The sequence below is a fragment of the Bubalus kerabau genome, chromosome 7, assembly GCF_029407905.1.
Source record: "Bubalus kerabau isolate K-KA32 ecotype Philippines breed swamp buffalo chromosome 7, PCC_UOA_SB_1v2, whole genome shotgun sequence".
Taxonomy (NCBI): domain Eukaryota; kingdom Metazoa; phylum Chordata; class Mammalia; order Artiodactyla; family Bovidae; genus Bubalus; species Bubalus kerabau.
In genome coordinates, this window is record NC_073630.1 from 73709697 (window position 1) to 73853875 (window position 144179).

Below are 144179 nucleotides of genomic sequence, written 5' to 3' on the forward strand. Positions count from 1 at the left end.
TTCAAAACGTATTAACACAAATCAATGGCACCAATAAAAGCAAAATCTCCTTAGCAACATAATCTTGATTGCAAAAAGAGAACTGAGAGCATTTAGCAGAACAGTGGCCCACATGGAATACGCATTTGTCTGGAAGAATCCAGCACAAAGCCTAAAAGAGAGATTTTGAAAAAATCCAAAATTAACTCACAGGGAACAGTTACTCTTTTTTTCAAAAGTATACAATTGGCTACATTAAATCTATCGTGTGCTTTTGCCTCAGTAACATTGTATCACACCACTTTGCAAACTGAAATTACAACACCCTGCATGCTTCACATGAGTTACAGGGTGTTTTTTGTTTGTTTTGTTTTTTGGACTTTTTTTTCCCTTCGTTGATTTCTTTAGTAAAGCAAACAAAAAGTCTAAAGAAATATTCATCTCACACATGATGTAAAGAAAACTGAATGGCTATCTAACAATATCTAAGACTATAGGTACAAAAGGTTAGGCTATCTTTTGGGCTTTCCGTGATGGATTCTAAGATAGTAACTAATGCAAGCAGTAATGGCATTTTTGCTTAGGTCTCCATCTGTGAAAAGGGAAACTTCATTTACTTTTGAGAACATTTGCATTTTTCTTGTTAGCATGGAGAAAAAAAAGAGTAAAAGACTAAAAATTCAGAAAATAAGAAATCAATTCTTTCAAAACTACAATACTGAGATGATTCAAGGAAACAAAAATAATCCACAAGCACAAAATTTCTTAGTTTTTAAATGCTTTAAATAGAATCAACTGTCATTTTGCACTTTAACTACAACAATCCAGGTGATAGAGTGTAAAAACATCTCTACTGCTGACTGGAGAGATGTCCTAATGAACCGAGATATAATTACTTATAAATATTCTATTTTAGAATTATGTATGTATATACACACACATATACACTTTTTTCCATATACACGGAACTTTTTAAAGGTTTGCACTGGAACCTGGGTCAATCAGGTAAAATGAAAAAAATAGCATATATGACAAAAAGTCACTTGATACAGTATAACAAACTTTACCTAAGTGCTAAATATGTATATTTACAGGAGTAGTGATTAGAATTATATGTTTCCCCAAAAAACTTAAATATCAATGCTAAACTTTAATAGCTATATTGGCTTTTAAAACTTAAGGACAACTTAAATAAGATCTTTGGAGGGAAAAAAAGGTAATATACAAGTTGTACTTTTGTTTTCCAACTATAAAGCAAGTTTCCAACTATAAAGAACACAATAATATACAATTTTCTTTAATAAGTTTATTGCTCACAGTTCCTAAACTCATATTCGTAATGTCTAATATTTTATTCCCAGAAACATGTGTGTGTGTATTCACTCACACAGTCATTTCAACAGATATGACTACCTTTGGTCAATTTCTTTTAAAGTGATTTGCTCTCTAAATTTCAGACTCCCTTTTCCAACTTCACCTAAATTGACTTAAATTTTTATTTAACACGTTATATAGTCTTTAGGGACCAAATGCTGTGAATTAGCCCATATTTCAGTTTTGAGCACAGAATCATGTTTTGAAGTCATGTGCTACAACAGATTCACTTAAGAATAATAAAAACTCAACCAGGCAAAGTAAGCAAGTAAAAAACAAACAAAAAAAGCCTAGCTCAAATTAGGTCTCAATTTGTTTACTAGAAAAAAATCATGTCAATGAAGACTTAATTTTACACGACTAAATATTCTGCAGCCAAGACTGGAACAAAGACGAAGCCACCTTAAATACAGATTTTTTTCACAATTATAAAAACCAACAAATTTTTATCTAACCAAAAGAAAAATCTCATCAACAAAAACAGATGATACTCATTTGACAATGGCTTTAATTTCTCAATGAAGAAAAATATATATCTTTAAAATTCAACTGCATATTTACCAATTTACCAATAATTTTCATTACTAGACTTAGCTGGGGGTACTTAGAATAAACTGAAGGTATAATTCATAGGGACCTTGATCATGGGTCTGCATAACTGCTCACTCATCAAAAATTTTTAATGAATTAGTTTATTTGAAAATTATTCCATGCTCATCAAGGACATAGGAACAAATTCCTAAAACCCTTTATTTGGTACTCTTCAAACTGTTTGTCACACTTAAATTATAAAAGATAAACAGAAGAATACTGTATTCAAGGTAGCCTCCAATCTTCTCAAAAAACATTCTATAGCAAGAGCAAAACTTTAGAACAATATTTTTCTTTAAAAAAAAAAAAAAAAATACTTTCCAGTGCCCTGTAATACATAAGCATATATAAAAGGAGGTATAAAGCTGTGTGCAATTCCTGGCCATTGCATAACTTTTCCCTTTGTAAACCAAACTGTAGGATAACAATGCAGTTATTTCTCTCCAACAGTAGAATTCAGCACACACTTTTCCAATCATCTACCTTGCTTTCCACCTCTAGTCTACAATGCTTAACTCTTCTGAGAGGTCAAAATGTCATTAGCTCTAATTAATGTAAAAAAGAAATAGAGACTTTAAAAGGGCTTTGATAACTTCAGTTACAACAAACTTCTGTTTATGAAGACTTTATGGCAATGCAATGAGATTGGAGTAATTACCTAATTAAATAAGCTGCTATTAATAGGGAAGAAAGAGGAGGTGGTCTTTTATTTAGTACAAAAGGTTTCTTGCCAAACTAGAATATACTTTTCTTCTAAAATGTTTAAAATCTAACCACTCCTACTAAATTAAGAACCAGTAGGAAAAATAATAGTAAAGAAATATCTGCAGTTTAAGGGTACATTATGGTCCAGTACAGGACAGTGGCCAAAACAGTGACCTGTTCCTCATTTTCTCTTGAAGGCTAGTTGACATTGTGGTTGTTTCTTTTCCTTTTTTTTTTTTTTTTTAAAGGAATAGATAACCTATCTGCCAAAGTTGAGAATTAGTATAGTTAATTCAATGAAATATTTCTGAGATAAAGAGCTAAGAAAGCAATATACAATGGATCTTTCATGAAGTGAAAAAAGTTGTCAATTCTTAATTCAGAGCACCATGTTTATGAAGTAGAATGTTGAAACACACCAAAACAAAGGCATAATTCAGTTAAATATCAGAGATGTAACTACATTTTACAAGGTCTTTTTAGAAAGAAATTTTTCTCAAATATTATATTTAATGTTTACCTCATTTTTAAATAAGCAAACATTATTAAAAGCATATATAAGGTGTACTCACTATAACTCTTCAATTTAAAAGCAAAATTTGATAATAACTCGTTTCTGCTGATATCGTTAAGTTTAAAAAGCTACTCAATCATTACTATTAAACATATAGCTACTTATTTCCATATAGGACATAATAAACAACAGCAAAATAAATGATTAAAAAATATGAGGTAGTCATAATATCCTTCCATGAAAATGAAAAGCGAAGAGCCCAAGTAAACTTGATCTTGCAGAACATGAGAAATCAATTCAAAATCAGGTTTAGTAATCTGAACTTCTGTTTTCATTACTGTCTATTAAAGCTACAATCAATCTCTGTTGTTTTAACTTACCAAGGTGAGGTGGTGAGGGTTGGGGGCAGGGCGGTATTGCTCCCTACGGCAGAATCAAGTACACAGAATTATAGTAACGTAAACACTAGCTAAACTATCTAAAAAGTCTATAGAAGTACAGAACAAGCTAACTCAAGATATCCTTCAGATCTCAAAGATAAATCTCCTTCAAACCTCAACTTCTACAAAAGGTCTGATCCTAAAAACAATATACAGTTGGCAATTATATCTATGGAAAATTAAGAGTTTCTTTATTTAAAAAGAGAGTTTGAGTTTACTTAACACCAACTTTTCCAGAATTTTCCAGTTTATTGTGATTCACACAGTCAAAGGCTTTGGCATAGTCAAGAAAGCAGAAATAGATGTTTTTCTGGAACTCTCTTGCTCTTTCAATGATCCAACATATGTTGGCAATTTGATCGCTGGTTTTTCTGCCTTTTCTAAAACCAGCTTGAACATCTGGAAGTTCGCGGTTTATATATTGCTGAAGCCTGGCTTGGAGAATTTTGAGCATTACTTTACTAGCATGTGAGATGAGAGCAATTGTGCAGTAGTTTGAGCATTCTTTGGCATTGCCTTTCTTTGGGATTGGAATGAAAACTGACCTTTTCCAGTCCTGTGGCCACTGCTGAGTTTTCCAAATTTGCTGGCATATTGAGTGCAGCACTTTCACAGCATCATCTTTCAGGATTTGAAATAGCTCCACTGGAATTCCATCACCTCCACTAGCTTTGTTCATAGTGATGCTTCCTAAGGCCCCCTTGACTTCACATTCCAGGATGTCTGGCTCTAGGTGAGTGATCACATCATTGTGATTACCTGGGTCGTGAAGATCGTTTTTGTACAGTTCTTCAGAGTATTCTTGCCACCTCTTCTTAATATCTTCTGCTTCTGCTAGGTCCATACCATTTCCGTCCTTTATTGAGCCCATCTTTGCATGAAATGTTCCCTTGGCAGCTCTAATTTTCTTGAAGAGATCTCTAGTCTTTCCCATTCTGTTGTTTTCCTCTATTTCTTTGCACTGATCGCTGAGGAAGGCTTTCTTATCTCTCTTTGCTATTCTTTGGAACTCTGCATTCAAATGGGTATATCTTTCCTTTTCTCCTTTGCCTTTAGCTTCTCTTCTTTCCTCAGCTTTTGGTAAGGCCTCCTCAGGCAGCCATTTTGCTTTTTTGCATTTCTCTTTCTTGGGGATGGTCTTGATTCCTGTCTCCTGTAGTGTCATGAACCTCCATCCATAGTTCATCAGGCACTCTATCAGATTTAGTCCCTTAAATCTATTTCTCACTTCCACTGTATAGTCATAAGGGATTTGACTTAGGTCATACCTGAATGGTCTAGTGGTTTTCCCTACTTTCTTCAATTTCAGTCTGAATTTGGTAATAAGGAGTTCATGATCTGAGCCACAGTCAGCTCCCGGTCTTGTTTTTGCTGACTATATAGAGCTTCTCCATCTTTGGCTGCAAAGAATATAATCAATCTGATTTTGGTGTCGACCACCTGGTGATGTCCATGTGAAGAGTCTTCTCTTGTATTGTTGGAAGACTGTGGAAAATTCTGAAAGAAATGGGAATACCAGACCACCTGACCTGCCTCTTGAGAAACGTGTATGCAGGTCAGGAAGCAACAGTTAGAACTAGACATGGAACAACAGACTGCTTCCAAATAGGAAAAGGAGTACGTCAAGACCATATATTGTCACCATACTTATTTAACTTATATGCAGAGTACATCATGAGAAACGCTGGGCTGGAGCAAGCACAAGCTGGAATCAAGACTGCCAGGAGAAATATCAATAACCTCAGATATGCAGATGATACCATCCTTATGGCAGAAAGCGAAGAAGAACTAAAGAACCTCTTGATGAAAGTGAAAGAGGAGAGTGAGAAAGCTGGCTTAAAGCTCAACATTCAGAAAACTAAGATCATGGCATCTCGTCCCATCACTTCATGGCAAATAGATGGGGAAACAGTGGAAATGGTGGCTGACTTTTTTTCTGGGCTCCAAAATCACTGCAGATGGTGACTGCAGCCATGAAATTAAAGGACGCTTACTCCTTGGAAGGAAAGTTATGACCAACCTAGACAGCATATGAAAAAGCACAGACATTACTTTGCCAACAAAGGTCCGTCTAGTCAAGGCTATGGTTTTTCCAGTGGTCATGTATGGATGTGAAAGTTGGACTATAAAGAAAGCTGAGTGCCGAAGAATTGATGGTTTTGAACTGTGGTGTTGGAGAAGACTCTTGAGAGTCCCCTGAACTGTAAGGAGATCCAACCAGTCCATCCTAAAGGAAATCAGTCCTGAATATTCATTGGAAGGACTGATGTTGAAGCTGAAACCCCAATACTTTGGCCACCTGATGCGAAGAGCTAACTCATCTGAAAAGACCCTGATGCTGGGAAAGATTGAGGGCAGGAAGAGAAGGGGATGACAGAGGATGAGATGGCTGGATGGCATCACCGACTCGATGGACATGGGTTTGGGTGAACTCCGGGAGTTGGTCATGGACAGGAGGCCTGGCATGCTGCTATTCATGGGGTCACAAAGAGTCGGACACGACTGAGCAACTGAACTGAACACAAACTATATGGGATAAGGAATAGTTTGGTTTGGGATTGGTCTTGAGCCTTTTCTTTCTACCCTACTACTAGATATAAATCAGCTTTCTTCAGAAATAATGGTTTGAGAAGCCTCACATGCAACTATTCTACTACTTCCTTCCTGGGAAAGTCCAGACTGATAGGGTGTTTTGAAAAGGAAAACCAATTGAAATTTTAAGTTAAGAAATTTCCTTTTAAAAATGCAAGTACCACTTTAGTAGAATTCAGAGTGTCAGCCATTCATCACTTAATGTCACTGACTCACTTTAATTGGCTTTCTAAACACCTAGCTAACAGTGCCAAAAAATTAACATTCTTACTGGGAGCTTTGAGTAAGGAAGATAGAAGGGCAATTCTGAACTATGTCCACACCTGGGTGAAGATTCTGGACATCAGGAAGGCAGCAAAAGGACCCATAATACTTCAATAGGATAGGAGAAGCTTGAAAGAGAGTCCAGGAGTAAATGCTAGAATTCAAAGACAGTTTTAAACACACTGTACTTCTGATTAAGTACTAGTGACCAAGAGTTGAGCCAAAGCAAATATTTACAATGAAACATTAGGCAAGCAGCTAATGGTTATAATAGTGAAGCACTTACCATAAAAGTTGAAACAGTCTATATATATAATAGTAAATAAAAGTATGGGGTCACAAAGAGTTGGACATGGCTGAATGACTGAGCAACAACAATAACAAAAGTAGTGTAGTTTGAAATCATGCAGCTATTCATGGATTCAATTGTACATGTTACTACTTAATATCATTATTTTATAACCAAAGATTGATATGGAATGCTGTCAATATTTTATACGGTTGGTCTGTGTCTATTAACATCAAGAGGCAATCGGAAGCTCTCTATGTGTAACACTGAAAATACAACTATGGAGAAACTTGTGGTTCTTCCCAATTTTAAATTATTCGATTACAAAACTAGCTTCTCTAGTAAGGAAAGGAAATCACTGTTTACTAGTTTTCAAGGTTGAACACTTCTTGATTTCAGGCCAAAATTACATGTTTATATTTTAAATGGATGAAACCTAGTCATTAAAGAGTCATAATAGAGCATCTGAGGACCATTTTATATAAGTAAGGTTGTGAGAGAAGGGCCTATTTACCTTAAGAGCTAAATGTTACTTCAGTTTTACTACTGAATTAGATTTTGGATGACCATACATTTTAATTCAGGTATACAAAAGTCATGTCCTTCTCCAGGGGATCTTCCCAACCCAGGGATTGAACCCAGTCTCCTGCATTGTAGACAGACGCTTTACCATCTAAGCCACCAGGGAAGTCCCTAAAATATAATAGGGTTTGCAAAGTACAATGTTTGATAAAGGAATGTTTCTACAAAGGGATGCTGGACTAATTGTAAAATGCCAGTAATATATGAATGAAGATCATAAGATATTTACTTAACCTATGTAAAATCTATACATTAGATTTTCCGCCGATAATACCTTTTCTTGGCCATTTTTATAATTATGTACTATGGTTCATGTCTCACAAACTTTAAGTTAGAAAACAGAAACTAAAGATCATCATTTAAAACATTTCCTTTGGACTAATGTTCATATAACACAGAATCTCCGACATTCCTAACTTCCAGTAACATGGACACTTAAATTCATGATTCAAGAATGGGTAAACCAAAGGGCTTACACTGGGGGCTACTAATGAAAACCCAAACATGGAAATCTAACTGCTCAAAGCATAACTGGCTTATGGTAATGTCATATATTAAGCATGCACAGCTCTTTTCCATATATTAATTAGAAATATGAACACCCATTTCTAGGGACTCTTTAGGCAACATATTTCTCAATAAAATCAGGAAAATACTTTAAAATCCTATAGTTAACATTATCAAGTATGAAAACTATCCTGTTAAAAATAATATTCTTATGGGAATATAATGTTAAAATTACAATTTATAGAAGATTAATAGGAGAAAAGAGTTATGCCTAATGGGTACAGTTCTTCCTATAAAGCTGATTAACATGATGCTCCACAAATTTACAAAATTTCAGATTTGGAAAACTGTGCTGCATAGTCTACACAGTCATATTTTTCTGTTCTTTTGGAATCTTCCTGAGGCAAAATTAGTGTTCTCCATAAGATAATTTGTCACAGGGAAACCACAGAGGAATACTAGAGTTTCTGAATAGCATTATCTTTTAATTTGCACTACTTTAAGGTGATAGGACATATCCAAGACATAAGGTAAATAAAATGATAAGTGTATGAATTCTCTGTACTTTGAGCTCTTCATAGGAAAAGTGTTTTACAAATTCAAGTTGGTGTTTTGGGAAGCAAAGGAAACAAATAAATCTCAGGACACACCCCTCTCCAAAAATCCTAATTTTTAAGATAGTTCCTAATATATGATATAGGATATGTCATTAAATTATTCAAATTCACAGAGAATTACAGTACTTTGGAGAAGTACAAAGAAATAGTTTTTAAAAATACAGGTATATAAATTAATGAAACTGGTATTTAAAAGATTTAATACAAGGAAAAAAGTATTATATAGTGGTACCAATTCTTAATACAAATTAAGCATAGTTTATATAATTTCAAAAGTTATTCACATTATTGCTCGATACCACAGTTGTATGGAACATGTTGTATACACACACAAAATTTGTATAATTTCAAGGTTTATAAAAACAAAAATTTACACATAGGCCATTCAGAAATTTAGAAAGTTTTAAAATGCATGGAGATATGTACAACCAAAAGGAGGAGAAAAAAAAAAATGTATGCCTGTACATATTTTAAAGAAACAAAATGATCTGACTCAAACTTGTGTATCATACTCTTAATCAAAAAAGTCTACATAACTGGACTGAAAGCAAACTAGTGGATTAAAACAGTACTAGATACGCCCTCCATTTCTTAGTAATAATCTGCTTTAAATATCAATGGGATATTAAACACCAGTTTAATTCTATAATGTTTGTTTTCTTTCGAAAACTTTTCAGAAGCACATACGCATTCTACAATTGCTGTTAGATTGAGAGATATTTTCCTTAGAAATTTTTTAAAGGAGTATTTCTAGTATTCCTATACTTTTGTACATAAGATTTGATAAAACAATAAAAAATAACCCAAATAAGGCCATTATTAATACCTTGATAAAAATATACAGATTGTAATGCTACTGTGTTTTGTGATCCTGAGCTCTAGTAAACATTAGATGCATGCATACCATTCACTGATTTGTCTATTCTAATGAAAATAATTTAATCCTGCCTTATGACTTTTGAAGACGGAAATACTTTCAAAACTTTTTGACAGGTCTTTATAATGTTACAGATATTTCTGCTGTAAACATAGCATTAGGAATTGTATGGAAGGAATATGTTATGGTTCAAAAAGCTATGAAAGAAAACACTATTTTAAAATAATGACAATAAATTTAAAAAGCAAGAGAAATAATACAGAGTGTGCTTGCTAGAATAATAGATAAGTAGAGCCTTACAAAGGTCTTTTTCTATATTAAGGAATTAATAAATAAAGGACTGTGTATACCTTGGTGGTAAAATAAAAAAGCTGGCCACTTTTTATGCTAAGTTCAAATGTATTTTTTTTTTGATAATACAAAAAAGTAATCCTTGAAAATCAGAATACATAACAGAAAGAGCACAATAACTTAAGTATTAAACATCTGTATGAAATAACTGTTGCAAAGTTTGACAAAAATGCACACTTAGAACATGCGGTTATTAAAAAAAAAAAAACAACAACAGAAAAAAACACCACACGATTCTGTAGAACCAATGTTATGTCACCACCAGGAGAGCACCAAGCAAGGCACCATTGGAAAGACAACATACTTGGAAAGTCTCTATAAATAAAGTAAATGCTAATCTGGTCGAAAAATCGGTGTCTTTGGTAAAAATTCTATGAGGATGACCTGTAGAAGGAGAAAACAAGTTTTAAAAGGATTTCTTTAAAATTTTATCTTAAAAAAACTTCAGTTATATTCCATCACTTAAAACAATTTTTATAGTGCCTCTGACAAAGAGCAGAATGCATGCATGAATGAATAAGCAAAGGGAGCTAGCATTTACTGAGAGCTAACTACACACCAAATATTTCATACTATATGCATCTATTTAATCCCGACAAGGAGGCAAGTATATCATACTCACTTTATAAATGAGAAACCTGATGATTTGAGAAGTACAACACCATAGATTATGGTGGCTGCAGCTGACCCTAATATTCAGCTCCACAGGCTTCCTCCCTTTTATTTACAGCCCAGTTCCACGGGTCTTTAGGTTCTAGAGCTGTTCTCATTTTACTGTACCAGGACATATCGTGATCTCTAGACCAAGTGTTGGTTCTCTCTCTTAATTTTTTAAAAACATTCTTTTCTTTTTAGGTTAGCAGAATTAAAAGTTAGGCTAGCAAAATTAAAGGTTAAAAATCTGTTCCAAAGGACTTTTTACTAGGAAACTAAATGAAAATCGATCAAAAAACAAAACTCAGTAACACAGAAAGACACAAGTTGACCAGAGCTAATTTTTATTCCAAACTTGGAACTGTCTTAAATTATAATCAATTTTCCCGCTTGTTTCAACTCTGTATGGAATGGATGCTAAACAAAAAATTATTCAATTTGAACAGTTTCCAGTTTGAGGAACTCCTCAGTCTTTTTAGAAACTGTCTTGATATGACCTCTAGGTTTGGATACTTTTCTACATTTAGTCATCTGAGCCACAAATCTTCATTTTCACTCTTTAGTTCTCCTGATTTTTGACCTGTCTCAATAAAGAAGGTATTTCTATACGTGGCTCCAATATACTCCTCCCAAGCTGACTCATCATTTGGTGCCCCCTGTGCCACTCTCCTGACCTGTTATTTGCCTACAAAATGTTCACTAGCTTCCTACTCAGCTTCTTTATTTGAGCTAGAGTCCTCTGTTTCTCAGTGTCCTCACCTATAAAATGAAAAGATTGGAGAGATGGCAAGATTCTTTGTAGCTCTAAAATTTGATGACTAAATTATATTTTCCAGTATATATTATACAATGAATAGTAAAAGATATCTTTGACTATCTGAATTATTACTAGTTTTAAAAGAATATATCCTACAAACTTTTTCCCTTCAGAAGCCATACACAGAAGTTAACCATTTGTCTCATTTCTTCTGCCATATCTGAATAAAAGAAAATTTGGTGTATTTCATAGATTTACTCCAATATTCAAAACATAATCAAGGAGAAATATTTCCCTTTAACTAACAAATGAAATTTATGTAAATTAAAGAAAATTTGAAGTCAAACAGATATACAGATTATTTCTATTTTAACTTTGCAAAACTATTTTTAGGGAGTTTTTAAAATTATGTTTTTCCTCCACTCAACTGTCATAAATACACATACACACACACGAACACACACACACTCCAAGAAAACTGAAGAAAAATACATTTTAAAGTAATTTTTAAGTCTTTAAAAAGCTATTCTTCTAGATATCTTCTATGATGGTAAGAAAATATAATGGCTTTAGGACAAAACTATCTAAAAATTAATGACAATTTAACAGAGCAATAAGAGCACATATTTTACAGAGCACATAAGTTCAGAATGTTTTGGAAGGTTACATTATTTTCATTAATACTACAACATCATAAAAATAAACATTAAATAGAATGAGCGTATTTTATGAATGAATGATCTTATAGTTCTATCTGGAAATAACAGTATTGGGAATACTTTTATGCTTTGCTTTCCAAAGTAAATTTACAAGTGTGCTAAATAAATAAAGCTTCTATTTTATTAATAAGCTGAGTGTTTGGGTTTATAAATATAGCAAATATTTTTTCACAAAATCCTTTAAATCACTTACATATCCATCCCTTCTCACAAAATACATAAACTCTCTCACCAATGAGTTTTCATGTATGATGAAAATACAAGCCTAGTATTTTCATAGGTCAATCTCAAAACAAGTTATTTGAATGTGCTTTTATCATTATACAAAAGTATCAAGTGCCTTTTTACCATCATAAATTAACATGTTTGATATAATAGATAATGATAAAATCTACATTATTTAGTTCACTGAATAGAGCTATTCTATGAAAAAAGATACATTTTAAAGACATCTTTTATGTTCAAGGCTAGAAATAGGATTTGATTGTGTGATAATGAAAGAAAGAGAAAATGCTACAGAGAAAAATGATTTTATGATAATTTCCAACTATTTCCAGTATCCAGGCACTGTTTTCATTAATCTTTTATACACACACACACACACACACACACGCTACCTATGATGGCTATGCTGTGTCAAAGAATAGACAAAATTTGTCAGAAATGATGTGCTAGATACTCAACCCCGTGCTCAGTTCTTCTTCTTTTCATATATTAATCTTCATATTTAACATAAAACACCCAGGCTCAAGGGAGAATAAAAATTGACACTTTTTCTATAGTATTCTGAACTTTTCAAACTGAGAAAAAATTTTCAAGTAAATCAAGTAGTTGGTAAATTAAATCCCATTCTAAGCTCTAAAATTGACTGTATAGACATACCCATTAGATATCTTTTAAAGAATAAACACAGGGTGAGCAACATCTTATCTCCTGTTTACTTTTAAGATAATTTTTACAGAATAATATCCCAACAACACTTTGAAAGATTCTTTAAAGGCCACAGAGGTATGGGTAGTTAAAATCTATAAAGGCTAAAGGTTTCTTAAGCTCCAGCGGCTTGGCTGAAAGGTTTTCTTCCATACTTGGAAACCTGATTAGCATTATATAAAAAAGCCATATCTGACTTGCTGCGTAACCAAAGTTGTGGTTATTCTTTATACAGCATCTAAAATTTCACACTCCATCAACACATGTTCAGCCTATTTTATCTTGGCAATTAATTTATTATTTTTCAGAACACAGTGAAGCCTTGTTTTCAAGTCATTCATAACTTTATAAATCAGTCTTGCACATGAAACCATGCATCTGTGAACCGTAGAAAATCCTTGCACTCAGGAGATTAAGCTTCTGACACCTTTGCTGATTAATAATCATGGAAAGAATAAGATCAGAAGCAAAATAAATGATCATTTAATAGAGAAACTCACAAAACAGCCCTTTAACTTACATATTCCATCATGTTATTCGTTTCACATTTCCTTTTGCTCAGTCTCCAGTGCAAGCACAGCTAGACAAGTAGGAGAGTAAAAGAAGAAAAATGAGCTCTATTTTATTGCAGCACACAGACTAACCCATTTGCCCATCTTTCATATTTTTAGTTCAACAAAAGCATCTGTTTCCATACTGTGCAGTTCAGACCTCAACAGTATGAAGCTGCTCCCCGTGGTACTCACCTTGTGGTATAACCTATTGTTTTCCCATTCTAATAACTTCTCAATCGATCTTCGTGTCTAGAAGACAAATGAGAAAAAAGTTTACTCCTGACTGGTTTTAGAAAAATGTGGTTTTGCAGCTGTTTTTTGTGTGAAAAGGAAAGAGGTATAAGACAGTGACTGAGTATAGAGTGGTCTATAACATTAGCGACATTCTAGCACTAAATAGTAGCCTGAACAGAAATAGTACTGTTTTGATAAAGATATGGTTTTGGTTTTGGGCACTGTATTTTTTAACTGTTTTAAACTTACTAGTCTCTGATTTACTTAAGTCTAAAAAGCTAATGTTATCCACTAAAAAATACAAATTTAAATCCCCATTTCTTTCAAAAATATTTCTATAATATTTAGTAGTAATAAGAATACCTTAATACATATTTTAAAACAAAGCTATTTATACATTAACAAAATGAAAAGGGTCTTTAGTCTAAATTAAAGAAGGAAATGATTAAAAGTTAATAAAAAATATCAATCTGTATCAAATCAAACTTTTATATCATACTTAAAAATAATGTCCAAATTTAAAAGCTAAGCTTATTTATTATTTCACAAAGATTTTCAGAGGCAAAACTGCATTTAATCCAATCATTTTTGTTGGTTTTCAAATAAAATTGGTTTTATTTGAAAATCAAACTTTATTCAATACTACTGTTAAAGCAATCAACTAAGAAATTTATACTGAAGGTCACTTGATTTTTGCAGTATACACTATGCAGCATGAAATGTTTCTTGCTTGCAGAGGAATAAAGAGGAGGATAATTCATGGTGCCAGGTGTTAGGATGAGACTGACCCAGCTGCAGGTGCAAACAGGACAGTGTGGCCACAAGAAGCAAATGCAACTTGCTGCAGCTGCAGCTTCCTTGCAAGGAAAGGAAAAATGCATCCAGCTCCATTAATGTGCCACAACTAAATAAGTACTAATCATCAAATATGAAAATCTGACTATCAAGCAAGGATGAGCGAGGTGAAAAACTGTTATGACCAAGCTGATATTGAATACTCTAATGTTACATAATAAAATGTTTAGTATCTATTTAAGGCATCTACAGTAATCTAGTTACCATATTACCTTTTAGCATGTGGAACATGCTAAATACACACCACAGCCACAGAGGTGCCAATTATAATTCATAACTACCACTTACTGCCTTACATTTTCCAAGCTTATGTCAAAAAAAATCAGAAACTCAACTAACTCCCTGGGTAATAATATGCCAATGACTAATTTATTACATTCAATGACTAATTTATTACATTACTTTTTTGAACAGTTTTTTTGGCAAGAATTTTAAAGGAAAAAAAGTGCCCTTGTTAACAATGATCAGCAGACCTCACTTGTTTCTTTGTAAAGATAGCCTTTTAGAGGCAGCTCTCCTTTTAAATGAAAATAGGGCAGCAGTTATGGTCACACTTTTTGTTAATTTAGTTGCCAGTCAGCCCCAAATCAAAAGAAAATAAGGCTGCAGAGTGTAATTAACATTCAGTTCAGTCGTTTTGTCCCTTGTCTAGCCCCCAAGCTTTGTTAAAATTGCCATCTGAATGCTGAAGGCTGTAGGGAAATCGATTTGATTCTAATCGCACCATGAAAAGAACATGATCTAACTGCTTTCAGCCCTCCGTAAATCTGTACTAGGTCTTTAGCACAATGCAACTTTCAATTTAAAAAGCACTGAATGTCTCGTCAATGACTTTGTGAAGAAAAAAGAACAAGGAGCAGACATAAAAATTCCAATAGTTGTTTAAGCATTAAAGTTCATTTGCATCACAGCGAACCTGAAAAGGGCTGACCTCTCAAACCGCCTCTCAGGTCTATGAAGTTGTAGCCTTGACAAGCTCACATTGACAGAGCTCATTGACTCTGAAAGGCTACTCTATCAATGGTGAAAAATGGCAATAGGTTCTACTCTGAGCAGGCATCTGCCTGCCCACCCGCTGCTAAACCAATGGCAAAACCGATTCAAAACCTGAATCTACCTTGTAATCTTCCTTTCTAGGACCTTTTAATAATAGATTAAGATTACTATACAATTTGAGGTTTTACTTTTGCTGATGTTTAAAAAGGGGGTAGGAGGTATGAAAGAAGTAGGGTGAGGAGAACAAGCTTTCAAGTCTGTTGTTTCATATTAATATATAAAAATTAAAAGTTTAACATTACATTCTGCAAATACGCATTACATACAGAAAAAAAGTGTAGTTTCCACAATCAGTCATCACAAATTTAAACCCATACTATAACAAGAACAAACATTATGAATGGATCTCATGGTGCATATGATACATACACACAAACACACATCACTTTAGAAACTTAAAATATTTACTTTAAATAACTCAAATCAACTACCCATATTTGATTAAAAATCAAGTATAAAGTATGAACCTTAAATTCCAAAATATTTATGTAGAAATACCAAATTTATCCTTTGCTTCTAATTGGAAGTTTAATGACAGAATTTGATATAATAATTGTATCTTAAACAATATTTAAGAACTCTAAACCAAACAAACGGTGGTATGCCATATTCCAAATAAGCATCTAAACATAAAATATTTTTATACACTTGACAGTCTGGAGTAATAGCTGTGAATTTGCAGCATCTAATCTTGCTACTGATATAAGACTTCTTTCCTGCTTGACAGGTGGAAAAAAAAAAGCACATGCACGTGTAGCTTAATTAATCATTGCACTTGACATCTCAGTGATTTACAGTGAGGAGCAGGTGAGAACATACAAAACCAGAAAGGAACTCTTGATCTGAGTGGAACATTTCTAGCACACTAAGGTGACAAGTATATAGACTGTAACAGTCATTAAAAAAAAAAAGAAACTGTGCCACAAATTATTTGCTAGTAACAACAAAAGCTCAAATTAAATGGGGGGGGAGCTTTAACTTCTGAAAATGTTTAATACTTTGCAATTATTTTCAGTTAACAAAATCAAAATATATTTTCACGATTAAATACAACACCAATTTGGCAGACATTTCAAAAAATGACACCAGCATTTATAAAAATCTATTTAAAAGCCTTTAAACATGAAAATAAAGTACCTTATTATTGCAGTACTCTAGAAATAAAAGTTAAGAGTTTATGTCCACAGGGTTGTCAGATAGCTATTTATAACAAAATATAAGATTGAACACTGCCAAACTCTATAATTATTACTGGATAAACAAACTTAACCATATAAAAACCTGTCCTTGATTTTTTTAAGTATTTCTATCGATCACCAAATCGACATAAATTAAAGGAAACTAATATGCCTCAGAAAAAAACAGTATGTATAGGGTCTATCAACAGGAAATACTTTTTAAAAAAATCATCTTTCAGTGTTCTAGGCCAGTGGATCTAAAAATAATCAATTTTCTTAAAAGAATTTGGTGCTTGTGAAAAGCACCAGATTGATAGTCATGGGAACTAAAAATCTTCTATTTAACTGAAAGAACAGGGGAAAGGGCAGTGCAGGCTTCAGTGCAAGCTTCCCTACAGTGGGTCTTAATCCTTTTCAGTGCTCACACCCTGGAGGCTAGAGGACAGGTTAGCAGTTCTTAACCAATGCATCCTCAATTCTTCTGCAAAAGATGATCAACAAGAAATCTAATTTTATCGTGGATTTTTACCCTTAGTTAAAAGGACAAAGACCACCAACCCACACCATGTAATCAAAACAAGGTTTTTATGAAAATAACATCATGTCAACTAACTTGGTTGGAAAAAGGACTGTTCTAATAAGCATTTGGACTCTGAACCCCCTCTCTCTTCACAGAGCTCGCTTTAGTTTTTTGTCACACATTTCCTCATTTCAACACTTTGCTAACTGTATTTTTCTCACTGGTGAACTAATTCTAATATAACCATTCTGTAACATTAAAGTAAAAAATAACAGAAACTAAAAAAACACAATTTCAATTATAAATGGACTTATTAAATAGACTTAACTTGAATAAGTAATAATAATAGAAGGATAGAAATTTTGGCTTCTATTTGGTTCCTTTTAAATTTTTGGTAGAATTGTGGAAGTAAGTCAACCAGGAAAATGCAAAAGAGGTAAACAGCCTGGATAATTCACAAAAATGCTAATTAAATAACAACTGATCAATAATTAATATTAGGTTGATAAATCCCTATCAATTTCCAAAGAAGCATCTAAAGTAAGCTTACAATAGAAAAATACATATGAAACACCCAGATATAGTAAGCTACTGCAACTGAAAATTAGGGTTTTCTGAAAATTCAAATTTGATTTATTATGAGAAGAAACATTTTTTGTAATTTTTCTAAATATTATACTTACTAATGAATATTTTGTTATTCCTCATAAATGAATTATGCACTATTAGATATAAGTCTTTCAGGACAGCAAATCATTTACAAAGTTTTCCCTGTATTACTTCCCTACTTTGTTACCACTGTTACCACTCTTATTTAACAGTATATTCATTACCAATGATTCACTAACTCACAGTCCTTTGAAAAAAATTTTTTTCAAAGAAGTGGTTTTCTAGAACTTGCTGATAAAATCAATAGAAACCTCATGGATTTTTAAGTACTTAAAATCAAAGGAAAAATGTTAAATGTGGAAGCTGTAACAAAATTTCTCTGAATTTCCCCCAAAGAAAGAGCATTCTTATCAGTCTTCAGAATATAAGATGCTAAAATATTTAACAAAATGTATGAATAGCTCACTAATAACTATTTATAAAAGTTTAACTATTTAAACTTAAAATTAAAGCTTTTTGAATAGGATTTATTCATATCACAGAGTTCACAGTATAATTTCAAATGTTCAGTTTCTTATTTAAAACAAATTTTAAACTCCTAAGTTTATATATAATGCATTAAGCTTTAACTAGAATAATGCTTTGAATGTATTCATAATTTTAAAAATTTTTAAGTATTTTTCAAATGAATATCTTTTGACATCTGTGCAAATTCAAATCATTAAAATAAATGAAACAAAAATGTTATTAGTTATAAGTCATTAGAAAGCAAGCATGCAAAATTTTAAATGAATTATTTTAACTTAAGAGAAAATTACTTGATTTATCTCTGTCCTGGATTAATATAAATTTTATATTGCAATAATATGCAGAAAACTCAGTATTATAATATATGAAAAATCTAGATTCACCGAAAGACAAACTAGAATATGATTAAATTCCTCAAAAAATTCCCTTCCTGTATTTAAATGCCCCTTTTAAAAATTTTATGTGTGGAGGAACTCCCTGATGGTCCAGTGGTAAGACTTCACCTTCCAATCCAGGTGTTGTGGGTTCAATCTCTGGCCAGGGAGCTAGTATCCCACATGCCTCTCGGCCAGAAAACCAAAACATAAACAATATTGTAAAAAAATTCAATAAAGACTTGAAAAATAGTTCAAAAAAATTTATGTGAATGTTCAGACTTAGAGAAAGAACTATAGCTGGGGGGAGGGGGAGGAAGGATGGAGGAAGGAATAGTTAGGGAGTTTAGGATTGACATATACACACTGCTATATTTAAAATGGATAACCATCTACTATATATATAGCACATGGAATTCTGTTTAATGTTATGTGGTAGCCTGTATGGGAGGGGAAAGTTTTGGGGAGAACGGATACATGGTTTTATATATAAATAAATAAATGGCTGAGTCCCCTTTGCTGCTCACCTGAAACTATCATAACATTGTTAACTGGCTATACCTCAAAATAAAATAAAAAGTTTTAAAAAACATAATAAATAAAAAGTATAGTATGTAAAGAGGAAAATAATTTTATGTGAATATTAACTTTTATGTAATCTAGATAAACTAAATATCCATCAAAGTATTTTCAAAAAAATCATTTCATACTGTTTGTTAAAAATACTATTTTCAGATGAAGATAAGCTAAACAACTGTAAATACTTTGTGTATCAAAAATTCCCTTTAACTTAGTACTGAGCAGTGACCTACAAATACTAATTTTAAGCACAATTTTAATCAAGAGTTTATGACTAGACTAGTGGTTCTTGACTTCTTAAGGTTACTCTGACTACTTTGGGATTTGATGAAAAAGGCATTTATGCACCAATATATAAAAATATTGCACACAATTTTAAGGGGTTATCTACAAGTCTCTGATAACTTTTCAGAAAATACTGATAACATCTCAGAAAACTAAAACTGAGTTTCAAATGACAAAAGAAAATTAGAAAAATTGTTCATAAGACAAATGAATTTCACTAAGCTAATATATATATAGCTTGTATATATAATATATATATATTATATGACTATATAATAATCAAACATATTACTATCGGAGATTAAAAAACCTGTATGACTTCAAAAGGAAGAATTACTTCACAACAGGCAGGGGGGAAAATACTGCTGATTGCTTATAATGACAATTGGAGAAACAAAGGAGTAAGGAATCATATCTGTTGATCTTCACTTTGGATCTGACCCCATGTTAACTGTTTTCCCTGTTTTCTCAATCAATCTTCACAATAAACCTAGAAGGCAGCTTGTATAACTTTTATTTTACATATGAAAACTGTGTCTTAGTGGGGTTAAGAAACTTAAAGCCACACTAGGAAATGGTGGAACTGGGATTTGAAACAGGATTTCAATAACATGCTCTCTCTCCATTATTCAATGAAGCTACAAATTTGTAAAGAATTTTTAATTTGTTGGATAACACCTCTATGACATGTAAAGTATTTTAAACCACTAACTCAGCTATTGGCCTTGAACAGCCAACTTAATCTAAAACTAAAATTTTCTCCAGCTGACGTCTAGGAAATACTCATTCTACTCTATTTTTAAGTCTCAATGAGATTTATCCAAAATGTATTTTGTTTTTGTTTATAACTTGCTTTGTGCAACTAAACATGAATTGAGGTATATCATTATTTTATAGATCAAGTACACAGATTTATAAAAGTTAATGGTTTGCCCATGGTCACATACCAATAAGGGTAATGATAGGATTCAAACTCAGATTTCCAAACCGAACATGCTTTCTACCTGGGATCAGCAAGTATTAACTACTTTAACTTGCATATAAATTAAGTGAAATCAATTTTAAATCCTTCCATTCAAGGCACTAACATAAAATGAACACAGTGTCCTTAAAATATGATTTAATTCCAAATATGAAGAAATTTCAAACAAAATGTTAAAAAAGCAAGATAATAATAATCACACTGTTCTTTCACTCCCAATATGCAAAGAACAGCACAATTCTTTATGTAAAGTCAAGTTAACTAGAGACTTGTATTTCTGGGTAGGATGTGAACACTCAAGCCAACACTTTCACCACAAACTGAAATGGATAAACTGAAGAAATAACAAAAACAAACAAACAAAAAACATTATTTTTAAAACATCAGAACATTCTGGGAAGCAACAAGGCCTGGATGAAATAAAATCCAGAGAAGGAAAGCACCCTTTCTAAATCATTTGATGATTATGTATCAACCATTTTCTTTCTTTGTTGATTAGAGAAATCCGCCAAGGATTAGGTTTGACACAACCAGTGGGACTCTTACTAAGGAAAGAGGAAATCAAGAGAGCTTTGACAGATTGCACAGCCTGGCTCAGTGGACTGGAAATTAGATGTACCCTAAAATGCAAAGCCAGTTTTCCCAAGAGACATTACTGACTTCTGGGGTAGTATAGAAGGGTGGGGGACCAAGACAAACAGGCAGAAAAAGATTACTCATAGTCTCTCAGTACTTAGGAGACAAAATTCTGCTAGAGGGAAGAGGATCTGCAACAAACTCAAAATTGGTATACTCCTCAAAACACTTGAACATGCATAAAATCTAAACTCAAAATATCCAAAGGATACATACAACTTTCTGAGGAAAGGAGGCAAAGACCTGCTAGGCCTCAATCAAAAGTCTAGAAGGGCCATAACCAAGAAACAGAAAACTAGGTATTGACGATGAATCACTTACCAGTCCAACCTAGCTCAATCTCTGATTAGATCAAAGTGATCATTTTTCCTCACTCTATCTGCCTGAATTGATGCTTTTGAACTGTGGTGTTGGAAAAGACTTTTGAGAGACCCTTGGAATCCAAGGAGATCAAATCAGTCAATCATAAAGGAAATCAGTCCTGAATATTCATTGGAAGGACTGATGCGGAAGCTGAAACACCAATACTTTGGCCACCTGATGCGAAGGACTGACTCATCAGAAAAGACTCTGATGCTGGGAAAGATCGAAGGCGGAAGGAGAAGGTGACGACAGAGGAGGAGATGGTTGGATGGCATCAGTGACTCGATACACATGAGTTTGAGCAAGTTCCGGGAGTTGATGATGGACAGGGAAGCCTGGCGTGCTGCAGTCCATGGGGTCGAAAAGAGTCAGCACGACTGAGTGACTGAACTGAACTGATCTGCTTCAAAGAGGATAGATGGGACCCTTGGTTTTGAAGATTTCTTCTGGAAGTTCTACTTCACTCTATTTATAATACTTAACATAAAATTAAAAACTTTAAGAGCCAGGAAAATAGGACCAATAATCCAAAGAAAAAACCCACAGAAACAAATCCAGAGATAATCCAAGTACTGGTCTTAGTTGACAGGAATTTAAATTAACTATGATTAGTATGTTCAATTATAGTGGGAAATGGACAAAATGGGTGAAAAAATGAAGAACTTCAAAAGAGGACTACACTATAAAAACATCAAATGTACCTTGTAGAACTGAAAAAATAGTGTCTGAAATCAAGAACCCATTTCATAGGGTAAGAACAGACTGGATGCTGAGGAAGATGAGCAAAGCTTTCTACAAATCACCACATCAATACTATGTCATAAATATTCAGAAAGAACTGGATGTCGGTCAGCTCTCAGCAAAACACATTTTAAAGAAGTCTAACACGACTGAGCGACTTCCCTTTCACTTTTCACTTTGATGCATTGGAGAAGGAAATGGCAACCCACTCCAGTGTTCTTGCCTGGAGAATCCCAGGGATGGGGGAGCCTGGTGAGCTGCAGTCTATGGGGTCACACAGAGTCGGACACAACTGAAGTGATTTAGCAGCAGCAGCACATCTTTAAAGTCCCAGTGCCATCTCTGCACATTTAAGATTCAAAGTTTGCTTTTTTGCATTATCCTCCTTTATAATGAGAAATTAGTAACAGGTTTTTATTGTTTGGTCGCTGAATTGTGTCGGGCTCTTTTGCAACCCCATGAACTGTAGCCCATCTGGCTCTTCTGTCTATGGGATTTCCCAGCAAGAATACTGGAGTGGGTTGCCATTTCCTTCTCCAGGGGATCTTCCCAACCTAGGGATTGAAGGCACATCTCCTGCATTGGCAGGCAGATTCTTTACCACTGAGCCATCAGGGCCTTAACAAGTTATTTTAGTTGTTGTTGTTCAGTTGCTAAGTCGTGTCCAACTCTTTGTGACCCCATGGACTGCAGCATGCCAGGCTCCTCTGTCCTCTACTATCTCCCAGAGTTTGCTCCAATTCATGTCCCCTGAGTTGGTAATGCTATCTAACCATCTCATCTCTGTTGCCCCCTTCTCCTTTTGCCTTCAATCTTTTCCAGCATCAAGGTCTCCCTTCAACTAAAAACAAATAATCAGTGCCATTCACACTAATGGTAGTAATTTAGTTTATGTAAGAATGTTTTCCAAGTTTCAATCCTAAAATATTTTTTAAAATGAAACAGCAATAAATATATTCTTCTGGTCATAACATTTTTACATGAGATCCCTTTCCCACAGCAACTGAAGTAAGATTTGAAAGAAGTTAAACCTATTTCTTTATCATGATAATACGGGAGGAATTAAGGCAAAAAACTGCAAATGGAATACCTAGCATTAGAATCAGAAAACCCAACTTTACCTTCAGTGAGAGTTCCTGTCCCTCCTACAATGCATTAACTCACTACATAACATTCTCAATCTAAGAGCAAATATACAAGTTTTAAGGAAGGGTATAATATTATAAACAATAAAAACTTTATCAGAAATAGTATGTACTTATTTATTAGGGAGCAAGAACCTGATAATTTTTCAAATATAGGGATACTGATTTTTTGTTTTTATAAAACTAAAAGAGAAGCAAAAGCAATGTATCAACTCTCATTTGTCCAACTGGAATTTAGTATAAAATCTGATTAAAATATACTGTTTTCTTGCATCTTTATTTCTTTTATGGCCTCCTTCCTTTACTGTGAGTTTGTATTTTCAAGAAATACAAATTTGTTTAACTATTAGGGAAAAAAAAAACAGGAAAGTTAAATCTGCCAAAAAACTGGAAGTATTGCAAAAGCTGGTATTAAATGCTTGAACATTACTACCATTTATAAATCAACTGGATAAACTTAGGTAAATCATTATATAAGACTCTATGGACCTGAATTTCCTGTCATGTGAAATAATGATCTTTTAAGTTCCTTTAAAACCTCTAAAATAGCCCTGGCTTCCCGATTAAAACTGAACTATAATAAAGCATAAAAAAATAACTGATTTTGTATCCTTATCAAAGAGTGAAAAAAAAAAGTATGAGATCTGGAGCTTTCAGCCTAGGGTTCTAACTATGGCCTAACTTTGTAGACAGTGGGATCTCAGTTTGATCTGAGCTTCAGTTTTCTCATCCTTAAATAAGAATAATATGAATGTCTACTCTTGGAATTTGGGGAAGACTGAATGACACAGTACAAGTAAACCGATTAACTCAATCCCTGGTGTACAATGAACATTCAATAATTAGTTATTAGATGTTACCACGATATTTACCACATAGGTATTGTAAAGATTAAAAGAGAACATATGGGTTTTGCAATATATATGTGTATCAAAATATTGTATCAATGCTGTATACCTTAAACTTACATAGTGTTATGTGTCAATTGTGTGTGCATGTGAATGTGTGCTAAGCCGTTTCAACTGTGTCCGACTCCTTGCAACCCTATGAATTGTAGCCCACCAGGCTCCTCTGTCTATGGGATTCTCCAGGCAAGAATACTGGAGTGAGTGGGTTGCCACGCCCTCCTTCAGGGGATCTTCCCAACCCAGGGATCGAACCCACATCTCCTATGGCTCGTGTGTTGCAGGCGGATTCTTTACAGCTGAGCCACTGGGGCAATAATGCTGGGGGGAAAAGAATGCATGGGGTAGATCTTATGCTAAATGTTCTCATCACACCTATACATACAAAAAAAGAGGGAGGAAAGGAGTGAATTACTAGAGGATGGTTAGGTTTATGGCATCGTTTATAATGATGGTGTCACAGGTGCATACTTATTTTGAACACATGAATACCCTAATAATTATGTTGTATTTATAGAAATAAAGCAATTGGATAGCATTCTTTTTAAAAAAAGGTTAGCACTGATTTTCCTAAACCTTCAGTCTATAATAATGTCATAAGAATACATTTAGTTCACCATCTCGTTTACCAGAAACTTTTCAAGATCCCCTCCTTCTCTAAAATTTTGTTATGATGCTTTTAAGTTTGTTTTGCTTTCATTATCTGCAACATGTTAGAAGCATCTTTCTAATTCTTCATCTAAATGTTCACCGCAATTCTCATCTTATGATTCAAAGTGAATATAATTGCTCAAATCCAAAACACAGAATAAATTAGAGTTCTAAAAGTTCTAGGTATCTTTTAATATTGGTGTTATAACTGAGTAAGTAAACTCCAAGTTCCTCACACACACAAATATTTGCAGCTTTCTGGTTATGATTCTCCCAGGCTCACTTTCTCTTGAATTTCTTTAAATCCTACAAGGCTGCATTCTCACTTAAAACCCTCGACTCCTGACCTCTTCCATTTGGATTTTCTACTCCTACTATATACCCCAACCAAAGTAACTCACTATTATTGAATAACTAAATCTGAAGTAGAGAGAAAAGACATTTAGAAATAAATCTAAGCACATTACAACTTAAAGTAAAAGAAATAAAGTTTGATTAAAAAAAAGACTTGTAGCTCATCTAAGTTTCAAAACTAAATAGCAAAATCTAAAAAAAAAAAACAAAAAACAAACCTCAGAGAAGCCAAAAAAGTAAAAGAAAAACTAGGACCAAAAAACTAAAGACAGAAAACAACAAAATTCTGTAAAGCAATTATCTTTCATTAAAAAAATAAATGTTTTAAAAAATTTAAAAGTAAATACTAAAATGTCAATCTTTAAATTGGAAATAAAAATCAATATTAAGAACTTCTTTACTTAGAGCTTGAAAATAAGGATGTTTTTGTTGACTTACACAGCTCAGTTTTCAAAGGATTATAGATTTTCAGGACTGGAGAGTACCTAGAGAGATCAGTCAGCCTTTCCTCTCCTGAGATTAAAAGAAAAATAAAAGTAGGGGGTAAGGTGGTGAAACTTCAGGCTCAGAGAGGTTTTAAGTGACTCAAAGTCGCTCAGCTTCAAACAGTGATTTACTATCTTTTGTACTTTATCACACTATCCCTGCAGAAAAAAATGTCTGTTATTTACTCTAGAAGACAAATGCTTTCATTTTCTTAGGAATTTTGTTTTGAAATAGTGAGGACTATGTCTTCTGAAATGTTATGATCTTACTACTCAAGAATTTCAAAAGCCAAAAGGTACATTCATTCAGTAAACATTTATTGAACACAAAACAGATGAGAGGCACTGTGATTTTAATAGCAACAGCCATTAACTAAGCAACTTGCTCTTATTTTTAAAACAATACTGCAAGGAAGAGACTAAGCTCATCTTAGAGAGGTAAAAACTGAGGTTTAGAGTGTGTGAACTGATCAGTGTTCTGAGTAAGTGCCACTTTCCAAACCAGTTCTTTCCAGCATCAAAGTCCAGGTCCCAGCTACCACATGTTGCAGCCTACTTCCCTATTCCTAAAGAAATGATTCCCTGATATAGGTCTAAATACAGAAGAGTACAAAGAGAATGGAAATATACACTACGTACAACAAATTCATATTGAGAACACTTTTAGAAAGCCACGCAATTTTATTCCTTATAGGTAAGAGGTTAAAGCACTAAAAAAAAAAAAAAAAAAAGGTACAACAACTCACAAGATTAAGAAGTCGGTATATAAACATTCTAAAACTTACAGTTCTTCAACCAGAAAGGACAATGGCTGAGCATACATATAAACAAAGTCCATAAAATCACTAAAGCTGGGATATTATATATGTTCATCATATATATATATATATATGCAAAGTCTCAAAAGACTGAAACTAATAGTTACTTTAGGATGGAAAACAAAAAACACTGTAACCATGTACAGTAAAATTATGAATTTTTTTCCTCAATACATGAGCCAGGCTAAAACCAAAAAAGTCATAAAGAGTTCACTTACTTAGACATCAATTTTCAAAACTATAATACTACAATTAAGGCCCAATCAAGAAGCAAAGTATAAACAAAAGTATTAACAAAAATAAGGTTTTGCAAAGTAAATGTCATAAAATCTATTTAATGAAGCTGAAGCATTGTACCTGCTTATAAGCTCCTCAGACTCACACTAAGAACTACCAAAAGGCTGAGGTTTCCTTTATTGTCTTCCAAGCATTTATCACTATTTGTAATTACCTAATTGCCTTTTTGTCTATTTTTTAAGTCCACAAGAGTAAACACATAACCTCTTAACATCATTTGAAGCAATACCAAGCCCACAGTGTGGCTCTAGAAATAATTAATTGAATTAATGGAAAAGTAACTTCCAGAGAATGGTGTATTAACAGCTTAAAGTGCTTAGTCCTTCAGTTGTGTCTGACTCTTTGAGGACCCATGGACTATAGTCACCCAGGCTCCTCCATCCATGGGATTCTCCAGGCAAGAATACTGTAGTGGGTTGCCATTTCCTTCTCCAACAGCTTAAACTAATGATAAGACAGATATATTCATACTCTAAGACTTCCAATGTTATTCAGTAAGTCATTTTAAACATTTTCTATTAAAACAAATAAATATTATATAATAGAATGTAAAATTCAAATGCGTGTCTGAGATATAACACAAGACTTCAAAAATATTTTGTTATTGCAGGTGGCTACTTCATATTTCTAGGACATACATTTATTGTCTTTTGCTATTAGAGCTGCTGCTGCTGATGCTAAGTCGCTTCAGTCGTGTCCGACTCTGTGCAACCCCATAGATGGCAGCCCACCAGGCTCCCCTGTCCCTGGGATTCTCCAGGCAAGAACACTGGAGTGGGCTGCCATTTCCTTCTCCAACGCATGCAAGTGAAAAGTCAAAGTAGAGTCGCTCAGTAGTGTCCGACTCTTAGCGACCCCATGGACTGCGGCGCACCAAGCTCTTCCATCCATGGGATTTTCCAGGCAAGAGTGCTGGAGTGGGGTGCCATTGCCTTCTCTGTTATTAGAGCTACTTCATGGAAAAAGCAAAACAAGTACTTATAAACGTGAACTATTTCTGAGCTCACCTAGCCAGTTCTCCAAACAGACTACATGCTCTTTCAATATAGCATTAATATAAATCTTTCAATCCCAAGCACAGTACTTATTTGTCAAAAATGCTTTTAGGACATTCAGACTTTCATTTTCAGCAAAGATGCAGCAACAGTCACCAGATTTACCCTCTGGCCTGAGACTACCAAAACAAACAAAACAACAGAAACCCAAAAAGCAAGACTATTGGTGTCAGAGAGTTTCCAGGCCACAGTAAATGGAAGGACAGCCTAGACAAAGCCTGGCAACTCTGAGTTAAGGAGACAAGAGAATTGAGAAACCAAGGCAACTTGAAGCCACAGAACAGAGTACCAAAGAGGAAAGTGTTTCAAAGAACTCCAAAGATCTGCATGCAGACAGTCCACACTGAATATTAAGGTGACTGCTGAGCAGTACATGCTGGTAAGGGAACTACCAAAGGTAGAGCAAAGAACTACTAGAAAGGATGAGAGGTAAGAATGTCCAAAGATCCAGCACAAAGATCTGACAAAGATACAGCACAAAGCCTTTTTCCATTAGCCAGACTAGAGAACATCACAATTAACAAGCTACTGAGTAGAATAACCAGCAAGATCCTGCCTTACCAGTGTTTAGCCCTAGATCAAATACTGCTATGGATACTCAAAAAGTTAAGCACCCTCCTAGGTATATACCCAAAAGAACTGGAAAAAAGTATCAAACAAATACATATACAACCGTGTCCATAATAATAGCACTATTGGGCAGAAAAAACCTGAATGCCCATCAATGGATGAATGGATAAACAAATTATGATGGTGTATACATAGGCTTCCTTCCCTGGTAGCTCAGCTGGTAAAGAATCTGCCTGCAATGCAGGAGACTTGGGTTCGATCCCTGGGTTGGGAAAATACCCTGGAGGAGGGCATGGCAACCCACTCCAGTATTCTTGCCTGGAGAAGCTCCATGGACAGAGGAGTCTGGCAGGCTACAGTCCATGGGGTCGCAAAGAGTCGGACACAACTGAGCAACTAAGCACAGCATGGTGTACATGGTGTATACAAAGGAATATTATTCAATCATAAAAAAGAATGAAGACTTGAGACCTATTATAACACAGAGGAACCTTAAAAACATTACACCAAGTGAAAGAAGCCAGATACAAAGGGTCATATACTGTATATGATTTCACTTACGAAATAACCAGAATAAATAAATCCATAGAGATAGAACACACACAGTCTGTGGACAGTGGTGGGGAGCCACACTACAAGGCATGTGGGATCTTAGTTCCCTGATCAGGAATTAAACCCATTTCCCTGCAGTGGAAGCATGAAGCCCTAACCACTGGACACCAGGGAATTACTGGAAGTACAAAGTCTTAACCATTAGACCATTAGAACAGTCTCTAAACTGTTCACTTTATAATGGTTAATTTTTGTTATGTGAATTTCACTTTGATAAACTATTATTTTAAAAATTTAAGAAGGCTGAAAATGAAAACCAAGAATTGATTAGGAGAAAAGAATACAAATTTAAAATGAAAGACTTAAATTTAGCCAAATTGATAATTACAATAAATGTATATGGTGCAAAATTTCTAATTAAAAGACAGAGTGTCAGACTGAATAAAAACTGAAAACAAAAATCAAGACTTAACAGTGCCTAAAAGAAACAAATTTTAAATAATGGCACAACTAAGTTAAAAGTAAAAGACAGAAAAAGATATGCCATGCTAACATTAATCAAAAAAAAGATGGAATGACAATATTAAAACTAGAAAAAGGTGTATTTCGGAGAAAAAAATAAAGAAGGTCAATGTCATAATGATAGAGGTCAATTCACGGAGTAGACACAAAAATCTGAAACTTATGTACCTAATTACAATGTCAAAATAAATTTTAAAAATGCTAAGAATAAATAGACAAATCTACAGTTACATAAATACAGTCATAGAGTTTAATATCCCTGTCTTGATAACTAACAGTACTAGACAGAAATTCAGTAAGACTATAGAAGGTCTGACATTATTAACCAACTTAATCTAATTGAATTAAAACACACCACGCCACCCAAAGGAAGATGAAAACACATTATTTTCAAGTGCACAAGGATCATTTACCTAGAAAGTTCATATTCTGGGTAATAAAATAAATCTTAAAAAATTTACAAGGATTCAAAACATACAAAGTATTATCTAATCACAATGAAATTAAAAATTGGCAACAGAAAGATATCTATAAAAGTCTCCCAAATATCTGGAAGCCAAATAAAATACTTCTAAATAATGCATTGGTTGTACAAAAAAACCAAAAGAGAAATATGAAAGTAAAAGAAACTGAATGAAAATTAAAACACAACATACCAAATTTGGGCAGTACAGCTAAAGCAGTACTCAGGAAGAAAATTTTTAACATTAAATATCAAAAGGTCTCAAATCAATGACCTTTGATTTCAACTTTAAAAAAAACTACCAAAACAGAGTAAGAAGAAGAAAGAATAAAAGTTAGAGTGGAACCTATGAGATATTAAACATTAACTTGATATAAACAATAAAATCAAAAGTTGATCTCTGAAATTAACAAAACTAATAAACCACTAGCCAGATTGGTCAGAAAAAAGAGAGAACAAGGAATAAATTAACAATTTTAGGAATTAAGCAGTTGTATTACTAGAGATTTTACAAGTAGTGAAAGAATAATGAATATTATGAACTGTATGAAAATTCAACTACTTAAATAAAACAGACAAATCCCTTGAAAAACAGAAACTATGAGGCTCAATGAAGATAAAGTAGGTAACCTGAAAAGTTCCATATATATTAAATAAACTGAATTTGTAGTTTAAATAATTCCAACAAAGAAAATTACAAGTCCAGATGGCTTCACTGGTGAATTTTCCTAAAACTTAAGAAAGAAAGAATGCATATTCTGCACAAACTCTTTCAGAAAACTGAAAAGGAGAGAACACTTCACAACTCATTTTGTGAGCTATCACTACCCTAATGCCAAAGTCAGATATGAGAAAAGAAGACTACAGAAAAGATATCCCTCATGAACAGACAGAGGACTTCTAAACAAACTTGAAGTCTAAAAATTCAATCAATTCCACATATTTCTAAACTAAAAATAAAAAACTATATAACCACTCTAAAGAAGCAGAAAAGGTATCTGACAAAATCCAACATCTATTCCTGATGTAAACTCCCCACAAAGCAGTAGAATAAAACTTCCTCATATGACAAAGAACATCTACAAAACCCCATAATATGATATGGAATGATAAAAATGTGAATACATTCCCCCTAATATCAGAAGTAAGACAAGGACATCTATTCTCATTACTTTTTAAAAAATTTTTTGGCTCTGCGGGATCTTTGTTGCTTCACGGGGACTTTCTCTAGTTGCCCCAAGTAGGGGCTACTCTTTGTTGTGGTGAGTGGGCTTCTCATTGCAGAGGATTCTCTTGTTGAAGAGCACAGGCTCTAAGCATGGGGGCTTCCGTAGTTGCAGCACGTGAGCTCAGTAGCTGCAGCATGTGGGCTCTAGGGCATAGGCTCAGTAGTTGTGGCACACGAGCTTAGCTGCTCCATGGCATGTAGAATCTTCCCAGACCAGGGATTGAACCTGTGCCCCTGCACTGACAGGCAGATTCCTATCCACTGTGCCACCAGGGAAGTCCCTGTTCTCACTACTTCAGTCAAAGATTTTCTGGAGATTCTAGTCAGTGCATTTAGAAATAAAGAAATTAAATCCAAAGCAAGGAGAAGAAGTAGTAAAAATAAGAGCAAAAAAAACCAATGAAATTAAAAACAGAAAAATAGAAAAAAAATCAGGCCTTAAAGGAGTCCACTTACATCACTCCTACTCAACATTTTACTGGAAATTCTACCCAATGAAAAAAAGAGAAAAAGAAATAAAAGGCATACAGATTAGAAAACAAGAAATAAAACAACATGGTTATCTATGTAGAAAATCCCATAGAATCTATAAAAATATTCCTGAAATACAGTAAGGTCATAGGACACAATGCCAATATACAAAAATCAACTGCATTTTTTATGTACTGGCAATGAACTGGAAATCAAAATTTTTAAAATACCATTAATAACATCAAAAACAAAGAAACACATAAAGCTAATAAAATATGTGCATGATCTGTATTCTACACAAAAAAATTAGAAAATACTGATGAAAAAGAAATCAAAGATCTAAATAAATGAAGAGGTATATAACACACTCATGGTTTTGAAGACTTGTTAAAGATGTCAATTTTTTCCAAATTGATTTATAATTTCAAACCAATCAAAACTGTAACTTTTAAAAGACAAGCTGATTCTAAAATCTGTGTGGAAAATGAAAATAGAATAGCCAAAACAATCTTGAAATAGAAGAATGAAGTTTAGAAGACTTGTCCTACCTGATTTCAACACTTATTATAAAGCTATAAAGCACTAAACTACACACACACACACGCTTTTATAATACTTTATAGTTTTATGGTAGTAGTACAGTACTATAGCGTGGCTTCCCTGGTGGCTCCATGGTAAAGGATCTGCCTGAGAGTACAGAAACTCGGGTTCAATCCCTGGGTTGGGAAGATAGAGGGAAATAGCAATCCACTCCAGTATTCTTGCCTGGGAAATCCCATGGACAAAGGAGACTGATGTGCTACAGTCCATGGGGGTGCAAGAATCAGACATGACTTAGCAACTAAACAACAAATAGTACTATAGCAAATACATATACTATAAAGCTATGAATTATTACAAATGAGACCACATGGTATTAAAATCAAGATAGACACATAAAAATCAATAGAACAGAGTCCAGAAATAGATCCACATAAATATGGTTGACTGACTTTTGACAATATACAATGGCAATTTATAGGAAAAGGATGCTTTTTTCAACAAATCATCCTGGAAAACTTGAAGTCATATGTAAAAAATGAATTTTGACCTGTATCTCACACCCATACAAATATGGATTCAAAATGGGTCATAAAATACAGAAAGATCATAGGAGAAAAATGTGACCCTAATTTAGGCAAAGAATTCTTAGATATGATGACAAACACACAATTTTTAAAAAATTAATATACTGGACTTAATCAAAATAAAAAATTTTTGCTCTACCAAAGACATTAAGAGAATGAAAAAACAATTACAGACTGGAAAAATATATTTGCAAGTTAAATATCTCACAAAGGATGTCCTTCAACTGGCAAATGGATAAACAAATTGTAATATATCCAAACAAGAGAATGCTTCTCAGATTTCTACGTATCGGTCCTATTCTATTGATTTCTATGGGTCCATCTTGAGTTTAATACCATGTGGTCTTATTTATAATACTTTATAGCTTACTTTGTCTTATTTTGTAAGACGAAAAGGGCAAATAAAATGATAAATAAAAGGTTAAAAATCCCTGCTTTAAATCCCACCCCCATCTGACAAAGCATCCCTTTTTTCAGGGCCTCTAACATAGAGTCGGACACGACTGAAGGGACTTAGCAGCAGCAGCAGCAACACCCTTCATATATGCAAGAAGGGTCCCTCTCTCCAATTATGTAACAGCTTATACCCATGACAGGGAAACAGTTTTTTAACCAGTAATCATTATTTGTTTATGCCTACTGGACAGCAGAGTCCATATAAAATTAAATCATAAACATATATACAAGAAAGACTTCAGAGGTAATAATACAAAGTTGAATGAAATATACTTTCTGAAACTATAGACTGAAATAACCTAAAAAAGTTAATCTACCTTATGTCTCAAATAAGAAAGAATTTAATGAAAGCATCCAAAATATGATCTTGTTACTAAGAATGCATGGAAAAGAGTAAGAAGTTTCTTTTTGTTTTCTAAATCCTACACTGTGCACACATTACAATATCTTATTTATTCATTAAAAAAAAATAAAAATAGCTGTTTCAAAGGTTTCTATAGTAATAATACTCTTTAATTCCTTGGGTTAAATAACAGCAACCAACCAAGCAAGGAAGTTACAGCAGTCACATAAGCATTGGAAATGCCCAAAAAGTAGGAGGGAGTGAGGGGATCTAACTACAAGAGCTACAAATTCAACTGTGGATGCAGGAAAAATCAGACTTTTTTCTTTTAATCTATGGTAGGAAGATGATCTGGTGAGTACTATTTGGGGGAAAAAAGAAATATTCTTCAAATATAAAAAATTAAATATTACAATAGCAATTCTATTACAAGGCAGTATCTACTTCCTATCAATAAAATGCACTAGCTAAAAACCTCTTCCAGTAAAATATACATCTTATTTTGTAAGACAAAAAAGGGCAAATAAAATTTGCTTTTCTATATTTCTTATGATTATTTGATGACAAAATGAAATGTAGCCACACAAAACTATTCATTCTCTTCCAATGTATTTCATTTTTATACATATAATTGCCATAATTTTTAAAGCCTTATAACAAAAAAATGTAACGTTCAATCTGTACTAATTTGCCATACCTCTACCCACATCTTGGAAATTTTTTATTATAAGCAGTCAAAATTATTAGTCTTTAGATCATTTGTTCGCCTTCCCTGGTGGCTCAGTCAGTAAAGAATCCATCTGCACTGCAGGAGACCTGGGTTTGATTCCCAGGTCAGGAAGATTCCCTGGAGAAAGAATGGCTACCTACTCCAGTATTCTTGCCTGGAAAAATCCCACAGACAGAGGAGCCTGGAGGGTTACAGTCCATGGGGCCGCAAGAGTCGGACACAACTTAGCAACCAAACCACTACCACCATCAGACCATTTTTTTCAGATTATAAGATTACTATTTCATCACAGGAAACTTGTAAAATAACAGCAACAAAAACTCTTTAAATAAAAAGAGAAAATCAAATTTTCCACAATTTTAACAAACATTGTTACCATTTTTTTCTGAGGTACTATCTTATAGATCAGTAATAATGCTATTAATCAACATTTATTAGACTTACCTTGAACTATTCAGCTAAAACCTTTACAAACACTATTTCATCCTTACAACAGTCCTATTCAGTAGGGAGGTAAATATTGCCATTTTACAGATATGGCAACTAGAGTTTCAAGAGGTTAGGAAACACATTCTAGGTGGTCACAGAGATAAGTGGCAGACCTTAATACAAATTTTCAATTACCACCATCAATGGATATATAGATAAGGCTGTACTCCATTCTAACGTAATGTCTTACATCATAAAAATTACATGTTATTTTTAGATGGCTATTGAATATAACAGTATATGGTCAATCACTTCTCTACTGGATCAAATTATTTTTGTATATTATTCAGAATAGTGACTCATTCAATACAAAAAATAAAAACTAGATAGTGCAAGATCTCGCTTGTCTACTTCTAAATTTAAATTAAAATATATAATTCAACTTACTCTTTTACTGAGGCAAATAACTGGCCACATACTGCAACCTAAAGTGCAGCAGCAACAAAGGCAGCCACAAAGTAGCCAACGTACATTAACAGGAAGATTCTTCTTAAGACAACTGTTAACTCTGTTGATGCTGGCTTTAAATTCTTCAGGAGCTACCTAAAGAAAAATTTTAAGAAATAACAATACTGAAACATTAATGTCAATAAACACGTCTAATATAAATTTTTTTCTAATTTGTTAGGAAAAGACTATTTTTGAGGTATTTAAATAATGTCTAAATAATTGACACTCACTTTTCCAGTTAATGAAGAGGGGAATTCTGATTCAAATTTGTTGCTCAGTCCAAATCTATTTTTTTTAAAAAAAGAAAAATATGTTATTATATGTCACTGTTGCAAAAAACAGACCATTTAACTTAATAAAAGGTCAAGTAAATAAGAGCACAACTTTGTAACTTTATACACAGAGTAACAATGGAAGCTTAAGACATTATAATTAGCAATTTACGAAATGCAAAAAGCAATTCTGCAGCTGAATCAAAACTTTTATACAAGAGGTTAAGAATATATATAGACATCATTTTTCTTGGAGTTATCTTTGTGAGCCAAATATTAATGAAACAGAAAACAACACAACTGTCCAATTTTGTCAAAATTACTAAGATTCTTCCAATTAAGTAACCAAAAGCTAAAATCTCTGCTATTAATTACTCTTTAGGTTAAGAATATTTTGTTAATACTCAACAAAATAGTAACTTGTCTAAGAATGCAAATAACATTTTCTAAGACCAGCATATCTACACTGCTATTACACCTAGAGAATGTTACAAATATTTGGAACAACATGGCTACTTTAACTTTCAAATACTAAGACATTTGCTATACATTATTTTCAAAGAAATGAAACCAAGGTAGTACATTTTAACATCTTTAAGCTTTTAAATGTTTGCACAGATCATGAAGACTGACTGGGCACTTGACTATTTCTTTGCATAAGTTAGCAGGAAAGAAAAAAAACACTCATAGACACATTGGTAACAGCAGATTGCACCCTGGAAATAAAATTGAGATGTTTATATATGATAATTTTTTACTGGATTCTGGAGCCAAATCTTTTTTCCAGTTTTATTGAGATTTACTTGGCATATAAAACTGTATTAGTTTAAGATATACAACCAAATGATTTGATACATGCATACACTGTGAAATGATTACCATAATAAGTTCACTAGTTCATATCCATTCACCTCACATATTTTTTTTTCTCTTGTGAAGAAAATGCTTAAAATTCACTGTCTTAGCAGCCAGTCTTGAATACACAAGACTGCATCTTAAATAGCTGGCACTGATAAGAGGGATCCCCTGGGATATTCTGTATGAAAGAGCTGGCCAGGGTTTCTGACTCAACCATCAGTGAAGCCACAGAGAGAAATTAAGTAGGTATTCTGTGTTAAGGCAGTAAGGGGTGTTGGAGACTGGCCAGGTATTGCGTGAATGTAATGAATCAGATCCAGCTGACTACTGTCACACTAGAATGCAGGACTAACTTTGACAGTCTGTATGACTTTCTTCTACTAGGAGGAGCTAGAAAGCCAGACCTCTATGCAAAATTTCCCACCTTTAAAATAGTGTGCAAGTCAATCACAGCACTTCTGTGAGTCAGGTTGTCATTTGCATCATGACCTAGACTTCTCCACAACATCTAGATGGTGGCATCAGAGACTATCCTGTCATCATCTTAAAGTACTTTCAAAAAGTATTTAATAGTAGCATTGAAATAACATCAATATGTCTTTATAAACAATGGATACTATTTATGAAAAAAACTACAATTACCTAGGTCCAAGACAAAGTTCTCTTCACACTAAACATAAACCATTACTATTTAATATAACTCTGGTATTGGTGATATTCTCTTTCCAAGACTCTGAGTTAAACCTATTTTTAAATATGGGGGCCTCAGAACAATGTGGTTCTACCTGAGATTGCCCCTATAGATAATTCACCTCCAACTGCAAAGGTCCTAGCACAAGGAAAAGGTATACAGTGCTTGCTGATAGTTCTGAGGTCTCTAGATAATGGACTTCCTTTTCATCTATTTCTCTTAGAGGAGATATGATTCAACAAATATTTACTGTCAGTACAGTAGCTCAGTCGTGTCCAACTCTTTGCAACCCCATGAATCACAGCACGCCAGGCCTCCCTGTCCATCACCAACTCCCGGAGTTCACTCAGACTCACGTCCATCTAGTCAGTGATGCCATCCAGCCATTTACTGAGTGTTGGCTTCTAAATTATACATTTCCATTTCTTGTGTCATCTCCTTTTGTCTGATGACTTTCTCCTTCAATCAATAGGTTTCATTTCAATCATGTTTATTATTGCAATTAACCATCTCCTTCCAACTGGTTTTGAAATCTTTTTAGAAAAGCAACAGCCAGATACCTCCAAGTCTCCTAAAGATAAGTGTCTTCCCATATCATCTTCAGCCATTAATATTTAATATATTTAAATATTTAAAACAGAATATTTTATCAAATACCAACAGTTTGCCAGGTAATATGCTATGTTGGAGGCAGCAGTCCAGCATGAGTATAAACATCTATTTCCTTTCTTTCCCAAGACTGGATACTCCCTACAATAGGGCTGAGAGGCTGGGTGTTGATGCTTTACCCAGGAAGCACTACCAACTAATTGCCCTGCTGTTCCTGTAAGTCAAGGTTCCTTTTAAGTCAGGCTAGTAGTTATTCTTCTGAGTAAGAACTCGCAGTTACAAGGACTTTCCTTAGGCACTCCCCTCTTCAGTCATACTTTTGATGTGTCTTAAGAACAGATAGTAACCCTTCTTCTTTCTTCATCTCGCCCCCAAAAGAATGACATGTTCACAATAGATGGGACTGCTTAGCTCTGCCACCAGCCTTTAACTTTGTGCCAATAATTTTTCCATTTTGCCTCACTTGTGGTTTCCCACCTTCTGAACAAGAATACCTATAAAGAGTGTCAAAAAGATACTGCTGTTGAAGAGCTTGGAGTCTCCCCAGCCCACAGGAGTGAATCCCAACAGCAATTTGCTTTCCTTTTAAAAGTCTTAAAAAGACATTTACATCTGAATCAAGTACTTCGCAATTACTGGCAGATCGAGCCATGATAACCAGGCACCCTTTCCATTTGTACTCTGCTATATTTAAACATTTGGTGTCAGGACCTCTTTGCTCTCTTAAACCCTTGAGGACTTCACTGAACTTAAGTTTATGCGATTTATATTTATCACTATTTTGGATTATACATTAGAACGGAAACCCCTAAAACATTTAAAATATTTTTTCATAAATGAGTCCACTGTATGCTAATGAAAATGTTTTTATGACAAATATTTTTCAAAGCCAAGAACTTTAATTTAGTGAGATCTTCACAAATCTCTTTAATGTCCAACAATGGGAGACAGCTGAATTTTTACATCTCTTTCTGCATTCAGTCAGTAGTAACACACTCTTTTGTGTGCATGAGTGCTCAGTCGTGTCTGACTCTTTGCAACCCCATGGACTGCAGCCCACCAGGCTCTTCTGTCCACAGAAATTTTCCAGACAAGAACACTGAAGTGGGTTGCTATTTCCTACTGCAGGGGATCTTCCCAACTCACACTCATGTCTCCTGCATTGGCAGACGGATTCTTTACCACTGCAGCCACCAGGTAATCCCCCATGCTCTTTTGGTTAATGTTTATAAAGAACATTTGAGTATCACCAGATATGTAGTTGAAAAATTCTGTATATTCTTTGCTATTATAACACTTGATAAGTGGTAGCTTATTAAGAATTTTTTTGCGAGGCGGAAAAGAATTTTATCAATGAACTTTTAATACTTTGTTAAATTAAAATCCACTGTATATCTTTTTTTTACTAGCTTTTTTTTTTTTTACCGATACCTGATTCTATAAGTTCATATATTTGTACCTTGGAAAACACTGGTAGATTGAGTGATGCAGATTTCCAAATGTTGATACACGTCATTGTGTGATATCAGAATCATCACACTATAACCACCTATCTCATCAAAAGTTTTGGGAAGTTGTCAAGCTCACAGTGGCAGATATAAGTTTTCCAAAAATTCCAATTTTCATCTGAAAGCTGGAATTATTCATAACAAATGCTATCAGCTGTTCTACCTGAAGTGAGTCTTTCTTTACTTTAGAAAAGAGGCTGAATAACCAGCAGTATATAAATAAAAGAAAAGAAAATGGTTGCTTTAAGTTACCATTAACACCTTAAAAACTAACTTCAAAACATATTACTTTAATAGATGACTTTCTCCCTAGCTTTGAATGTTGCTGTTGGAGACAGGCAGTAGCTGTGGGTTTTAACAAGTGTCCTTCGTAGCCATAAGCAATAAAAGAAGGAAAAATGCAAGGAAAAGTTGGAAACAAGGAAAGAGAAAAGAAACAAAGAAGAAAATGAAGACTGACAAAGTGTTACCAAAGACTGTCTTAATTACTATTCAATACTTACTACCTATCAGTCCATTAGATGTTTGAAAGAAAATGTAGACATGTGCTACATCTAGGTGGTGATGGAATTCCAGTTGAGCTATTTCAAATCCTTAAAAATGATATTGTTACAGTGCTGCACTCAATATTCCAGCAAAATTGGAAAACTCAGCACTAGCGACAGGACTGGAAAAGGTCAGTTTTCATTCCAATCCCAAAGAATGGCAATGCCAAAGAATGTTCAAACTACTACACAATTGTACTCATCTCACACGGCAGCAACGTAATGCTCAAAATCCTCCAAGCCAGGCTTCAACAGTACGTGAACCGTGAACTCCCAGATGTTCAAGCTGGATTTAGAAAAGGCAGATAAATCAGAGATCAAATTGCCAACATCCACTGGATCATCGAAAAAGCAAGAGAGTTCCAGAAAAACATCTGTTTCTGCTTTACTGACTATGCCAAAGCCTTTGACTGTGTGGATCACAATAAACTGTGGAAAATTCTGAAAGAGATGGGACTACCAGACCACCTGATCTGCCTCCTGAGAAATCTGTATGCAGGTCAAGAAGCAACAGTAAGAACTGGACATGGAACAACAGACTGGTTCCAAATTGGGAAAGGAGTACATCAAGGCTGTATATTGTCACCCTGCTTATTTAACTTATATGCAGAGTACATCATGTGAAATGCTGGGCTGGATGAAGCACAAGCTGGAATCATGACTGCTGGGAGAAATATCAATAAACTCAGATATTCAGATGACACCACCCTTATGGGTGAAAGCAAAGAAGAACTAAAGAGCTTCTTGATGAAAGTGAAAGAGGAGAGAGAAAAAGTTGCCTTAAAATTCAACTTTCAGAAAACTAAAATCATGGCATCCGGTTCCATCACTTCATGGCAAACAGATGGGGAAACAATGGAAACACTGACAGACTTGATTTTGGGGGGCTCCAAAATCACTGCAGATGGTGACTGCAACCATGAAATTAAGATACTTGCTCCCTGGAAGAAAAGCTTTGACCAACCTAGACAGCATATTAAAAAGCAGAGATGTTACTTTGCCAACAAAGGTCCATCTAGTCAAAGCTATGGTTTTTCCAGCAGTCATCTGTGGATGTGCGAGTTGGACTATAAAGAAAGCTGAGCATCGAAGAATTGATGCCTTTGAACTGTGGTGTTGAAGAAGACTCTTGAGAGTCCCTTGGACTGCAAGGAGATCCAACCAGTCCATCCTAAAGGAAATCAGTCCTGAATATTCATTGGAAGGACTGATTCTGAAGCTGAAACTCCAATACTTTGGCCACCTGGGAAAGACTGAAGGCAGGAGGAGAAGGGGACAACAGGGGATGAGATGGTTGGATAGCATCACTGACTCAATGGACATGAGTTTGAGTAAGCTCTGGGAGTTGGTGTTAGACAGGAAAGCCTGGTGTGTTGCAGTCCATAAGGTCACAGAGTTGGACACGACTAAGCGACTGAAGTGAGTTGAGCTACATCTACATCTATTCCTATTACCTGAAAGATTTTGTCCTGAATCACTGTTAAAATAATCATTGCTTTAGAAGTGATAAAAGATTTAAACTGTTTTCAAAGAATGGCAAAAAGATAAAACACATCAAACTTAGCCTATTTTACTCTTATATATTACAAGTTTACGATCTACTAGAACTTGGAGAAAAAGAGAATTCATTCAAATCAAACTATTCAGCACCTTCTATGTAACATTTCATGATCACAAAACCCTACAAAGGAAGTCTTGCATAGCTTAAAATTTTTTTAAGGAAGAAAGCATTTATGAGGCCAATTTTTAGCTTTTGCATGTGTGTGGGGGTGGGGGATGGGGTGGATTTTAGTTCTCTGACCAGTATTGAACCTGGGCCCGTGGCAGTGAAAGTGCCACTTTCTAACCACTGGACTGACAGGAAATTTCTCCAATTCTTACTTTTATATAAAGTGAGGTAATTTTGAAAGTTCTTCAGTTCAGTTCAGTTCAGCCGCTCAGTCATGTCCGACTCTCTGTGACCCCATGAATCACAGCACACCAAGCCTCCCTGTCCATCACCAGCTCCTGGAGTTCACTCAACTCACGTCCATTGAGTCGGTGATGCCATCCAGCCATCTCATTCTCTGTCATTCCCTTTTCCTCCTGCCCCCAATCCCTCCCAGCATCAGAGTCTTTTCCAATGAGTCAACTCTTTGCATGAGGTGGCCAAAGTACTGGAGTTTCAGCTTTAGCATCATTCCTTCCAAAGAAATCCCAGGGCTGATCTTTAGAATGGACTGGTTGGATCTCCTTACAGCCCAAGGGACTCTCAAGAGTCTTCTCCAACACCACAGTTCAAAAGCCTCAATTCTTCGGCACTAAGCCTTCTTCACAGTCCAACTCTTGCATCCATACATGACCACTGGAAAAACCATAGCTTTGACTAGATGGACCTTTGTTGGCAATGTCTCTGCCCTTCAATATGCTATCTAGGTTGGTCATAACTTTTCTTCCAAGGAAGTTCTTATAATATATCTGGTGAAGTTCTGCAAAGGCACTGAAACTTTACACCTAAGTTTAAATGGAATCTTGAAATAGGATTCTTTTACTCATACCCCACCTACTTTCATACCACTGTCACCTCATTCCTAATCTACAGCCAAAACTTAGAGTAAGCGACTCTAATCTGCTACCCTGCACTCTCATCTTCATCCAATTCAGAACCTCTCTTCATGATAGATCCTACCCTTTCCAAACTTCTTTTAATATTTAACTTTGGAACCTCTAATTATTGATCTGCTACTTGGATACCTTAAATAGGTGTATTTTCTCCTATGAAATGACAATCTCTCCTTAGAAATTCTCAACTACAGCTCATTCTCTGGAGTCCATCTTCCAGACTCCATCTTCCATGTTTTTGTAATACTTGACTATATTCTCTCTTGCATAGCAAATTATCATGTCTCACTATAGTAATTTCATAAGCCTAATTCCATACCTTGATAATCAGTGAGATGGTTATAGGTAGGCATGATATCTTAACTGTCTTTATATTCTAAATGTCTGGCCCAATGCCTGATAAATATTCAATAAATATTTGCTAAATAAATTAATTTCCAAGCCAGAAAAATGGTTTACATTTTATTATCTCCTCACTGCAAACTTCCACTCCACTGTTCTCTCTTCTGATGCACATGATTCTCACATTGTTCCAAGCCCCAACCATCATTTTCAGTATTCCAGGTCACTCCCTCTGTGTTGAGGATCCCCAAGATCATCCTCCGGTTTGATGATTCACTAGCAAGACTCAAGGGACTCAACATATTGTACTCAGAGCTAGATTTACTACAGCAGAAGGGTACAAAGCAAAATCAGCAAAGGGAAGAGGGATATGGGGTGAAGTTTAGAGGAAACCAGAAACAAGCCTGCAAGAATCTCTTCTCAATGAAGAATACAGGATGTGCTTAGTTCCTCCAGGAACTAGTTTTCACAACATATATATAATGTTGTCTACCAGGAAAGCTCATTAGAGAGTCAGTACCAAAGCTTTTACCAGGGACTAGTCACATAGGCCCCCTCGGCTCAGCATGTACCAAAATTCCAGACACATGTACAAACTTTCCAGAAGGAAAGCAGACGTTCAGTATAAACCACATACTTGTACAGTTTAGGCACAGTGAGCCATTCTTATCAATTCTGGGCATAGTGGGAACACTTCCAAAGTACAAGTTCTCAGACACCAACCAAAAACCAACACAGCAAACAAGGCTTTTTAAGGATAGCAGTCTCAAGTCTGCTATGTTCTTTTCTGCACAACTTCACACTTTCTAAGGACACAGACATTTATGTCACAGTTTTACCTTTCTACAACACGTCCTGTCTTTATCCCAAATAACAACTGAGCAACTTCACTTCACTTCAGTAACTTTATCATCTTTCTCAATGAGTGAGTGAGTGAAGTCGCTCAGTCGTGTCCGACTCTTTGCGACCCCATAGACTATAGCCTACCAGGCTCCTCCGTCCATGGGATTTTCCAGGCAAGAGTACTGGAGTGGGTTGCCATTTCCTTCTCCATCTTTCTCAATGGAGGCAAGCTAATCATTTGATATGGTGCATCTCCTTCAGCCTTCTCTGCAATCTACTCATTTCTCCCTCTTTTGGGGCTCCTTACATGAAGCTTACAAAATTGCCTAAGTCTACTCAGCCTAAGAATCTGAACTCCTATTTTCCTCTCCCTCAACATATGATGGCATCCATGTCTTTTCCTTCCTCATCCAGTGTCTTGAAAAAGTCTTCCACATTGATCTCTTTATCTCACCGCTCATTCATTATTCAAACCACTACAATCCAGGATGTAATCCAAATTTCTCTACTAATGAGATTGCTCTCAACAGAATAGTTGAAAAGACTCTTCGTTGAGTCCTACTTATAGAGCATGCTTTCTCCTAGCAAACAACTTGATTACTAGAGTAGGCAATGTCTTATTTGGTACCAGTTCAGTTTAGTCACTCAATTGTGTCCCACTCTTTGCAACCCCATGAACTGCAGCACACCAGGCCTCCCTGTCCATCACCAACTCCTGGAGTTCACTCAAACTCACATCCATCAAGTCGGTGATGCCATCCAGCCATCTCAGCCTCTCTTGTCCTCTTCTCCTCCTGCCCCCAATCCCTCCCAGCATCAGAGTCTTTTCCAATGAGTCAACTCTTCACATCAGGTGGCCAAAGTACTGGAGTTTCAGCTTTAGCATCATTCCTTCCAAAGAAATCCCAGGGCTGATCTCCTTCAGAATGGACTGGTTGGATCTCCTTGCAGTCCAAGGGACTCTCAAGAGTCTTCTCCAACACCACAGTTCAAAAGCATCAATTCTTCGGCACTCAGCTTTCTTCACAGTCCAACTCTCACATCCATACATGACCACAGGAAAAACCATAGCCTTGACTAGATGGACCTTTGTTGGCAAAGTAATGTTTCTGCTTTTCAATATGCTATCTAGGTTGGTCATAACTTTTCTTCCAAGGAGTAAGCATCTTTTAATTTCATGGCTGCAATCACCATCTGCAGTGATTCTGGAGCCCACAAAAATAAAGTCTGACACTGTTTCCACTGTTTACCCATCTATTTCCATGAAGTGATGGGACCAGATGCCATGATCTTTGTTTTCTCACTGTTGAGCTTTATGCCTACTTTTTCACTCTCCTCTTTCACTTTCAAGAGGCTTTTTAGTTCCTCTTCACTTTCTGCCATAAGGGTGGTTTCATCTGCACATCTGAGGTTATTGATATTTCTCCTGGCAATCTTGATTCCAGCTTGTGCTTCTTCCAGCCCAGCATTTCTCATGATGTACTCTGCATATAAGTTAAATAAGCAGGGTGACAATATACAGCCTTGACATACTCCTTTTCCTATTTGGAACTAGTCTGTTGTTCCATGTCCAGTTCTAACTGTTGCTTCCTGACCTGCATATAGGTTTCTCAAGAGACAGATCAGGTTGTCTGGTAGTCCCATCTCTTTCAGAATTTTCCACAGTTTGTTGTGATCTACACAGTCAAAGGCTTTGGCATAGTCAAGAAAGCAGAAAGAGATGTTTTTCTAGAACTCTCTTCCTTTTCCATGATCCAGCGGATGTTGGCAATTTGATCTCTGATTCCTCTGCCTTTTCTAAAACCAGCTTGAACATCTGGAAGTTCACAGTTCACATATTGCTGAAACCTGTCTTGGAGAATTTTGAGCATTACTTTGCTAGCATGTGAGATGAGTGCAATTGTGCGGTAGTTTGAGCATTCTTTGGCATTGCCTTTCTTTGGGACTAGAATGAAAACTGACCTTTTCCAGTCCTGTGGCCACTGCTGAGTTTTCCAGATTTGCTGGCATATTGAGTGCAGCACTTTCACAGCATCATCTTTCAGGATTTGAAATAGCTCAACTGGAATTCCATCACCTCCACTAGCTTTGTTCGTAGTGATGCTTTCTAAGGCCCACTTGACTTACAGCAAATACTTTCTTTGCTATGTCTTTTATTTCTGTGAAAGCTTTGCTTTTTAAATCTATTCTACTCCAGCCAAAGCAATATTGTCAGATAAAGTTTTAATGAAACCATCCTTTTTTATTAAATGGACAAAAAAAGCCACATACTTCATGTTTGCTAACTACAAAATACCATCTTTAATGATTTTGATGTGACATAGGTTACTTAGTTTTGATACTACCTTAGTTCTAGTTCAGCAGGAGGGTTGGAGGAGAGGGGCTGGTGTTTTTGCTTTTTTAAGTTTGGCAGGAGGTAGGGTTTGTTAGCAGTGAAAGTGACATCTGTTTCAGTTTAAATTAACAGCATTAGAAATTACTCCTTTTATCCATTATGTTCCTTCAAGTTTGAGGTTCTTAAATATAATAATAATAATCTACTTTATTCTAAGTCAAAGTATAATTGGCCATGGACAGTAATAAAAGGGTCAAATTTCTTAAAATAATAATTCAACATGCTTGAAAGAAGAAGAATGGGTAGGAAGCTGAATTCAACCTAATAACCTAACATTTTATTAATCCAAAAAACTGGAAGCAGCACTTAATAATTTTAAGATATAATTCAAGATGGGTGGCATCTTAATTTAGTTAGCTACAGAGACTAATAGATAAAACTAAAAAACATTTTATGTTGGCAAGGTCTTAAGATGGAAAATATCCATGTACTGTCAGTGAACTATAAATTATTACAACCATTCCAGAAATTAATTTGGCATTAAAAATATTTATACTTTTGGTACAGTAACTTTTCCTTTCAGGGATCTTGCCTAAAAAATAATCCGAAATGTGAATAAAATTATATGCAAAATTAAGTTTCCTGAAACTTTATTCACAATAGAGAAAAATAAACAAAATAAAATATTGGGAATATTAAGTAAACTACTACAGCATCTCAACATAATAGAATACTAGACAACTATTTAAAATGAGTGAGTGAGTGAGTGAAGTCACTCAGTCGTGTCCGACTCTTTGCGACCCCGTGGACTGTAGCCCACCAGGATCCTCCGTCTATGGGATTCTCCAGGCAGGAATACTGGTCGCAAACTAATAATATGGAAAGCACATATAATATACTGTTAAGCAAAAAATACAAAAACATACACAGAGCATATGATCTAGAATGTAAAAGAGAAAACCTTACAAAATCATAAACCCTTCAAGCACACAATTTGATAGTACATAGAGAGAGGAGCCTGGACTACAGTTTATGGGGTTGCAAACAGACACAACTGAGTGCATACACACACACACACACAAAGGGTCTTAAAAAAATTCATTACAGTGGCACAAATATGTTCATTAATAACCAAATATTATGCAGTGTTTTTCTGGTTTTTTTGTTTGTTTGTTTTAAATATTTATTTACTTGGCTGCCTTGGGTCTTAGTTGTGGCATGTGGAATCTAGTTCCCTGAGGAGGGATCAAATCTGGGCCACGTGCGTTAGGAGCTCAGAGTCTTAACTACTGGACCACCAGGGAAGTCCCTGCAGTGTTATTTTGGTGAGGGAGATCTAAACACATTTTGTTTCATTTGTTGTTTCTTAAAATAGGATCTATTTTTCAGTAGATATACAAGCAAATATACTAAAAGTATTTTATAACATATAATAACATCAACATAATTTCTTATATTTGAATCTTTTATTTGGTACTAACTAGGTATGTCATCATAAGTAAAAAAGAAGTTTGGGGTTCACTAATCAGCTTTCCTGGATGCATTTCAACCTTTTCTATAGTTCTAGTCCATATAATCTCATCCTTTTTGTTTTAATTCTTCTGTGTTCCTGTATCTCCTCATATTAATGTCTCTTAGAATCCAGTGGTGTACTGTTATTTTGAATTAAAATATGTTTTGAACTCACAGTGAATTTTGCCTTTTAAATAAAGGAAGTATAACAATCTGACTTCAATTTTGTTTTGTTCTGTGTTTATTTTCCTTGTTTCTGAGTGCAGTGCTACTTTTAACAGTGAAAGTTTTAAAACAGAAGAAAAACAATTGTATGAAATTAATTATGATACACTAATCTGAAAGATACTACACAGCTCAAAACCATTTACACTAGACAGTAGCCTGTTACTCTGCATGCCTAATTAGGATCCCCCTAAACTCTGGTGAATTAGATCACAAATGGGCATTTGCTTTAAGAATAACTAACTCCTGGGCTGTGGGATGACCAGGGCTACCCAACCTGGACATTAACTAATTCAATCTGATCCTCTTTCCTGACATATCTGAGAAAGAAACAACAGATGGTAACAAGAAGCTGAAACGAAAGCCAAGATACAGTAAAGTTATGAGTAAGTACAGGTTAAAACAAATTTTAAAAAAAGAATAGGCTGAAGCCAACAGTAAACAGAAACTGTTAAGATAAAAGGAAAAAGAGGTCTGAAAAAGAGGCAACAGCAGAAGCTAGAACTGAAAGGTAAGTCGCTGTGACAGATCACTAGACCAAAGGACACAAGCTGCTGAGAAAAATGACACAATAACTTCATCACCAGAGCTGCACTCAATTAGCCAAAACAATAATATTACAGTCTCCATGAAGTCTGGCTATGCACTCTTAAAAAAATCTGCACTACGAAAGGACCCCTGAGTGTTTCTGTTCTTGGAAATCTAATAGAGCCTAATACTTCAGACTATGTAAGAACCGGTAATAACATCGGCAAATGTTCCCAGTATAGTAAATGAAGAATGCAGAATACAAAGTACTTTATAAGTATGGTCTCAATTTTTTAACAAAAATATTTACATAAACATAAAAACAAAAGTTTATCAAAATAGTGATTAATCTTAGGCAATAATATTATGGGTGGTATTTCACTTTCACAATTTCATGTTCTCCAAAACTTCAATAATTACATATATGTACTTTAAACCAAATATTTTATCAGGGACAAATACATCAAAATATTAAATGAGCTTTTCCTCTTGGTGATAATAGATGACTTACTTTCTGCTTCACTGGGAAATACTACTTTTCAATTTTTAATAATCTTTATGCTTTTCTTAGAAAAAGTATTAAACCTGAAAAAAAGTAGATAAAGGAGTTTTTTATTTTTAACCTTGACTAATAAGAAAAGGAGTACGTCAAGGCTGTATATTGTCACCCTGCTTATTTAACTTATATGCAGAATACATCATGAGAAACGCTGGGCTGGAAGAAACACAAGCTGGAATCAAGATTGCCAGAGAAATATCAATAACCTCAGATGTACAGATGACACCACCCTTATGGTAGAGGGTGAAGAGGAACTAAAAAGCCTCTTGATGAAAGTGAAAGTGGAGAGTGAAAAAGTTGGCTTAAAGCTCAACATTCAGAAAACTAAGATCATGGCATCTGATCCGATCACTTCTTGGAAATAGATGGGGAAACAGTGGGAACAGTGTCAGACTTTATTTTTGTGGGCTCAAAATCACTGCAGATGGTGATTGCAGCCATGAAATTAAAAGACGCTTGCTCCTTGGAAGGAAAGTTATGACCAACCTAGATAGCATATTGAAAAGCAGAGATATTACTTTACCAACAAAGGTCCGTCTAGTCAAGGCTATGGTTTTTCCAGTGGTCATGTATGGATGTGAGAGTTGGACTGTGAAGAAAGCTGAGTGCCGAAGAATTGATGCTTTTGAACTGTGGTGTTGGAGAAGACTCTTGAGAGTCCCTTGGACTGCAAGGAGATCCAACCAGTCCATTCTGAAGGAGATCAGCCCTGGGATTTCTTTGGAAGGAACGATGCTAAAGCTGAAACTCCAGTACTTTGGCCACCTGATGTGAAGAGTTGACTCATTGGAAAAGACTCTGATGCTGGGAGGGATTGGGGGCAGGAGGAGAAGGGGACGACGGAGGATGAGATGGCTGGATGGCATCACTGACTTGATGCATGTGAGTCTGAGTGAACTCCGGGAGCTGGTGATGGACAGGGAGGCCTGGCGTGCTGTGATTCATGGGGTCGCAAACAGTCGGATATGACTGAGTGACTGAACTGAAGTGAACTGAAGGAAATATACACACAACTGACATGTTTAGATTTCAAGATAATTCCACTAGTTTAAAGTGTATTTCAGAGCATACTTTAAGGATTTTTAAAGTATATTTAAATATATATATATATAAATATATATATATTTATATATATAAATATAAAGTATATTTAAATATAAAATAAAGAATTTAACATATAAAGAATTTGAAAATTAAATAGAAAAAAAAATTCCTAATTCCACAAGAGAATCTCTGAATCTGAGAGCTAAAAGGGACCACAACCATCATTTGGTCCAAATATTTAATTTTACAAATGAAGAAATTGATGCACAGAATTCAAATAACTTGGGTATCATAACTAATTAACATGTAAGATCTAGGCTAGAGCCTTATTCTCCTGAACCCAAGCCTGGGTAATTTCTACTACTGGACAATGCCTCTAATAACTTTATCTCCTTGAGCTAGAAGCTCTAAATTGAGAAAATATTTGAGAACTGGACAGAAAAAAACTTTGTCCATCAAATAGAAATTATAAAATTAAAAACAACACGTGGGACTTCCCTGGTGGTCCAGTGGCTAAGACTCTATGCTCCCAATGTAGGGGGCCTGAGGTTCAATATCTGGTCAGGGAACTAGATCCCACAAGTAGCAACTAAGAGTTTGCATGCTGCAACTATAAGATTCTGCATGCTGCAACTAAACATCCTACAAGCTACAACACCCAGCGCACAGCTAAATAAATATTTTAAAAATTTAAAATGCTGATAAACTACAAGAATGCATTAAAAAATAACACACAATAAATGTTAACATTCTCATATGGATTTAGGGGAAAAATCTGGTTTTGAGCTTTTCACATTTGTATCTAAAATCCCCACATATGTAGGATTTTCCTGTAAGTATTTCTGTTGATGAATTATATAGAGAACACTTGAGTTTGCTGCTCTGGTTCAATAAAAGCAATTAAGCAAACAAGACTCTGGAGCCAGATTGCCTGGACTGAAATCTTGACACTGCCTTTTCTAGATGTGTCACTTTGAGCAAGTTACTTTTTCTGAGCTCAGTTTCCCTAATTATACACCAAGGATAACAACCTCTAACTCATTAAATGAATTCACATACATAAACCACCAACAATGCACTGCATAAATTCCATATGTTTAACTGCTTTTATTTTTATCAGTTCAGTTCAGTTCGGTTGCTCTGTCGTGTCTGACTCTTTGCGACCCCATGAATCGCAGCATGCCAGGCCTCCCTGTCCATCACCAGCTCCCGGAGTTCACTTAAACTCACGTCCATCGAGTCGGTGATGCCATCCAGCCATCTCATCCTCTGTCATCCCTTTCTCCTCCTGCCCCCAATCCCTCCCAGCATCAGAGTCTTTTCCAATGAGTCAACTCTTCACATCAGGTGGCCAAAGTACTGGAGTTTCAGCTTTAGCATCGTTCCTTCCAAAGAAATCCCAGGGCTGATCTCCTTCAGAATGGACTGGTTGGATCTCCTTGCAGTCCAAGGGACTCTCAAGAGTCTTCTCCAACACCACAGTTCAAAAGCATCAATTCTTCGGCACTCAGCTTTCTTCACAGTCCAACTCTCACATCCATACATGACCACTGGAAAAACCATAGCCTTGACTAGACGGACCTTTGTTGGTAAAGTAATGTCTCTGCTTTTCAATATGCTATAACAATGCAAATGTATGCTATGTTTTTATTACAGTTATCACTCTTCTAATAAAGCTGATAATATTATCATTAATGTCCACTATAGATAACGATAGGGGGCTTCCCTGGTGGCTCAGAAAGTAAAGCGTCTGCCTGCAATATGGGAGATATGGGTTCAATCCCTAGGTCGAGAAGATCCCCTGGAGAAGGAGAAGGAAATAGCAACCCACTCCAGTATTCTCCCCTGGAAAATTCCATGGATGGAGGAGCCTTGTAGGCTACGGTCCATGGGGTCGCAAAAAGTCAGACACAACTGAAAGAAAAACTTTCACTTTTTATAGATAATGATAAACTAGAGAAAGTCCAGATCACAATGACTTCAACAGCTTAGCAAATAAAACAGCCAATGATAAAACTAACTAATGTTAACTGTCAAAGGTATTCCAACCTTCTGCCAACCTCTTCAAGGTCAGCGGTAATGTGGAGGAAACAGGGTACACAGAGAAGTGCTGGGTTCAGGAAGCCCACCAGGCTTCTCTGTCCAAGGAATTCTCCAGGCAAGAATACTGGAGTGGGTACCCATTCCCTTCTCTAGGCGTCTTCCCAACCCAGGGATTGAACCCTGGTCTCCCGCACTGCAGGCAGATTCTTTACCTTCTGAGCCACTAGAAAAGCCCCTCAGGAAAGCTAGGAAAAATTACAGTTGGAGCTAATATGGGCAAGCATGAGGCCAGGAATCCATGCAGGTAAGACAAAGGTTGAAAGGCACAAAGAAGTTACTGTGGTGAAAATACAAGAGCAACACAATGGAGAAACAGAATGCCTGAATTCTAACCCTGGTTCAGATATTAACTAGATATGTTATCTCAAGAAAGCAAATTTTCTGGGTTTATTTGCCTCACATAAAACAACCTATTCTCAGGGTCGCTTATGCCCAAAGGTCAAATGCAATTTCAAAGTTTTTAAGGAAAAAAAATAGCAAGGTTTTCTGGATTCACATTTTATAGGTAGAACAACTACTACAAAAAAATGGAAGAAAGTTTTAAAACTTTATTCCTGTCAACAAAGTTTCAGAGTTTTCCTCTTTGCTAAAGTTTGTACTCTTCACCAAGTGTGGCTCATCTCACATTCTGACAGAGAAAGCACTATGAAAAAAGAGAAGCACAGAGTAAGGGGAAGCAGATGAGTTTTAATTTTAAGTAGAAAGGAGGATAGGACTCGTAAGATAATTGTGAAAGATTTGAAGAAGGTGAAGGAGCTAGCCATTTGGGTATCTGGGGCAGAGGGATATTTCAGAAAGTGGAACCAAACAGTGCAAAGCCCTTAGCCAGAAGTGTGCCTAGAATAATTCAGTGAATAGAAAGGAGGCTTGTGTGACTAGACTAGGGTAAACAAGTGAAGACTGGTAGAAGTCAGAGAAATAATGATGGGCCACATCAGGTAGGGTCTTACAGGCCATTAAAAGGAACTTTAATTCTGAAGATGGGGAGTTCTGACAGAAAAGACACATGATCTGATTTGTGTTTTAAAAGAATCACCGTGTCAGATGTACCAAAAAAACTGTAAAGGTTAAGAAGCAAAGGTGGGAGCAAGGTGAAGAAAAGTATGTAATATAAGGCAGAAGAGAGACAATGACAACTCACACCAGCAGTACAGATATGGCAAAAAGTGGTCAGATTTTGGATATTTTTTTAAGACAGAGTCAAGAGATTTACTTCTTGATAGATTAGATGCAGTAAAAGAAAAATAGGGACATCAAGGATGTGTCAAAGACTTTTTCTACTCTAAGCAAACAGGATACCAGGTCTGCCATCAACTGAGAAGGGGAAGGCTGCACTTGAAAGCTGAGTTTGGGGGAAGAATACAAACTCAGTTTTGGATATTCTGGACTCTGAGACACTCAACCCATACAAATCTATAGACTCAAAAGAATTTTATCTTCCTGTCAATATGATAACACATATGAACATTAGTTCAGTTCGGTGGCTCAGTGGCGTCTGACTCTTTTAAGATCCCCATGGACTGCAGCACACCAGACTTCCCTGTCCATCACCAATCCCCGGAGCTTACTCAAACTCATGTTCACTGAGTCAGTGATGCCATCCAACCATCTCATCCTCTGTTGTCCCCTTCTTCTCCCATCTTCAATCTTTCCCAGCATAGGGTCTTTCCCAATGAGTCAGTTCTTTGCATCACGTGGCCAAAGTATCAGAGTTTCAGCTTCAGCATCAGTCCTTTCTGTGAATATTCAGGACTGATTTCCTTTAGGATGGACTGGTTGGATCTCCTTGCAGTCCAAGGGACCCTCAAGAGTCTTCTCCAACACCACAGTTCAAAAGCATCAATTCTTCGATGCTCAGCTTTCTTTATAAGTCCAACTCGCACATCCATACATGACTATTGGAAAACCCATAGCTTTGACTAGATGGACCTTTGTTGGCAAAGTAATGTCTCTGCTTTTTAATATGCTGTCTAGGTTGGTCACAGCTTTTCTTCCAAGGAGCAAGCGTCTTTTAATATCATGGCTGCAGTCACCATCTGCAGTGATTCTGGAGCCCCAAAAGATAAAGTCTGACACTGTTTCCATTGTTTCCCCATCTATTTGCCATGAAGTGATGGGACTGGATGCCATAATCTTAGTTTTCTGAATGTTGAGATTTAAGCCAACTTTTCCCCTCTCCTCTTTCACTTTCATCAAGAAGCTCTTTAGTTCTTCTTTGCTTTGTGCCATAAGGGTGGTGTCATCTGAATATCTGAGGTTATTGGTATTTCTCCTGGCAATCTTGATTCCAGCTTGTGCTTCTTCAGCCCAGCATTTCATATGATGTAATCTGCATATAAGTTAAATAAGCAGGGTAACAATATACAGCCTTGACATACTCCTTTCCCATTTTTGAACCAGTCTGTTGTTCCATGTCCAGTTCTAACTGTTGCTTCTTGACCTGCATACAGATTTCTCAGGAGGCAGGTCAGGTGGTCTGGTAGTCCCATCTCTTTCAGAATTTTCCACCGTTTGTTGTGATCCACACAGTCAAAGGGTTTGGCATAGTCAATAAAGCAGAAATAGATATTTTTCAAACTCTCTCGCTTTTTCAATGATCCAATGAATGTTGGCAATTTGATCTCTGGTTCCTCTGCCTTTTCTAAATCCAGCTTGAATATCTGGAAGTTCACAGGTCACGTACTGTTGAAGCCTGGCTTGGAGAATTTTGAGCATTACTTTGCTAGCGTGTGAAATATAAACCAGAAATTTCAGATTCAATCTGAACACATAGGTTATACAAATGGCAAGTGAAGACAGCACTTATTTTCTAATGCTGAAGTCTGAGCTCAATGAAGTCAACTTTTTAGCTATTTTGGGAGATGAAGTCATAATCAAAGAAGAAATTAATAGATTTTAATACATAAAAATCATGCTTTATATTCATCTGGCTGCCTTAATACACATCTAAATATCAATGTGGCTCATGGAAGGATAGAACTGAAAGTGTACCCAGAAGATACAGAACCCCTGGAGTTGGAGACACAAATGTATGAGTCTCAGAATATAACTCTAAAAATTTTAACTGTGTGACAAAATTCTATACATTTGAGTTCCACCAGCTCTGTGAGAGTATAATCTCATTCATAAACTAGTGAAATCAAAAGTTTACTTAAATCATGTACTACAATCACTCATCACTATACCTCATCACTATACAGTTTTATAATATTCTAATATTAGAATTTTACTAGTTTTCAACTATTAAGATTATATTTTCATCAGACAATTACATATGTTGTTAAGCAGTGAAAGTTTTATAAATATATAGTAATTAAACTTCATGGTATTACTTCTGATAATTAGGGATGCAACTAATCTAACTCAACTACTTTACATTATCTGTATCAGACTAAGGAAAAAAGATTTTATATATCTAATCTGTATACAGTCTAGAATATGCTTCATATTTATATAACATTATGAACAACACAATGATGATAAACTATGTCCATTTAAGAAGCAATGTAAGGTTGAACTGGTTTAGAGTACAGACTACCAAAATATCAACTTCAAGTAACATTTACAATTTCTAAAAAAATTTTGAATTTATTAATTGGAATATAATTGCTTTACAATGTTGTATTAGTTTCTGCTATATAATAATGTGAATCAGTTATATGCATACATATATTCCCTCCTCATGAGCTTCCCTCCCACCTCCAACATTTATAACTGGATAGTTTAGAAAGGCGATGGCATCCCACTCCAGTACTCTTGCCTGGAAAATCCCATGGACGGAGGAGCCTGGTGGGCTGCAGTCCATGGGATTGTGAAGAGTCAGACACAACTGAGCGACTTCCCTTTCACTTTTCACTTTCATGCATTGGAGAAGGAAATGGCAACCCACTCCAATGTTCTTTCCTGGAGAATCTCAGGGATGGAGGAGCCTGGTGGGCTGCCTGGTGTGAGCCTGGGTCACACAGAGTCAGACACGACTGAAGTGACTTAGCAGCAGCAGTTTAGAAAGGGCAGAGAAAGAAGGCTGGATACATAGGAACTCCTTCACCGGACTAATCAAGGACTCCACTGTAATTACAATGCATGACGAAAGAGAATAAAACCAGTTACTCTTGCAGGAAGCAGAGAGACAGACAGATGAGGCAGACAGAGATACAGACACACATTCACTTATCAATCAAAAAACAAAAGTAAGTTAAAACAACAGTCCAACCAACTCTATGCTAAGTACACTTTACTTACTAGATGTAGAATGGAAAAGAGCATCAAGAAGAAAATCATTTCTCCAGATTTTTGAGCAAATTTCAGTCCTTATGTAGACAATTCAGCTTTAAGAGTAAAAATGTAAAACGCAGTCTTTTCCTCAAATCTAATGAACAGATCACTGTCAAACACCGTACATCTTGTAGCTAAAGGGTACAAAGGTCCTCACTTCAAAATCTACCATCTTGTGGGAAAGCCATGATCTTGTGGAGTAGCCACTGTTCTCTTGTCATACTTAGCTGCCCTGTGGCAGCAGAACAGGAAATGCAGGTATGTCATCATGACAGTCTCAAGTCAACAGTAAGGGCAGCCACCGATCTTTGACCTCACTGTTCACAAAGCCAAAACAAAGACCAAAAGAAAACAAAAAATAACACAATTGGGAAATGAGGTGGCAAAAGTGACCGATGCAATGTTCTGCCACACCTCATAGAAAAGTTGCTAAATTTGATGGCTTACAGCCAGAATTGTAACACCTCCTTTATCTAAAGTCTATCACTCTAAACCAGGCCACTATCATCTCATCTTTACTGTTCCAACAGCTCCTAACTACTCTCCCCAGTTTCACTCTAATCTCTCTATAATCCTTCTTGGTCCCTACTGAGCTTGCCAATCTCATTTCAAGGAGCTATCACCTTTGTTTCCTATGTTCTAGCCACAATACAGTAGCAGCATCCTTTCAGTTCCTCAGGCAAGCCAAACTTATTTTGCTGTTCTCCAGACCTGCGCGGCTCCTCACAGGACTCTTTCACCCTTCCTAAACGTTACCTTCTCAGAGGGGTTCTCTATACCACATTATTTTCTGCCACAGATGCTAAAGTCTCCTTCGCAGTAACTTTCTCAGACATAATTTATCTGTTGCTGTAAGCTCCTGAAGGGCAAAGGAACTATGTATGTTTCATTCATAACTGTAAACTCAGAGCCTCAAATAATACTGGGCATAAAATTTAATAAATACTTGTTAAATTACTTATCAGGAAACCTCAACAAGACAGTTGATAATGAAGGATTAATTGAAAAATACTCTGAGGAGATAAGAATCTCAAAACCCAAGTATTAAAATTCAAGCATCTAAATCCAGCACTCAGAACCAACTTCTCTTCCTTTATACATTGGTCTTATAAGGTTGGTTGTCTCATTTCTAACCTACAGCTGATCAATTAGAAAGAAAAGAAGAACATAAACAGAAAGCAAAAGCTCTCATATGCAAATTCAAAAGAAAGTGCCATTTAGAAAAGATCCTCAAACTTCAAAATACCTCAATGGCCTCTAAGAACATCACAATGTACCAATCTGTCCATATTTTCTTTTGATTAAAAGTTTCCTCTACTCAATCAGATAATTCTGACAGGATCTTAAAGCAGAAGAGCATGTTTCTGACTGATTTTCAAGACAATGATAAAGATTAACCAAAAAATACACATGAAGGGATAAATATAAAAATATACGGCAATAATTTGCCAAATGTCTATTATGGGTTCAGGTAATCAGATAAATTATTTCTGACTGTCACACCTAATCCCTGAGATAGATATCCCTTTTGCAGATGAGAAAACTAAAGTTAAGAAAAGTTAATGGCTACAGTTCAGAAGTCTCTGAGAACTGAAATCAATCCGCTTGACATCAGAGACCACTCTTTCCACAGAACCATCTCTTGCTTTCCAAACGTGTCTAAGAATCACCCAAGCTCCTATCAAAAATAAAAATTCCTAGACTCTTCCCTTAAAGATTCTGATTGAGGAAGTCTGAAATGTGTATTTTTTAAAATGTCCTTAGTGATTCTGATAATCAGGCAAGTGATTCTAATAATCAGGCAAGTTTAAGAAATACTGTACTGAGATTAAGCAAGATTGCATGAACATGGAAACACTAGTATAACATCTGATTTTACAAATGGATTCTGAAACAAATTATGAAAAGTCACCAACAAATCTTACACAGAAGACATCAGAGTAAGATACTTAAAAGCATCTGTTGCTGTTATATTTTAAAGCTTAATTTCATTGAGAATAATATCTTAAGTAGCTTTATAGTAGATTAAAAAGCTAAGCCATAGATACTAAAAAGACTTAAAAGATTCCATTCTGAACTTTCCTGGTGGTGCAATGGAAAAGAAACCGTCTGCCAATGCAGAGGCCACTGGTTCAATCCCTAATCTGAGAAGATCCACATGCCATGGAGCAACTAAGTCTGTGCACCACGACTACTGAGCTCTAGAGACCATGCTCAGCAACAAAGTATAGACCCTGCTCACCACAACTAGAGAAAGCCAGCCCAGAGCAACAAAGACCCAGCACAAAAAATAAAATAAATAAAAATTATTAAAAAAAGAAAAAAAGATTCCCTTCTGAGTACACAGTTGATCTAATATCCTAGGCATTTAACCTATTAGGAATATAAACTCAAGCTGGGATTCAAGAGCAGCTCTCAAAAATATTATTCTTTAGAATAATGTTATTTAGAATAATAACAGCTTTTGTACCATCATAAAGAATCTCTTATCACCATTTAGTTCCTATATTCCACTTAGCTAAACACATAACATTTTAAGTACTAGATAATTTCACATCTGGTGGCAGGCAGAAATCCCACAATGAACTGTTTGGACTGGATTATCCATGTGAATTTCAAATTACAGCAAAATTTTGATCAAGACCATCCCCAAGAAAAAGAAATGCAAAAAAGCAAAATGGTTGTCTGAGGAGGCCTTACAAATAGCTGAGAAAAGAAGGGAAGCTACAGGCAAAGGGGAAAAAGAAAGATATACCCATTTGAATGCAGAGTTCCAAAGAATAGCAAGGAGAGATAAGAAAGCCTTCCTCAGCGATTAACGCAAAGAAATAGAGGAAAACAATAGAATGGGAAAGACTAGAGATCTCGTCAAGAAAATTAGAGATACCAAGCGAACATTTCATGCAAATATGGGCACAATGAAGGACAGAAATGGTATGGACCTAACAGAAGCAGTCTATATTAAGAGGTGGCAAGAACACACAGAAGATCTACACAAAAAAGACCTTCATGACCCAGATAACCACGACGGTGTGATCACTCACCTAGAGCCAGGCATCCTAGAATGCGAAGTCAAATGGGCCTTAGGAAGCATCACTACAAACAAAGTTAGTGGAGGTAATGCAATTCCAGTTGATCTATTTCAAATCCTAAAAGACGATGCTGTGAAAGTGCTGCACTCAATATGCCAGCAAAATTGGAAAACTCAGCAGTGGCCACAGGGCTGGACAAGGTCAGTTTTCATTCCAATCCCAAAGAAAGGCAATGTCAAAGAATGTTCAAACTACCACACAGTTGTACTTATCTCACACACTAGCAAAACAATGTTCAAAATTCTCCAAGCCAGGCTTCAACAGTACGTGAACCGTGAACTTTCAGATATTCAAGCTGGATTTAGAAAAAGCAGAGGAACCAGAGATCAAATTGCCAACATTCGTTGGATCCTTGAAAAAGCGAGAGTTCCAAAAAATATCTACTTCTGCTTTATTGACTATGCCAAACCCTTTGACTGTGTGGATCACAACAAACGGTAGAAAATTCTGAAAGAGATGGGACTACCAGACCACCTGACCTGCCTCCTGAGAAATCTGTATGCAGGTCAAGAAGCAACAGTTAGAACTGGACATGGAACAACAGACTGGTTCCAGGTTGGGAAAGGCATACATCAAGGCTGTATATTGTCACCCTGCTTATTTAACTTATATGCAGAGTTCAGTTCAGTTCAATTCAGTTCAGTTGCTCAGTCATGTCTGACTCTTTGCAACCCCATGAATTGTAGCACGCCAGGCCTCCCTGTCCATCACCAACTCCCGGAGTTCACTCAGACTCATGTCCATCGAGTCGGTGATGCCATCCAGTCATCTCATCCTCTGTCGCCCCCTTCTCCTCCTACCTCCAATCCCTCCCAGCATCAGGGTCTTCTCCAATGAGTCAACTCTACGCATGAGGTGGCCAAAGTACTGGAGTTTCAGCTTCAGCATCATTCCTTCCAAAGAACACCCAGGACTGATCTCTTTTAGAACGGACTGGTTGGATCTCCTTGCAGTCCAAGGGACTCGCAAGAGTCTTCTCCAACACCACAGTTCAAAAGCATCAATTCTTCGGTGCTCAGCTTTCTTCACAGTCCAACTCTCACATCCATACATGACCACTGGAAAAACCATAGCCTGCAGAGTACATCATGAGAAATGCTAGACTGGATGAAGCACAAGCTGGAATCAACCATGCCAGGAGAAATACCAATAACCTCAGATATTCAGATGACACCACCCTTATGGCACAAAGCGAAGAAGAAATACAGAGCCTCTTGATGAAAGTGAAAGAGGAGAGTGAAAAAGTTGGCTTAAAGCTCAACATTCAGAAAACTAAGACCATGACATCTGATCCCATCACTTCATGGCAAATAGATGGAGAAACAATGGAAACAGTGACAGACTTTATCTTTTGCGGCTCCAAAATCACTGCAGAAGGTGACTGCAGCCATGATATCAAAAGACGCTTGCTCCTTGGAAGAAAAACTGTGACCAACCTAGACAGCATATTAAAAAGCACAGACATTACTTTGCCAACAAAGGTCCATCTAGTTAAAGCTATGGGTTTTCCAAGAGTCATGTATGGATGTGCGCAATGGACTATAAAGAAAGCTGAGCGTTGAAGAATTGATGCTTTTGAACTGTGGTGTTGGAGAAGACTCTTGAGGGTCCCTTGGACTGCAAGGAGATCCAACCAGTCCAACCTAAAGGAAATCAGTCCTGAATATTCACAGAAAGGACTGATGCTGAAGCTGAAACTCCAATACTTTGGCCACCTGATGCAAAGAACTGACTCACTGGATAAGACCCTGATGCCAGGAAAAATTGAAGGCAGGAGAAGGGGACGACAGAGGATGAGATGGTTGGATGGCATCACAGACTCGATGGACATGAGTTTGAGTAAGCTCTGGCAGTTGGTGATGGACAGGGAAGTCTGGTGTGCTGCAGTCCATGGGGTCACAAAGAGTCGGACACGAATGAGCGACTGAACTGATCACGTGAATTTCAAATTACAGTAAAATTTTGAAACAAGCTTACTACCATATTTCTCATTTCTTCAAGAAAGTTTACTCACTGAGAAGTTTTAACACATGGTCCAGTTAAGATATTGAGCACTTTTTTCTTTATAGTGTCAGAAATTGCTCAATGCTGTGTTCTAAATCAAAGTAATTTCCTCTCAAATTATAAGGAGCAAGAAAAATCTCTGGGAAAATAATATCTACTTTAAACAGACAATTTTCTCACTATCACCAAATTTGCTTTTTAGAAAAAGACAAACCAAGGAATTTCCTGGAGGTCCAGTGGTTAAGACTCGGTGCTTTCACTGCCAGGGTTCAATCTTTGGCCAGGGAACTAAGATCCTGAAAGTGCAGCCAAAAATAAAAAAATAAAGTAAAAATGATAAGCCATTTATCTTATAAATGTGGTTATAAGAGTTCTATTGTACAACAGTTTGCCTTCATTCAGAGGTACCAAAAAAAAAAAGAAAATAGTTATTATTTTGACAAGTTTGACAAGATCCAAAGATGTATGCAATTACCTCATTTATTTAGAGAACATTTCAAAACCCATCATATTCCAGACAGGGCTTCCCTGATAGCTCAGTTGGTAAAGAATCCACCTGCAATGCAGGAGACCCCAGTTGAATTCCTAGGTCAGGAAGATCCACTGGAGAACGGATAGGCTACCCACTCCAGTATTCTTGGGCTTCCCCTGTGGCTCAGCTGGTAAAGAATCTGCCTGTAATGCAGGAGATCTGGGTTCGATCCCTGGGTTGGGAAGATCCCCTAGAGAAGAGAAAGGCTACCCACTCCAGTATTCTGGCCTGGAGAAGTCCATGGACTATACAGTCCATAGAGTGGCAAAGAGTCAGACACAATTCAGTGACTGTCACTTCACTTCACTATTCCAGACACCACATTAAGTAGTGGAGAAATAAAAACCAATAAACATAATTCCTGCCTTCAAAGAACTATCCAGTTTTATGGAGAAATATCAAAAAGAACCTTAAAAGTCTCCAAACAAAAAATTTAATCTTTAAAAATGGAATAATTATGCTGAGTGGAGATAAGGAGGTGAGAGTTACAAAAGTTTACAAAATTATTTAACTGAAGTGAATCTGTTATTTAAGCAAATCTCCTGTTGCTTACCACAGCATGCAGTAGCAATCTTGGTCCAGTACACTTCAAGACAGAATTTTTTTTAACTCTACTATCTGAAAGGTCAATATATGCTGAGGTGTTCTGTGATGTCTCCTATGCAAAGGTCCTATTGTATTCCAAAGTGTTTCCATATTATTTCAAGTCACATTTCTAAATCTTTCAATTTTCCACAGCTTACCTGAGATGAATGATAAAGAGAGTGATGTCTCACAGCCATCGATAAAAGCTGGTAAAGGATGAGGAATTTTTGTGGACATTGTAGAAAGATTATACCTCAGAGGAAAGTACCCGAAGACACAGTAATTTAGTGAAATTAGGAGAATAACATTAGAAACAAACCTAAAAATAAGCTGGTTCTATGACAAGGCTTACGTTAGAAGTCAAAAATTAAACATTCCCTAGGGAGGCTCCAAGTTTGATTTTTATATGGGAGGGCATGAAACAAGATAGGAACTGATAATGTCAGTTATGATGACAGATTAGACAGGAAATACTGGCCTAAAACCTAGTTTTAAATTCTAATTTTTATATTAAGCACACTGCTATCATCACTGTGAAAAATCAAACTCTTCAACAAATGATAGTTACAAAAATTTATTCTAAGGGGAAGAGAATGTCATAATTTTAAAAAATATTAACCAATTTTGCCAATTAACACCTAATAAATTAATCACCTTTCCTTCATCTTCATTACATAATAAACTGAGAAGTACACATACACACACAGAAAAATCTTTTAACTGAACTGTGAGCTCAAGTCTTTTAAATAACATGTACATAAAAATTATGCAATAACAGAAACTTATCATTTCCCTCTCTTCCTTCAAACACTTTTCCTCAAAATACTATTTTGTATAAGATTTCTTCCTATTGGAGCTGCCAGCTTGTTCCATATTGCTACATTCAAATCTAAAAATGAAGGATATTATTACACTCATCTAGAAAAATATCAAGAAAGAATACTGATCTTAATGGAAGTACACAGTTTAAGCCTGACTTGTGGTCAATACGAAAATACTAGAAACTACATTAAAGCAAACTTCATTTAGGCAAATTATACATTTTAAATACTTGTATGCCCAAAATCTGATTATGCCACAAAACTAACCAAGCCCTGCCTGTGTAGTAGAAAATGAAAGGTGACTTACTTTCTCACATCACTATAATGACATGCCGCATTATGTCATGAGAATACAGTAACTTCTAAAATAACAGCAATATAATATGATGTATTATATCATAGAGGGGAAAAGAGTAGAAATAATCAATCGTGAAGGTCTCCTCAAAAGTGACATCTGTGAAAAACACACATGAATAGATCTATATAGTTTCAGATTGATGTGGATTGCAGATGATTCTATATATTACATTATATTGACTTCCAAACCAGTAAGGGAAAACAGCTCTGAGCAGCTCCTTAGTTTAAATAAAGGAGGAGCAGATAGGGCAGCTGTAGTGATAAGCTTAACCAGTAGTCTTATAACTGTTTTAATAGCTCTTCCCATTTATACTTGCAGGCAAGAAAAACTGAACATGCTCAACAGTTATAGCAACCCACAAACACCAATTTCAAAAACCATTATAGGTATTAACTGACTCCTACTTGCATAGTATGCCTGTGAATGATACAAAAAGTTTTATACTACTATTAACCGTACTTATCTATGTCACCACAAAACAGGATTAGGCCTTCAATGCAGAAGATTCTTATTAATTCTCCTTGAAATATTTCACACAATTTACCCTCAAACAAATAGCCCAGAAATGGAAAAATAAGACTAAAGTGAGTCACTATTAAGTTTGAGAAAGGCAGTCTGGATTTCTTAGTACTGTGCTTTATACCTATGTTTCTCAAAGAGGAACACTATATGTGTGGGTGATAATTAATAAAGGCTATATTTATTGAGCACAGTACCACACAATGTGATGAATTCTTTGCACGTACTGTCTCAATCCTTAATTTTAACAATTAGGAACTACAACTAGCCCCATCTTAAATGAAGAGTCACAGATAAATAATTTACCCAAGAAGTGGCAAAGGGTAGATTTGAACCCAGAGCCTAGAAACAAAGTAACAGGAAATAAAGTGAAGTTGAGAGAGAGCACAGGAAAATTAACTTCTATGTAGAAAGGCATACTGTTTATTGGGGGCATTTAGTTTCTCTTAATACTCTGGAATAGTGGTGTTTAATCCTGGGTACCTACTTGAGTCACTTGTGGAACTTTTTAAACAAACTAGGACCTCACTCAGATACTTGGCTTCCACTGGGGCAATGACAAAAACTCCATTCTCTACCACTCTGTTAACCTCTGTAAGTAGCCAACTAAAATCAAATTTACTAATCACCTATTCGGTTCTGAGCTCTCTGACTTTTCCATCATGCCCAACAATGTACTTAGCTTTTCTTTTACTCAAACAGAGGAAACATTATAACTATAGCTGCACCTTTTAAAATAAAATTTTGCCAGCTTTTCTTTGATATGAGGAATTTAAGGGGAAGGGTGGACAGATACCATGATAAAGTTTGAAAACCAATCTTTAAGCACTCCTTAGGTTTAAAAGAATGCATTAAGGTTCAAATAGTCAAACAAAACAAATGGCAGGCTCTGAGATGTAAACATTTCTGTGATATATGTTAAAAAGATTTAATATCCCATAGTATTTGGCTATATGTCTTAATGATGCTAGTGATGACACTTAAAATACTAAGTAACTGTTAGTACGGTGATATTTTATTGTCTTCTCATGGCACTGTGACAGAGATAATGCAGTGTTTTTATACTAAGTCACCAGAATATAAACTAACAGGTGCTAAAGAAATCAAAGCATTACATAAGCACACCCAAACAACAATATGGCTGGTCATATCATGTTTTGAGAAGTGAAAGGGTTTTGCTGACAATCTTATATGAGAAGTCCTACTATTTCACTAAAAGTTATTCACTGCACATCCCACTCACCCTAAGCCAAAAATAAAATATAAAGTGTTCCAGGCAATTTCAAACTTACTGGCCCTTTGTATTTTACTAAAAAGGTAAAGTGGAGAGATGTCTGACAAGCATGAAGTTTGACCTAGGATTTGAACAAAGATCTAAAATGAAAAGGCATAAATTCTTCAACTTGTACAAAACTCTGAACTTCTCCGACAAACATTACAAAACTTCCTGCTTCCGGACAGCTCATTATTTGGTTCAAGTCTTCACATTCCTTTATTAGTCATGACCTTTCAGAAAGTGCTCCTTCCTTATTGTTTGAATAATATCAGACTTTTAAAATGTTGCCAACTGAACTTACAGGAACCCTTATCAAAAGAAGAAGCCATCCCAGAGTTCGTGCCCCAAGGAAGGACTTAGATTACAGAGAACCCTGAGTAACCTGAGCATTGTGTGCCCATCACGTAGATTTTTTTTAAATTATATGTAAACATACATCATTCTGCATCTTAAATACATATGTTCATCCATACATTTTTTTATCATATACAATCACAGGAACTTGCATTGGTTCCGCACAAACTGACTCTGCAAGAAACTGGGAAGACTTATGGGTATGAGTGAAACAGACACGAAGACAGGGAACCACTCATTACCGATCGTCACCAGGGTCTCACCCGACCCAGATCCGGCCTCTGAGCCATATGTCATTAGGCTCAAAGGCACAAACGAGGAAAAAGAACCACAGGGTAAATGGATGAGAAAACTGGGGGAGGCACCTGAGAAATACGTGTATTTCCACCCCGAAGCTGAAGGGGTGGCCGGAAGGGCAGACCCCAAAGAATAACCTTCCTCCTGGGATCCGTCAGAGCGCCCAGGCCCATGGGGCCTGCTAACAGGAGGCGGGGGGGCCGGAGGGCAGCGTTTGTCCCCACTCCGGAGACAGAAACAAATGAAAATAAAGCAAGTTCTCACTTCCTGGTCGCCTACTCTTCCCGAAGGCCTCAGACACTCGACGGACACCGGGAGAGAAGGCCCCCGCGGAGTAAGGGGCCCACCCACCCCAGCCCTGCACCTCCCGTCCTCGCCCTCGCCCTCCACCGGGCCTTACACGGTGACGTGACCGGAGCCGCGGACCACCACCGGGTCCGGCGAGTACTTGAGCAGCTGCTCTTCCAGGGCCCGCTCCTCGTCCTCCTCCTCCTCATAGATCTCGTCGAAATCCGCCATCCTGAGACTCCGAGACCCCCAGACCGAAGGGGCCTGTCCAGAGACTGAGGCCGAGATACGGGCTGGCGAGGCGGCGAAGGCTGAGGGGAGTCGCTACCGCGGGCTCCGAGGCCGCGGAGTTCGTTCTCTGTAGTCTCGGCTTCGGCTACAGAAGAGATGGGGTCCTGGCCGTCGGCGGCGCCGCCGCCATTACCGTCAGCAATAACAACAACACAATGTCAACATCCGCCCAAGGGCCGACACCTCCACCAGCACTGCCGCGACCGCCGCAGCAGCAACTCAGGCAACCACAGCAACAGCCAGAGCCTCCCGCAGCGGGAGCACCCGGCTACGACCTCGCGAGACTTCCCGGGAGCAGGCGGGCGGGTGAGCGGGCGCGTGGGCGCGAGAGCGCGCGGGCTGGCGGGCGGGAGCGCGCACGTGAGGCCTCGCGCCCTTCCCCAGGTCGCCTTCCTCCTCTTCCACCCGCCGTCTACTCATGGAGCGCGCTCCCGCCGGCGCGGCCCCGCCCTCCAGGAGAAGAGTCGCTGACGCTTAAGGAGAATGTCTCTGGAAACTGGTGGCTTTGAACCCCCGACCCAAAGAACAGAGCTCTGAGTGTCCAGTGGGGCACTTGGTTCTCCAGAGTAATCTCTAACCAAAACAACTAAAAATAAAGGCCCTAGTTTGGAATAGATTGTTGTGCATGTGGTTGCCGGTTTATCCAATAATCGAATCTTAATTTTCGTCAGTTTTTTAGTCTGTGAGGAGAACCAGAGTCTGTAGTTTTCCAATTTGAGGAACCCAACAGACACAGCTCAAATATGTTTGCCCACTGTAATACAGGATTTTTCAAAATATGTCCAAGTTCAAACATCTTGTCCCATCATCCCCTTAAATACAGTCCAATAGATGAGGCCAGTGGTGCTGATACATTTTTTTTCTTAGGAGAAAACTCATTGTAGTCAGGCCATGACACAAAATTAACAAACTCTGGATTCCAGATTAGAAGATGCAGTTGCCTCCGTCAACTTCTTCACAAGCCATAACCTCATTTCTCCTTTAAGAACTTAGGGAATCTCTTTCCCTTCCTTCCAGCTCCTCCCAGGAAAGGAAAGGTGAAGGGAGGAGAGCAGAGGCAGAATTTAGTGGATTCCTCTCACCCGCCTAGATCATCACTAAAGGCCCAAGGTTCACTCTGGGTACTTGGTTGTATTCATAGTCAAGAACCTGCCCAGGCAAACAAATAGTTCAAGGGCAGGAGTGGGCTCCTGAGAGTGTCCAGGATAAGGAATATATACTGACAGCAAGAAAGGATAGTCATACTGGACCAAGTGCTGGTCAGAATATACTCCTAAGTACAGTGTTCACTTCCTACCAGTTTAGATGATTCGTTGTTGAGTTGAGAAAGTGCAAAGGCGGGCATTCAGGGCAAGTGAGCAGTGCCAAAGAACTTCCTACTAGTAATGGTTGGAAAAAATGAACATAGTTAGCTAAGAAAAAATTAAAGAAAAACATAGTAGATCAAATCAGACTTGCTATGTGTCTCTCCTGAGGACATTTATTCGTTCAAGAGATATGTACTGAGCCCCAACCATGTGGCAGGCACTGTGGTATGTATGTATGATGAGGTATAGTTTCTGCCTTCTAGTAGCTTATTTATCACTAAGGCAAGCAATCATAACCCTGCTGAGTGCTCCCAGAGAAGTATAGAGAGGGTGGTAATAGAGCACACAGGAGGGAGCTTGGTTTGATGATTAACTTCCCTGGTGGTTCAGACGGTAAAAGCGTCTGCCTATAATGCAGGGGACCAGGACTAGATCCCTGGGTCGGGAAGATCCCCTGGAGAAGTAAATGGCAACCCACTCCAGTACTCTTGCCTGGAAAATCCCATGGACGGAAGAGCCTGGTAGGCTTCAGTCCATAGGGTCACAAAGAGTCAGACATGACTGAGTGACTTCACTGGCTGCCTGACTTTGAATTCAGCTCTGTCACTTACAATGTGACTCTGGACCAGACATTTAACTTCTCTGCTCCTCATGTGTAAAATGAGGATAGTAATAGTACTACCCCACTGGGTTGCTCTGCAGATTAAACAAGTCACTACATGTGAAATGCTTAGAAAAAAGCCTCGCACATAGTAAATATTGGGTGGCAAGAGGGTATCTCTATGGTCCCATCCAACTAGTTAACTCTCTGAGGATCAGCTCAGTTTTTTTGCATTATCTAAACCAGTCCATTCTAAAGGAGATCAGCCCTGGGTGTTCTTTGGAAGGAATGATACTAAAGCTGAAACTCCAGTACTTTGGCCACCTCATGTGAAGAGTTGACTCATTGGAAAAGACTCTGATGCTGGGAGGGATTGGGGGCAGGAGGAAAAGGGGACGACAGAGGATGAGATGGCTGGATGGCATCACTGACTCAATGGACGTGAGTTTGAGTGAACTCCGGGAGATGGTGATGGACAGGGAGGCCTGGTGTGCTGCGATTCATGGGGTCGCAAAGAGTTGGACACAACTGAGCTACTGAACTGAACTGAACCGAATGCTTTACTGTTTATGAAGCACATTTAACATTCCCCCAAAACTGTACGAGGTAACCAAGTTTGTAACTTACTCCTTAGCTTCAGAGATGCTACGTGACTGCTTTATAGCCAAATAACTACTTAAGAGTCAAACTCAGGGCTTCAATTCAGTGCACTGGGTAGGCGGCACTTCTGAATTTCCTTCTTGGCAGGAACTAGAAGGCCAAGTGGCTGCACTCAGTTAAAGGAATGATAGCAAATGGGAGAGTGAGCAAAGGGAACCTGAGGAAGAAAGGTCAGTATGTTGCACACATGGCCCACACCCTGTGTACCATGACTGAGAATTCACATTTCTGTAGAAATAGTGGCCAAGATAAGGGGCTGATGCTCCAAAATATCTAAATCATCACATAGCTGACAACTTCCCAAGGGCAGGGGAAGTCATACACAGCACTTTCGCAGCTCCTGCTTCAAAGAAGGGGCTCAATAAATGTTATCTGAATAGAGATACATTGTTACTGGTGCTATTTCCAGAACATCATGAGTTCATTAGGCTTCCCTGGACTGTGAGAACCTACCTCACCCTTATCTTAACAGTGGTTTTGTGTGGGAGAAATGTTCTTTATTCTAAGATCTATGCAGCAGAGAGATCTTTGTAACTCCCACTACCTCGGTGTAAGGTGGGGGCTACCTTATTTTTGCTCTTCCTATTTTGCGCTTCTTTGTCCTATTCTGAAAAACCTGTCAGAGCCAGCAAAAGGATATAGGGCCTGGGAACAATGCCAAGAGGGTGAGGGAAGATGAGTCAAACATTTCCCTGATGATGGTTGACATCATAATCCCAAATTCCACCTCCAGCCCTCCGGGTCCAACTTCCTGTCACATGCCTTCCCCAGTCTCTTCCTGGGGACAGATCTCTCTTCTCAGTGTATTTTCCCTCACTGTTATGTGCTCTCCTGCTCTCTGAAGTATGGACTCTTTTCCATTTGAGTTCCCCTTTCCATCCCTGCTTCACACACTTTCACACTTACCTTCACACCAAATGGTTCAAAGCCAAATAGGATAATGCCTTGGGGGGGCCTCATGAGGCAACACATCTGCAGTTGCTTTTAAGGCAAATATTTCTAGATTTGAAAACTTCCAAATTTTCACATTACCTAGTTGAGTGGTCTTGGGCGGTTTCAAATTTCTTTCTTTTTAAAAAAATTTATTTAGTTTCGGTTGTGTGCCGGTCTTCATTGCTGCACGCGGGTTTTCTCTAGTTACGGAGAGTGGCGGCTACTCTTCATTGTGGTGCATGGGCTTCTCATTGAAGTGGCTTTTCTTGTTGTGGAGCACAGGCCCTAGATGCATGGGCTCAGTACTTGCAGCTCTTAGACTCTAGAGTGTGGGCTTAGTTGCTCTGCAACATGTGGAATCTTCCCAGACCAGGGATTGAACCTGTGTCCCCTGCATTGGCAGGCAGATTCTTATCCACTGCACCACCAGGGAAATCCTCACAATATCAGGACTTTTAATAGAACTATTGGGAAGAGGGGGACCTCTTTTTCTATGATTTACTAGGAACCATGTCATTCTTATGGTAGAAATAGTCTAAGAATGATGCCAGCACTGAGGAAAGCAGAAGCAAGGGATGAAGCAAACATAACTTTTCCTAATGATAATGTCCTGAGTCCCCTGAGTTCAGCTACACTTTAAATTTCCCAGGTTTGTAGGAGAGGATACTGGATTTAGTTTGTGAAATAAAAGGCACCCAGTGGAGATGTCCAGTAGAACATAGATGGATAGACAGAGATATTAGATAGATGGATACATGTATATGTAGATAAATGAAGAGATAGATAAAACAGAGAGAGGAAAGGGGAAAGAATGAGTTGGGGAAGAGGCTCAAAAGATAAATCTTGGTAGAAAATAAATACATGGGATCCATCAACTCATAGATGGTGAAGTTAGCCATAGTAGTGACCTTGATGGCTCAGAAGCTAAGAGGTGAGGTGACTGGGAGAGAGTGAAGACAAGAGGATGTAGGATGAAGGAATTTCAGCGAGTAGAAATGGGGAGAGGAGGCAGAACTGACAAAGGAAATTGAGAGAGCCTCTTGCCTGGAAAATCACACAAACAGAGGAGCCTGGTAGGCTGCAGTCCATGGGGTCGCTAAGAGTTGGACACAACTGAACGACTTCACTTTCACTTTTCACTTTCATGCATTGGAGAAGGAAATGGCAACCCACTCCAGTGTTCTTGCCTGGAAAATCCCAGGGACAGGGGAGCCAGGTGGGCTGCCATCTATGGGGTCACATGGAGTCGGACATGACCGAGGCGACTTAGCAGCAGCAGCAGCAACCAAAGTGGTAAAAGGCAACTCGGAGAGAGTGTGGTGTTTCAAGTAAAGAAAGAGAAAAGTCAAAGAAGAAAGTAGTAACTGTTCCTGTGAGACATTGCAGAAATAAGGTAAGATATTAACCAGTGTCAGCTGTATTAAAGAGAACAGAAGATCCTGAGAAAGGACTCAATTTCTGTAAGTAGCATTTTGACAGACAGAGCCAACAAAAAACCCCTTGGTTACATATAACTGTTTAAAAAAAAAACAAAAACAGTAATAAAGGGAAGCATAACTCTCCACTCCTTAAGTGTGGACCATACATAGTAACTTCTTTCAAAGGAAAAGCGGGGGTGGGGAACTAACTCCACAGTGGGACACTGATAAACTCTGTTTGAACCAGCTAATCAAGGTCAACATCATGTTGACCATAAATCACATTGATAGTATGTGCCTTTTTATGATATGATGAAAATAGCACTGAACCTTTCCGATCTTTCTCCCCCAAATCCATAATCCCATTCTAATCAAAGAAATGCTAAGTCACTTCAGTCGTGTCTGACTCTGTGCAACCCCATAGATGGCAGCCCACCAGGCTCCCCCGTCCCTGGGTTTCTCCAGGCAAGAACACTGGAGTGGGCTGCCATTTCCTTCTCCAATGCATGAAAGTGAAAAGTGAAAGTGAAGTAGCTCAGTCGTGTCCGACTCTTAGCGACCCCATGGATTGCAGCCTAATAGGCTCCTCCGTCCATGGGATTTTCCAAGCAAGAGTACTGGAGTGGGGTGCCATTGCCTTCTCCAATCTAATCAAAGAAAAACACTAGACAAATTCCAATAGTGAGGCATCCTACAAAATACCTGAACAGTACTCCTGAGACTGCCAAGGTCATCAAAAACAAGGCAAGTTTGAGAAACTGTCACAGCCAAGCAGAGTCTATGGAGACATGACAAATAAATGTAATATGGCATCCTGGATGGGATTCTGGGACAGGAAAAGGAAATTAGATAAAAACTAGGAAGATCTGAATAAACTATAAACTTTAGTTAATAATAATGTATCAATGTTGCTTCATAATTTTTAGCAAACATACTGTAAGATGTTAATAATAAAGAAAAATTGCATGCAGGAGTATAGGGAACATTCTGTATTACATTCTCAATTTCCCTTATAGTCTAAAAGAGCTCTTAAAAAATAAAGCCTGATTTTTAAAAGTTAGTAGTACAGCAAATACTGAATTCAAAGTATAGGAGAAACTTTTTAGTGCCAGAAGCAAACATAAAGCTTAAAGCTTGAGTAATAGACTCATAGAATACACTATGGGGCTAGGAGGCAAAGGGATGGGGGAATTACTGGACCAGAAATAGGTCCCAGCTGCTAAAGGTAGGAGTTTTAACATGCTGTGATAGAAGACTTGACCCTGGAAGGATCAAGGCAGGACGACAACAACCAACCAGGAAAGGCTGCAGGAGAGAGACCAGAAAAACTCTGTCCGTGGGACAAGGAAGCAATGCAAAAGATTTTTCTACTGGAATTCTGGGTTGGGGAAATAAGATCTTTGGTGAAAAATCAAAGCCTCAGGCTGCACCCTGCTTTACTGCTATGTCTAAATTTACACCACACTTGTATTATAGGAATGGCCAACCTAAGAAATTAGCTGAAGGAGGAATCATATCTAGTATATGAACTCCGAAAAAGGCAAATGGAGCGGGATCTAGAATATAGTGCCTGCTGCGGCTGTTGCTGCTGCTGCTAAGTTGCTTCAGTCGTGTCCAACTCTGTGCGACCCCAGAGACAGCAGCCCACCAGGCTTCCCCGTCCCTGGGATTCTCCAGGCAAGAACACTGGAGTGGGTTGCCATTTCCTTCTCCAATGCATGAAAGTGAAAAGTGAAAGTGAAATCGCTCAGTTGTGTCCAACTCCTAGCGACCCCATGGACTGCAGCCTACCAGGCTCCTCTGTCCATGGGATTTGCCAAGCAAGAGTACTGAAGTGGGTTGCCATTGCCTTCTCCGAGAATATAGTGCCTAGATCCTGATAATTACACAGAAGATGTCAGCTATTTTTCTTCTTATTACTCTGTCTCTATTACTGTATAACAAGAGTGATAGGAACAATAATATCAATAATAACGTTTGATTTTGTATGTTCTTGAGCCTAATTTATTTAGATATTTGGATAGGATAGATGTTATATTAGGGAACATGGCCTTAGGAGAAAAAATATTTGGTGTCAGCCATGAGTACTCAGGTAAGAAGAATTTTAGGGACTTCGCTGGTGGTCCAGTGGCTAAGACTCGGATCTCTCTTTGCTGGGGGCCAGGCTTCAATCTCTGCTCAGGGAAAACTAGATTCTGCATGCCTAAACTGAACATGCTGTAACTAAAGATCCCACAGGCCAAGACAAAGATTAAAGATCCCGCATATAGCAACTAAGATACTGTACAGTCAAATAAATAAATATTTTAAAACAAAAACTTTTTTTAAAAAGAAGAATTTTTAATTGTATCAGGAGAGTTTTAGATTATCTGGAGAAATTAAAATTTCTTGGTTCTCTGGGAAAACAAACAAAATGTCTTCACTCAAAGACATAATTCCAAAAAAGAAATTAATTCTTTCAACCCACGCTGATCATTGTAAAAAAAATTTTTGACATAAAATTGGCACATTGTGTCCCAATTCCTCAAGTTTGTGGTGCTCAGAGTATAACTAATGAAAAATAGCGCTGCATTCCAGCACCTAGGGAAAGGTCATGTACAATAATACAAGCATGTGAAAGGCCTTTGGGGAGGAACAGTTATCTTGTTTTGCTTCCACAGTCATCTGAATAACTGTGGTGACTGAGGAAGGGGGAAAGAAGGTGATATAAACTAGACTGGGAGCTTCCTAAGGGCAGAATCTACTCTATTTGGGAAAAGAAACAAATGCTTATATAGCATACATAGTATCCCAGACACTGTTCTAAGCACTTTGCATGTATCAACCCATTTAGCCTCACAAACATCCCATTAACATAGGTCCCATTTTCATTCCTATTTTACACATATATATGCAGACTAAAGCAAAAGGAAATTAAAGTATCTTGGCCCAAAGTCACACAGCTAGGAAATGGTAGAACCAGGATTTGAGCCTAAACAGCATGTTTTCTCACCCCATGATCTTACCAGTAAGCTCTCCCATCTTAAACACCAGCAGAGAAATATGCAGATCATTTTCATTTTCCCAACACCTACAACAGTGCCTAGTACACAGTGACTGCTTTATAAATATTAGGGACTACACACAGGAACTTGTTCTCATTTTTTCTTTGATCATTTCACATTGTATATACATATTTAGTTCAATGTCTGGTCTCCAAATATTTTTATAACAAATCTATAAAATCCATATGGATTCTCCTAGATTCAGTTCCGTTGCTCAGTCATGTCCGACTCTTTGTGATTCCATGGACTGAAGCAGGCCAGGCCTCCCTGTCCATCACCAATTCCTGGAGATTACTCAAACTCATGTCCATTGAGTCAGTGAGGCCATCCAACCATCTCATCCTCTGTCGTCCCCTTCTCCTCTCACGTTCAATCTTTCCCAGCATCAGGGTCTTTTCAAATGAGTCAGCTCTTCGCATCAGGTGGCCAAAGCATTGGAGTTTCAGTTTCAGCATCAGTCCTTCCAGTGAATATTCAGGACTGGTTTCCTTTAGGATGGACTGATTGGATCTCCTTGCTGTCCAAGAGATTCTCAAGAATCTTCTCCAACACCACAGTTCAAAAGCATCAATTCTTCAGGCCTCAGCTTTCTTTATAGTCCAACTCTCACATCAATTCATGACTACTGTAAAAACCATAGCCCTAACTAGACGGACCTTTTCTGGCAAAGTAATGTCTCTGCTTTTTAATATGCCGTCTAGGTTGGTCATAGCTTTTCTTCCAAGGAGTAAGCGTCTTTTAATTTCATGGCTACAGTCACCATCTGTAGTGAATTTGGAGCCCAGAAAAATAAAGTCTGCCACTGTTTCCACTGTTTCTCCATCTATTTGCCATGAAGTGATGGGACTGGATGCAATGATCTTTGTTTTGAATGTTGAGCTTTAAGCCAACTTTAAGCCAATCTCCTAGATTACACTAGAATAATTATCTATAGCTGCTCACCTGATTTAAACCAATGCTATAAATATGACATGTAAGTTGTACTGGGTTTTCCTTATTGCCATCTTTTAAATCCACAAAGGTCTAGAGTCTATTCCTAAAATCATAGGCTCATAAAACCAGAATGAAGTCTAGAAGTCATCTTGTCCACACTAACCTCCAAAACCATGCTTCAGCATAAATCATGTGGTATGTCCTGCTCTACTGAACATCTTTGATAGTTATATTAAATATCTGTAATGTACTGCACATATGCAAAAATGCTTTATTATATTTTCCACAGTTCTTAAAGACTGGATTCTTTATGGTCTGGGACTATGTCTTGGCTTTATTTTTTTATTCCAAGCCCTTTGTTATTGCCTGGAATTCAAAAGTCATTCACTATATCTTCCTCTATTAATTCTCTTTGTAATTTCTGGAGAGACAGAAATCAAGTTAGTTTTTCTTCTATGTAACAGTCCTTCAAGTAAGTGAAAAAAAATCTTTTTTCTTTCAGCTGAACATGCCCATTTACTTAATTTTTCCTCCAAGAAGGTAGTTTCAAGTTTTCTGACTCTTTTCAAAGTCTATATCTGACTCTTATCAGCCTTATTGGTCAATAGCCATTTTGTTATTTGGGGTTCAGACCAGACATAGTGTGATTTGACCAGTGTGATAGTCAATGTCCAAGACAATCCCAAATGAGCCTCATCCTCTGGTATTCACACCTTTCTGTAGACCCCTCCCTCACTAGGTTATAGAAGACATGGCAATACATACTTCATTGTCTTAAATCACTCATTCTGGGGGAAGCCAGTTGCCATGTCAGGAGGACACTCAAACAACCCTACAGGGAGGCTCACGAAGAGAGGAACTGAGGCCTCCTGCCAATCCTGTGAGTGAGCCATCCTGAAAACAACCCTTCTCAAGCCCTTAGATGACTGCAGCCCCAGCTAACATGCTGACTGCAACATTATGAGAGATCCTATGCCAGACCACCAATCCCTAGTCCATGGAAACTCTCAAAATAACAAACATCTACTATTGTCTTAAGCCACTGAGTTTTGGGGTAATCTGTTATGCTGTGATACATGATTATTAAAGCCAACTCAGAAGATAAAGAGACTAACATTTCCTTCTTGACTTTGGTAACAACAGTAAAAAGACAAAAAAAAAACAGATTCAATGGACTGATGAAACTATTACTTTGTACAGTTTTGGGGAAATTTGTGTATATATGTCCATGTGTAAACATTTGCTTGGTATCTTTTGTAGTTAGGTTGTTTTGTTTTATGCTTCTGTACGTTGCCATAATGCCATACGTAAGTGTGTGCTAAGTTTGCTTCAGTTGTGTCTGACTCTTTGCAACCCTATGGACAGTAGCCCGCCAGGTTCCTCTGTCCTTTGGATTCTCCAGGCAAGAATCCTGGAGTGGGCTGCCATGCCCCACTCCAGGGGATCTTCCCGACCAAGGATTGAACCCACATCTCCTTCATCTCCTGCATTGGCAGGCAGGTTCTTTACCACGAGTGCCACCTGGGAAGCCCCCCTAGATAGACACTCAATACACAACTTTTGCAATATTGGGCTTCACCTTTAAGGCTGAGGGACATAACCAATCTGCTCTTGAATTGGGTGTGGTGAAATCTATTTTCTACTTTTTGGGAACTCTCACTGGGAATCAATGGCCTTCCTACTCACTAATGTCTAGGTGTTTCGCCGCTTCTTTGAACATGATACAGGGAAGAGTTGGGACTTAATGGTTCTAATCATGCTGGACTTCTCACATGATTGAGTTTAGACAACACCCAACTTCACATGGGAACTTAGGAGAGAACTTGCTGCTGGCCTTTCTCTCTCTCTCCACTGCTCACTGAACCCCCAACACATACATGATAGTCTAGCAATGCTGTGCTTTTAATCACATCTGCTGTTTTCTTATTATATTTTCCTCATTATTTTCTTTTTGAATACCTGCTTTTTATATTCATACTTTTGAAATTTCTTTCTTTTCTATTTTCATTGCCTACTATGATTCAGCCTCTTCGTAAAACCTGAGTTACTTTTATGTAGAACTAAAATTGTAAAGAACAAATTCTCTCAAGTAAATGAACTTCAGGGCTTCAATACCCAACACATTATGTTGCTCTTAGTGATGCTAAGCACCTAAGAAGATGCATGAATAATTTTAGGTTTGAGGAAATCATCTAGTAACTCTGCACTTGATGTACTTAAAGACCACCAAAGTGTCCTTTGAAGATGTAACTTGCTGCGAGGTAATCTGGAGGCTCTGAAAATTAAAGGTACCCATTACCATTGGGAAAACTTAGATCTGGAGGAACACAATAGTTCTAAGTGAACTTTTCCAGGAATCTTTCTATTATCTTTTGTGTTACAGTTAATTGCACTGTTCAGAAGACATTTGGATATGAACATATAAAAGAATGCAATGTTCTTCAGAAAAATAAGGGAAAACGAGGCAAAGAAAAAAGACAATTTACAAGTAGAATAAATATTTATATCAATGTTTACATAGTGCTTATCATGTCATAAACATTTTCGCTTAGAATGTCTCATCTGACCATCACAACACTCCAGTGAAATAAAAACAGAGGGATATTATTTCCATTCTATACATTTCAGAGGAAGCTGAAGTTAAATGAGAGACTCAAGTTCAACTGGCTCCTAAAAGGCTGAGATACAATGAAGACCTAAGACTCTTTTTGATTCTGAGGGTAAGTTTCCACCACAAGGAAGGAAAAAAATAGAAACTTAAAGAGAAAACAAGGCTAGCTATTTTTATGCAACATAATGAGGAACTGCTGAGTGGTTATTAAAAAAAAATTCTTTACCTCCCCAAACACTTAGCAATCCCAGGATACTTAAAAAACAGGAAACTGGGGTTGACTCAATACTTGTTACCCTTATCTATGTAGCAGAGCTAATTATAATGCTTATTGAACAGAGCTGTTGGGAGGGTTAAATGAGATAATACCTGTAAAGAATGATAAGTACTCAATAAGTGCTATTTGCTATGACTAATGATGATGATGCCATTTTAATCAGTGTGGAGAGAATACTAGAATAAAGAGTAGTAGACATGTATTTGCATGCTGCATTATAATCAACCTACTCTGAATTATCTTCCTTCAATACTCTTATCTAGAGAATGAAGACAATACTCCTTCCTAGCTGCTCCTGCAGAAATAATTCACCATTTTGGATCATGTTCTGAGCATCTGCAAAGCCCTACAGAAATATAAGAAGACACCACAACCATTTTTCTCACCCTGTCTTTCTCCCTCCTTGACATTCTGAGCAAAGCCACACTGTGGGGCTGCGAAGGGGTTTTTGAGTAGTCATCCCTTCAGACATACACAGTTGCCTGGCAACTTAAAATTCAATTCCTGAACTGGAAGGAACAGTCAACTTGACTTAATTGTTTTCTGAGATTTAACCCAACAGCTTACCTTATCTACAAGAGGCTCACTGAGGTGGTAATGTATGTATCATCTAAGGAATGGACAAACTGCTTTGTTGTGGATTAGCATAGTGATTAGCTTGTGAGCAGTTTGTTTAAGGAGATGCTTCCTCCAAATGTCCTTGCTGGGCTGTTGTAGCTCCCACTCACCTTAGAAGTGATTTCACGCTGGCTCAGAGTCCCACTCCGCCCTCCTTCTGTCAGAGTACTGTAACTTCATTCCCAGAGCAGCCCTCCTGCCACCCACCACCAACTGAGGACCTGTTTAAGGGCATGTCACACAAGCAGGTGATCATTCTTGTTAGTATCATAGAGCAGCTGATCATTCATGATGAAAACATGACTGTTGACTAAATCAGGGTCCATTCAGACCCAGCTACACTCCATAGCACCAGCATGTGATTCTATCCTGTCATGCCTGATTTGAGATGTTTTACGAATGATGCAACTTGGCAAATGAATCCAAAATCAAAAGCCCTTTAAATGATAATCTCAGATCAACTATGAGTGATACCAATCAAACCCTGAATGTAATATCACCAACATGTTAATTATATAATTCAGTTCAGTTCAGTCGCTCATTCATGTCCGACTCTTTGCGACCCCATGAATTTCAGCACACCAGGCCTCCCTGTCCATCACCAACTCCCAGAGTTCATGCAAACTCATGTCCATTGAGTTGGTGATGCCATCCAGCCATCTCATCCTCTGTCGTCCCTTCTTCTCCTCTGTTGTCCCTTCTCCTCCTGCCTCCAATTCCTCCCAGCATCAGAGTCTTTTCCAATGAGTCAATTCTTCGCATCAGGTGGCCAAAGTACTGGAGTTTCAGCTTTAGCATCATTCCTTCCAAAGAACACCCAGGCTGATCTCCTTTAGAATGGATTGGTTGGATCTCCTTGCAGTCCAAGGGACTCTCAAGAGTCTTCTCCAACACCACAGATCAAAAGCATCAATTCTTCAGCACTCAGCTTTCTTCACAGTACAACTCTCACATTCATACATGACTACTGGGAAAACCATAGCCTTGACTAGACAGACCTTTGTTGGCAAAGTAATATCTCTGCTTTTTAATATGCTATCTAGGTTGGTCATAACTTTCCTTCCAAGGAGTAAGCGTCTTTTAATTTCATGGCTGCAATCACCATCTGCAGTGATTTTGGAGCCCAAAAAGATAAAGTCTGACACTGTTTCCACTGTTTCCCCATCTATTTGCCATGAAGTGATGGGACCGGATGCCATGATCTTCATTTTCTGAATGTTGAGCTTTAAGCCAACATTTTCACTCTCCACTTTGACCTTCATCAAGAGGCTTTTTAGTTCCTCTTTACTTTCTGCCATAAGGGTGGTGTCATCTGCATATCTGAGGTTATTGATATTTCTCCCGGCAATCTTGATTCCAGCTTGTGCTTCTTCCAGCCCAGCGTTTCTCATGATGTATTCTGCATATAAGTATATAATTAGTGCCCACTAATAGAGACTTTTTTCAGGTTACTGAAATGAGTTTACAAACTTTGAGTAGCTCAGGACCTACCATCACATATGCATCAAATGTCATTTTGATAAATGCCACTGCCAGAGTCAGATATTGCTTTCTGTTTTCATTCCTAAAATGATTAAAAACAACATTTTGATGGTTATGTTGAGAAGAGCTGTTCAATCTGATTTAATTGAGTCAGATTAGGTTTATAACATTAAGGAACACTCCTATGATCCTTAATCCCTTTTTTGTTTCTGTATCATAATTAAAGTAACATGGAAACAACTTTATTAATATAATTTGAATTATATTTATCTATATTGAGCCTTCTATTCATTTTTCTGTCCACTCAATCTTAAGAGATCTTATGATTTATTAACTATTATCTTTATATTTTTCCTACATGACATTAAAATTATACAACCTTAGAAATTTTACTACATACTTTTTCTTCTAGGTTAGGGTTAAAACTTCCCTTTGCAGAAAATTGATTTTTATCTTTACCTTTATTTTCTTCCAACTTTTCTATATTTTCTTTCCCCTGAGATATATTATTTCTTTCATCATAATTATAGTATCCTCTGTTTTTCTTTCTTTTTTTTTCCTTAGCTAATATTTCAAAGGTGGTGCAATGGTTAAAAAAATCTGCCTGCCAATGCAGGAGACACAGGAGACGTGGGTTTGATCTCTGGGTTGGGAAGATCCCTTGGAGTAGGAAATGGCAACCCACTTCAATATTCTTGCTTGGAAAAATCCCATGGACAGAGGCGCCTGGCAGGCTGTAGTCCATAGGGCCTCAAAGAGTCAGACATGGTTGAGTGACTGAGCATGCATTCATGCAATATTTCAAAGATGTTTTAATCACTCACTGAAAAATTGTGTTAAAAATTTAAACTGCATGCCATTTTTTAAAGACTAGCTTTTAATAATACCTCTTAGCACTTAGATTACAAAACAGTGGATATAAAGATATTTCTTAAAACTTGGAAAGATCTTGATCAAAGGGACACATATTTTATCCTATCTAGGACATTGGGTAATAGCCACCAATTGTCAAAATCAGCATTTCCAAATGTGAATTCACTTCGAGAATATCTAGTCCTGTGAAATGCTTCTAGAAAAAACAAAAAGGGAAGGTAAGTGTTTTTTATTTTTCCTTTTCTTCCTTTTTGTCATTGTTGTTTGGTGTCAGTTGTTATGCTTTAAGTTGTAATTAATGAAACTGAATTCAAACTGTCTCAGTAAGTAGACATTTGTTGACTTCATGATGATTAAAGACTAGAGGTGGGACAGACACAGTACAATTTGATCAGACCTCCAGCTCCATTTCTGAACTCTGTTTGTATCTGTGTATTATTAGGTTTTTCCTCTTCTCTGCAAAATGACTGCAGCAGATCCAGCCTTCATACTTACAAATCACACTCTCCAGAGCATGTGAGAGACTAAGTGTTCTTAAACTCCCCCTACCCACAGAAGTTCTGAGATTTGCTCTTATTGGACCCTCTCAGGTTATAAGCTATTTACCAAGCCAATCATTATAGAAGGGATAATATATTCTGATCAGCTTAGTCCAGATTACAGCTTCTTCTTTGGAGCCATAGATAGTGTCAGCTTCCCTAGAATTCCAAGGCTGAAATCAAACACTATGAATGCTGTAGAAATAATTAACCAGTGTTCACTATAAATAAATTTGGGAAATACTGACGTATGCTGCTGCTGCTAAGTCACTTCAGTCGTGTCCGACTCTGTGCGACCCCATAGACGGCAGCCCACCAGGCTCCCCTGTCCCTGGAATTCTCCAGGCAAGAACACTGGAGTGGGTTGCCATTTCCTTCTCCAATGCATGAAAGTGAAAAGTGAAAGGGAAGTCGCTCAGTCGTGTCCAACTCTTAGCGACCCCATGGACTGCAGCCTACCAGGCTCCTCTGCCCATGGGATTTTCCAGGCAAGAGTACTGGAGTGGGTTGCCATTTCCTTCTCCGATACTGACGTATACCTGCTTCTTAATTCAAGTACAATCTTAAAAATGGAGAAGACTCAAAACCTGTAGAATAAGCATTAATAAAAGATGAGCCACATGAGATTTATCAGCATATCTATAAAATTTAATATAAGGAACTATTAGAAAATAAGCCCAATTAGGAGAAAACTTTATCTCTTTTCTTTGCCCTAGTGCCATGAAGACTGCTTGACATATAATAAGCACTCAATAAATATTTGTGGAATTAATGAAGAAACTAATTTCTAAAAAAGGTTCTTCTATGCAAACATTAGCAAGCTTTGTTCTCAAAGGGAAGGAGGATCCATAGGTCTCTAAGTAAGCCTCTTTGAAAGAAATGGGCATACGATGAAACAATTTTTCCAGTTCTCCATTGGTCTAGCTTCACATTTGCTGAGATATACCCTCGGCAAATCCTTACCAAAAACACTTAGTCCACACAGGAAAATTGAGCATTTGTGTTCCTGTAACTAAAAATAGCCCATTTAATTACAGCATTCAGTACTCAGCCCTATACAAGGAGGAATGGAAAGAGATAAAGAAAATACAGAAACTATTTCTGTTCTTTAAAAAATGAACACTAAAAATATGGTGTTTTGGTAAGATTATGAATGGCAGAGTCTCAAAGACATGGGTTTGAATCCAGGTTCTGATCCTTACTAATCATGTGATCGCAGGCAAATTAATGTCTCTAAACTTCCATTTTCTCATCTGTAGAATGAGGAGGGTATCTTCTCACTCAATCAAATGTAATAACACAGCAAAATGCTTAGTCTGGCATGTGTGTGTGGCACAGATGCATGTGTGCTAAGTCGCTTCAGTTGTGTTTGACTCTTTGTGACCTTATGGATCGTAGCCTGACATGCTCCTCTGTCCATGGGATTCTCCAGGCAAGAATACTGGAGTGGGTTGGCATGCCTGTCTCCATTAGTCTGGCATAGTAGACACTTAATAAATGATAGTTACTATTGTTATTATACTCATCATTTAAGAAACTTCACATTGACTTAGTTGAATAGTCCATTTAACTCAACCATGTCTCCAGGTGATGCTAGGGCTAGTCTATAAGCTTCTGCTCTTGAAAGATTAGCATCTGTGTAAATAGAACCTGAGAAATTACACACCAGTATATACTGTGTAGAAATAAAACTTATAGCTACTATTTATGTAAACATTGAGGAATTTTATTAGATGACCTGAGTTTTCACTATTAGGAAGAAAAAGGTAGAAGAAAAGGGTAGAGGCACTTTAAGTGGGGGAAAGATGTCAGTAGGAAGCCCTAAACACAGAACTCTATGTGCTGTGGACCACAAACAGGCCTGACTGCTTAAAACAGAGAAGTTGGTCCAGAATGTACTAGGATGTAGGCAGTTAGATAGGTAATGAGGTGATGAATGGAAAATAAATAAAAAGTAATAGCTGATAATAAATGTATGTGCAAAGGTGTATGATTTTGTGCATTGATTTACCATTTCTCCCTGCTGTTTTTATCTACCTGGGAACTCAGAGATGAGCAACCTTCTTTCTGGAGGTGGCTATGACAGACCATTTTGCAAGCACTTGAAGTCCTTAAGGAAATACAAACATCTTGTGATCTGGAACAGTCATGTGGGATTCTGACTCACACTGGGAATCTGGGTGATGCTGCTGCTCAGGATCAGATCATAAACATCTGACTGCCCTACTTGACGGGTCCTTGGCAGGCTAAGTTGTCAACAGGCCCCGTGGAGAAAAAGTCATATTAATCAGAAAACGTCTAAGGTCTACATGGAAAAGGAAGTCTTTTGGAAAGAAAACAAGGCAAGGTATCTGAATACTACCTTAGGATTTCTTTACTTCGCTCTGTTTCTATTAGATGGGTTAGGATGAGAAGAGTGCTCGGGCCAACCTTCTAAGGCACCTGGTTGGCCAAAGGAGACTCTTTTGAATACTAATCCCATATTTCTACCATGCTGCCTTACAACTTTGATTTGATTTTCAGATCTATTGTATTCCAGTTCCATTGTCAAGATAGTGTGACCAAGAGATTATAAGTGCCTGAGGACAAAGAAATAAGACTTTGGAACAGAATCAGCTCTCAACAAATATGTTAAATACTGTGTACCATTTACTCTGATGGGCACTATACCAAAATAACAATCTTGAGGCCTTTCCTGACCACCATACTAACCATCACCTCAACCCTCAGTAATTTCATCTTAATGCTGCAACTATTATACAAATACAGTTTGAATACTGTAGATGAATGCCATTTTTATTCCAACCCCAATTTCTCTTAACTTCAGACCCATATTTACAACACTACTATATGTAAAAAATTTCTTCTTGGTGGTTCAGACAACACTTACAACTCAAAATCTTTAAGACCAAATAATTTTTCTTCTTCCTCTTCCACCCACTCTATCTACAAGCCCATCTGAAACAAACAAAAAAACCAGCTTATCTTGCAGCTATAACCACTGCGTTAATATTTAACATCATCACCGTCAATGCAGACACCTAAGATAGAAATATGAATTTCCCACTGCCTCTTCTCTTTCTGCACCTACGTTCCAACCAATTGGTAACCAAGGACTGTTTGTGGTTCCTTCCACATGGCTCTTTAATTTATCCTTTCTTTTCCTTTCCTGCTACCATGGATTAATGTGACCTTCATCATCTCAGGACCAGACTTTAAGACTTTAACTGCCTCTGGTTTCTCTCTCTCCCAATCCATCCTTTTCAATGATTATAATATAATCATTGCAATTTTCTGCTCAGCACCTTCAATGACTGTCCATTTAATATAGAGATATCTCCTAGTACTTCACTCGCCACTTAGACCCTTTGCTTTCTGCCTCTCAGCAGCCCTTGCTGTTTCACCCTGCTGTGTGCAGTCATTCCACTGCCACATGATGGAACATCCATCTTCTAGGCCTGTGCCCACCAGCAGACCTTTGACCTAGAAGTCTCTTCTCTCACGCTGTTGTGGTGGTGGCATTGTTTTGAAGCTGAGCATATCCTACAAACAGTTCAAGTCCCAATCCCAGAGTCTCTGATGCCAGCTAGAAGAAAGAATGGCTCTGTTCTCCATGGTGCCATAGACTGTTGCATCCCATTAGAATTCATCGAAGGCTGTGGTTAGATTCTGGCCATCTTTGTAACCCTAGTACCTAGCACATATAGGCACTCAGGAAATAATGGTGAATTAAACTGATTTGAATTTCAAAAGCAACTGCAGCTCTATTTCCAGAAGTTCCTCTATCGATATGGCCTAGACCTTATATTTAAAATTGGCCGTTATTCTGATATGCTTTCTTTAGGGTTTACAACTAAATATCCAAGAATCCTATCTGGGTAAGAATCATTCTCTGGCCAATATAAATGGTATTGTGATCATTATTAGGTACACTGTTGGAAATTCCATTAATTTGCCTGATCTCAGAAAAAAGAACAGGTAAAAAACCCCCTTTAGAGCAGCAGTGATACAGTTAATTTTGGCTGCCATTGTTTCTTTCTGAACTATGCCTTCTGCATTCATAATTAACATCTCTGTTGCTTTAGAGCACCTGGAACTAAAAAATAGTGTATAACTGAGACAAGTATTAAATTCTAAATGGAGATGGCATGGAGATAATCTGTGAATAACCAAACATTGAATTAATATTTCAATAAACAATTAAATTGTTCTTTTCCTTTTCTTGTCTCGAAATGTTTAAATTTTTCCCATTCACATAAAAAAGTAACAATTTATGCCAGTCGGGGAATAACAAAGAAGCAACTGTCATTTATTTTATTAAATGTGAACATCTTTGAGGAAAAAGTATTATCTCTAAAATTTTGTTCAGAATTGTTAATTTTATATTTACATCTATTTTCTGAATCGTATTACTTCTTTTTTTAACTCCTTTTGTGGTTCAATATGATAATTTGTTGCTTTAAAAACAATTATTGATTAATGGCTATTGAGACATCAATGCTCTCGAAAGGAGATGTCAATTTTTACTAGTATCTGTGGAAGACAATAGCGCTGTGTACGCCCAGAGAATGAGGGATATTATCTTGCTAAATCAGTTTGTAGTCAGTGAGCTCATCAGCTAAATCTGATGGACTGACAGAGAGCCCAAACATGAGGAAAGAACTGTAATACACTGACTAAGACAGCATGTTGGTTTGCCCAGAGCAGTTAGACAAGGGAGGGCATCCTGCCAAGTCCAGAGTTTCAGGGCAGACTCCAAATAAGCTTGAGCTAACAGGACAATATCTCTTGTTTTCAACTCTGTGCAAATTATAAACACAAGAGGATGTGGCCATTGTGTTATGTTCCCCCAAGCACCACTCAATTAGCTGAAAAGCAGACAGTGGAGGGAGGACCCCGGCCTTCATCCTGGGGCAGCATTTAGAAGGGTCTACTGTGAATCTAGTAACTTATTCATTTTCCTCATTGAGCCAAGTGTCTCTCACCCAAAAAGACACCCTGATTTAGATTTTAGTCCTGGATCTGATTTGGGCAAGTCTTTTAACCTCTGAATACCTCATTGTGGAAATAACAACTGGGGGGAAATAGTCCTATCTAGCTTATATTAATTGTGCAGCTCCAGTGACATAACATATTTAAGATACGTTTCAAACATATTCTTTGTAAACTCCAAAATGTATGTAGATGTAAGATATGAGTTGTGTGTAGGCATCTACCTAGAATACTGGCATTCTTCTTTCAATCCTGTATCTAGTATTTTTGAGCACCGCCTACTATGCCAGGCTCTGTTCTCAGTGACCCCAACAGATCCCAACAAACATTCTCCAGGAGCTTTCATTCTTGCAGGGAGATTCCACCATAAGCATACAAACACAGTACATTATACAGCATGTTGGAAAATGATAAGTGCTATGGGAGAACAAAATAGAGCATAATAAGGGGGTTGGGAGTACAGAGGGCATAGTAGAGGCTTTGGTATTTTTTAAATAGTGAAAAAATGACATTTGAGAAAAGACCAGAAGGTGAGGAAGTGAGCTTGTGGGGAAGAATTCTCAGCAGAGGGGAAGGCCAGTGGAAGAGAGGGCCAGCCAAGCAAGGAAGGCAGAGTAGGCAGGTAGGCCAATAGAAGAAGAGGAGGTCAGAGAAACACACGGCCAGATCGTGGAGGGCCTTTTTGGCCACTGTAATATCTTCAGTATAGCTCTGACCTGATTTGACTCCTATTTTTAGAGGCTCCTGTGGGTGCTGGGTTGAGAACAGACTGTAGAGACAAGCATAGGGGGGAAAAGCCTAGTCAGGAGACTAGAATGTAAGGTAGACCTGTGTGGCAGTGGTGGGAATGTTGAGAGGGGTCAGGTTCTGGATATTTTTAAACATAGAGCCATCAGGACTTCCCAGTGGATTAAATGTACAAAAAGAGAGGAGTCAGGAAGACTACAAAATTTGGGTCTGACTGACCAGAAGGCAGAGCTGCCAGCAATAGAGATGTGCCCATATGGAAGGGAGCTGAAACTCCTCCCTGTCTTTTTCCTCCTAGCTGCAGGAATTCTTCCTGCAAATGTAAAACTCTGCCTAGAGGAACAAGATTGAAATGATCTATTTGGTGATTGATGGAAGGACTGACAATTCACACTAGTTCATCTCCCTGGACCTCAGTTTCTCTAGTTGTAATATGAAATGAGCCAGCAGGATAATGGCAAAATTTCATTTCAGCTGCTAAATTCAAGAACGTAGATGGTGCCACCAATTCTCACATTTTTCAAGATTTATTTTTGATGTATTTTCTTCCTCCAAAAAAAAAAAGGTCTCAATAAGGAAATTCAATCTTTGAACATGCCCTTTATGGTTTAAAAGAAAATTATTTGGGGATCCTAGTTAGAACATCAAAAAATGAATGTTAATAAGACAGATTTAAAAAAAAAAAAAAAAAAAGTATGTCCTGCAATTGTTTATACAGTATCTTGTTCCAGAGAGTTACCTAGCTAATCAGGAAACATATTTCCTATGTCATATTTCATCAGAAATCTTGTTCACAAGTTAAATTTTGTGTCACTGTTAAAATACTCCCTTTCACTTTAAGGGTACATGAGTGAACTTGAAAAGCTTCTAAGGTTGCCTGAAAGAACATTTGGCTCCTGTCGATTCTTGCTTTCTTCCCTCATTGCTTTGTCATTTCTTTTTGACAACAGCACTATTGGCGTCATTAGTTCTGGAGCATAAGGAGTCACTAGGGTGACTTCCATGGTGGTTCAGTGGCTAAGACTCCACACTCCCTATGCAGGGGGCCTGGGTTCGATCCCTGGTTAGGGAACTGGATCCCACATGCCATAACTAAGAGTTTCCATGCTGCAACTATTAATAAGATCCCACATGCTGCAATGAAGACCCAGTGCAGCCAAATAAAAATAAATAAAGAAGTCACTAGAGAAGACTGAAGACCAGGTATCTGATACAGCCTGATTCTGGAGAGGAATGCAGGATAATCATACATAGATTAATTTAAATCCTTGGATAATCTCTTAAACTTGTAGCCCACAAACACAGCATCTCCCCTTCTCCCACATTGCATGTGACCTGGGGAACATCATCATCACCATCATCATAGCTGGTATACTGAGTGCTTACCGTGTGCCAGGCATTTTCCCACAGCTATCATGACTAACTCATTTAACACCCACAGCCACCCTATGAGAAGAGTCATGATTATTTTCATTGTCAAAGGAGGGGAGCTTCACACCTAGGACCTCCTAACCCTAAGCCCAAGCTCAGTAGAGCAGTGAAAGGGTTGAGGCTGGAATGGAGCCGGGATGCACAGGCACTTAGTTCAGTGAATTGTCTTACTGATATCACTGTCTGTCTTAAAAGCCTTTCATGCCCTTCTGCTTGAGGGCAGAGGCCAAAATTTTAGTTTGTATCAAATCATCAGTATTTGGCAAAGCAGTTACTCATGAACAGAAACACCTGTGAAAACTCCATAGTGAGTGAGACCTAAGCTATCTAGTTCTCCTGGTTTCCCCACCACCTAAAGCAGAGCCTAGCTTTGCCTAAATGTCATGTCCTAAGGCAGAGGATACATAAACGTTCACTGAGTGAGAAAATGGATGGAAAGATGATCCAGGCAGGAGTGAGGGAAACTGGAAGCAGGCAGTGAAGAAAAGAAGGGGACTCCCGGAGGCATTGCTCCAAAACCCCTCCCACTTAGCAGGTTCTGGCTTCACTGTAAGGTTCTCTCCAGGCTCTGCTTCCCCCGCCCCCGACTCTGACCTGGCAGGTTCCAAGGCCCCTGGTAGGAGGAGGAGCTTGCGCTAAGGAGGATGCCCACTGGGTGGGCTGGAGGGAGCAGCTATGAGGCCCGCGGAAGGACCCGAACCCCATGGACGCGCCCCACGAAGGCAGGTGGTCTCACATGCCAACTTCACACACACACACGCGCGCGCGCGCGCTCTTCCACATTCACAGTCATACTCAAACGCTCATACTCCCCATACTCTTCAGTACACACTTGCGGACCCGCACACACACGTGCTTCCACAAACGCACATACTCTCGCACATACGCATGGGACCCCGCACTTCTCACAAACTCACAGTCACACTCCCATTCATACACCCTCGGCAACACATACATCCTCACACTGTCTCTTTAATTCTCACATTCATACATCCACACAACCCAATATTCACAGCCACCCTTATGCTTACAACCCCCATTCAAGCTCCTAAATACCTACACTCTTCACTTTTACACTTAACACGCTATTCACACTCCTCACCTCTTCATACACTTGCTGATACATACATGCACATCACACATACCCTCCAGCATGCACTCATTCTCATACTCACTCACGCTCACCACCACACTCTCTCACACACGCTTCCCCCGCGCTTGCGCACGCACGGAGTCACACGGTTCTCCAGCCCAGCACTCACGCTTGCGCATGCGCACCTGCTACGGTGAGGACGCTGTGCCCAGCGTGGATGCCCATGTGCTTGGAGTTTGGGGACTGTTGCTGATGGAAGCATTTGCAGGTTATGGGTTCAAGGCGATCTCTTAGAGTCGCTTCGTTTTCCAGTGAGAAGTTACCTAGGGAGAGGAGCAGATCAAGACCCAGAGAGGGAGACGGACACTAGGAAGGAGTGGGTTGCAGGTTTCCCGCGGTGGCAGCTGGAGCGCTGGGTAGGGGCCGACCCGCGGAGAGTGCCTCTTCACCGCGTCTAGGGAGCAGCCTCGCCGGCCTCCGACAGCTTCTGTATCTCTCGGCCTGGGGAGGGGAGTGACTGGGCGTGGACTTGGGACAGCCCCTGGCCACGCAGCGCCAGTCCCTGTGACCCAGAGGACAGCACAGAAAGCTGTGAGCCAGGGTGAAAAGCGGGACGGGGTCAGCGTTAGAAAATCCTCAGTTTGAATCTTCCCTCTCCCACTTCTAAGCTGCGTGGCTTTGGACAAGTTGCATAGCCTCTCTGAGCCTCATTTATCCTATCTGCAAAATGAGGGATTAGTCATTCAACAAGTATTTATTCCACTCCTAATATATGCCACCTCTGGGCTAGACGTTTTATAGACACCTGCGAATAAACAAAACAGATGCAGTTTCTGCCCAGTGCAGCTTGCAGTCAACTGGGGGAGGTGCTCAACCAGCACTGAAATAAACCTGAAGACATAAATACCGATTATGATGACAGCTTTTGAAATAAGAGTAACATGTTGCTTTCACCTGGCCGACTGTCTTTAGCACTTACTATGTTCTGGGAGCAAGTGAATAAAAACAGTCATATTCCCTATCTCATCCCACTCCAGTCTATGCCTTTTTTGTAATATGGGCTACATTAGACTGGCCTTCGGAGAAGGCAATGGCAACCCACTCCAGTACTCTTGCCTGGAAAATCCCATGGACGGAGGAGCCTCGTGGGCTGCAGTCCATGAGGTCGCTAAGAGTCGGACACGACTGAGTGACTTCACTTTCACTTTTCACTTTCATGCATTGGAGAAGGAAATGGCAACCCACTCCAGTGTTCTTGCCTGGAGAATACCAGGGACGGGGGAGCCTGGTGGGCTGCCGTCTATGGGGTCGCACAGGGTCGGACACGACTGAAGCGACTTAGCAGCAGCAGCAGCAGACTGGCCTTTGTAATCTTTAATTCGCAGGAAAGCCACATTAACCAAGGAGTGGACAATAAACAAATTCTCCTCACAGGGTCACTATGAGAAATAACACTTTGCTGTATACTGAAACTAGCACACAACATTGTAAATCAACTATACTCCAATAATACTTCCCAGATGGCTCAGTGGTAAAGAATCTGCCAGCCAATACAGGAGATGCAGGTTCAATCCCTGGGTCAGGAAGATCCCCTAGAGAAAGGAATGGCAACCTACTCCAGTAGTCTTGCCTGGGAAATCCCATGGACAGAGGAGCCTGGCTGGCTACAGCCCATAGGGTCGCAAAGAGTTGGATACGACTGAGCACACATGCATACTCCAATAAAGGTCATTTTTAAAAAATATAGTAGGTGCACAATACATACCGGATATATTATTAGGAGATAGTATTACCTAGTGCTTAAAACTTCCGACTTCTACATTCTACAGACAGGATCTGAGTCCTGGCTGCCTCATCTCTAGCTCTGTGACCTTAGATAAGCCTTTGAACTTTAATAAGATTCGGGATTTTCAGTGGAGAAATAACAGAAAAATAGCGCTTTATCTGGTAGGGCAGCTATGTAAATTAAATGAGGTTTTGTGGGCAAGGCTCCTGATTAAGGGCAAGGCACACAGTGAGAACTCGGGAAATAGAGATGCTCATATCCTCCTGTTTCCTCCTCTATAAAACCGTCCTCAAAGCTGTAAGGTTTCTCCAGGCCAAAAGAGCCTTGAAATTTAGAGCGCAGTCCTAAATAGGGACGGCCAAGATAGAGCTCCAGGCCTTTGACGAACGTGGGGAATAGGAGGTGGCGAGGTTTTCCTGGCAGGCCCAGGTTGAGGAGGCTACTGAACTGTTCGCTCAGAAATAGAGGGCTGGAAAAACCACCGGACTGGGTGCCTTTAGGGAGAAGACACTGGCCTGCAGAGGAGCCTTAGCTGGCAAATCCCACCGGGAAAAGGCGTGTGGGGGCGGAGTGGTGATTGGGCAGAGGCCCCGGCTTCCTGGTTACTCACTACGAAACCCTGGGCTCTGGTACCTGCTTCCCAAACCTCAGGATCCGTGGAGCTGCAGATCGCAGATAATTACAGAAAACAAGAGACGCCACGAACTCTCACTAAACACCAGGCCGGGTGCTAGGCATCCCCTAATTCCTCGAGAAGACTCGAAAGCGGCGGGCGGTTTTTTTCCTGGTTCACAGAGGCTGACCCTGATATTCTTCTACCAGTCTAAGGGAGACCTCCTTTCAATTCTTTCAATTAGCTCAAAGAGACTCCTCTCGGCATTTGGGCGCGCCCTTGGGTGGCCTGACACATTCCCTCCAATCCCGACCCAGGCCGAAGATAGCCGGTGATCCCGCAGGTCACTTCACACTTGGGCTTTGTCCGCTCCCAGAGCTGCTAGGGCTTTGCTTTTATATTCACGCGACCTTTTGTAATTCACCAGCTCTGAGTTGGTTTACCGCTTCGTTCAACAAAGTGGACATTTCCAGGGGACGGGCCTTGTGCAGTGGATCCCCCAGTCCCGAACCTCTTATATAGTAGGCTCTCAGTACACACTTTCAACCACTATCAGTTGTTCAATGGGACTCAAAGCGGTTATTATTTTGGATAAGTGAAAGTAGGACTTATCCATTATTTTTCAGCCCTCACCAGCATCAGGACCACGTAGAAAGTGCGCCATGGTTTTTGTTTGTTGTTTTAAATTTCAGTGTTCTGGCCACACACCATTAAATCGAAATCTCTAGGGCATCCATACTCCCCAGGTGATTTTTGTAGATGGCCAAGGTTGAACACCAGAAATGCCAGCTTGCTATAAATTATAATGATTCATTCTCTTTTTGGAAACCTTTTTTAAAAATAAAAAACCGTCCTGAATCCCATTACTAAGGAGCCACTTGGGCCCAGTGCTTTCAGGAAACTTAGGCCAAGGAAAGTGGCGAATTGGTGTTAATTCAGCCCTCCCCTTATATTCCCAGCTCCCCTCTTCCAACCAAAACCGCTAACTTTGAAAAACCCAGTTAAAAAAAAAAAAGGCAAGCGCCCAGAGAACTGGAGAGGGAGGGAGATGCAGCATTTGCTTCAATTATCTGGATAATTGTTCCCCACCTCAGACCATTGTTACTAAAATGAAACAATATTCTATAGGATACAGTCTGGGCCTTTTCAGGCTTGCTCCCTGCGGAGCCCAGCACACGCTGGGCACTGAGAAGGCGCTCAATAAATTTTATTCTGGTGACAGAGGAGAGCTTTAAATGGGGGAGGGATGCCTTGTTAGGCTTAAGGATTTGGGACTGGGTGAATATTAATTAAGGTGAAGTGGGGAGCAGAAGGGCTGTGTGGTGGGGACTGGGTGCCATCAAAACTCTGTTCTGAAGGCCTTTTCTGAAATTCTCGGCCAAACTCCTCACTTCTTTCCCAGAACCTCCCCCACCCCTTCCTCTCTTGAAGGCCGAATTGAACTCTTGCGCCTGTGGTGAGCACAAAGGCGAATTCAGGTTTCTCAAAGGCCCATCGGTTCTGAATAAACAGTGGGGACAGGCAAGATCATTTTTGGTGGTGGGTGAGCACAAGGTCCGCAGCCTGAGCTCTCCATGGACTGGCCTCTCCCGGCCATGCATTAAAAGTAACAGTATTGGGGCAGCTGAAGGGGCAGCCAGGGCCTGAGTCCTCACCACTCAGCCAGCGCTGGAATGTGGGGACTGACTCCCAACTGCCCGTCTTTCTCCCCACTAGGGGCTTTTCAAGAGGGGCTTGGGTTCTCTAAGAGTGTGTATTTGCTAATTGCAGCCTCGGCCTTAATGAGATTCTTTCAACTCCCCCAAGCCCGTTTGCAGGTTACAGCCTCATCTGGGGACCCTCATTTTCCACCCTGGCTACACATTCCGTGAACAATTTCCTCTCTGGCTCCTGAAAAGCGAGTGAGCGCCCCAATTCTGCTGAATGCACGTCTCGGTTCATCCAAAGCCGGCGGGCTTTTGATGGCCACAATGCAAGTTACGCCCAAAGAGTGTCCCTTTGGTCATATCGACAACGCTTGGCTTCACGTTTGCAAGTTAAACGGGCAGAAACCCTGCCGAAACTCCCACGCCAGACGCCGGGGCATTTCCCTCCGCCCTGCTCACAACACAACTGGGGAGTGGGTCCAAGGGAGGAGGGGGAGGAGGGGGAGATTTTAGAAGGGGGAGTGGGAAAAGTCCTGATTCTCAGTCACCATCTACAAGAAGAAGTGGTGGGGGAGGACCATTTTCTCCCGTATTTATATATTTTTTTCCATTTTGCTTTGTTGGCAGCTTTACTCAAACAACAACAACAAAAATCAAATGAGAGCGTTTTCTCCTTGTCTTCACCTAGGTAGCTGCTTTCCTGCGGCCCCTGAAATGTGACTCCTTCATAAAATCAAAATTTATGATTATTCAAATGTTGGGGACTGTGAAAAGAGAGGAAGAAAGAGAGAAAATTAATATTGCAGCTGTTCTTCTGATTAATGAGAGATAATTGCTCATGAAAAGTCACCCCTGTGGCATTTTGTTGTCTCCTGGATCTTTGTTCTTTTCCACTATTATTGAGGACTTTCTTGAAGACTAAGCGGTTCTTTTCAATTTTGGGGTATTCAGAAAGGGTTGCCTGGTTACAGAGAATGGGGAAATCTCGGGCTATATCGGGTAAGATGTGCCACAGACAGCAATATCACAATGCCACTCGGAGAAAAGGATGGATACAAGTTAACGATGCGCTTTCAATAAAACATTCATAGACTTGTTCACGCTTTGATAATGACCTCATTAAAGGGAGCTGGGGGCAAGTAAGTCCTGTCTCCTGTTTGTGTTCGTCTAACAAAACCCAGCTTTGAGATCATTCATCGCTTTGGAAACTAATATGAAATCAATGTAAGAGGAGCAAATAAATCCGAGGCGGCCCGGCCAACTCCCGGCTGTCGGGCCCTGCTCGCGGCCCCCTCCATATCGGGCAGAAGATCGGCAGGAGAACCGTGTGGGCAAACGCTGAAACTGAGAGGAAAAAAAGGACTTGGAGCTGGGGGAGGCGGGGAGCAGAGGGAGGGGAAAAGTAGGAGTTACAGCCGCTGGGGGAAAAACAAAAAAAAAACAGTAAGCACGTCAGTGGGTCAGAACTCTACGTTTGTTGAATAAGTAATGCTAAGTCCACGCCACCTCTTATTTCCCTGTTTTTGCCGGTGACAGGAAACAGGAAGAGGAAAACGTGGGGTTCAGGTCTGGTGTGATCCCAGATGGGGGAAAGTACTGGAAGACTTTCTGAAAGCTATATCCAAGAATTCACATCTCAAGGTTGAGCTGCGTGCGAGGAAACCAGACTCGAGTTGGACAGTTTAGAGGCAAAAAGGTGGCTCTACTGAACTGCTTTGAATTTTCTCCCCTCAGTTGAGGGTAAGGATGGGGTATCCCGACTGCGCAGGGGTAGGGGGATGGTGGGGGACAATTTTTGTTACCTTTGCATTTGTGACATCATCAAAGACAAAGCAAAGCCATCCTCTATCATCCCCAGCAAGAGGGAGGGAAAAAAAAATCAAAGGATTTCTCCCCCCACAAAAGAACTAATTTTCTCCTTGAATTATGAAAGCAATGGCTTAGGTAACAGCCTGTACTCTGTACCCGACTGCTTAATGCCGAATAAATCCTTCCACGTGGCTCCCCGAGTCGTGGCAATTAGAGCTCATTATAGGCTCATAAGAGCTCTCACTTCGGGGATTACTTAATGGACGATGAAATTTTATCGGACAGGATCACTGAGAAATAAAATTGGGTGGCAGCGGGGGCCCCATGGGGCACGCCAATGGCCTGCCCAGGGTCCCTTTCTGCTTCACATGGGTTGGAGGAGCTGCTATTCTGAGGAAGGGCAGGGCTAGCAGGGTCAGTCACAGAGCTGTCCAGGGCCCTGGGGGGATAAGGGGGCAACGCACATGGAAGAGGAGCTTCTGAAGATGGGGCTGGAGTAGGGGAAAGAGGAGAGACCGAGAGAGAGATTCAAAGAGAACTAAAGAGAGACTCCAGTGTGGATCATGACCCCAGAATGCTTGCTCGTGGTGGGCTCTGGCCATTAACCCAGTACCGTAATAGATACATTGCTCAGTCGAGGTCTGCGTTCAGCCTCAGTCGGGCCCCAAGCCGCTGCTCCCCTTGCAGTCCTAAGCAACCCCAGGGGCCTCTCACTTTTTTCAAAATTCCCCAGCACACCAACCGGATGTTTCTGTAGTCAGACATTAATTGAGTTGGATGCTCAAGCATCATAATTAGGATTCTCTAAAATAAAATGGTCCTCACATAGGCACAACTCCCAGCATAGAAGTTTTCCCCATGCACAGAACTAGAACCACTGCAGATCACAGTGAATAAATAAATGCATATATTATATAAAATTTAAGTGAAAAAAATATGTATATACTTAAAAGTGAACAGGGAAATCATGTCACCTATTTGGACAATTTAGGCCTGTAAAAACATCCTGGCACTAGGCACCTCCCAATGGTAGAGCTCCCAAGTCTTCTTTCTGAGGCTGTAATGACTTGGGGACTGCCGGGATTCTCCCATTTGAAGATGGACTGAGCCAGGCAGGCTGGGTTGAAGCTGAGAGCTTGCGATGGCTGCAGCAGCAAACCTTGTGGTACAAAAGTAGTTACAGCTGAGCTGCCCTGAGTTAAGCCCTGAGACTCCTTAATTGTTGTCACAAGATGTTGGATTAGCACATTTCTGGAATAGCTGTCTGTTTACACTCTGGAGACCCACTGTCCACTAACCGCTTTCTAATTGAATTCTAATCACATTCAAATAGCTCAATAACCAGCCTCAGCTGCAATTCATAAAACTTTAATTGCCATCCATAAATCCTGGGCTCCCCAGAGCGGGGCGTCCCTACAACCCAATTATAGTTCTCTAGCAGGCAAGAGAGATGGTCACAGAGATGGAAAGGGAAAAGGAGAGACAGAAAAATAGAGACAGCCATGTCACCAGCTGAGAAGCTGGCCTCTCCTAGGATTTTGACCCTTGGCTCTCACAGGTGGAGGGGTATGGTCCCCAAGTTTCTTCGCATCATTGTGATCTCAGGCCTGAAGTTTGCAGTCTGAGGAAAAGGATTGGACTTGGAGCTGTTGCTCACCCTCCCTGCTCCAGCCAGATTTTCTACAGGGTGAAAGAAGAGAAAGCTGTCATTTCTGTAGCCTTGCCTTCCCCAAAGATCAATAGCCCTTAGGGGGGCAGCTAGTCTCTTGCACAGTCATTGGTGCACCAGTCTTCTACTGCCATTCAGGGAGGTTTCCTTTACCAAACCACTTCTCCCTTACTGAGGCATCAAGTGTCTCAATTCCTTTTAATTTGTATGGGCTTTAAAGGGGGTGCATAGAAGAGAGTGCTTCCTAGTTAGTCTTCTAGCTGCCTAAGATCTGTAAAATGCCAAGGGGTGGGAGATGGCAGGACCCAGAGCAAAGGCTTCCCTCAGCCCCTGCCCAGTTTCCAGAAGGGCCAGGGTTTGGGCCTCTCTCCAAAGTCCTTAGGATGGAGTTGTAGGGTTGGCCTGGAAATGTAGCAATGGAACCCCGTGGAGAAAGAAAAGAGTGACCCCTTCAGTGTCTCTCTCTGCCAAAGGGGGAGTTTCGGGTTAGAAAAAGGCACAAGGAAAGGTGGTTGATCTGAGTGGTCCCAGGAAGGCCCCAAGTGCAAAGGCACTTTAGAACTTCTCAAGCATCAAAATGAAAAGTTCCTCTTCTTAGCTGGGAGGCCTCTCTGTTATGCCTCCCAGATCCCTCACAACTAACCACCTGAATGACACTGGCCAAGTCCAAAAGCTGGGGGACTCTGTGTGCTTGTGTGTGCCTGTCCCACGTTTCGCTCCAGGACTGGGCCGCTGCCAGTCCACAATGGCACAATCCTGTTCTAAACCTCAGGCTTCACACTATTCCGTGCCGTATCCACGGCTGGCACAGAGGAGCAGGGAGCACGGGGCATTCCGATTAGAAAGGCCTCCAAGTCCCCACCTGGTGCGCTGTGAGGCCGGAAGCTTGGAGGAGTTGGTCTGGGGCCCAGGCTAGGGAGAGGGGTGGGATGGAGGATGCAGCTCTGTGATTTCTCGGGAAAGCGTGGAGAAAGAGGGGGAGGAGGCTGGCCTCCCCGGGAAATTAACAAAACCTACACTTTGCAAAGTCTCCCCCATCCCCCTCCTCCGAATTCTTCCCTGCCGCGCGCCCGCCCCTCCTCGCCGCTTCTGTTGTGACTCGGGCAGCCTATCCCGAGGGTGGGGAGCTGCGGAGGAGCAAGAGCCGAGCGGTACTCCGCAGCATCACGTGTCGGGGTGGGGGCTATAAAATCCCGGAGCCGGGGCGTCGGGCGGGGGACGTGAGGACCAGCCCTCTCCAGGGACCCCTTTGTTCGCAGTCCAGGCGCCGACACCTCGGCGTCCCCAAGGGCTTGACCGCCTGCGTCCGCGCCGCGCCCGGGGCCAGAGCTCTGGACAGGAGAGGGGAGGGGGCCCCCACGACCGGCCGGGCCCTCCAGCCACCCACCCCTCCCGACATGTCGCGCTCCTTCTATGTCGACTCGCTCATCATCAAGGACTCCTCACGGCCCGCGCCCTCGCTTCCCGAGCCGCACCCCGGGCCAGATTTTTTCATCCCGCTGGGCATGCCGTCCCCGTTGGTGATGTCCATGTCCGGGCAGGGCTGCGCGTCCCGCAAGAGCGGCGCGTTTTGCGTTTGCCCGCTCTGCGTCACTTCGCACCTGCACTCCTCTCGTGGGCCCGCGAGCTCCGGCGGCGGGAACGCAGGGGCCGGGAGTGCAGGGGCCGCGGGTGGCGGAGCGGCAGGAGCCGCCGGGGCCCTGCCCCTGCTCAAGAGTCAGTTTTCTTCGGGTCCCGGGGACGCACAGTTTTGCCCGCGCGTGAGCCACGCGCACCATCACCACCACCCGCCGCAGCACCACCATCACCACCACCAGCCCCAGCAGCCCGGCTCAGCTGCAGCAGCAGCAGCGGCCGCGGCGGCAGCGGCGGCGGCCGCGGCGGCCTTGGGGCACCCGCAGCACCACGCACCTGTCTGCACCGCCACCACCTACAACGTGGCGGACCCGCGGAGATTTCACTGCCTCACCATGGGTAGGGCGGGTCCTGGGCACCTGCGCGCTACGCCTTGCCGGCTCCCGGGAGTAAAACGTCTCGCCTTCAGTGGAGGAAGTGGGAGCCTGTGGGGTGGGCTGAGGGGGCGAAGGAGGGGCTTTTGGAATAACTGCAGAGTCGTCCCCGTAAGTTCCGAGGTGAAAGTTAGCCTTGCCAGACTCTCCAAGCAGCTTGGTGCGCTCGACTCCAGTACCTGCTGCTCGAGTCTGGGATAATAGCGGATCCTTTGCGACTTTGAACTTGAGGGCTGAAAAACCGGAGGTTAACTGACTGAGGTCCGGGGTTGGTGTGTTTGAACTGAAGTGTGGCAGTCGGGCGTCGAGGCTGGCTAAAAGCATCTCGATGCTTTTGGTTAAGCCTGCCTGCCTTTCCGCTAGGGTGGACAGGAGACCGCAGGACTCTCCCAACCCCTCACCCGCCCCCACTTTAATCCTCTGACTTTACATCCCCGAGATCAAAGGCCTTCGCTTGCTTTGGGCGTCTCTGTCCTTCCCGGCTAAGTAACCATGTGTCTCCAAATGAGAAAGAGTGAGGGATGGATACAGGTGTTTGGTTGAGCTTCGCGGGTGGGTCCTTGAGAGGCAGCGTTTCCAAGGGAGGGTCCTGGGGTGGGAGCGCCTCGCCGGAGAATTACCTTTCTGCCCTCTCTTGGCCCATCTGCAGGGGGCTCGGACACCAGCCAGGTACCCAATGGCAAGAGGATGAGGACGGCGTTCACCAGCACGCAGCTCCTAGAGCTGGAGCGGGAATTCTCTTCCAACATGTACCTGTCTCGACTCCGGAGGATCGAAATCGCCACGTACCTGAATCTGTCAGAGAAGCAGGTGAAAATCTGGTTTCAGAACCGCAGGGTGAAGCATAAGAAGGAAGGGAAGGGCACGCAAAGGAACAGTCACGCGGGCTGCAAGTGCGTTGGCAGCCAGGCGCACTTCGCGCGCTCCGAGGATGAGGACTCCTTGTCGCCGGCCTCGGCCAACGATGACAAGGAGATTTCCCCCTTATGAGGGAGGGCCGCCCCCACACACACCACGCGCTCCCGGCATCTCCCCTAACTCCCGAGGTGGCTGGCACCCAGGGGCCAAAATCCTCACCCTTTCGGTGGTCCCACCTGGAGAAGCTGGAGAGGAGCATTCCCCGGGGATGTGCATACCGGGTCTGACCCTTCTCCTGTCTCCTTGATCTGTCTGTTTGGGCTCCTCTCGCAGTTATAGGTCGTCGTTGTTGTTTTTTATGTAAATAATCTAGATTCAACTCAGTTTTGTTATATAACAAAGGAAAAACAGGATTGGTTTAAGTTTAAAACTGTATGTGGGTTTTTTTAAAGCGCATGTCATTTCCCTTTCCCTGTCTTTCAGAACCAGATAAGAACATGGGGTTTCTTGATTATTTTTTTAAATGAAGGTATTGAGTTACAAATAACTTAGAAAAATTAAACCCTGTAGGTCTTGCTTTCTGAAAATTTGCCTGAGAAGAGTCTCAAATCCAAGTCACTGAAGTCTCTTTGTGAATAGTTTTATATAAAATTTATATTTATATTTATTTAAATAAATGAGACAAAAATCAAGGTTTTAAATTCATGGTGTTGGCTCTCACCAACTTCCCCTGTCTCTCTCTTCCCCATATGGATGGAGAATAAAAGTGAGAATTTACAGCAAAGTAATGACTGTAACTTGATAATGTGGGTCTCTTGGTTGAGGGACTTTGTGACTCTGTATATTAGTGTCACCAAAACTTCTGCCAGGACACTTTCAGTCATGATGTTGCCTACCAGGTAGTACTCCCCATTCTTAAAATAGCTCTCTTCCTCACAATTGACAGGATAAATCCATTTAGAGTGACACTGACAATTAATAACAGGCAAACCTTAAAATCTATTTAGCAGGAGAAGTTAAAAGTCCCTTACTCCTATTTATTTTCTGTAGCAGTCCCTCCTCCCTTTTTTTCCATCTTCATTTCTCTCAAATACTAAAACCCGAATTATGTGAAGGAATCTGAATGGTAGGAATTGTTTCAGAAAGGGCAACAATCCATCAAACAGGTTGGAAGCAAACACACGGAAACTTACGAATGATGCTACAAGTGACTAGAAACAATACTGTTTTTGAGTGTTTGTCTAGCTAAGAAATTAGCTGGTTTCTACCACTGCTGTGGAAAAAAATTTTTTTTCAGGAATAGGGAGTTAGTCTGTCCAAAAATACACATTCTTAATTTTCCAAAATAGCTCAGAGGTGCCCTTGGACTTTGGGATTTTTTTCCTTGTCTCCTTTTCACCTAAATTAGTTCCCTTCTAGTCCCACTGTTCCCATCACCTTGCAGAGTTCACTCCTGCAAGCCTGGCCCTGGAGAAGACTTTGGCTCTGCCCTGGCTCTGCCAAGCAAGGCAAGCTGACTCTCTCTTCAGCACAGCTAGGTTGTGTCCTTTAATGGAGAGAGTGAAGCTGGAACATGGAAGCTAGGAGATCTCATTCCCCGAAGGCTGAGTCCCACTAACACCCACTGGTGTTATTTCTGATTATTTTCTGTAAAGATGCCACCCCAAAGGTCCTAGCCATGGGAACTGTTGACAACACATACTCACACTTTAGGTCTGATTTACTTTAGGTCTATAGGGACTGAAATCTCAACAGGTGAGGTTGCAGATCTAGTATGGGAAGGAGGAAAAGGGGGGAAGATGTGACCATGGGTTCCCTGGCCAGAGATTCTCTCTCTCTCTCTCTCTCTCTCTCTTTCTCTCTCTCTCCCTCTCTCTCTCTCTCCCTCTCTCTCTCTCTCTCAAACACACACACACACTCTCCAGAGAACTCAGGGAGAAGGAAAGTCTCCTTTCAGACTCCCGAGGCCCGCTGTCAACTCTTATTCCGGTGCTAGTCAGGGCAGGCGAGGTGCGGGGGTGGGGGTGGGGGTGGGTGAAGCTGGACTGCTCGCCCTGAATAGGGAGCTGCTGGTGCTTTGTGCAGGGACATGGGACTGGGCCTGCGCAGTGGTCACAGACAACCGGCTCGCTCCTGCCCCGGGCAGAGGCTCAGGCTCTGGATCGCTCTCTAGCTCGCTCTCTAGCTCACACACAAGCAGAGCTTCGGGCCCCTCGCCCTGCCGCCGCTAAGGGGAAGGGGCGCTGGCCCGCTGCCTTTCCCGAAGATCCCCTCCTCCTCCTTCCTAATAGACAGGCATCTCTGGGCACCAGTACAGGGGTGGAAAGGAGGAAGTTTCGTAGCGTCTAAGGAAGAATCCCTTCGCAGGAAGTAACAGAAGGCCAAAGAGCCCCGGCTGCACCTCTGAGCGCTCCTGCCCAAAGGGAAGCCTCAGCTGGTTCCTGGACAGACGACTCCGTCCCCTTCCATCCGCACCCGCCCCGGTCCCTCCGTCGTCACCAGGCTTGTTCCTCCCCAAGTCCCAGGCTTGTTCCTCCCCAAGTCTCTGCCCTCGCAGATTTGAGTATCTGCACCTCTCCTGACTACCCCCATCCCCGCCCAGATTCAGCGCCCAGAGCCACCCATTTGCCGCACGGGATGCCGCTCCTTGCCCAACTCCACCTCCCTGAGAAGGAGACGCGGTACCAGTCCTCCTTGGATGGTCTCCGTACCTCTCCCTCCCGTCTTGGGGAAATTCCTTAGGGAAGAAAGAATAAACAGGGGATCCTGCTCCAGAGGCATAAAGATTCAGGCAAAGACGTTGGACATTCTCCAAAGAAAGTTTCTCCGGGGTTCCTGGGGAGGTCCTCCTTGTCCTAGAACATTTGGAGCAGAGTGAATGTTCTTGTCACTGTCAAAGTGGACCATGAGGTTTCCTTGTCTACTATTTTACACTTCCCCAACCCTTTTCCTCCCAGAAAAATTTCAGCTGAGCTTTTAGGAAGTTTGGGAATAAGGCTGTGGGGATCTGTCTGATTTTAAAGGCCTATAGTTTTTTCCTAGGTTAAGAACACCTAAGCCAACACTTAGGTGTACACATACTCTGCTCAACAATCTTGACATCGGCCACTCTAAGAGAATTGTCCCCAGACTTGTTAAAAGAAGAATGTTTAAGATGTATGGAGTCACCCTTACTTTTCTACCTGGGAAGCACTAGATGCTAGTTTTTCAATATATCCCCCTTGAGACACAGAACTCTGTTCCCACAAAGTTTGGCCTCTTGGGGGCCTACAACCACATCATGAAAAGATAAATAGAATAAAAATGATAATTAGAAATCAGGACCTTGCTCCACTAATAGAAAAGAAGGGAGCAGCAGGAGCCATTAGTGGGGATAAATCCACCTCTTTAAACAGGAAAAGAGCTGGGGATTGGGGAGGAGGGACAGCAGGAAGAATGACCTCCTGCCTTTGTGTCCTGACCCAGTCCAGACATTCCCAGCAAAGAGGAAGAGAAGAGACCTTTTGCCTTCACCCTCCCACACAGTGACCAACACAAGCCCAAGGCCAAGGGCCTAACAATAATAGTGGCACTCAGCAAGGCTTCTTGATTACAAACCACAACAAGGGCAGAAGGGTCTCGGCAGCCATCCTTGGTGATAGAGGCACGATCACCATGGACCCCTGGACCCAGGTGATAGAGATACTGTGATGGTAGATCCTACTCCTCTCCTTATTCTGAAGTGGCAATCATAGTTTACTCCCTACTGCCAACCCTCAACATATCCCCCCAAGGATATCCAAAGATAGTTTAGGAGAAACAAAAATTCTGAAGTGACGTCTTTGATCTTCTGACTTCCTCCTTCCTCCTTGCCCCCACTACTCACCAGTGCTGCCCACTTATATCTAATCGGGATTAGGAATGCAGTTTGCTAGGTCCATCCTGACTGTGGTCAGAGAACTGCCAGAAAGGTGGTGGTTCTAAATGAAAGGTGGTCACAGAGGGCAGCTGGGTCTGTGTGTGTGTGTGCATGCACCCATACATGTATGTGTATGTGGGGGAACTCCTGATGGTGGTCGTGTAAGTGGAAAGGAAAGGGTTATTTTTACTAGATTTTTTTTTCTTTTTTTCTTTTCTTCCCACTTCTTTTCTGCAGTTTCCATTCATTTTTCATGGCACTGCTTGGGAGATTTCTTTGAGGGAGGCAGGAAGACACTGAGAGTTGGGCTAGAAGAAGGAGGAAAAAAGATTCCCTTGTAGTTCAGTCAGTAAAGAATCTGCCTGCAATGCAGGAGACCTGGGTTCAATTCCTGGGTCGGGAAGATCCCCTGGAGAAGGAAATGGCAACCCATTCCAGTATTCTTGCCTGGGAAATCCCATGGATAGAGGAGCCTGGCAGGCTACAGTCTATAGGGTCAAAAGAGTCACACGTGACTTAGCACAACTAAACCACCATGACAGCTCTGGGTAAGATCTCAGGTCCAGCCTTAAGGGTGTAAGAGAGAGGGGGAAAGTGACACTTCCAATAGAATCTATTTGCTGGAGGAAATTGGGTTTAAAGGAGCAATCACTGCTTTAAAAAGAACTCCTCCCATCCTCTCCAAACACAGCCTAAAGCTGTCCTAGACATGAATGCAGCTCAGTGCATCAAAGCAATTGTTCCTATTTTCATTATTCACAGGGAATCTTTGAATGTACCTGTTAAGGTGACAGACCTCTTAAAAGGGAAAAAATTTTCCATGCAATTAAATGGTGCATTTACTAGGCTTCTATTAACATAATTTAATATAAATCTATTTTATAAATCTTTAGGCTCACATTACTGAAGATTGAGCTTCTCTGGAAAAAAAAAAAAAAAAAAGCCCATGTCTCTCCCCTAAATTAGGTGGAATAGAATCCAAAAACTTGCTATTCTAAGCCAGCTGGAAATATTAAAAGTAGAGGAATTTGTATTGTCCTTTGTTAATGGTGGAGGTATAGAGAAAAGAGTCAGCTTGTCTCCCAGAAGATGAGAAATTCTACAGGAATGAAGGGCTCTTCACCCAAGGCTCTGGCCCTTGGAGTGGGTAATACAGGCTACAGTGGGAACTGGAACTTAAAGAGATCTCTTAGGAACAGAACTGAAGCAGAGCTCAGATGAAGAAACAACAGCCAACCCTGGCTCCCATTTGGAAGCAAGTTTATTCTGTTTGGGGACAGAAAATCCAAAGCCTGTGAGCCCCTCACATCCCTTCCATAAACTACTCCATATGGAGATAGATATCCTTATCAGTTCGCATAGCTAGACTTCTTGTTCTCAAGTGCACCTTCCAAAAGCTTGGCCATCCCACTGTCTCTGAAAACGGTGTTTTACGTGCCCTTATATTGGGGTCAGTGCCTGCCCTTCTGCACCAGGCATTGCACTTCTGCAAGCAGAGCCCTATGTGTTTCTGAATTCTGTCCTACCTTTGTTGAATCTTCCAAATCCCAAACCCAGGAAGGCCCCAGGGGCCCCTCTGAGTGAATCTGGTCAGATCGGAAGTGTGCTGTGTGCTTAGGAAAGTAACTAGTTTCAGATTAATGAAGCAGTGACAATTTCAATCTGCTTAAAGGCGGAGGTTGGCACTGCCCAGGCCTGAGCGTGGGGAGCTCGCCAGGCTGGGCTTTATATTGTCCGCTTTTCTGAAGAGCAGACAAAGATGGATAGAGAGACATTGAAAAGCAGGGGGCGTATTTCAAACAGCCTCATAAAGAGGGCTGTCACTTTAAGACAAGAACCATAGTGCTTTGATGACTTTGTATTAGCGGCCCCATTTCAAATAAGGAACTCAAGTCTCTAGTGAGAGGGAGGAAAAAGACTGAGAGAGAGGGAGAGGGAGAGAGGGAGACTGTAGTGATATTTAGCCTGTGTGAGCACTGCAGCGGACTAATTCAACTTTAAGCAACTGTTTGGTTTCTGAAGTTCAGGGAGAAACAACCCGCAGCAGGTGCAGAGAAAAAAGGCAGGTGGGAGCTACCCGTTATGGGAAAGAGCTCCCTGTCCATGGGCAGCAGCCGGTTCTGAGAAGGAGAGGAGGAGAGGAGGCCACTTTGGCCTCAGTTTGCTAGGAAGGGCTTGAGAGAGACGCTCAGCTCTGCTGGCCCCAGACCGCTGAGGATTATAATGGAAATTTTTGAGAGGCTGAAAGAGAAATAATAGGAAGGAGGGGGAGGGCAGGTTTTCGGAGTCTACCTTCACAAAGCCCAATTTAAATTGTTTGGGGTCAAGCAGCAGCAAGCCACCTCCCCCCTTTCCTCCTTAATTAATTAATGACCACGATTAATTATTAGGGCCTTGCATCTCAAGACTTCAGAACACCTTCCCCCAGGGGCTGATGAGTTGCTTGAGCCAGGCACGTGGTTCTAAGTTGGGAGAAGCAAGTTGAAAGTTGGCAGTGTTGTCTGTATCTCTCTATCTGCTTCCCTCCCGGCTGTCTGCCTCTGCTTTTCTTCCTGTCTCTCATACTCTTTCTGCCTTGGTATGTCTCTGTTTCTCCGAATCTTCATCCTCTTTGTTCTCCGGGCCGATCTCCCCATCCTCCTCCAATCTCCCTTGGCCCTGGCTCAACCCTCCCAACGGCAGGACCCCAGCTGTCCCCAGAGATGGGAGGATGCCCGAGCGGCCCCTGTCAGGACACCACAGCTCTGAATCTTACTGCGTCCCCAGTGGCAGGAAGTGAGTGGGCAGCAGTGTTCACCTGCTGGATCACGAGTTACTGACAGCTTAAAAATAATTTTTTTTCTGACAAAGAAAAAAAGATCATTTTTAAGAGACCTGAAAACCAGAATCACTCAGGCTTTGAAGGCCAGCGAAAAGGCTCCCCTGGCGGTGGCACTGGAGGGAGAAGCGTTTAGTCACTGTTTCATTAGGCACTATTTGAACCTTGCAACATGTGGTAATTTCTGGGGCAAGCTGAAAAGGGGGGATTATGTAGGAGGGACACAAGGAAATTAGCCAACGGTTAATTTAACTCGTTTTCTGCTAGACTTTTCGATACATTCCTAATTGACTGAGGGGCAGGTGAAGCTCCCGCCCCATGCAGGCTCATTCACGGTGGGAATAAATGGTTCTTTTTCAACTCACACTGCTCACAATATATCATCAGGGAAAAGACATGCAATGAATATGTTGATTTTTTTTATTAATGGAATTACACCCTGCCACGCAGGTGTGAGGGTAAAAACTTTCTATACGGCAATGAAATAAGATTAACAATGAAATTAGAATTTTATTAGCTTTATATGTCACATAGACCTGGATTTGAACTGTCAAAACAAGCAACAAGAAAAGATATTGGGAAGGCAGTGCTGCCAATCACCCAGGAGAAATGGAACAGCGTCTATCCAAATCAAACTCAGTGGCAGTGCCTTCTGTAACTCCTTTGGGCCTTATGCCAGAAGCCAGAGAACACAGGGCCTCCCTTGGGTAACAGCCTGGGTTTTCGACCCACAGGTAGGAGCTGAAAACACCGCTTGAGCTCGGAGGCCAGGCCTAGAGCAGGCCCCAGTCCAGGGAACAGGGCTTGGATAGCCCGAGGCCCTGAGAGGTCAGCTGAAGGCGCCGGGCCCCCGCGGTCTCCCTGCCTCAAGCTTCACATCCTCTAGATCGGCGGCCCGGGTTGGCCGTGGTCCGAGCAAGTGGAAAGAAGAGTGGGAACTCGGGATTGGAGGCGGGGTGGGGCGCCCCTTGGACACCGCCCTGAGTTTTGTTCCCCGGGGGCCCCTGGGAGCTTGGGCAGAACTACCTGGGTCTGGCAGGCGCAGAGGTGCCCTATGCAAATGGTTCACTATTAGGCGAGAAAGAAATACTTCAAATGGCCCTTTGTAACCTTCTATAGAAAATCGAGGTACTCTGCATGACAAAGCACAATTAAGCTTTCTATTCAGGAGTTCTGCAGCTGGTAGCCCATTGGGAAAGTGGGAGGAAACGCGAATATATTAATAGTGTGGCAAAAGTTTTTTGTGTGCGTGTCTTTTTCTGGGTCGGGGATGGGGAGGGGCGGTGGGTGGACCCGGAGGGGAAGAAGGCTCCGCCTTGGATCCTTGCCACCTGACAGCCTTGCCTCTGCCCACGTGGAGAGCCCTGCTTGTCTGGCAGCGGGCATTCTGAATGGTCTCAGCGAAGCCAGCGTGCAGAACAGGGCTGGGCGGACCCTGCGGGCACCAGTGCCTGGGCGGGGCGGAACGCCTGCCCCAGCCTAGCTTCTTCGTCCTGGGAAAGCTAGGCTAACCCGCGCCGGGATGGTCTTGGTACCCGGCGCAGGAAGGAGGCTGCGCTTGACCGATGCTTCGCCCAGATGCCATGGCAGGTGGTGCACCCTGGAGCGCAGCAGGGGGATGCTGCGCTGGGAAAGAGGCTTGGGAAGAGCAGAGTCGGATTTTCTGTTGAGCTCTAATTTTCTCCCATTCTTGAGGTTTCTTTTTTTTTTTTTAAATTAACTTATTTTTAATTGGAGCATAACTGCTTTACAATATTGTGTTGGTTTCTGCCATATGGGTATATGTATATCCTCTCCCTTTTGAACCTCCCTCCCACCTCCCACCTCCCACCTCCCACCCCATTCCTCTAGATTATCACAGAGCACTGGATTTGACTTCCCTGCATCATACAGTAAATTTCCACTGGCTGTCTAACATTGTTGACATTCACTTTCCTAATTGTTCACTTTTGCAAATCTCAGGGAGAAGTTTTTGCTTCTTAGTAAAGAAGGGCTCTTAGCCAACTGTGCTGTTTAGTCTCCTTTTGTTGGTCTACATCCATCTCCACTCTCGTCTGCCCTGTGGGGGCCGCAGACACTGGTCCCTATGGGTTGTATTACATGGTCTATTAACTATTTCACCTGTAGCCTCTGGGCTTCCCTTGTGGCTCAGTTGGTAAAGAATCTGCCTGCACTGTGGAAGACCTGGGTTCGATCCCTGGGTTGGAAAGGTCCCCTGGAGAAGGAAAGAGCTATCCAATCCAGTATTCTGGCCTGGAGAATTCCATGGACTCTACAGTCCTTGGGGTTGCAAAGAGTCAGACACAACTGAGCAACTTTCACTTTTCTGTAGCCTCTTGACTCTGGCTTTCATTGGGTTTGGTGAATGAGTGGCACAGCAAATAACAGAATAAGCTGATGAGAGAGAAGCGGAAGTATATTGATGGTTTCTGGGGATACCATATTGTCCCAGTTCTGGCAAATTCTGCTACTTCCCAGAAATTCCCTTTCTCTCTGAGAATTTCTTTTCCAAGGCCCCAACTTTAAATCAGGTTCTTCCTGCACCTTCATGGAAAAGGGTGGAAATGTCTTCTGGCTTCTGCTAGTACCTAGGAACAATACTTTGGCCACCTGATTTGAAGAGCTGACTCATTGGAAAAGACCCTGATGCTGGGAGAGATTGAGGGCAGGAGGAGAAGGGGATGACAGAGGATGAGATGGTTGGATGGCATCAGCAATTCAATGGACATGAGTTTGAGCAAGCTCTGGGAGATGGTGAAGGACAGGGAAGCCTGGCATGCTGCAGTCTGTGGGGTTGCAAAGAGACGACACTGAGCGACTAAACAACAACAACAGGAGCTTCAAAATTCTCGTTAGTTTCCCTCAGTCCTGCACACATCTCTGCAAGAAGTCATTTTGTTGAAATCGTTCTTTAAAAATCCCAGCTCAAAGTGACTGCCTAGTGGCTGATCAGCCATGTTATTCCTGAGTCAGTCTCTTCTATAATAGATCACCCTATTCCATTTTCAGACAGCTTTGACTATTAGGAAAACTTACTTGTTGTATCAGAATCTTCCTTTATAATTTGTATCCATGGGTCCCTATCTAGTTCTTTCCTCGTGGGACTTTTAGGTGCCTGCCTTCTTCCCTTTTCCCAACTGTTAATGACAGCAACTGCATTTTTCATCTCTACATCCTTAGCATTCATCACAATGCCTAGCGGTTAGTAGATACCCAATAAATAGCAGCTGAGTCAATGCATCATTCAACTTCCAAGTCGCCACCAGTTGCCTCAGACATGGAGGTTAAAACAGCTGTATTTGATTGTAGCTATATATACATATATGATATATGTAGCTATATATACATATATGATCAATGCAAAGAAATAGAGGAAAACAACAGAATGGGAAAGACTAGAGATCTCTTCAAGAAAATTAGAGATACCAAGGGAACATTTCATGCAAAGATGAGCTCGATAAAGGACAGAAATGGTATGGACCTAACAGAAGCAAAAGATATTAAGAAGAGGTGGCAAGAATACACAGAAGAACTGTACAAAAAAGATCTTCACAACCAAGATAATCACGATGGTATAATTACTCACCTAGAGCCACACATCCTGGAATATGAAGTCAAGTGGGCCTTAGAAAGCATCACCATGAACAAAGCTAGTGGAGGTGATGGAATTCCAGTTGAGCTATTTCAAATCCTGAAAGATGATGCTGTGAAAGTGCTGCACTCAATATGCCAGCAAATTTGGAAAACTCAGCAGTGGCCACAGGACTGGAAAAGTCAGTTTTCATTCCAATCCCAAAGAAAGGCAATGCCAAAGAATGCTCAAACTACTGCACAATTGCACTCATCTCACACGCTAGTAAAGTAATGCTCAAAATTCTCCAAGCCAGGCTTCAGCAATACATGAACCGTGAACTTCCAGATGTTCAAGCTGGTTTTAGGAAAGGCAGAGGAACCAGAGATCAAATTGCCAATGTCCTCTGGGTCATCAAAAAAGCAAGAGAGTTCCCGAAAAACATCTATTTCTGCTTTATTGACTATGCCAAAGCCTTTGACTGTGTGGATCACAATAAACTGTGGAAAATTCTGAAAGAGATGGGAATACCAGACCACCTGACCTGTCTCTTGAGAAACCTCTATGCAGGTCAGGAAGCAACAGTTAGAACTGGACATGGAACAACAGACTGCTTCCAAATAGGAAAAGGAGTATGTCAAGGCTGTATATTGTCACCCTGCTTATTTAACTTCTATGCAGAGTACATCATGAGAAATGGTGGGCTGGTAGAAGCACAAGCTGGAATCAAGATTGCCGGGAGAAATATCAATAACCTCACATATGCAGATGACACCACCCTTAAGGCAGAAAGTGAAGAGGAACTAAAAAGCCTCTTGATGAAAGTGAAACAGGAGAGTGAAAAAGTTGGCTTAAAGCTCAACATTCAGAAAACGAAGATCATGGCATCTGGTCCCATCACTTCATGGCAAATAGATGGGGAAACAGTGGAAACAGTGGTTGACTTTATTTTTGGGGCTCCAAAATCACTGCAGATGGTGACTGCAGCCATGAAATTAAAAGACGCTTACTCCTTGGAAGAAAAGTTATGACCAACCTAGATAGCATATTCAAAAGCAGAGACATTACTTTGCCAACCAAGATCTGTCTAGTCAAGGCTATGGTTTTTCCTGTGGTCATGTATGGATGTGAGAGTTGGACTGTGAAGAAAGCTGAGTGCCGAAGAATTGATGCTTTTGAACTGTGGTGTTGGAGAAGACTCTTGGACTGCAAGGAGATCCAACCAGTCCATTCTAAAGGAGATGAGCCTTGGGATTTCTTTGGAAGGAATGATGCTAAAGCTGAAACTCCAGTACTTTGGCCACCTCATGTGAAGTGTTGACTCATTGGAAAAGACTCTGATGCTGGGAGCGATTGGGGGCAGGAGGAGAAGGGGACGACAGAGGATGAGATGACTGCATGGCATCACTGACTCGATGGAGGTGAGTTTGAGGGAACTCCTGGAGTTGGTGATGGACAGGGAGGCCTGGTGTGCTGCGATTCATGGGGTCGCAAAGAGTCGGACACGACTGAGCGACTGAACTGAACTGACTGATACATATATGATATATAAACAGACTAACTATCCTATAGATAGAATAAATATAGGTAGGATTTAGAGAAGCTTCTGGAATCTGTCTGCAAGCTCACCCATTTACTAGCAGTGTGACTTTGAGCAGTTCACTTAACCTGTCTAACTTCTATTATTTGTAAAATGGGGATAATTAATAGTACCTTGCTCATACGGTGATGAGGATTAAATAAGGAAAAACACAGGAAGCTATATAGATATTTAGTAAAATTAGATAACATCTAACTGAAAAAGTTATTTAACTTATATACAGAGTACATCATGAGAAATGCTGGGCTGGATGAAGCACAAGCTGGAATCAAGATTGCCAAGAGAAATACCAATAACCTCAGATAGGCAGATGACACCACCCTTATGGCAGAAAGCAAAAAAGAACTAAAGAGCCTCCTGATGAAAGTGAAAGAGGAGAGTGAAAATGTTGCCTTAAAACTCAGCAGTCAGAAAACTAAGTTCATGGCATCTGGTCCCATCACTTCATGGCAAATAGATGGGGAACAATGGAAAGAGTGACAGACTGTTTTGTTGGGCTCCAAAATCACTGCAGATGGTGACTGCAGCCATGAAATTAAAAGATGCTTGCTCTCTGAAACAAAAGCTATGACCAACCTAGACAGCATATTAAAAAGCAGAGACATTACTTTGCCAGAAAAGGTCTATCTAGTCAAAGCTACAGTTTTTCCAGTAGTCATGTATGGATGTGAGAGTTGGACTATAAAGAAAGCTGAGCACTGAGAAATGGATGCTTTTGAACTGTGGTGTTGGAGAAGACTCTTGAGAGTCCCTTGGACAGCAAGGAGATCCAATCAGTCCATCCTAAAGGAAATCAGTCCTGAATATTCATTGGAAGGACTGATTCTGAATCTGAAACTCCAATACTTTGGCCACCTGATTCGAAGAACTGACTCATTTGAAAAGACCCTGATGCTGGGAAAAATTGACGGCAGGAGGAGAAGGGGCTGACAGAGGATGAGATGGTTGGATGGCATCACCGACTTAATGGACATGAGTTTGAGTAAGCCCGGGAGTTGGCGATGGACAGGGAAGCCTGGCATGCTGCAGTTCATGGGGCTGCAAAGAGTCAGACATGACTAATCGACTGAACTGAACTGAACTGAAAAAGTAGCTTTTAAAAAAAGACCTGAAAGGAATGTGAGGAACTGACCATGTGGCTTGTGTGGACAAGATAATTCCAAACATAAAGAATTCCAAGCAAATATCTAGGTGGGGAGACACCTGAAATAGTTGGGAAACAATAAAGAGACAGAATGACTAGAGTTTGTGAGTGAGTGAGTATGTGTGTGTGTGTGTAGGAGTGAAATGATGATGAAGCAGGACTTGTAGATCAGAATAAGGGCTTGAGCTTTTATTTTTAGTTAACTGGGAAGGTTTTGGAGGATTTTGAACAGAGGAGTGATAAGCTCTAAGTGAAAAGAAAGTGTTAGTCGCTCAGTCGTGTCAACTCTTTGTGACCCCATGGACTGTAGCCAGCCAGGCTCCTCTCTCCATAGAATTCTCCAGACAAGAATACTGGCATGGGTTGCCATTCCCTTTTCCAGGGGATCTTCCCAATCCAGGGATCAAACCCTTGTCCCTTGCATTGGCAGGCAGATTCTTATCCATTGCACCACAAGGGAAGTCCCTTTGCCCATTTTCTAATTGGGTTATTTGATTTTTTTGTTTGTTTAGTGGTAGGAGTTCTTTATATATTAGGTATATGCTTTGTAAATATTTTATCTCATTCTGTAGGTTGCCTTTCATTCTGTTGATTCTGTCCTTTGATGCACAAAAGCTTTAAATTTTTATTTGTCCTATCTGTTTTTTTTCTTTTATTGCTTGTTCTTTTGGTGTCATATCCAAGGAATCATTGCCAAATTTAATGTCATAAAGATTTTCCCCCATGGTTTCCTCTAGGACTTTTATATATTTAGGTATTACATTTTGGTCTTTAATCCATAAAGAGTTAATCTTTGTTTAAGGTAAGAGTCCAGCTTTGTTCTTTTATCCAGTTTGGAAAGCAATTGAAGAGACTATCCTTTCCTTCATTGAATACTCTTGGCACCTTTGTTGAAAATCATTTGAAATTTGTTTCTGGGTCATCTATTCTTTTCCACTGGTCTACATGTCTGTCTGGATGCCACTACTACTCTTTTGATTACCATAGCTTCATAGTTAAGCTTTGTGATCAGGAAGTGTGAGACTTCCAGCTTTATTTTTCTTTTTCAAGATTATTTTGACTATTTGGGGTCTTTTGAGATTTTATACGAATTTTAAGATAAATTTTCTATTTCTGAAAAAAAATGTCATTGGGGTTTTGATAGGGGTCACATTGAATCTGTAGATTATTTAGGTGAAGGCCAAAGAATTGCTGTTTTTGAACTGTGGTGTTGGAGAAGATTCTTGAAAGTCCCTTGGAATCAAACCAGTCCATCCTAAAGGAAATCAGTCCTGAATATTCATTGGAAGGACTGATTCTGAAGCTGGAACTCCAATACTTTGGCCACCTGATTCGAAGAACTGACTCATTGGAAAAGACCCTGATGCTGGAAAAGATTGAAGGCAGGAGGAGAAGGGGACAACAGAGGATGAGATGGTTGAATGGCATCACTGACTCAATGGACATGAGTTTGAGCAAGCTCCTGGAGTTGGTGATGGACAGGGAAGCCTGGCATGCTGCAGTCCATGGGGCTGCAGAGTCAGACATGACTGAGCAACTGAACTGAGACACCTTAACAATACAAAGTCTTCCAATTCAGGAACATGGGATGTTGCTCCATTTATCTGTATTGCTTATTTCTTTCAGCAACGTTTTGTAGTTTTCAGTGTACAGGCTTTTGGCCATGTTAAACAACTAAATAGCCAACAAGTACAAAATTTGAATGGTGGCACTAATAGACCACAAATAGGACTATTTGAGAGGTCCTATAAGAGGTGAAACAAACAAGGCAGAGCATTGCCTTGTTTTGCCTCAGATGGGACCATGTGCCTCAGGTGACTCAAAGTTTTTCCTCCTCTGCATATGTCCACAAATGACTGAGAAAGTGTGATGAATGTGTGATGCATATTGATTTGGGTTACAAATAAATTTTACTAAGTGGATGAATTCACAAATATGGAATCTGCAAGTAATGAGGATCAACTATATTTAGAAAGAAAATGTATGCAACAATAGCACAGAAGCTGGGATGGAAAAATGGAAGAATGCTGTTGTATGGATCTCATGCAATAAGCAAAGTTCTTATACCATATGTAGATTATTATTACTACTACTACTATTATTATTAATAGTACTTGGAAACTATGATATTAAGGCTGGATACTGTACACATCAAAACAACAATAAAACCAAAACAAACAAAAAAGATATAATTAATAAGCTATTAAAGACTATAAAATGAAATAATAAAAAGTAATGTCAGTGTGACATCAAGAAATAGAAATAAGAAAGCTCATTAGTGAAAGCATAATGATTGAGGAAAGAAATAGAGGAAATTTGAAGTGCTGATTTATATTCTGAGCATAATATGAGAAGGGCAAACTGGAACTTCATCTGAGAAGGACAGCCAGGACATGCAATCTTCCTGCTTGATTTCCTCTTCCCAAGGATGGCAATGAGTCTGTCCTCTCCTTCTGTAATCTTAATGACCAAGAGCTTATATTGTTGAGGGATAATTGCCCTGGGATACGTTAGTTTCTAGTCTAGGAATTTTATATTTTTAGATCTTACATTTTGCTCTTTAATCCATTTAGAGTTAATCTTTGTTTAACACATGATTGAAACTGAAAGTGAAGGCACTCAGTCGTGTCTGACTCTTTGCGACCCCATGGGCTGTAGCCTAAAAGGCTCCTCCGTCCATGGGATTTTCCAGGCCAGAGTACTGGAGTGGGTTGCCATTTCCTTCTCTGGTAATAATTAACTGGTGTTGAGAATTCCCTGGGAGTTCAATGGTTAGGACTCTGCACTTTCACTGCCGAGGGCTTCAGGTTCAATCCCTGGTCAGGTAGATAAGACCTCGAAAGTCTCATATGCCCCCTGACCACCCCTCAAAAGCTGATGTTATCATGCTGGAATGACTTTTGCTGTTTTAAATAAACTATGCAGGGCTACTTAGTAATACCAACATATTTCTACAGTGTAAACAGAAAGCAAACTTCAAAAAACTGCTCCTGGATTTATGCCCAGAGCCAATGTGTACAGTTTTTCTAAATAGATGAGGATTATATTAGTAAATGTGAAAATGCAGATAAAACAGTTCAAAAACATATCTTTAAATAAATCACTTTTTAAATGCCTGGAAATATTGAGATAATGTTTACTGAGATGGAGTTTCAGAAATGTGAACTATTATGTGTAAAATTGCTTTCTATAACAGTGAAGAACTCTAAAAACAATAAGAATAATCACAAAATAATTTTGGCTCTTATGACCTGTTTGGATTAATTAGTCTAGAAAACACCAGAATAAAAATTGTTCTTTTTTTAAACTGAAGTATAGTCGATTTATAATGTTGTGTTAATTCTGCTGTACAGCAAACTGATTCAGTTACACATACATATGCATTATTTTTTATACTCTTTTCCATTATGATTTATCACAGAATATTGAATATAGTTCCCTGTGCTGTAAGACCTTGTTTATCCATTCCAAATATAATGGTTTTCATCTGCTAATCCCGGTTCATCCCTCTCCCTCCCCACTCCCTTGACAACCACAAGTCTGTTCTCTATGTCTATGAGTCTGTTTCTATTTTGTTCTTTTTATGGCTGAGTAGTGTTCCATTGTATATATGTAACACATTTGCTTTATCCATTCATCTGTCTGTGGACATTAAGATTGTTTTCATGTCTTGGCTATTGTGAACAGCGCTGCTAGGAACATAGGGGTGCCTGTCTCTTTTTGAATTATAGTTTTGTCCAGATATATGCCCAGGAATGGGATTGCTGGATCATATGGCCACTCTATTTTAAGTTTTTTGTAGAACCTCCATATTGTTTCGCACTGTGGCTGCACCAATTTACACTCCCACAAATAACGTAGGAGGATTCCTTTTCTCCACACCCTCTCCAGCATTTGCTAATCACTTTTTAATGATGGCCATTATGACCAGTGTGAGGTGGTACCTCATTATAGTTTTAACTTTCATTTCTCTAATAATTAGTGACGTTGAGCACCTTGTCATGTGCCTGTTGGCCATCCATATGTCTTCTTTGGAGACATAGCTATTTAGGTCTTCTGCCCATTTTTCACTTGGGCTTTTTTAAATTGTTGAGTTGTATGGACTGTTTGTATATTTTGGAAACTGAGCCCTTGTCAGTCGCATCATTTGCAAACAGGAAAATTGTTCTTTTTTTAATTAATTTGTTTAATTGGAGGCTAATTACTTTACAATATTGTGGTGGTTTCTGCCATACATTGACATGAATCAGTCATGGGTGTACATGTGTCCCCCCTTTCCGAACCCCCCTTCTCACCTCCCTCCCAGTTCCATCCCTCTGGGTTGTCCCAGTGCACTGGCTTTGAGTGCCCTGTTTTATGCACTGAATTTGGACTGGTCATCTATTTCACATATGGTAATATAAATGTTTCAACGCTATTCTCTCAAATCATCCCACCCTCGCCTTCTCTCACAGAGTCCAAAAGTCTGTTCTTTATATCTGTGTCTCTTTTGCTGTCTTGCATATAGGGTTGTCTTTACCATCTTTCTAAATTCCATATATATGCGTTAAGAAAAATTGTTCTTTAATTATGTTTCAAGTAGCATAAGAACTAGTTCACATTCAGAATGTGTCAGGATTATTTTTATAATTATTTTGAATTTAAGCTTCCTTCTTTAGTGCATATAGAGACATTCAAGACATGGATGAGCTTCCCTTGTGGCTCAGCCTGTAAAGAATCTGCCTGCAATGTGGGAGACCTGGGTTTGATCCCTGGGTTGGGAAGACCCCCCTGGAAAAGGGAAAGGCTACAGAAAATTCTTCAAGAGATGGGAATACCAGACCACCTGATCTGCCTCTTGAGAAATTTGTATGCAGGTCAGGAAGCAACAGTTAGAACTGGACATGGAACAATAGACTGGTTCCAAATAGGAAAAGGAGTTCGTCAAGGCTGTATATTGTCACCCTGTTTATTTAACTTATATGCAGAGTACATCATAAGAAACGCTGGACTGGAAGAAACACAAGCTGGAATCAAGATTGCCGGGAGAAATATTAAGAACCTCAGATATGCAGATGACACCACCCTTATGGCAGAAAGTGAAGAGGAACTCAAAAGCCTCTTGATGAAAGTGAAAGTGGAGAGTGAAAAAGTTGGCTTAAAGCTCAACATTCAGAAAACTAACATCATGGCATCCAGTCCCAGCACTTCATGGCAAATAGATGGGGAAACAGTGGAAACAGTGTCAGACTTTATTTCTGTGGGCTCCAAAATCACTGCAGATGGTGACTGCGGCCATGAAATTAAAAGACACTTACTCCTTGGAAGGAAAGTTATGACCAACCTAGATAGCATATTAAAAAGCAGAGACATTACGTTGCCAACAAAGGTCCGTCTAGTCAAGGCTATGGTTTTTCCTGTGGTCATGTATGGATGTGAGAGTTGGACTGTGAAGAAGGCTGAGTGCCGAAGAATTGATGCTTTTGAACTGTGGTGTTGGAGAAGACTCTTGAGAGTCCCTTGGACTGCAAGGAGATCCAACCAGTCCATTCTGAAGATCAGCCCTGGGATTTCTTTGGAAGGAATGATGCTAAAGCTGAAACTCCAGTACTTTGGCCCCCTCATGCAAAGAGTTGACTCATTGGAAAAGACTCTGATGCTGGGAGTGATTGGGGGTAGGAGGAGAAGGGGACAACAGAGGATGAGATGGCTGGATGGCATCACTGACTCAATGGACATGAGTCTGAGTGAACTCCGGGAATTGGTGATGGACAGGGAAGCCTGGCGTGCTGCAATTCATGGGGTTGCAAAGAGTCAGACATGACTGAGCGACTGATCTGATCTGACCCCTTCCAGTATTCTGGCCTGGAGAATTCCATGGACTGTATAGTCCATGGGGTCACAAAGAGTCGGACACGACTTTCACTTCACTTCACTTCACTTCAAGACATGGATGCATACAAAATGTTTGTTTTTTTAAAAAACCACTTTCCTCTAGGTTGAGAGCTTTATCAGATCAGATCAGTCTCTCAGTCGTGTCCAACTCTTTGCGACCCCATGAATCACAGCACGCCAGGCCTCCCTGTCCATCACCAACTCCCGGAGTTCACTCAGACTCACGTCCATCGAGTCAGTGATGCCATCCAGCCATCTCATCCTCTGTCATCCCCTTCTCCTCCTGCCCCCAATCCCTCCCAGCATCAGAGTCTTTTCCAATGAGTCAATTCTTCACATGAGGTGGCCAAAGTACTGGAGTTTCAGCTTTAGCATCATTCCTTCCAAAGAAATCCCAGGGCTGATCTCCTTCAGAATGGACTGGTTTGATCTCCTTGCAGTCTCCAAGGGACTCTCAAGAGTCTTCTCCAACACCACAGTTCAAAAGCATCAGTTCTTCGGCACTCAGCCTTCTTCACAGTCCAACTCTCACATCCATACATGACAACAGGAAAAACGTAGCCTTGACTAGCCGGAGAGCTTTATAGCACTAAACAATTTGTTTTTAATTGTTTTGATTTAGACTTTCCTGGTGGCTCAGAGGTTAAAGCGTCTGCCTTCAATGCGGGAGACTCAGGTTGATCCCTGGGTTGGGAAGATCTCCTGGAGAAGGAAATGGTAACCCACTCCAGTATTCTTGTCTGGAGAATCCCATGGACGGAGAAGCCTGGTAGGCTACCAGTCCATGGGGTTGCAAAGAGTCAGACAGGACTGAGCGACTTCACTTCCACTTTCACTTTATGATGCTGAAGTTGCTAAATCTCTTTCTCAATAGCCCAAAGCACAGTAGATCAGGTCTGATCTTAGAGGTAACCATGTCTTAGCCAAAACTCCATTCTCAACTTCTATTCCTAATAAAAAAATTTTATATGCTAGAAACAGAAAGAAATTGTTTTAAATTAATAAAGGATATTTGTTAGAAACTAATGGCAAGAATCTTACTAATTTGTGAAACAGTCATACTATCCTCATTAAAGTAGAGAACAAGAAGAGCTGCCCATTCTAATCATTTTACTTTACTTAATGATTTTTTTTGGTAGGTTCTAGCAAGCCATAAGGAAAGAAAGTGAATCAACAGCTATCAATATTAAAAGGGAAGAGATTAAACTGTATATTATAATTTATATTAGAATATAAAATAGCATAATACAGTATGATTAATTATATTATTGATTTATATTCTATTAATGTATGATACTTATTATAATAATGGTGTTATACTTATTATAAAAATGTATGTATGTATACACACACACATAACACACAAAGATCTGTTACTCAGAAACACAGGGGAAGTTTCCAAACTTCTGAACTTATGGAGTCCAGCAGCCCAATAACATTTCTCAAAAAACCTATTCAGTGCACAGAGTATGTCCTTTCAGTCTATTGAGAAATTCACAAACCTGCAAGAAACTGTGGAAATGAAACAGAAATCACAGGAAGTATAATACATAGTCACAATGCATAATGTGTTAAGAGATTATATGTTTTATTTTGATTGTTCATTGGAAAATGTACTCTCAGTAATATATGAATTTTCGTTTTAATCTGTCAACTTCTGAGGAAGGAAATGTACGAGGATATTATTTTTAAAGTGTATTTTCTAATCCCTAGAACTTTTTGATCAGAGGACTTAAAAACAGAACATTTTTACAGAAATGAAATTCAGAATATCATATTAAAAAGAAAAAAGTGATTTATGTGGCTCTAAGTGGATTTTGAGCTTATAGGCTATCTTGTTCTCCAATAGACCTTGAATTTAAAATGAAGAAATGGGATAATATCTTTTTTCTCTTTACTGCTTTTGAATCAATCACTGAAATTGTATCTTTCTCAGACTCTTCATAAAGCTAGACACTTTTATAAGCAATATTGGAAAATAAGCATCACTTTCAATTTTATCCAGAACTTCAAAACTCTTCTCCTTCTTTGATTTGGTGCATGAAGAGAGCACTGAACTAGAAGATAAGGGCCTACCTGGGTTTTAGCTCTTTCTTATATGAGCTGTGTGTCCTTGAGCAATTTAACCTCTCTGATCTGTAGTTTTATTTATCTGTAAAGTTGAGAGTGGTGGGGATTAAATGAGATAACATATGTACATTGCTTTTCAAGCTATACTGTGCTTAGTCACTTAGTCCTGTCTGACTCTTTGCGACCCCGTGGATTGTAGCCCACCAGGATCCTCTGCCCATGGGGATTCTCCAGGCAAGAATCCTGGAGTGGGTAGCCTATCCCTTCTCCAGGGGAATTTCCCAACCCATGAATTGAACTGATCTCCTGCATTGCCGGCAGATTCTTTACCAGATGAGCTACCCGGGAAGCTATAAAACAATTATATATAAATATAAATATATATATATAACAATTATTGCAAGCTATAAAACACTACAAATATTGAATTGCAAGGCAACAAATTGCAACAGCTGTGAGAAGAATGAAAATACAAGACAAAATTTTTGCAATATCTGTTTTTTTTTCAATCTGTTTTATTTTACATTATCTGTTTATGAATAAGATGGCCAGGATGGAGGAAAATGTTGAGGCTTTAGTCATCAGAAGTATGATTGAAGGAAGGGAAGCCTGGTGTGCTACAGTCCATGGGGTTGCAGAGTCAGACACAACTTAGCAACTGAACAACTTAACAACAAGGCTGTCAATCTGAAGAGCCAAACACTCAGGGTGGGGGGAGAAAGCATTAGTATTTACAGCTTGCCTCATGGGAGTCCTACTGTAGTATTTGTCTTTCAATAGCATCAGATTTTTTAAATATTTGCTTCATCCTGACATGAGTTATCATCTCCCTCACCCATTTCCCTCTCATCAAAACATTCCATTTATCTAAAAATCAGAAAGAGCAAAGGCTTGTGTCTTCAGGTGAGCTCTTAGCTGACTTTCCTGTGCTTATAGTACCCTTTCAATCCAGAAGGGGGTAGGTGTCATTTGGACCTAGTCTCAAAACAGAAGTTAACACACATATCATGGAGGGGAATATCTGAAGAAACCGGAAATGGAACGAACCTGTGAGGCACACAAGGCCTGGAAGGCGCTGGTTGGCAGGTCTGCCTGCCCAGAAGACAACGGCTCACCACAGAGGTAAGGGAAGCTGATGGCTAGTTAGAAAATTGCTCAGGGATGCACAAATTAAGATTGATGTTTGGAGCCCCAATTTCCATACTTTCTATTGTTTCTCTTTTCTCATAATAACCAGTCTATCTTTCTACCTTTTATTCAATCAAGCAAGACATAGAGAGTTTAATGAGTTTTTATTTTTTCCAGTCAGGAAGACCTGTCAATATTTCATAGGTAAGCAGAGACAGTAAAAGAACCATATTAAAATATTTTAGTCACTTCTGAAAATCCAAAGACAGTTTCAATTTTGCAAAGCTTTATTCTCTTTTTATGAATTCCTCTCTCTACTGATTTGTCTTTTGTGAACAATCAAAGATCAAGCAGCTCATTCAATGTGTGTGAGTCAGATTTATGGAGCCAGCAGGGTAGCCCACTGGCTTGTCTTCATAGCTGGCAAGCTGCAATTAAATTGTCAAAATTTTTCAGCTGGCTACCTATTTACAATATAAACAAGTGGTTACTGGTATCAGACTATTTATGAATACAGGACTTTTGCACATTTCTTTGGCTAACACAGCATCACTAAAAAGGAAAACCTACAAAATAGTTGAGGCTTTATCAGAGAGGTGAAGATTTAATTTGAGTAGTGATTTTTTGGCATAATAAAAGAGTAAAGCAAAGTTTTTGAGAGATTTGAGGTATTTCATTGTGTTAATCAACAGATATGTGTATGATTATTGTAACATCATCATCTCCATGGATGTGACTTATATAAAATAGGAAATACTATATTTACTTCATATAATTAGTAGTTTGTTGTTCTGTGTGCTCCTTTTTTAAAAGAAATTATATTTTTCAGCTTTATTAAAGTATAATTGACAGAATTTGTGTATTTAAAGTATACAACCTGATGGTTTTCTCCCTCTTTCATCTTTTTATACTCATCTTTTTTCTCTGAATGCAGTGGTATACATATGAACAACTGGGTGTATGAATTGTTACCTTATCTACATATTCTAAATCCAACAACTATAGTTCCTAGTCCTCACAGGCAAGTGTTTGGAAAGTCACTCTCTGCTGTGCTGGGGGAATTTCTCTCTCTTGTTTGGATCGTCCAAAAATCCAGGTTGGAGTGGTAGTCGTTTTCCTATCTAGCAATGGGGAGACACCAAGCCTTTAGTTGGACGTGTTGGGCTTCATCCCTGAAGTAAGGCATGGCAACCCACTTCAGTATTCTTGCCTGGAGAATCCCATGGACAAAGGAGCCTGGCGGGCTATAGTCCATAGGGTCACAAAGAGTCAAACATGACTGAAGCGACTTAGCACACACACACACACTGGGCTTTGTGGCTACAGCTGTTTTCTGCTCCATGACTCTGCTTCCCAGACCAGTTCTTCCTATCTATTGGACACCAGTGCTTTGGGCAGGCTCAGAGACATCGTTCTTGGGGGTATCTCCACTAACCGCTGCCTCAGCTGCAGTGACCCCCACTGCTGTCCCCAAGGCTGGAGTGGTCAGGGAACACCTTACTAAGATGTTGTCATTGGCATATGGCCTAAAGGAGGTCTGATGGAAAAGCATTCCAGGCAGGCAGGGGATAAAGCCAGTATAAGACCACAAGGCAGGAACTTGCCTGGAGGGTTTGAGGAGCAGCAAGGAGGCCAGGTGCACACAGTTAAGAAGTGCTGGGGTACAGGGAATTGTAAAGATGAGGAAAGAGCAGTGGAGGCTCTGGAGGCCACAGTGAGGACTTCAGTGTTTAGTCGGAGTAAGATGGGGAACCACTGAAGTGTTCTGAGGATTAATCCAGCAAACCAGTCAATCCTAAGGGAAATCAACCCCGAATATTCATTGGAAGGACTGATGCTGAAGCTGAGGCTCCAATACTTTGGCCACTTGATGTGAGGAGCCATCTCATTGGAAAAGACTCTGATGCTGGAAAAGATTGAAGGCAAGAGGAAAAGGGGATGACAGAGGATGAGATGGTTGGATGGGATCACCAACTCAGTGGACATAAGGTTGAGCAAGCTCCAGGAGGTAGTGAAGGACAGGGAAGCCTGGCGTGCTGCAGTCCATGGGGTCACAAGAGTCAAATATGACTTAGTGACTGAAAAACAACCAGCTGTATGGAGGGCAGCTTGTCCAACTTCCTAAAGCCCACTTCCATTTTTGCCTCCACACTCCTGTTTGGGGATTGGGCCATTTGTATTGTTCACAGAGGATTGTTTCAGTTGGATTCTGCTTCAGTTATATTCCTTGTAAAATGCCTCAAATTGGGCTCCCCTGATGGCTCAGTGGAAAATTCTGAAAGAGATGGAAATACCAGACCCCCTGACCCACCTCTTGAGAAACCTGTATGCAGGTCAGGAAGCAACAGTTAGAACTGGACATGGAACAACAGACTGCTTCCAAATAGGAAAAGGAGTACATCAAGGCTGTATATTGTCACCCTGCTTATTTAACTTCTATGCAGAGTACATCATGAGAAACGCTGGGCTGGAAGAAGCACAAGCTGGAATCAAGATTGCCGGGAGAAATATCAATAACCTCACATATGCAGATGACACCACCCTTAAGGCAGAAAGTGAAGAGGAACTAAAAAACCTCTTGATGAAAGTCAAAGAGGAGAGTGAAAAAGTTGGCTTAAAGCTCAACATTCAGAAAACGAAGATCATGGCATCCGGTCCCATCACTTCATGGGAAATAGATGGGGAAACAGTGGAAACAGTGTCAGACTTTATTTTTGGGGGCTCCAAAATCACTGCAGATGGTGACTGCAGCCATGAAATTAAAAGACGCTTACTCCTTGGAAGAAAAGTTATGACCAACCTAGATAGCATATTAAAAAGCAGAGATATTACTTTGCCAACAAAGGTCCGTCTAGTCAAGGCTATGGTTTTTCCAGTGGTCATGTATGGATGTGAGAGTTGGACTGTGAAGAAAGCTGAGCACCGAAGAATTGATGCTTTTGAACTGTGGTGTTGGAGAAGATTCTTGAGAGTCCCTTAGACTGCAAGGAGATCCAACCAGTCCATCCTAAAGGAGATCAGTCCTGGGTGTTCATTGGAAGGACTGATGTTGAAGCTGAAACTCCAATACTTTGGCCACCTCATGCGAAGAGTTCTCATTGGAAAAGACCCTGATGCTGGGAGGGATTGGGGGCAGGAGAAGGGGATGACAGAGGATGAGATGGCTGGATGGCATTACTGACTTGATGTACATGAGTTTGAGTAAACTCCAGGAGTTGGTGATGGACAGGGAGGCCTGGCATGCTGCGATTCACGGGGTCGCAAAGAGTCAGACACAACTAAGCAACTGAACCGAACTGACGGCTCAGTGGATAAAGAATCTGCCTGCCAATGCAGGAGATGCAGGAGGTGTTGTTTCAATCCCTGGGTTGGGAAGATCCCCTGGAGGAAAGCATGGCAACCCACTCTTGTCTGGAAAATTCCATGGACAGAGGAGCTTGGTGTGCTATAGTCCATGGGGTCGCAAAGAGTCAGACATGACTGTGATTAAACAACAATAACATGCCTTAAATGAATCTCCACTTGGAAAGTGAATGGAGATGACACTACTTATTCACCTATTGATCAGTCAAGTAAACACATAGTTACAAACTTTGAAGTGCTATCAATAAAAGGTACATGACTGAGAACGCAGAATTACTAGCAACCATCAAGCTACCAGGTTACCAGGAGCTGAGAGGGGCAACAAAGGATTCTTCTCTCAAGACTTCGGAGGGAGAGAGATTCTACCAACATCTTACTTTTGGGCTTCTGGGCTCCAGAAGTGTGATTCTTTCTGTCTCTTCTCTGTCTCTCTCTCACACACAAAGTATGTCATGCTTGATAGTATATGATGGGAAAGAGTCCTTGGGCTAATACTGTAAGGAGGTATCTTTGAATAAGATCTGAAGGATGTAAGGAGTTAAATAGAATGAATGGGTGCAGGAGAGTAGATTTTGCAGATAGAACAGTGTATACAAAGGCTCTAGAGAGAGGGAAGCAAGGTGTATTCCATTAAATGAAGGAAGATCAGGATGGGGAGTAACAGAGACTGAATATGAAAAAGTACACCACCTAAACAATTTTGGTTTTAAGATTTGGCCTTAACGCTTTCAGCACTGTCTTGGTCCATTCAGGCTTCTATAACAAAATACCACAGACTAGCTTATGAACAACAGAAATTTATTCCTCACAGTTCTGGAAGCTGGAAGTCTGAGATCAGGGTACCAGCACGGTCATAAAAGGGTTCTCTCCTGGGCTGCAGACTTTTTGTATCCTAACAGTGTGAAAGAGGCCAGGGAGCTCTCTGGGGCCTCTTTTATAAGAGCATTAATTCCATTTATGAGAGCTTTGCTCTCATGACCTAATCACTTCCCAAAGGCCCTACCTCCTACTACTATCACCTTGGCAGTTAAGATTTAAACATAAGAATTTTGAAGTTGGGGGGCACAAACATTCAGGCAACAACAGTCACTAAATCTGTGAGCATGTTTCCTGTTTAACTGACATAAACAAGCAAAGAGACTATCAATCAAACAACATTAGGGGATAACCCAACGGTTGGATTCTCAGCCAATAGATTTTGGTTTTTTCTTATCTTGACAGCACCTAGACTTTCCTTTGAGGAACCCACTCTTCCTCATTGGAGTAGTCATTGCTTGGGTAGTATGGGTAGTACTTGGGTAGTACTTCTAGCTCTAAGGCTAGGCTTCTTTTGTCCTAAGTTAATCAATGGTTTCCTTAGAGATTTCAAGAAGGTTCCTGGTAAGTGTCATCTCTTCTCTGCTGTCATTTTGAACAGCTTTGGAAAAAAGCAAAGAGTAAACATGAAGATTCCAAATTGCACTTTTATTGTCTTAGAGGCATATAGTTCACGTCTGCTCACCAAGTGGACTTACTAGTACTCAACGCCAAATTATACAACTCAGGGCATGATGGACTGTGATGGGTCCAGCAACACAGAATAACAAAAAAGAACATCTGATTTTTGAGAGGAAACCTATTCCAAAAGGAAGGGCAGAGCTGAGTAGAATGTTCTCAGTCTTTACAAAATTGCCATATCCAATGAGTATATCCATCTTCCCAGGAGCACAGAGAGGCTAGAATTACATGAATAGAAGCAATATCAGGAGTAAGAAGAAGCATTCTTCATAATAAACACCATCTCATCCCTCTTGCCACTGTGATTGTTTTAGGGAAGGACAGTCACCCAGGCCTAAGCCAATTAGCCCATAGAAGTTCCATATCTTCCAATAACAGTTTTTGTAGAAATCAGACAATGTTAAAATTGTATGGAACTACAAAAGACCTTGAATAGCCAAAGCATTATTGAGAAAGAACAAAGCTGGAAGTGTCACTGATTTCAAGCTATATTACAAAACTATAGCAATCAAAACAGCATGATATTGGCATTTAAACAGATGCATAGATTAATGGAATTCCATTGATGGAACAATGGAACAAGGAGCCAAGAAATCAACTCACACATATGGTTAATTAGGACTTCCCAGGTGACTCAGTGGTAAAAAATCCTCTGGAGATGCAAGTTCGATCCCCGGGTCAGGAAGATCTCCTGGAGAAGGAAATGGCAACCAACTCTAGTATTCTTGCCTGGGAAATCCCATGGATAGAGGAGCCTGATAGGCTCCATTAGGGCACAAAAAGTGGGACACGACTAGGTAACTATCAGTTTCACTTTCTTTTCACAGCCCTAACAAAATATCTGTTAGGTTAATTCAGCCCATAGACCACCAGTTCTCAGTCATCAATGTGGTACAACTTTATCATATTAGATAAAAACTAAAGTTCAAAGGACATAAATTTAGATCATCAAGGAGGACTTTCTGAAGTAAAAAAAAGAAAAAAATTTTTTTTTAATTCTTAAAAGTTAAAAGTTTTAAAAATTTGGTTGCAGGTTTACTATGAGACTTTTTCAGCAGAGATTTTGCAGATATATAATATAAAAACTGTTCATCCAATCACATGTGGCAGTGGATTAGCTTTTCAGGAGAGTTATTTTATGTGAAGATTTCCCACTGTGAAGGCAATATAGTAATAGTAGTTCCAGATATTCAGGAAACAGATCAAAAAACTCTCAAACATGCCAGTTTTTATACTACAGACATATATCACTTTTGTCTTGTATTTCCTGTATTCCTTATATTCCTCTTTTGCCCTTACAACTGACTTTTGTGGGCATGGAATCTGCCAGAGAATAAGATTCAGTTCAGTTCAGTCGCTCGGCCATGTCCGACTCTTTGCAACCCCATGAATTGCAGCACGCCAGGCCTCCCTGTCCATCACCAACTCCCGGAGTCCACCCAAACCCAAGTCCATCGAGTCGATGGTGCCATCCAACCATCTCATCCTCTGTTGTCTCCTTCTCCTCCTGCTCTCAATCTTTCCCGGCATCAGGGTCTTTTCCAGTGAGTCTAGCTCTTCTCATCGGGTGGCCAAAGTATTGGAGTTTCAGCGTCAGCATCACTCCTTCCAATGAACACCCAGGACTGATCTCCTTTAGGATGGACAGGTTGGATCTCCTTGCAGTCCAAGGGACTCTCAAGAGTCTTCTCCAACACCACAGTTCAAAAGCATCAATTCTTCAGCGCTCAGCTTTCTTCATAGTCCAACTCTAACATCCATACATGACCACTGGAAAAACCACAGCCTTGACTAGACAGACCTTTGTTGGCAAAGTAATGTCTCTGCTTTTTAATTACTATCTAGATTGGTCATAACTTTCCTTCCAAGGAGTAAGTGTCTTTTAATTTCATGGCTGCAATCACCATCTGCAGTGATTTTGGAGCACACAAAAATGGTCAGCTACTGTTTCCCCATCTATTTGCCATGAAGTGATTGGACCAGATGCCATGATCTTCGTTTTCTGAATGTTGAGCTTTAAGCCAACTTTTTCACTCTACTCTTTCACTTTCATCAAGAGGCTTTTTAGTTCCTCTTCACTTTCTGCCATAAGGGTGGTGTCATCTGCACATCTGAGGTAATTGATATTTCTCCCAGCAATCTTGATTCCAGTGCTTCATCCATCCCGTTTCTCATGATGTACTCTGCATATAAGTTAAATAAGCAGGGTGACAATATACAGCCTTGACGTACTCCTTTTCCTATTTGGAACCCGTCTGTTGTCCCATGTCCAGTTCTAACTGTTGCTTCCTGACCTGCATACAGGTTTCTCAAGAGGCAGGTCAGGTGGTCCGGTATTTCCATCTCTTTCAGAATTTTCCACAGTTTATTGTGATCCACACAGTCAAAGGCTTTGGCATAGTCAAGAAAGCAGAAATAGATGATTTTTTGAAACTCTTTTGCTTTTTCGATGATCCAGCGGATATTGGCAATTTGATCTCTGGTTCCTCTGCCTTTCCTAAAACCAGCTTGAACATCTGGAAGTTTACGGTTCACATATTGCTGAAGCCTGGCTTGGAGAATTTTAAGCATCACTTTACTAGCATGTGAGATGAGTGCAATTGTGTGGTAGTTTGAGCATTTTTTGGCATTGCCTTTCTTTGGGATTTGAATGAAAACTGACCTTTTCCAGTCCTGTGGCCACTGCTGAGTTTTCCAAATGTGCTGGCATATTGAGTACAGCACTTTCACGGCATCATCTTTCAGGATTTGAAATAGCTCAACTGGAATTCCATCACCTCCACTAGCTTTGTTCATAGTGATGCTTCCTAAGGCCCACTTGACTTCACATTCCAGGATGTCTGGCTCTAGGTGAGTGATCACACCATAGTGATTATCTGGTTCATGAAGATCTTTTTTGTACAGTTCTGTGTATTCTTGCCACCTCTTCTTAATATCTTTTGCTTCTGTTAGGTCCATACCATTTCTGTCCTTTATCGAGCCCATCTTTGCATGAAATGTTCCCTTGGTATCTCTAATTTTCTTGAAGAGATCTCTAGTCTTTCCCATTCTGTTGTTTACCTCTATTTATTTGCATTGATCGCTGAAGAAGGCTTTCTTATCTCTCCTTGCTATTCTTTGGAACTCTGCATTCAGATGCTTATATCTTTCCTTTTCTCCTTTGCTTTCCACTTCCCTTCTTTTCACAGCTATTTGTAAGGCCTCCTCAGACCGCCGTTTTACTTTTTTGCATTTCTTTTTCTTGGGGATGGTCTTGATTCCTGTCTCCTATACACTGTCATGAACCTCCACCCATAGCTCATCAGACATTCTGTCTATCAGATCTAGTCCCTTAAATCTATTTCTCTCGTCCACTGTATAGTCATAAGGGATTTGATTTAGGTCATACCTGAATGGTCTAGTGGTTTTCTCCACTTTCTTCAATTTAAGTCTGAATTTGGCAATAAGGAGTTCATGATCTGAGCCACAGTCAGCTCCCGGTTTTTTTGTGTTTTTTTTTTTTTTTTTTTTCTGACTGTATAGAGCTTCTCCATCTTTGGCTGCAAAGAATACAATCAATCTGATTTCAGTGTTGACCATCTGGTGCTGTCCGTGTGTAGAGTCTTCTCTTGTGTTGTTGGAAGAGGGTGTTTGCCATGACCAGTGTGTTCTCTTGGCAGAACTCTATTAGCCTTTGCCCTGCTTCATTCTGTACTCCAAGGCCAAATTTGCCTGTTACTCCAGGTGTTTCTTGACTTCCTACTTTTGCATTCCAGTCCCCTGTAATGAAAAGGACCTCTCTTTTGGATGTTAGTTCTAGAAGGTCTTGTAGGTTTTCATAGAACTGTTCAACTTCAGCTTCTTCAGCGTTACTGGTCGGGGCATAGACTTGGATTACCATGATATTGAATGGTTTGCCTTGGAAACGAACAGAGATCATTCTGTCATTTTTGACATTGCATCCAAGTACTGCATTTCGGACTCTATTGTTGACTATGATGGCTAATTCATTTCTTCTAAGGTATTCCTGCCCACAGTAGTAGATATAATGGTCATCTGAGTTAAATTCACCCATTCCAGTCAATCTTAGTTCGCTGATTACTAGAATGTCGATGTTCACTCTTGTCATCTCCTGTTTGACCACTTCCAACTTGCCTTGATTCATGGACCTAATATTCCAGATTCCTATGCAATATTGCTCTTTACAGCATTGAACCTTGCTTCTATCACCAGTCCCATCCACAACTGGGTGTTATTTTTTGCTTTGGCTTCATCCCTTCATTCTTTCTGGAGTTATTTCTCCACTGATCTCCAATAGCATATTGGGCACCTACCGACCTGGGGCATTCATCTTTCACTGTCCTATCTTTTTGCCTTTTCATACTGTTCATGGGGTTCTCAAGGCAAGAATACTGAAGTGGTTTGCCATTCCCTTCTCCAGTGGACCACATTCTGTCAGAGCTCTCCACCATGATCCGGCCGTCTTAGGTAGCCCCACATGGCATGGCTTGGTTTCATTGAGTTAGACAAGGCTGTAGTCCATGTGATCAGATTGGCCTGTTGTCTGTGAGTATGGTTTCAGTGTGTCTGCCCTCTGATGCCCTCTCGCAACACCCACTGTCTTACTTGGGTTTCTCTGACCTTAGATGTGGGGTATCTCTTCACGGCTGCTCCAGCAAAGCACAGCCGCCGCTCCTTACCTCGGACGTGGGTTAGCTCCTCTCGGCCAACCTAGGGCGTGGGGTAGAATAAGATTATTAGTATATATTCCTAGAAAAATCTGGTGTATTTCAAATGAACTTTAAAAGGAGAAAAATCTCTTCATACCAAAGTCTTATTTGCAATTTAGAGACCTATTTGTTTCAGCTGCCTACCTGGATGGGATTGCAAAGAAAAGACAATCAGTACTTCTCCTTGAAAAGCATTTTAATATTCCTGTTTTTTTTTTTTTAAAACAAAGTTTCTCTAAGTAAACACAATTACAGGTGCTGGGGTGCTGTATTTTGTAAGTCGTCTATTCTTTACATATATTCCTTATATTTCTCTACACATACACATACGTGTATACGCTCATCCTTTCCTTACATCCCACATGCACAGAACCGCAATTCTGCTACTGAGTGAAAGGAAAATATTTTGTGATGTATTCATTTCTCTTTTCAAGATCTGAGACAAAAACTGGCTAGAAGCCAATGACTATCAAGAACTCATTTCTTGCCAAGCAGCTACTGATATTTGTTCAAAATATATTCATAGAGTTGTCAGTGTGACAACTTGAAAAGTAGATTAAAATCACTGCCATCTTTTCTATCCCCCAGCAATTTTACATTTCAATGCCTCCACTGAACATTTCAGGAATAATCCATGAGACTAAGATTTTTCAAATTTAACTTGTAGGCCAGAAGTTTGAATATTAGGGATGTCAAACTCTTGGAAGGTTTTTCTAAACTTCTTTTCCTTTAGGCATTCCCTAGGATTCTATTCTTTTCTTGTTTTTCACTCTTCCTCAGAGCTCTCACTTCTCCCATGGAATCAGTGATCCCTTTTATGAGGACGATATGCAGATCTAATATCTCTTTTTTTGTGTGGTAAGATATGCACAACATAAAATTTACCATGATAACCATTTTTCAGGGTCTTGCTCCATGGTATTACATGAGTCCAAATTGTTGTGCAACCATCACCGTGATCCATCTCCAGAAATTTTTTGTCATCCCAAATTGAAACTCTTTATCCATTAAATAATCATTCTTTGTTCTCCCCTCCCCCCAGCCCCTGGCAACCACCATTCTACTTTCTGTCTCTATGAATTTGACTAGGAACTTCATGTCAGTGGAATCATACAGTATTTGTCTTTTTGTGACTGGTTTATTTCACTCAGCATGTCCTCAAGATTCATTCATGTTGTAACATATTAGAATTTTATTCCTTTTTAAGGTTGAATTATATATATATATATATATATATATATATATAATTCTATTAAATATTTTCATTCTATTACCTATGTGGAACTTCTGTGATTTTCAGTGGGCCACTTGCCATTGTGGAAATGTCAGGAAATATAAGCCATTTTTAGCTTTTCTAAGTAAAGTTAGCCATTCCTTTTCTGCCCATGACTTTGCTAAAGCCATTTTCATGTTGAATTATAATTTTATACACATACACACGCCCACACACATGCGCGCGCACACACACACACACACACACGTATATATATATATACACACACACACACACACCATATTGTGTGGCACACAGGATCTTAGCTCCCCATCAGGGATTGAACCCGTACCTATTGCAGTGGAAACATGGAGTCCTAACCACTGGACTGTCAGGGAATTCCCAAAGCTGAATAATATTTCATTGAATGAATATACTACCTTTTGTTTACCCACTCATCTGTTGATGGACATTTGGGTTGTTTCCAAATTTTGGCTATTTTAAATAATGCTGCTATGATGGATGTACAAATATCTATTCTAACATCCCTTCTAGAAACTTTTACCCTGAGCGCCTTCTCCACATTCCCAAGTGTTGCTGGACCCTTGTACTTAGCTGTGTCATGACTGATTACGCCTTCTGAATGAAAGCCTATTCTCCCAGCAACTTGGGCTTAAGATATACAAGATATCTTTTACTTTTCATCCATTTTTAGCATTATTACCTAAACTTAGGCCCTTAATATTTCTAATTATATATTAGTATCATCAGTTAATTAGCAAACTCTATTAAATATGCTACTGTGTTTTCCTGCCCCAACATATTAGCTATGCCATTGTGTATGCTTGGAGATCCATTCTTTCCCTCTGTATCTCTTACCATGTGCTCTAGACACCTTCTGTGTGCTCCAGCACACACCAACTTCTTTCTTTTCTGGATCTCTTTAGCAATTATTACAAAGTTCTCTTTTAGTCCTTAGCAAATAACTGTCTTGAATTATTTGTCCATCTTAGAGATTGTACAACTTAGAGGACAAGGACTCCATTATAACTTATCTCTTCTATAGTAACCGAGTATTATATTTTTGGCTCTGCACAAGGGTTACAAACTGGCATCAGCATGACCCCTGCTTTTAAGATGCTCACATTTTAGTGAATATGTAACACAAAAACAAATCATTACAATTCAACATGAAAATGGCTTCAGCAAAGCCATGGTCTGAAAACAAATGGCTAATTTTACCTAGAGAAACTAAAGGAACTTATTATATCTTGACGTTTCCACAGTAACAAATGGCCCACTGAAAATCACAGAAGTTCCTTGTAAGTGATAGATAATTCATGATTTTCACAAATGATTTTTCTGTCCCTCTAAAATCCATTAACCTTTTCATACATCTGTCTACAGGATCTAGATTTATGTTTTAAACTAACTGTTAGGGAAAATGGGCCTAAGGAATTGGATTGGTAACTCTCACTCACAATACCACTTTATGATAGTGGAAGTACAGATAGGCAGTTACAGATAACCACCCTTCCATCAAAGACAGGGCTCCAGGGGGCAGGAAAGTGTCAGAATACAGGGGCTACATCTTAGTAGCCTGGATGGTTGATGGCAGAGGGGCACTTGGAGAGTAACACAGTTGATGGCATTCAGTTCTCAAGAGAAGGCAGAGTAAAAATTTGAGATGGTCTTTTTTTTCCTTCAGGAACTCCAAGTATATTTTCTGGAAAGAAAGATGTAATAATAGCAGATAACCTAATACACCTGCTGCTTTTTTTTCATTCATTTTTTTCCTTAGTGCCTATCAGTTATCTGTGTGATAACTATGTGATAACTAACTATCATAATAGACCCTCAAATGCTGCTGTAGAAATTCCAAAAATCATACTGCTTCTGTTCACTACAAATTCAGGAATATCTAACCCACTCTTTTTAGCCTACTGCTTATTATTTTTTTTCCATTTTCCTAAGTTATCTAATTAAGTGCTGTTGCATTCAAATTCTCAGCTGTAACATACTCTGTATAAAATTATAAAGTACTAGTCTAACTTTGTCCTGATTCAGGGCATTCTTTAACTATGATGGATTATGTCATTGCTTATGGGGGTAGAAAACTGATAAAGAGCTATCTTCACCTCACTTCTCTTCTCATGCAGCTCTTATCCCCAAACCCGCTCAATATAGCTGGTTTCTTGGGTTAAAGAAGGAAAATCCTATCGTTGCCTCTAAGGAAAATAGTAAGCTTGAAAATCAGCCCCCTCTGGGACACCATCCCAGTGCATTAATGCTGTGCCTCCTGAAAGTCCTCACCTGTAAGTTCAATTAAATATAAGTCTGTTCATTTCTCCATCCACCCAGCAATCACTGTTGGAAGCCTATGTGAGGGGCTCTGGATAAACCACACAAAGGTGTTTACCTTTATGGTGCTAACAGTCCAGTGGAGGACACAGACAAAAGGAAATCACAAACAAAAAGACATTAGAAACTGTGATAAGTCCTACAAAAAAAGCACAGATGTCAGTGCTTTAAAAAAAGAAAATTTTTTTAAAAAGGACCCTCTGAGTTTGTTCAAAGAAGGGCCTTCCAAGGAGGTGACATTTAAGTTGCTAGAAAGACAAAACATTTAAGTTGATGGAGAGACTGAAGTTGATAGAAGATGGGAATCTTCCTTCAAGTAGAGGGAAGACTGTCCCAAGGAAGACAGAGCAGTGTGTGTGAGGGTCATCACAGAAGGAAGAGAACTCTATTTTCATCTGGAAAAAAAAAGATAGTGGGAAATATTTTTCAAATGTCTCAATACCCTAAATCCCTCAATAGTTGATAAATATATTTTCCTTTGACAACTGTTTGCCTGTGAAGTGTTTTCATGTTTCAAATTTACTTGGGTTGTTCAGCTTATGCAATCCGGTTGGTTTAGTCACTAAGTCATGTCCGACTCTTTGTGATCCCAGAAGAGGATCACCACTACTAGATCACTGTAGCCGGCCGGGCTCCTCTGTCCATGGTGTTTCCCAGGCAAGAATACTGGAGCGGGTTGTCATTTCCTTCTCCAGAGGATCTTCCTGACCCAGGGATTGAACCCAGGTCTCCTGCATTGCAGGCGGAGTGTTTACCAACTGAGCTATGAGGGAATCCCTTTATGCAATCTACTGAAGAAGAAATTAACTTAGAAAATTCTTGTTAGGGTTAGATCTGTCAATAATCCATTAATCTAGGCCTCTTTAAGATGAGACTATTTCTTTCAATAAATGTTAATTCCTGTGAAAGTGAAGTCGCTCAGTCGTGTCCGACTTTTTGCGACCCCGTGGACTGTGTAGCCCGCCAGGCTCCTCCATCCATGGGATTCTCCAAGCAAGAATACTGGAGTGGGTTGCCATTTCCTTCTCCAGGGGAATCTTCCCGACCCAGGGATCGAACCCAGGTCTCCCAAATTGCGGGCAGACACTTTAACCTCTGAGCCACCAGGGAAGCCCCCTTAATTCCTGTAATGCTTGTCATATGAGGTCCTTGAGTTACCAGCAAATACGAGTGGTTTTACTCTCCCATGGACAAATGCAATAGTAATATGTTCTACTGTAGGCAGAGCTTCTTCTGGAAGGTCCAGTCAAGTTCAGTGTCAGCACTATGTAAGGCAGGGAGGGAAGTACACACATAGACCAAGAGACTTTCTATTTTGCTAGGGAAGAAATAAACACCAAGGGGAAATTCCCTGGTGGTTCAGTGGGTAGGACTTTGCACTTTCACTGCCAAGGGCCCAGATTTGATCGCTGGTCCGGGAACTAACACCCTGCAAGCCGCAGGGTGTGGTCAAAAGAAAAAGAACACCAAGAAGTAAGGTGATCTGAGATTTTTTAGAGGAACAAATGAAGCCACAGAGAACTCTGGAAAACCCCAGGTGTCCCTTCTGGAGATCATTAACTCTGTGGAATTAATGAAAGTGAAAGCTTGGTTTGCCCCATATTGCCAAGTTTTTTAACCCTTTACCTTACTTAGAATACTGACTACTCTCAAATAATAATACTAATACTGACTACTCTCAGTTTTATACTACTAGGGCAAATGTTTAGAGCAGTTTTCCTGGCATTTTCTGTCAAAATACGGAGAAATCAACATAGCAGAAGCAGTAGTCAGATAAGTTCGCTTGAGTCTGGCTCTGCGAACAACTAGCTGTGTGCCCTTGGGCATGATATTCACTGCTCCAGCCTCAGCTCCTAACCAGTGAGAAGAGGTAGAACAAATGGTCATGAAGCCATTGCTCAGTTGTAATAGTCAACATCATGATTCTTCTCCTTTATTTCCTTAATGATGGGTTTACAAGAGACACCTCAAAAGAGAAGATGTGAACTCACAGTTGATACACATGGCTTCCTCCTTTCTGGTTTTGTTGGGCATCTAATGATTCTTTGGTTCTAAAAAAAATTTCTCTGCTTTTTATGTTTCCTCACAAAAATAAATAAATTTTTTAAAAAGCAGTTAACAAGCAGGCTGGGTCTCAATATTGTCCACCTTCCTCAGCAGAGGAAATCCTTTTGTGCAGCAGGGACAAAATTGCTGGCTGACAGGTAAAGGCACTGCAGGGGGTGCCTGGACATCACTGCCCATAGGACCAACTGCCTGGATGAGTGTATACCAGTGGGTAGCAAATAACCATTTGCTCTGCTTTGCTGTTAAATCATATGTACATGTAACAAGCAAGTTTGACCTTGGAGTACAAAATGAAGCAGGGCAAAGGTAAGCAGAGTTTTTGTCAAGAGAACACACTGGTCATAGCAAATACCCTTTTCCAACAACACAAGAGACTCTACACATGGACATCACCAAATGGTCAACAAAGAAATCAGATTGATTATATTCTTTGTAACCCAAGATGGAGAAGCTCTATACAATCAGAAAACACAAGACCTGGAGCTGACTGTTGCTCAGATCATCAGCTCCTTACTGCAAACTTCAGGCTTAAATTGAAGAAAACGGGGAAAACCATTAGGCCATTCAGGTATGACCTAAATCAAATACCTTACGCTTATACGTGGAGGTGATGAATAGATTCAAGGGATTAGATCTGGTAGACAGAGTGCCTGAAGAACTATGGACAGAGGTTCATAACATTATACAGGAGGCAGTGATCAAAACCATCCCCAGAAAAGGAAATTCAAGAAGGCAAAGTGCTTGTCTGAGGAGGCATTACAAATAGCTGAGGAAAGAAGTGAAAAGCAAGGAGAAAAGGGAAAGATATACCCAACTGAATGCAGAGTTCCAGAGAATAACAAGGAGAGATAAGAAGGCCTTATCAATGAATAATGCAAAGAAGTAGAAGAAAACAATAGACTGGGAAAGACTAGAGATCTCTTCGAGAAAATCCGAGGTATCAAAGGAACATTTCATGCAAGGATGGGCACAATAAAAGACAGAAACAGAAGAAATTAAGAAGAGGTGGCAAGAATACGCAGAAGAACTATACGAAAACGTCTTAATGACCAGGATAATCATGATGGTGTGGTCCTTCACCTAGAGTCAGACATCCTGAAGTGTGAAGTCAAATGGGCCATAGGAAACATCACTACGAACAAAGCTAATGGAAGTGATGAAATTTCAATTGAGTTATTTCAAATCCTAAAAGATGATGCTGTGAAAGTGCTACACTCAGTATGTCAGCAAATTTGGAAAACTCAGCAGTGGCCTCAGGACTGGAAAAGGTCAATTTTCTTTCCAATCTAAAAGAAGGTCAATGTTAAAGAATCTTCAAACTACCACACAATGGCGCTTATTTTGCATTCTAGTAATTTTTACCTGCGTGCTCAGTCATGTCCGATTCTTTGCAATACTATGGACTGTAGCCCACCAGGCTACACTGTTCATAGAATTTTTCAGGCAAGAATACTGGGATGGGTTGCCATTTCCTTCTCCAGGGAATCTTCCTGACCCAGGGATTGAGCCTGTGTCTCTTACATTGGAGGCAGATTCTTTACCACTGAGCCACCAGGGAAACCCATGCTAATAAGGTTATGCTCAAAATCCTTCAAGCTAGTCTTCAGCAGCATGTGAACCAAGAACTTCCAGATATACAAGCTGGGTTTAGAAAAGACAGAGGAACCAGAAATCAAAGTGCCAACATTTGTTGTATCATAGAGAAATTTCAAAGGAAATTCCAGAAAAACATATACTTCTGCCTCATTGACTGCAGTAATGCCTTTGATTGTGTGGATCACAACAAACTATGGAAAATTCTTAGCAATGGGAATACTAGACCATATTACCTGCCTCCTGAGAAAGCAGTATGTGAGTCAAGAAGCAACAATTAGAACAGGACATGGAACAACAGACTGGTTCAAAATTGGGAAAGGAATATGACAAGGCTGTATATTGTCACCCTGTTTATTTAATTTCTATGCAGAGCACATCATGTGAAATGCCTGGCTGGATGAATCCCATGCTGGAATCAAGACTGCTGGGAGAAATATCAACAACCTCAGATAGGTAGATAATACCATTCTAATGGCAGAAAGTGAAGAGGAACTCAAGAGCCTCTTGATGAAGGTGAAACAGGAGACTAAAAAAGCTGGCTTAAAACTCAACATTTCAAAAGCTAAGATCATGGCATCCAGTCCCGTCACTTCACGACAAATGGAAGAAGAAAAAGTAGAAGCAGTGATGGACCTGGGGCCCCCAAATCACTGTGGACAGTGACTACAGCATTGAAATTAAAACACTGGCTCATTGGAGGGGAAGCTATAACAAACCTAGACAACATATTAAAAAGCAGAGACATCACTTTGCTGACAAAGGTCCATATAGTCAAAGCTATGGTTTTTCCAGTAGTCATATACAGATGTGAGAGTTGGATCATAAAGAAAGCTGAGCACCCAAAAATTGATGCTTTCAAATTGTGGTACTGGAGAAGACTCTCGATAGTCCCTTAGACTGCAAGATCAAGCCAGTCAATCCTAAAGGAAATCAACCCTGACTATTCATTGGGAGGACTGATGCTGAAGCTGAAGCTCCAATACTTTGGCCACCTGATGCGAAGAACCAACTCATTGGAAAAGACCCTGATGCTGGGCAAGATTGAGGACAAAAGGAGAAGAGGGTGGCAGAGGATAAGACGGTGGGATGGCATCATCTACTCAAAGAACATGAATTTGAGCAAATCCTGGGAGATATTGAGGGACAGTACAGGGGAGCCTGGTGTGCTGCAGTCCATGGGGTTGCAAAGAGCTAGACACAACTTAGTGACTGAAAAACAACAGCAACATATGTATGTGTTTGTGTACCAAACTTCTAGATAAAAATTTGTACTATATGGGGAATGTAGTGACGTCAAAGGCACTGTCCCTACCTTAACGAGATTTGGATAGCATAGAGAAATGTGCTCTTTCTCTTTGGGGTGTGCAGCCTGTCTTTCTCTCTCCCACTTTTTTTTTTTTTTTTCATTTGGACTCCCAGAAAACTCTAACTAAAATTGCCCTTAGCAAAATGAGGAACTCCATTGGTTTTTAACAATGACGGTTTCAGGCATAGCTGGGTTTCAGCTCCCAAATGCTATCACCAGAGCCAGTCCATCCCTTAGCTGGACTTTTCCCTACATTGACCTTGTTGTCAAACAGGATCTTGTTGGAAAGGTGAAGGTCAGCAGAGGGGCCAGCCTATAATTCACAGCTTGCATTTAGCAGCCCAGAGTACCCATGGCCTAATCCCTTCAGCAGAAGTTGTGAGATTGGCTCAGAGTCAGGCTGATTCCTGAAGCAGTCACAGTGGTTGGGGAGCAAGGTTCCTTTGGGTGGCCAGGTCTTGGTTAAAGGTTAACTCCACCCATCTCAGTTACAGGGACCGAGAGTAGGGCGGGGGGTAGGGGGGATGGCAGTATGTCCAGAGAGAAAGGAGGCACACTGTTATTCCAAGAAGAAGAAGTTAATGCTGGACAGGTTAAGAGAACCAATAGTCACATTATCCCATGATATAAGCCTCTTCATTCAGAATAATAGTGAAGGAGAACTATGCAAACAGAGAAGACCAGGAGATCAGGGGATATGGGATGGATACCTGACTAATATAGGATTGTCCTGTTCTGAGGATTGACTGGACAAAGTACTAAATCTACTAAGTCTACTTCTCTTCTTATTGTTGTCATACCACAAGCTAGACTTCTTACAAATCCTTTGGAAAGCTGCTCCTTACAATGAGTATACAGAGTTTTAATACATTATTGTTTAAATGTTGAAAAGGGATTCTTGTTTTCTTCTTTCATTGCATTTTGGCTTTTCATAGTGTGCAATTTTGCTGCATTTATAATCATTATGTACTTTGTTTTGGAAGAATGCATTTTGTCATAAAAGCTTTTCATACAACTAGAGGAATGATCAGCTTCACTATCAGTATTCCAGCACAACCTGTTTTTTTTTTTCTTCCCTGAGAATATTTAAAATAAGTTGAAAAACTCAGATGTATAGCAATTGAAAAAGAAAACTAAAACCAATTTGATTCTCTTAATTGAGAAATAATTAATTTGTGCATGACAATATTAGAAAAAAGACTCCATGGATTCCTCTCCCTTTTTCTTTCACAAAGTTATCATTTAAATCTAGCTTTGTTTGTGATATAATAATGTAGAGCTTGTGCACAAAGTGAGACTAAACTAATGCAAAGCCTTCTCTTATGAATAGGAAAAAATGAATGTTGTTTTTTTTTTAATTTAAAGCAAACTGTATTTAAAATGCAATTTTGGGGAAATATAATAAAGTCAAATATAAATATTGTGAACAGATGTTTCTTGAGAAGCTTCTGAAATGAATAGTCACCATCTGGAATCATTTACAATGACAAGAAGGTGAGCATGCACCTGTTCCTTTCTTTAAAAAGACATAATCTCTGTCCCAAATTATAAACAAGTATGGCAGTTTCCATAAAAATGCAATACTCAATTTGCCAAACTGTTTAGAAAAATATTGATAAGAATGTAGATGGTTTAGAAAAGTTTGCATCTAAAAAGCTTAGTCTGTTTTCAGATTTATTTGCTCACTCCTAATTCTTGAAAGAGAAAACTCGTGAGTGGACCCATGCTCTACGTTTTTAAAGACACGCCAAAAACCGGAGTGGACACCACAGCTGCCGCCGCCCCCACCACCACTCAAGATATCCATTTGCCCCAGACAACGATGTAGATACTCCACAACATGAATTGAACCTATAATTCTTGCGGCCTTGAGGTACTGATTGCCTACGTGGTTTCCTTAATGGTTTCTGGTATCCACATCCTTTGCAACTGGCACCAAGAGGTGGGGTCTTTTTCCATATCCTTTGAAGTAGGGCTGAACTTGTGACTTGCTTTGGCCAACAAAAGGCAGAAGTGACAGCATACTAGCTCCTAGTATAGACTTCTCGAGCCTTTGGATACTTTGATCTTCCCCAGTGCCCTACCATAGCCTGTGAATAAACCTGAGCTAGCCTGCTGCAGGACGAGAGACCACACAGAGGAGAGACCAGTTATCCCTGTGAAGGCCATCTTAGAACAGCTTATAGCCAACCAACATGTGAGAAAGCCAGCCAAGGTCAGCAAATTGCCTATGTCAAGGTCCCTACCCTTTTGTCTACACCAGGGTTTTGATTTTTCCATGACTAAAGAATGACCTGGGTGTGATGCAAGTTGCTAAAGGATGTTGAAACTCCTGGCTGCTAGTCTTTTATCTCCTTGAACTACAGAAAGGTAGGTACAGTTGCAGGGATCTAGTTCAAAAGAGAAGATGCCGAAACGTATAGGTAGATATTGATAAGCAGGTTGACGGCTGTAAACAAATGAAATAGGAAAAACACACTGAGTGAATCCAGGAATATGGTTAGCTTACTGAAGAGAATAATCTACTTAATAATTGCAGCACATTTTAAAATATAATTATAAATGAGTCTAATCTCTGTTGAAATGCATTCTTCCTACAAGTGAATTCTTGTTTCAGCAGATGCTTCCACACGCTGTACGTTCTTTTAAAATATTTAGTTAATTCACTTATAAATTAACTCTACTGATTTCCTAGCTAATTAATCTTAATTAGAGTAGTTTTACTGTAATTAACTGATGCTGGGAAAGCTTGAAGGTAAAAGGAGAAGGGGGCAGCAGAGATGAGATGGGTAGATAGCATAACTGACTCAAAGGACATGAGTTTGAGCAAACTCAGGGAGAGAGTGGAGGACAGAGGAGCCTGGTGTGCTGCAGTCGATGGGGTCGAAAAGAGCTGGACAAGACTTAGAAACTGAATAACAACAAACTCCATTATTGCACTGACCTGATAGCTACTGAAGATGACTTTCAAAGAATAAAGCAATACTTTTTGTATTTGTGATGATCATTTATTTGTTACTTCCCTGGTATTCATCTTCCACTTTCCCTCTATCCTTACTCCAAAATTTCTTTCCCTTAGTCAAGTGATTTGGGTGGGAATAATCTTACTACAAATTCCAGAGACAGGCCTATGTCACATGGCTACTTGTGTTGGTTCTGGAATGTAGAACACAGTCTAAGCCAGTAAGAGGCAAGGAGATGCTTGTTAGATTTCTGATGTGGAGAAGCTTGCCTGGCTCCCTGCTTGGTGTGTGACCTGGAATTATGGAAGTTATTTGTCTGTAGGGAGAAAAATTCTAGAGATGCAGAGGGCCACAAAATGGAGCCTAAGAATGAAGTGACATCACAGAAGGGAGATAAGAGAGAGAGAAAAAAAAAAGGTCTTTAGAAACATTGTTTGA

At 39.8% G+C, this 144179-nt stretch overlaps 2 protein-coding genes across 2 annotated transcripts; one reads left to right on the top strand and one right to left on the bottom strand.

Moving 5' to 3' along the window:
• Window positions 1-8637: 8637 nt before the first annotated feature.
• Window positions 8638-66962, bottom strand: CHIC2 (cysteine rich hydrophobic domain 2). The gene is made up of 6 exons (XM_055588588.1): window positions 66436-66962; window positions 35578-35632; window positions 35285-35440; window positions 13489-13545; window positions 13263-13322; window positions 8638-10066 (listed from the first exon to the last, which is right to left on the bottom strand). Exons 1-6 carry the CDS (start codon window positions 66552-66554, stop codon window positions 10016-10018), a joined length of 498 nt encoding a protein of 165 aa, XP_055444563.1. The 5' UTR covers window positions 66555-66962; the 3' UTR covers window positions 8638-10015.
• A 32131-nt stretch (window positions 66963-99093) lies between these two features.
• GSX2 (GS homeobox 2) lies at window positions 99094-101236 on the top strand. Its single transcript, XM_055588587.1, has 2 exons — window positions 99094-99670; window positions 100355-101236. The coding sequence occupies exons 1-2, from the start codon at window positions 99094-99096 to the stop codon at window positions 100693-100695; spliced, it is 918 nt and encodes a 305-aa protein (XP_055444562.1). The 3' UTR covers window positions 100696-101236.
• The last annotated feature ends 42943 nt before the right edge of the window (window positions 101237-144179 follow it).

Coding starts and splice junctions, on each gene's coding strand:
- CHIC2 (XM_055588588.1), bottom strand. CDS start 66,554: ATGGCGGATTTCGACGAGATCTATGAGGAGGAGGAGGACGAGGAGCGG. Junction 35,633..66,435: donor GGCTCCGGTCACGTCACCGT/GTAAGGCCCGGT, acceptor TAAAAAAAATAG/ATTTGGACTGAGCAACAAAT. Junction 35,441..35,577: donor CCTCTTCATTAACTGGAAAA/GTGAGTGTCAAT, acceptor ATTTTTCTTTAG/GTAGCTCCTGAAGAATTTAA.
- GSX2 (XM_055588587.1), top strand. CDS start 99,094: ATGTCGCGCTCCTTCTATGTCGACTCGCTCATCATCAAGGACTCCTCA. Junction 99,671..100,354: donor ATTTCACTGCCTCACCATGG/GTAGGGCGGGTC, acceptor GCCCATCTGCAG/GGGGCTCGGACACCAGCCAG.